Source organism: Plectropomus leopardus, chromosome 17 (genome assembly GCF_026936395.1).
Source record: "Plectropomus leopardus strain MGB_pleo_1.0 chromosome 17, ASM2693639v1, whole genome shotgun sequence".
In the NCBI taxonomy this organism is placed as follows: domain Eukaryota; kingdom Metazoa; phylum Chordata; class Actinopteri; order Perciformes; family Serranidae; genus Plectropomus; species Plectropomus leopardus.
The window spans coordinates 31,915,120-32,059,298 of NC_142192.1; the positions used below are offsets into that span (position 1 = coordinate 31,915,120).

The 144,179-nt window shown below is 37.8% G+C and overlaps 6 protein-coding genes across 12 annotated transcripts in view; all 6 read left to right on the forward strand.

Moving 5' to 3' along the window:
• The first annotated feature begins 425 nt into the window (after window positions 1-425).
• tnxbb (tenascin XBb) lies at window positions 426-79,811 on the forward strand. Of its 3 annotated transcripts, XM_088090173.1 has the most exons (21): window positions 441-814; window positions 5,961-6,077; window positions 29,078-29,477; window positions 30,387-30,444; window positions 31,016-31,231; window positions 35,201-36,472; window positions 42,372-42,487; window positions 58,378-58,531; window positions 61,334-61,603; window positions 62,933-66,790; window positions 69,866-69,988; window positions 71,048-71,191; window positions 72,193-72,312; window positions 73,780-73,932; window positions 74,055-74,185; window positions 74,727-74,859; window positions 74,960-75,111; window positions 75,906-76,002; window positions 76,939-77,094; window positions 77,760-77,923; window positions 78,955-79,811. In XM_088090173.1, the coding sequence occupies exons 3-21, from the start codon at window positions 29,343-29,345 to the stop codon at window positions 79,039-79,041; spliced, it is 7,539 nt and encodes a 2,512-aa protein (XP_087946299.1). In that variant the 5' UTR covers window positions 441-814; window positions 5,961-6,077; window positions 29,078-29,342; the 3' UTR covers window positions 79,042-79,811. The 3 variants fall into 3 exon arrangements, with proteins under 3 accessions (XP_087946301.1, XP_087946299.1, XP_087946300.1); XM_088090174.1 differs by lacking the exons at window positions 441-814; window positions 5,961-6,077 and adding an exon at window positions 22,176-22,305; XM_088090175.1 differs by lacking the exons at window positions 71,048-71,191; window positions 72,193-72,312; window positions 73,780-73,932; ... (5 more) ...; window positions 77,760-77,923; window positions 78,955-79,811 and adding an exon at window positions 68,468-68,521 and having other exon boundaries at window positions 426-814; window positions 69,866-69,993.
• A 1,065-nt stretch (window positions 79,812-80,876) lies between these two features.
• LOC148186724 (LIM/homeobox protein Awh-like) lies at window positions 80,877-90,578 on the forward strand. Of its 2 annotated transcripts, XM_088090258.1 has the most exons (8): window positions 80,877-81,022; window positions 82,101-82,717; window positions 83,945-84,068; window positions 85,134-85,336; window positions 86,267-86,375; window positions 87,202-87,340; window positions 88,214-88,446; window positions 89,422-90,578. In XM_088090258.1, exons 3-8 carry the CDS (start codon window positions 83,952-83,954, stop codon window positions 89,809-89,811), a joined length of 1,191 nt encoding a protein of 396 aa, XP_087946384.1. In that variant the 5' UTR covers window positions 80,877-81,022; window positions 82,101-82,717; window positions 83,945-83,951; the 3' UTR covers window positions 89,812-90,578. The 2 variants fall into 2 exon arrangements, with proteins under 2 accessions (XP_087946384.1, XP_087946385.1); XM_088090259.1 differs by lacking the exon at window positions 80,877-81,022 and having other exon boundaries at window positions 81,798-82,717.
• A 3,007-nt stretch (window positions 90,579-93,585) lies between these two features.
• On the forward strand, window positions 93,586-94,576 carry qrfp (pyroglutamylated RFamide peptide). The gene has a single exon (XM_042516280.2). It carries the CDS (start codon window positions 93,682-93,684, stop codon window positions 94,186-94,188), a length of 507 nt encoding a protein of 168 aa, XP_042372214.2. The 5' UTR covers window positions 93,586-93,681; the 3' UTR covers window positions 94,189-94,576.
• Window positions 94,577-97,184: 2,608 nt separating this feature from the next.
• Window positions 97,185-113,124, forward strand: LOC121957718 (uncharacterized). Its single transcript, XM_088090762.1, has 15 exons — window positions 97,185-97,371; window positions 98,463-98,735; window positions 99,378-99,668; window positions 101,166-101,450; window positions 101,644-101,763; window positions 102,728-102,787; window positions 103,038-103,070; window positions 103,370-103,408; window positions 103,849-103,899; window positions 103,998-104,068; window positions 108,244-108,340; window positions 109,397-109,669; window positions 110,536-110,826; window positions 111,293-111,577; window positions 112,618-113,124. The coding sequence occupies exons 1-15, from the start codon at window positions 97,317-97,319 to the stop codon at window positions 112,794-112,796; spliced, it is 2,403 nt and encodes an 800-aa protein (XP_087946888.1). The 5' UTR covers window positions 97,185-97,316; the 3' UTR covers window positions 112,797-113,124.
• A 141-nt stretch (window positions 113,125-113,265) lies between these two features.
• LOC121967025 (ATPase family AAA domain-containing protein 2-like) lies at window positions 113,266-139,739 on the forward strand. Of its 3 annotated transcripts, XM_088089939.1 has the most exons (28): window positions 113,266-115,088; window positions 116,678-116,766; window positions 117,653-117,681; window positions 118,118-118,214; window positions 119,647-119,719; window positions 121,688-121,766; window positions 121,882-122,007; window positions 122,591-122,657; window positions 123,479-123,562; window positions 123,700-123,808; window positions 124,748-124,863; window positions 125,134-125,308; window positions 125,999-126,087; window positions 126,214-126,373; window positions 127,104-127,194; window positions 127,647-127,961; window positions 128,171-128,288; window positions 128,651-128,837; window positions 129,778-129,963; window positions 130,076-130,211; window positions 130,928-131,124; window positions 132,210-132,369; window positions 134,288-134,410; window positions 135,121-135,201; window positions 136,068-136,433; window positions 137,397-137,530; window positions 138,240-138,368; window positions 139,450-139,739. In XM_088089939.1, exons 1-28 carry the CDS (start codon window positions 114,927-114,929, stop codon window positions 139,480-139,482), a joined length of 3,711 nt encoding a protein of 1,236 aa, XP_087946065.1. In that variant the 5' UTR covers window positions 113,266-114,926; the 3' UTR covers window positions 139,483-139,739. The 3 variants fall into 3 exon arrangements, with proteins under 3 accessions (XP_087946065.1, XP_087946066.1, XP_087946067.1); XM_088089940.1 differs by lacking the exon at window positions 139,450-139,739 and having other exon boundaries at window positions 136,068-136,429; window positions 138,240-138,369; XM_088089941.1 differs by lacking the exons at window positions 113,266-115,088; window positions 116,678-116,766; window positions 117,653-117,681; window positions 118,118-118,214; window positions 119,647-119,719 and adding an exon at window positions 120,474-120,718 and having other exon boundaries at window positions 139,450-139,738.
• A 2,355-nt stretch (window positions 139,740-142,094) lies between these two features.
• Window positions 142,095-144,179, forward strand: part of LOC121939489 (zinc fingers and homeoboxes protein 1-like) — a 59,194-nt gene continuing 57,109 nt past the window's right edge. The window contains exons 1-2 of one of the 2 annotated variants that reach the window (XM_088090885.1): window positions 142,095-142,435; window positions 143,852-144,179. The exon at window positions 143,852-144,179 is cut by the window's right edge and continues 155 nt beyond it. In XM_088090885.1, the coding sequence (XP_087947011.1) occupies window positions 143,976-144,179 (204 nt within the window). In that variant the 5' untranslated portion in view covers window positions 142,095-142,435; window positions 143,852-143,975. The remainder of the gene's footprint in view (window positions 142,436-143,851) is intronic. The other variant, XM_088090886.1, reaches the window with a different exon arrangement.

A 144,179-nucleotide genomic window follows, 5' to 3' on the forward strand; every position in this document is an offset into this window, starting at 1 on the left:
GATCTTCATTTTCTCTAAAAAAAAATCTTTACTGATTGAAAACGACATTGTTTTGAGTACATTAGGGACTTAGTCCAGACCTCTGTTATAAAAAAAAAGACAGACTCTTAAAAAACTGAATTTGGATATATATATATTTTCTAATTTTAGGAAATAATGTTTTTCATTTAAAAAAAAAAAAAATTAAAAATTTGGTGGGTTTTTTTTTTCTTTTTCTAAAATTTTGTTGATCTTTTAGGAAAACAAGCCTGCCAAACCCACAGGCTTCCTCAAATAAAAATCTCCCAAATGGTTCTTTTTATCATGGCCAGAAACTTTAAAAACAGAAACTATTGTTGGGTTTTCAAAGTCTGATGGTCATTGAACGTCTCATGTCGGACGCTCAAACATGGCTTCCATTTGTTGGCCTCACAGTACTTATAAAACTACAACTCCCAGGAGGCGGAGCTTCTGCCACCATGTTTGTGCACAGGTGTGCTGCGTGCTGCCGGTGATCAGACTGAGAGCGGTTTCTCTTCGGTGTTTGTTGCTCTGATGAAGCTCTGACACACTGAAAGCTCAGGATGAAGTCAATCTGCACAGATCAAAGTGTGCAGAAATATTTTTCTACAAGTTTGGACTTTTTGGTGTTTTTCAGCACTTTGTGGTCGACCTGCATCGACTGAACCATTTTGGCTTCATGTGCAACTGAGCAACTCTGAGAGGAATAAACAGGGCCCCATGTTCAGCGCTGGATCCAGTTCTGTGAATACATCCATGCCAGCCGCGAGGACAAGACTTTACTGGAGACAGAGGGACAGATCAGCAGGTACAGGTGAGTCACCTTTCACAAGCTTCACAAGTGTTTGTAACCTGAGCAAACTGGCAAGAAATGACCCACAAATTTCAAGGAATTAGTAAAAGGTGACACCAGAATGACCTCAAAATTAGTTGGGAAAAAACATGGAGGGGATTAAAAAAAAAAGGAAAAATTACCAGAAAACTATATATAATTAATATAATTTCATACTTAATATTATGTTAGAAAAAAATATACATGTCATTTTTTGTTTGCTTTTGTTTTTTTACTTTTCATGTTTTTTGCTTATTTTGAAATAATTTTCTAGTACCTTTTTTACTTATTTCTTGCTAATTTTTGGGCCATTTTTGTTAAGTTGCTTATTGCCTTCTCCCCACGTTTTTGAAACAAAATCAAAGCAATTGGACGAGTATCAAAGGGTGGTGGCCAGTTTAGCCCATAAAAGACACCATCATGATACAAAGCATCTTCCGGTTTTTTTTAAATAGATTCATAAAATAAATTGTACAGTGAAAAATAGATTTTACAAGTTTTACAAACTTGCAGTTTATTTTGATTAAGAGTTTTTTTTTCATTTGCAAGACTTTTTTTTCCAGATAACAATATAATTTAATCATTTATGAATAAACAACTTAATCTTTGTGCATCGTCCATATGTGCTAAATCATCACCGTTTTTATGTTACTAAATTTAAAAAATGCGCAGTTCTACATTCAAATGGCAGCCAAACGACACGTACGACAAATCAGCATTTCTTCCTCTAAATTTATAAAAAAATAAAATTTATTCAGTTTCAACCATCAGTAATAAAATACCAGATCTCAGCTGAGCACATTTTTAGTAAACTATATGAAACATAATTCTCAGTAGATGTTTTTTTTTTTCATTTTTCTGAACTTTTTTTTGAGCTTTTTTTAAAAAACTCCTATTTGTGTTGTTTTTTTTAAACTTGTTTTTACCAATTTCTTGCTAGTTTCCAGGCCGTTTTTGTTAAGTTGCTTATTGCCTTCTCCCCATTATTTTTAAAGAAATCAAACCAAATTGCTCAGGTTTCAAAGGGTTAAGTATCAAAAGTAAAAGTACAAATAAATGCTGGTTATGGGGAGCACACATTATACTTGAAGGAAAATAAAAATACTGCAGTGCTAAAAGCACTGCACGCAGTACATCACATCACTGCATACAGAAGCTTTAAATCGTGTTCTTGGCAAGAAATTGGACATATTTCCAAAAATGTCAAACTCTTCAAACTTTCTCCCTGTCGCTCAGTTTAAAACTTAACTGTGCATAAAAGTGCACATGGCCGTGGGATTTGGCTACAAACAGACGCTTAAGTCTTTTTCCTTTTTGCAAATCTTCCTCCTGTATTTCAAATTTTGCCAGTGGACTCATCCCTAATCTCTGACCTTTGACCTTAAAGTCCTGGAGGACAACCTGATAAAAATCCCTGCAGCGATCAGCAGACTGTCTCACAGAGGAGACAGACTCGGAGGACGGAGTGTGTAGGCGATTTAATCTGCAGATCAGAGAGTTCGGTCCAGCGGCGGCGGCGGCGGCGATGAAGGTGATGGTGATGCGTCTGGAAAGCGGCCTGCTGGACCTGCATGACATCACTGCTGCTCCGTGTCCTTCCAGCAGCACTTAAACTCAAATATTTAGTCACCGAATCCCCCGGTGATAAAACAAACTCACATTACAGATGTGCCTCTTCAGGAGCTGTTGATGTGGAGCGGCTCCATGTTGGCTCGTACAAACACGAGTCCTGTCGTGTCTTTTAACGAGTTCGGGCTCAGATGACAGGCTGTGTTTCACGTCTGGATCTCAGACCGGAGCCGTTTAGGACGTCCGCTTTCATCAGACTCACCACAGAGCGCCGTGCTGTGAAGGCACATGTACTTTTCACTTTTTTTGTCTTTTACTTTACATGTTGAGATGATGCCGTCTTTTTTAAAGTTCTGCATCAGGTCCAAACTTAACGACAGGATGACAAAGTCTGCACATTAAAAACAGCTCATATCACCATTTTCTGATCTGCCGCCGCTGTGAGGAAAGAATCATGATGAGGAAAAAAGGTTTTAAGAAAATGACTTTATAATTGTTTTCCATTTTCACTGATTTCAGGTTATATTTTTGCAGTTTTTACAGATGTTTTTTTTTGGTGTTAGCCCTCTTTATTTTCATCATTTTAATTTTGAATCACTTTGCAAAGTCTGTTTCAGCTGGAGCTCTGTCAGCGTCTGGCAGCTCCTTGAAAAGTCTTCAAATGTTTTACATTTAGTTTTTTAACTATCAGGCCTTAAAAATCATTAAATATTCCTAAATTTGAATTTGTGAGGTTTTAATTGCCACAAACATTTTGTCTAATTCCATCTTTTAGGGTGCCCACAGTCTTGGGAAAACCTTCGTTTATAACCTTACATGTAATCTAACATGACGGCAAATTTATTTTCTGTAGCTGTCGATGTAACATACTTCTTAAATCCCTCAATGTGTTAAAACATTTTCTTTACATTCACTTAATTTTTTAAGATTTCTTCCAGCGTTTTGTCTCTCTCTCCATGTATCTCCTGAATTATGTTTGAGCAGAGTTTGAATCAGAAAAACACTGATTCAATGGGGCAGGAAAAAATGAAATTCATCAAATTCATGTTACATATTTTAAATTTCGTCCATGAAAATGTGAGAACCTTAAAACAAGTGGAAACAACTCGTATGGTTTTCAAAACTAAACGGCGTTATCTCTCGTCTTTCTGCTTCCGTCAGATAAAAAATACACCCGTGATGATTGCATCACTTACTTCTTTTTTTTCGTATTTGCATAACATCTCCCGCTCCTCTGTTTCCCACTCTGCGTGACTCTCGACATAATTCGGATTCCTTTGCTCCTTTTGTAATCGAATAGTTTGAATTCCACCGAGGAAAATCCTCGTCCTCCTCTTCACCGTCACAATGGCTGCGTTCAGCCTCCTGGGAACGGACAGCGACTCGGTTTCTGGGCGGCTGATCCGCTGCTACATCTGAAATTTTGATGTGTCATTTGCTCCATTATCTTACATGTTTTCATACACTCAAGAAGGTGACTAATGTTTGTATGAAACACTGGGAATAAAATACCAATGGACCTCTCTGTGAGCCGAGTCCTTAAAAAAGTTTTGAGTGGAACTGAATTGAACATTTGACCATCATATTATGTAATATAAACTACAGCATGCAAAATAATAATAATAACAATAATAATAATAATAATAATAATAATAAATACATAAATTCAAGTATAAGTTTTTGTGATGGAAGATTAGATTTTTTCAGATACTACTCTTGTCCGAGTGCTTCACATTGAGATCTGCATGCAGAGTAAGAATTATTAAAATTACATAATTTCAGTGCCATCTGATTTAAATACTAGCATTATTGGCTGCAGGACGACTACACAACATGCAAAAAATGCTAAAAATCACACGGGGGCTGAGAACCTCTTCACTCTGCTGACCCCCAACAAAAGTCTGTGTTTCGGTGACATATGAGTAACTTCACAAGCATCCCCGCGTCGGCCCACGGGAAGTCTTTTCCCAGAGCGTTACTCAGCCAAAACAAAGGCTGCCCCCGTCACTGGCCGGCGTCCCGCTCTGCAGGCCAGTGTCACATCGCTGAGAAACATTTAGCCTTTGTCCGTCCGGGAAATAATTCATTTGCAGTGTCAGACAGCTGGGACACACGGGAAGAGCTGTTACTGTGCTGATTCTGTGCACAAATACTGCTCACTTGGAAATAAGGAGGTTAAAATTGTTTGCTTTTTTTCACGAGTGCACTGATCACAAATCAAGCCAATTTAACTGCGTTGAAAAAAAACTGCCATTTATTGCAAAAAAGTTTTTTGCATGAGATGGTGTTTCACGGGAATCAAAACAGCCATTTTACACCAAATTACAATGGAAACACTTTGTCTTTTCTAGGTCACATGATGTTATGTCTATGTGCTTGTCAGAAGGAACTGGCTCCCTCATGATGCAGCAGGAGCTACAAGAGCTGTTATTGCATCACATAACTCTGAGAAAGTTTTTGAATCCACAATACCTCTATGAAATTGTGGACTATCAGCTCCAAAAAATCCCTCTTACGTGGCCGCTCCCACGTATAAAAGGCTCGCCTTTCCATTATGGATCCATAATATGCCTACGTGGCCTTGGATTAGAAATAATGACGGCTAGTGTGGTGGCTGCAATAGAAATAAAACTGCTAACACACTGCCTGCTTGAGCAGCGCCTGAGCAACAGAACCTGTTTTTTGTTTTGTTTTGGGGAGTTTTTGAAAAAAAGGCTCACTGATTGTTTTCCGTGTTTCGTGTGCATTTGTCCGCAGAAAGATGAAAAAATGGTATTTTCATAATTATATTGACTCTATACCACCATTTATACACTTTCAATGTCGTTATATGTCACAGAGATGAGGAAATTAAAATATATCTGTTTTATTCAGAGCTTCCTGCATCCATTTCATAATAAAAGTCCTCTTTTGAAAGAATCCTATTAGTTGTTGACACCAGGAATTTTATTGTGAAATATTTGCAGGATCATTTTGTTGACAATGCAGGAGCATGACTTCATAAATGATTGGAATATGCGCTCATAAATATTGATATGCAGAGCTCAAAGCAGCAGGCAGCTCTGCAGAAGCGTCACAGCAAAACCGCTGCCAGTGTGAACACCACGAGTGTGACACACGCTGTAGCTCAGCGAGGTTTCCATCACGTGCTGCTCACGCATGCAGTGTGTTCAATGCATAATGTTTTAAACATCCATCGCATAACATCACTCAATGGAAACACAGTCATCTCGCAGTTGTGTTTTATCAAAATTTAGAAAATATAGCTTAAGTTTTGCACAAATCACTTTGAAATGTTGATAAAACACCTGCAAATGTGAATTAAAGTGGTTTGCAGAAACGTACAATGCCGACATTTTCTTCTGGCGACTGGACTGGTTCCCCAAACTTCTGCTTTTTGTCCTCTGTATGTGTGAGGAGGTTTTTCTGATTGGCTGCAGGCGGCTGAACTCACATATGACTTTCAGTCTGCTACCGTCTTCTGATTACATTAATGAAACTCTTCTCCACATTTTCTGCTCTGTTTTGGTAAATTTTCTCCCTCTCTGTTGTCTTTCAGAGGTCGTGTCTTCCACCTGTGGCCGCTCAGGTTTTTAACCCTCCGTCTTTTATGAGATGAAGATTAGGAGCCCCATATGGCGAAGGAATGATGGCGAGGAGGAAGAAAAGAAAAAAGGTAGGCAGACATTTTTTTTGTGTGTGTGTCTTGTAAAATCTGCCCCCACCTCGCTCTCTTTGCCTCCGTCTCTCAGAGGGACGATAGCTGCGCTGTTTCTTGATGTTCTTCCAGTCTCGCTCCGTCTCTGTGAGAGATGGACAAACCAGAGTTTTCAGGGCCGCGAGAGTTAACTACTAAAACAAAGACAACAGCTCCAAAAAAAGTACTGTCAGATACAGATTTTATGACTGTGATGATAAAATAATAAAAGGTTTTTTAAAAAAAATGCTGTATGTACAGGTTAAGCACAATTAAAAAAAAAAAAAAAAAGCTATTGAATTTAAAAATATCAACAACAAAATATCAACAAATATATGAAATTAGACTTTTGTTTTGACAAAATGCATTCAAAAGGCGTTAAAATAAAAAATAAAAAAAAAGGTTCTTTTGGGGAAAAAATGCAAAACCAGATAAAGTCTTCCAATTGCAATGAAAAAAATATGTACTTGTTTCTAAAAAGACTTTTCCTTGTAAAGTACTTACCTACATAAATACCTGATGTATCAAATATGATAGAAATGCATGGGGTCTATAAGTCAATAAGTTCTGTGTTATATGCGTATCAAAGAATATATCCATATGTAATTTAACTGTTTAGCAGCGCAGATCTCCGTCAGCGCGGATCTCCGAAACAGCAGCTGGCTTCATTATGACTTGAGATTAACAGGAAAGCTCGGACACTCTGCGTCACTGATGTCACCTGTGTGCGGCCGTGCCTTCACCAACTAACATTTATTCCATTTATTCCTCCACCTGCCAGAGCGGTGTGTGTGTGTGTGTGTGTGTGTGTGTGTGTGTGTGTGTGTGTGTGTGTGTGTGTGTGTGTGTGTGTGTGTGGAGGTGAGGATGTGGGTCAGTTCAGCCGTCCGCTCGCTGCTGAAGCTGGAAACTGTGAGTCAGTGGTGGTTCAGCGGTCAAGCGGCTCTCTGTGTGGCCAACATGTGCCCATCATCTCTCACCGAGTGTGTGTTGGCCGGTGTCAAAGTCACGCACCGCAGAGTGTGTATCTGTGGTGTGTTCGGACGCCAAGTGTAGGATTCCTGTATAGGCTTGTAAAACCCAAAATATTTGAGCTCATATCTGATGCTTTCACTTAAATTACATGAACCTTAAAACGCTCCAAATTGAATTATTTTATTCTTTCAAAGCGTCAATTTGGATTGAACAACTGAAACAGATAAAAAAAACAAGAGGTTATAAAATGAACGTAAAAATGTCCACTTTATTAGGTTCACCCGAACAGTCTGAGGGCCACGTTTGAGCCTTGTGGTGCTGAATTTTAGCCGGCTAAATAATCTTGACTCAAAGTGAACCTTTCCAGAGCTTTCAACCACATCACAGTCTTCATCAGCACAATTTGCTTTTAGGTTAAAAGGGCAAAATAGATTTAAGACTTAAAAAGACTTTTTGAATGCCACTTGGAATTAGATTTATAATTGAATTTTATTCATTTTAATTTTACAATAACTAAAATTTAGGGAAAGAAAAACACACAAAAAAATAGCGGACATCTATAAATAAGGTTATGGGACCATTTTAGGCTTTTATAGTATTTGAAAAATAATGAATAAAAAAATTTTAAAGTGAAAGTAAAAAAAAATGAAATCCAGCTTTCCATGTCTTTTCATTTTTAAGACTTTTTAAGATTGATTTTAAGACTATTAAAACTATTAAGGCCTTTCATTAATATCAATGTTATTTAATTTAGTGCCTTTTGAGACTTTTTTTAATGTGTTGTACGCTGCCTTGCCTGTAATAAGTGTTACAAATCAAATGTATGTCATGTTGTGTATGCCGCCTTAAACAGATATTGAAGCTTGCAGATGCTATTATACAATATGTTTTTTAGACAACATGACGTCACATTTTATACCAAAAACAAGCAAAAAAAAAACTAGACATTTGGCCATCAAATTTTATTGAGTTCATTGTTAAGTCCAAGTAAACGTTTGTGCCAAATTTGAAGAAATTCCCTCAAACCTTCTTAAGATATCATGATTCAGTTTAAGACGGATGACCTCAAAACATAACGCCACGACTATCACAGGCTTGGAGACATAAAAATATATTACGATGTCTGTTTTTCTTTTCTTTGGACATGACAGCAATCCTGGAGAGAAAAATGAGAGGGAGAAAAAATTTCTGTGTGTTTGTCGTTTGAGCTGCAGCCGTCACACGTGTGTGTGTGTCCGTTGTGTTGGTTTCAGCGAGCTGTGTGCTGTGTTTATTTTGGAAGGATGTTAAAGCAGTGCACGACCCATAAAGCTGACACATGACTCCTCACTGTTGTTGTCAAACTGTCAGTTTTACGGTCGGGCGACAGTTGACCCGTTAACAGGAGCGCTGGAGCTTCTCGCCGTCACCACCTGGAGGACGTGACGGTCAGCTGTGCGCTCCGTTCACACCAACATTACAACACGCCGCAAGAATTTAGAAAATATAAACAGCACACATGATGACAGAGTTCACATGTTGGTGTTTTAAAAAAAGTTCTTGCAGCCTTTTTTTCTTTCTTTTTTGCAGACAAACATTCAAACTCAAATCTTTTGGCAATTTAGAATAATTTTAGGCAAAAAAGCAACTCGTCACATGGTTACCACTCTGTCAGTAACCTTCGGCGCTGACAGAGTGGTAATCTTTTGGGGTGTGAAACTAAAAAAAAAGAAAATAAAAACATAATGTCTCTGGTATAGTAATTTGGCGTCATGCTCGTGTGGCAAAAGCGCTGACAGAGCAAGTATTTGACGAGTTAGAGTGAGATCGGGCTGACTCACCTTACGGTAGAAGCCACTTGTATATAAGATCCCATCTTTAAGGCGCTACCCAAAGTTCACGAGTGAGGTTAGGGATTGTAATGTCAGTCGACTGGAAATCAAAAGCTTTGGCGCAGCTCTGTCTTCACCATGACTGTCCAGTAAAACACCCACATCACTGCTAAAACTGCATCAATCTCACGCTCCGTCTTACCGTCAGTCATGGACGAGACCTCACGATCCTCGCAGGGAGCACGGCCTCACACACGGAGGTGCTGACTCATCATCGCATTCGACGACAAACCGCCCCAGTGCGTGCAAACGTGCAAACGGTCACGGTTTGCAGTTATCTATAACACCGTGTTGACATGCTCCACATTTTGAGCATATTTTAAACATAAATTATACCTCAGGTATCAGAATCAGCAGCTCAGTGTAGGATTTGTGTTCATGAGCAGCTCTGCAACTTGGTCATCTGGTTACAAAGATTAACAAACGTCGTCTTGTGTCCTTTAAAATCAGAGTTGGACCCTCGCTGTGTCAGTCACCATGGTAACGCACCATTAGGTCAGAGAGGCTTTGGCAGGTCGAGCACATGACCTATGTGTGTTTCTGCGGGCTGGTTTTCCCTTTGCGTCTTTTTTCTGTGTAACGTTCGGCGGAGGAGAGAGCAGGCGAGCAGCCAGACAGACAGACGGGTCCGGACGGGCCTGTTGTACATGAGCTGCCCGCGCTAATGAAAACCTGATCCCTCCTGAGGTAATGCTGCAGTCACTTTGTGTTGGAGTGGTACGGAGAACAGGGGGCGAGCTGGATCCCCTCGGCTCTAATAGATTCTCGGTCTGGGCCGTCGTATTTCACAGCAGCTGGGAAAAAAAAACAAGGACCTTTGTGTACTCACACAGACAGATGCATGTCATGTCTGTGTGTGAGTGTTCACAGTAAATATGTATCTGTGGCTGCATCAGCACGGTTTGAATTACACTCACATTGAACGGTTCAGCAAAGATTTCCGCAGGAAATAGTGCAGATGAATCAAGGCAGGAAGTAAGAATGCAACCAACAAACAGGTCACCAGTGTACTTCCTGTTGTAGACCAGCACATTTTATCTTTAACCGTAACCTCGAGCTTTCCTTGCAGCTGTGTTGCACGTGTCCATGTGCATCTGCGTGCATGGCGGGTGTTTTTATGTGCTTGTATCTAAAGTAAAGTTTTTATGAAAAAGATGACAACAAGTAAGGTTCTTCTATAATTCTGGATTAAGAGGTCATGTTGCACCAGTTCGTTCTCACTCGAAACTCGTCAAATAGCTCCGCTCTGTCAGTGCTTCCGGCGTAATTGTGCAATGCCACGTGCACCTTTCGCATTGGACGCCACCTAATGGCATCAGATGATAACGTGGCCAGACAGAACGGGGCACGGTGTTGTTATACACCAGTGGATGGTTGGACGGCACCTGCCGCATGCGCTCAATTTGTAAGAATCCACCTTGACGAAATCTGACGCGAAATGGTAGCGATGTATGTTAGGTGTACAAGTGTGCTTATAGGGTGGAGTCTGGTGTTCACCGCTCGCTTAATTGTGATATTTTTCCAAAACTTTTTCACTAAAACTTAATTGTAATTGAAAACATGGACCCTCACTAAACCCTTGTAGTGACTAAGACTTGAGTATTAGTTTATTTTGTCACTAGTGAGACATTTGAAACATATTTTGAGAGAAGTCTTTTTTGGCCTTGCAGGTAAATGAATTCATAATGTTGTACTATCTTCACTCTAAACTGGTGCATTAAGTATTAAACGAATGCCCTGTTAATGAAAAAATGTGTCTTTTAGGTTTAAAATACCTTTCATAAACCTCAAAGTCCTGCATTCTCTAAGTCAATAAGGTTTTAAATGAGGTCTTTAATAAGTGAAGTGAAAGAGAGTAACATTCAAACCTGCATGAGTTTAAAAAAAACACATAAAGGGCATGACGAAATAAAGGCATTGTGACACCCTGTCTCACTTCAAGGATATTATTGTTTTTCTGGATGCTGAAGTAGGAGTTCAGTTCTGTACATCAAGTCTTAACTTCCCAAAAATATTTAAATTTCCCTTATTTTGCTGTATTTCTAATTAAAACTGACGTGCACCATCATAAAACAATACATGATCCCTTTAAAATGTTGATCGATAGATACTGGTGGCCTCCTCAGTGTAAATGCAACGTTTCCTGTTCAAAATTCATTGAGCCTCTCTCTCTCTCTCTCTCTCACACACACACACACACACACACACACACACACACACACACACACAGAGGAAACTGTGGGTGTGTTGTAAGAAGTCACGCTCACACAAACACTCGTTCACACACTGCATGTTCTTGATGCGCTGCTGCTCAGATGTGGTTTTGTGGCTGAAGTGAGAAAAGAATGCGAGTCATTTTAACCGCTGGTGGTTAGAAACACACGGCGGGGACTGTGGCGCACACACGGGAAGTGGGGAAACGATAGCTCACACACTCAACCGCCGACCACAGAGCGGCTTTTCAGTTTCATATGAACCCCGAAAACCACTGTGATTGCAGGTCTGTGTGGAGGAGCAGGCCACCTGCTAACACGGCACTAAAAACTGACTTCAACTCAAACCAGTCGGCGTCCACGGAGAGTCGGGGACAGTTTTAGGTGAATTTATTCTGATGTAGTCGACACAGTTCTGCATTCAGAAAAGTTTATAATTGGATCTAAAGGCTGCATAATAAAAAAAGACCGAATTGAGTAAAATTGCATTGTGTATTTTAAAAATACACAATGCACCATATTTTCACTATTTTTCATCATTTGTCAGACGCATATTTTTGGGTTGTCCTGAATGTGATATATATTAAGAAAGCCTTAAGGAAGTTTATTTAAATTTGGCACAAATGTCCCATTGGGTTGAACAATGAACTGATTAGATGCTAGTGGCCATAGGTCAAAGATCAAGGTTGTTGTAATCTGGTCTGTCTCATTTTCTTGAACATGATATCTCAAGAACATCATGAGGGATTTCTTTTTAATTTGGCACAAACGCTCACTGAACTGATTAGATTGTGGTGTCAAAGGTCAAGGTTACTGTTTTCTCGCAGCTCTCTTCTCATGAAAGCAATATCTCAAGATAACTTTGAGGGATTTTTTTTTTTTTTCAAATTTGGCACTAATGTCTAATTGGCCACTTAACAGTGAACTGATTCAATTTTCGTGGTCAAAGGTCATTGTGACCTTCTTTCATCCGATTCTTAAGAACGCCTTAAGGGAATTTCTTCATATTTTGTAGAAACATCCACTTGGACTCAAGAATGAACTGATTAGACTTTGGTGGTCATACGTCAAAGGTCAAGGTCAGTGTGACCTTGCATCTGTCTCATTCTCGAATGTGATATCTCAAGGGTATCTTGAGGGAATTTCATCAAATTTGGCACAAACGTTAACTTGGACCGATATGTATATAAATGAACTGATTTGTTGTTGGGGGTAAAAGATCAAGGTCACTGTGGGACCTTTTCCATCTCATTCTCATGAGCGTGATATCTCAGGAACACCTTCAAGGAATTTCTCAGATTTCATACAGACATTTTCTTGGACTCAGTGATGAACTGTTCAGAATTTGGTGGTCAAAGTTCAAGGTCACATTGACCTTGCCATATCTCAAGACACCTTAAGGGAATTTCTTAGAATTTGGCACAAACCTCCAGTTGGACTCCACGATGAACTGTTTAGAATTAATGGTCAGAGGTCACTGTAACCTCACAAAATAAGGTTTTTGCCATAACTCAAGAATTAATTTGCAAATTATGACAAAATTTCACACAAATGTAAAACAGAATAAATGATAACATAATGGCATTTTATACCCAGAAGGTCAAAGGTCAACTTCATTATGACATCATAATGATACTAAATTGGTGACACTCATCTTGAAACTGCTGATTTCACAGACATGAATGTAAATGTAATTTCAACTTTACTGGCGCAACCCAGACGCATCACTTCTAGTTTTTCATCACTTATCCAGCAGCGTGTTGCACCTTCAGAGGTATTCTCACGGATCTCTGCTGTCTGCCCAAAAGAATAAAATGTTTCGCCTGACGAAAACGTTTAAATCCACAAACTGCTCTGGCCTTTGGCCTGCCATGGATTGGAAGAAAAACATTGGATTCAGACAAAAGGCAAATTTTATCCTGTGCAGACAGTCGAATCTGTGCCGTGACTAAACGCATCAAGAAGCAGGTCAACTGCACACTCTACTTTTGGCCTTTTACATGTTCGGCCTCTGTGATACACAGACTCACCTGCCACTTCTTCAAACCTGCCAGAAACCAGTTTCAGGAGGAGAGAATAGAGATACATAATGCGAAAATGGTTTTTGGCCTTTAAAGGCAAATTTTTGGTCCAAAACTGACTCTCTGCCTCATTTTGTTTAGAGAGCTCTGATAAATCTGTCAGCGCTCGTTGGAAGGAATGACTCTCCATCAGTCCAGCTCAGTGTGAAGTTGTGCACATGGCCGCAGAGGTGGAGTTTAGCACATCAGTAGTGAAGTGGAGAATGTGAGTCGGCTCCTCGGAGGATAACGGGACGTTCAGAGACGTCTTACTTTGTGAGAAATTTGGGCGGTTAAGAGCGTTTGGTGCAGAAAATTAAGAGAAAATATAAGAGAAACTTCAGCGAATATTGCTGCAGGAAGCCCAATGCTTCCAGTATAAGAACATAATTCAGTTACCTTTGATGGAAGACTGACAAAAGAAGGGATCAGAAAAAATGAAATATAAAGAGTCGATGTAGTTTCTGCAGAGCAGCTGAATGCAGGATGGATGCTCAGAGGAACTCCAGGCACGTTATCCAGCATTTCGCCAAGACATTAAGACTTTATGAGCCTTAACTTTCCTCTTCTAATGACTTTTTTCCTCTCATGCTCTTTTATTTTGGTTCCTCCCGGCTCTTTGATCCATTTTTCTCGTACAGTCATCCCCTCTCCTTTTCTGCCTCTAATGACTTGGCTCAGCCTCCTCTCTTGATGACCTATTTCCTGTGTTGTCATAATGACTTCACCTCCTCACGTGACTCGTTTCACTTCCACACTGATTCCCTCAACTTTTTTTTCAGATATACTTAAAGACTGGTCTGGCGTTTGGTGACATGCACCATTACAGTTGGGTTGCAAATTAATTTTAATGTGGTTGTTTGTCTCAATGCAACAGTTTAGAGTTTACATTCATGTCTGTGGATAGTTGACACACATTTTTAATCAAGGCGGACACACAAAATTAGTGTAACCGATTCAGTATCTGACCAAATGTCTCCCCTTCTGTTCCTTAGATATGACATTTAGTAATGGTCAAAAATGTCACAGAGAATTGGCCTTTTGGATATAAATCTTCATCATGTCATTATTTTTATTCTTTTAGACATTTGTGTGAAATTTTCTATTATATTTGAATTCTGACGTTATGGCCAAAAACATGTTTTGTGACTTCACTGATACCTTTGACCTTAAACCAAGAAATGTTAAAGTTCAATCTTGAGTCTAAGTGAATGTTTATGCCAAATTTGATGCTATCCCCACAAGGTGTTTTCGAGATATTGTGTTCACAAAAGTGAGACTGACCTCTGCCCACCAAAATCTAATAAGTTCATTATTGAGTTCAAGTGAATGTTTGTGCCAAATTTGAAAGAAATCCCCCAAAGCCTTATTGAGATTTTGTGTTCACGAGAATGAGGCAACGCTGGGTAAAAGAGTGACCTTGACTGTTGACCTCCAAAATCTCCATCATTGAGGCCAAGTGGACGTTTGTGCCAAATTTTCCTTGAGGTAAAAGTTTGCGTTCACAAGAATGAGACAGGTGTAAGGTCACAGTGACCCTTAACTTTTAACCAAAAAATTCTTACTAGTTCATGGTTGAGTCCAAGTGGACGTTTGTGCCCAATTTACTCAAGTTGTCCATGAGATATTGTGTTTTTTAAAAAATAAGACAGAAACACGGTCAAAATCTAAGAACAAATCTAAGTTGTTCATTGTTGAGACCAAGTGTACGTTTGGGCCAAATTTGAAGGAATACCCTTGAGGCGTTTTTGAGATATCATATTCAATGATTCGGACAGACTTACCTACGTATAGTTTTTGACCATCAGTTATTGACACTGTTTCTTTCTCTCCACCATTTTTCTTCGACCAAGCATCACAACTCGGAAACTCAGGTATCATCGAAATTTCCCAATATCTCACTCGTAATTCCGACTTCCGACAATATTTCCACGGAGCACATGAAGGCAGCACGAGTCCCGTGGCTCTGGTAGATATTTGAAAAGTAATTGGACAAAATGGATCAAATCCAGATTGAGAAACAAGTCATTTTGTGTAGGTTGTGATGCTAAAAAAAAAAAAAAGTCAAATTGGCTGCATTGTCTGACGTAGACAAACATTTAAAAAGCATTCAAGCTGTCTACGTTTATTGTGTCTGCTCACATTTTGTGAGTGTACTTTTACTGTATCTTGGTGCACATTTGTCTTTTCTGGTCTTCTCTTTTCTTCCAGTATGTTTCAGTCGACTAAAAACTCTAATGGAGTGTGGCCTGTACAGTTTCTTTAAGAGTAAATGAGGCTGACAAGCGACGGCTGACAAATACTGAAACCTCTCACCTGCACATAAAGTGACACGCGGGAATGCGATAGTCCGTTTTATTTATGACCCACAGCTTACGGAAAGGAGCTGTTTATAATGAGTTTGAACAGCACACACTCGTACAGTCCATGCACATGAAGTCTTGACAGGTAAATTTGGCTGAATGCTCACACTCACGAAGCATTTGTCAGGAGCAGAGAGGTCTGCGCTTTTGGCTCAAAATGAAACGAGACTAACAGATATTTTCCTTCCTCTTTGTCTTCATCCCTTCATCTCGTTGCTCTCCGTCAAAGTCATCACATCTGACCGCTTTGAAGGAGTTTGACTCCTTTAATAGGACTCCGGGGATCAGGTTTAAACAAGCTGTAGAAACAGAGAACAGAGTCATTTAGTGGTGATGAGGAGAAGGGGAAAAAGTAATGATATTGCTCTCCTAAAAATACTTAGCCCACAGGTTTAACATCTGTGTGTTGGACAGAGGAAGCAAAGGAGGTCTGGAGAATTTCGTGCTAAAAATGTAAAATATGACAGCACGATAATTAGCTTTGAGTTTGAAAGGTTGCTCATGGGTTGGAAACGTCATGTAATTTGTCTCTCGGCTTTGCACTTTAGCGCTGCAAGATGTTTTCTTTTAATCCAACTTGATGTGTTTTGCTTAATGCCATATTAAATTTAAATGTCAGGGAAAGCTAACGAAATCGATTTTTCCACAAGTAAAAATCCTGTTAACCTTGTCCATGGACAATGTAAGGTGCACTTAGATTACCTTTTTTATTTTTTTGAGACAGCTGAGACAACAATGCAGTTAAGCATCTAACCAGGAGTGCAAAGAGTAGTTTGTTTAAACTGTTTGTCTGATGTCTTATGAAATACCACTCTACGAATACCATCGCCCTATTGCAAAGTTAACATATAGTTATGTACTTCGTGTAAAGTTACGTAAGTTAGGTTTCAGCAATTTGACCACCAAATTCTAAAGATTTAATTATTGAGTCGAAGTGGACATTTGTGCTAAATTCACAGAAATTACCTCAAGGTGTTCCTAAGAAATCACATTTACAGAAATGACACAGCTGCAAGGTCACGGTAATGCTGACCTTTGATCACAAAATTCTAATTACTTTATTATTAAAACCAAGTGGACGTTTGTGCCAAATTTGAAAGATTTTCTAGAGATAATATATTCACAAAAATGAGACAGCTGAGGGCACAGTGACCTTTGACCACCAAAATCTTATCAGGTCATTGTTTAGTCCAAATTGATTTTTTTTTTTTTTTTTTGCCAAATTCAAAGAAATTATGTGAAGGTGTTCTTGATATCACGTTCACAATAGTGAGACGGATCCAGGATCACATTGACTTTGACCTTTGACCACCAGTTCATTGCTGAGTCCGCTTGGACGTTTGTGCCAAATTTAAGAAAAAATCCCTCCAGGTGTTTTTGAGATATTGCGTTCTCAAAAATGAGACAGACAAGGTCACAGTGACCTTTGACCACCAAAAGCTAATCAATTCATCGCTGTATATAAAGAAAGAATTTTTGAGATATCCCATTCACAAAAAAGGGACGGGCAACCCAAAAACAAAATACCTCCAGCCATGGCTATCACCTGTGTAGAGGTATAAAAAGTAATGGTCTCAATCTGGGATTGTCTTAACTAAAATACCATTAACTAGCTGCCATTTCATGCAGGTTAACAAACTTTTATGAATTTTATCTTGTTTGTTTTACTAATTGACAATGACAAAAATTCAATTTTTTTTCAAACATGACAAAAGCCCTGATCAGAAATATGAGCAGGACTACAACACATATTCATTTCCTTCATACTGTTGGTTTTTGCCAATAATTTTTGTAATGTGTGTTTATGAAATGATCTAAACTAGCATTTTTTAAAAAGGAAAAATGGGGATACAGTAAGTTCAAAGAGAAAAATTATAGAAGAAAAACCTAAATAATTATATATATAAAAAAAAAACTCTTGTTAAGGTTTATCACTGTTTTGGAAGACAGACCAGGGTATGATTACATACAACTGTCTTTATTATAAATTCAGTTTCTTGTCACACTGATCAGGTAGATGTCAGTGATTGTGCCACAGTGGCCATTTAATTACCATTAAAGAAATCTGGATGCTTGTAATGCAGAAATCCACGTTTGCAGTTTGAGTTAAACCAGACAGGTTCGTGGTCATTTGTGGGTCAAAAACTGACTGAAACCACAGTGGAAAAAAACAACAAATGACCCACATTGGAAGTGGCTGTTCCTGGTCGCACACACAAACTACATCTGTCAGTGAGTTATTGACAGAACAATCAAGACGTACGCGTCAGCTTCAATCAGCATTTTCCAGCTTTACAACGTCCACGCTCTCGTTATTTTCTGCTCTGCTTTACGCTCCCACAGACTCCACTTGGCTCGCTTCAAAACGCATATGGTGCAATTAGCCTTCGCTTCATGATGCATGTGGTCCTGGTTTCGGAGGCATTTCGGTCATTTCAGGGCTCCCTGAGAGACCGTGAAAGACCTGTTGATGAGTCTGCGGGGTCAGACTAAAAAGCTTTTGAGCTCGGTAGTTAAAGTTAGTAGTTAAAGTGATTAGCTCACTACTCTCCGAAAGGGCAAAGGAGAAAATCCTTCCAGAGGCACAAATCTCTGTAGTGTCAAAACTGCTGCGATTCACATGGAAAGGTGACAGGAGAGTGGCTTTATTAATTAATGAATTCAATAATTGCTTTAACCCCTTGAAACCTGAAATTGGCTTGGTTTTCAGGCAATAAGCAACTTAAAAAAAATACCAAAAAATTAGGGAGAAATTATTAATAAGTTACAAGAAAATTACCCGAAATTAGCCAAACAATTTAGAAAATAATCTATAAAATAAATATAAATAAATATATTAATAATAATAATAATAATAATAATAATAATAATAATAATAATAATATATAAATAAATAAATAACAATAATTTCTAATAGTTATAATAATTATAAAGATAGTTTTTTTGTATTTTTCCTTAGTTATTTGAAAACTTTCTGATGATTGTCTCTCTCTATTAGCTCATTTTTAATGTAATTTTTATGTCACCTTTTACAATTTCATTTATTTATTTTGGCAATTTGTGAGGCATTTCATGCAAAGTTGAATATTACCTTTTTTCCATGTTTTTGCATGAAAGCACACAAATCTGCTCAATGTTTCAAAGGTTTAAATGCTTGGGGAAGATGCAAGAAAACTGATGACGATGCAGGTTTCAAAGTGTTAATTGTCATTCATGCAGTAAATTAAAATAGTAAAATAAGCAATTAAAAGAAAGAAATAAAGAAAACTAACATGCACGCTCCCTCTCATCCTCCCTCCATCATCCACTGAGCTGATATCAATCAATATGCATCTGATTGGTTACTGTTTATTGAAACGTTTTTGGAAAGTTTTCTTCATGTGAATCCCCTTCAGCTGCTCTCCCTGTGGTCCGCACGTGAAGCTGTCCGGCTACAGATGTTCCTCAGATGTTATCAAAGCTGGAGGGATTTTATTTTAATATTCTCAATAAAACTTTGCAATTAAATCAAAGGAGCTGTATACGATATTCACAACAAATTTATGATTCAGAGTCTTATGGCTCATTTTTTGCTCACGGTTACATACGGAAATGGACCGAGCCTTCTGTGCGTACTCTCTGCTCATTTAGTCCGCGTTTGCACATTTTCTGAAAGCTTATATCACTTTTTTTGACATTTAGAACAATGAATTCCTAACCCTAACCCCACTATAGTTAGCGTTTTTTCAGCTTTTTAGATGTTGACTTTTTGGACTGTTCTTTTGAATTTCTACACTATAAACTTCTTCTAAATGCTGTACCATAAGTTTTATCGGCATCTGGAACGATGTCGTTTTTGACCATTTTTACCGCATCTGTGCATTTTGTGACATTCTGTAGTGTGACTTTTTTCAACATTTTTAATGCTGACTTTTTGGACTTTTCTTTTGAAGTTCTTCACCAAAAACTTAGATTATACTTAAAGTTATATTAAGACATATTTGACAGCTTTGTTTTTTTTCACATCCTGCAGTATATAGTTCAGCGACATATTTTTGCATGTTATTTTACTTTTTAAAGTATCTTTGTCATATTTTCATTGTACCTTCTCTTTTCTATATTTCTGTTATTGAGTGTTGCATCCCTTCGCCCTTTTTTTTTTTATTTCCTCCAAGTACTTTTCTTCTATGTTTAATCTTTGCCCTAAAAACCAAGGCAGATCCCTTGTAAGTGAAAACCTTCTTGGTACTAAATTTCATTGTGTAATAATCTTTGCCTCCATGTTGCCCAAAGTATCCAATTTTTCAATTTTCCTAATCCACTTAGAGATAATGAAAGTTTCTAAAGCAGCCAGGTGTAAAAATAGGAAAAACGGCGCTCAGTGAGTGAAGTATGCAGCGTGACATGCCAGCTACTGTCAGAGAGCAGCCCAGGGGAGCCGTGAGTGTTAGTGCTCTCTGGAGGTCCGTCAGGCTTCAGGGCCACGTAGTAAACTTGATAGTAAAGTTGATTGGCCTTCGGCCCCTGATTAGTGAGCCTGAAACTGCAGGGTAAAGACAACAGTGTGTGACAGACACATGGACCAGTGAAAACCTGTCAGATAAGTAGAAATAATAGTAAGAATCAACTCTTTTGTGCAGTTTGGATGTAAAATTTGGAGCAAAATGCAATCACGGAAAATAAGTTGTTGACAAAATGAGTCACGCAAACACAGACGGAGGAGTTTGAGGTGGCAGAGGTCAGTCAGAGTTTAAGGTCGGGTGTTAAAGTTGATGGTTCATAAACCTGATTGGCTTCAGCCCAAAAATTACAGAACATCCTCAAAACTCAAAATGAACATCTGAAGCTCAGAGGAGATATTGTAGGCCTGCGGTCAGTTAATCAACTGATGTTTGTTGATGACGTTGCGGCGAGTTCCTTAACATTTGACAAAAAACAATAAGATTCATATGTTTTCACTTGTGCAAGATATTTGAATATTATTTATAAAATATTTGCACCACCTGCAAGAAATAAAAGTACAAGTTTCAGCAGAGATAAAGCAGAAAGTCTCCTGCTGGTTGTTTCCTGACTTGTCTCCCTGAAGAAGGTCTGCGTCCTGTGAATGTGTTAAACAGATTTGTGCAGACTCTCGTGTGCACACGCTTTTCTTCTGTGAATCACAGCTGAATGCGGATAACAAAAAGCTTCCTGTGATGTCAGAGAGGCAAAACGTGAAGATTAATGTCCGCACGATGCCCGATGCCGACAGATGTTTAACATTTCGCTGCTCTGTGCAGTAAAATAATAATAAAATATCTCTCTCTGGTGTCACTTTAACACTACTCCCCGAGCTGATGATATAAATTTTCACAGTGGTGGAGCATCACACTTCAAAACTTTGGCTGGAAAATATTTACAGTATAGAGCAGATTTCAAGAACATGTGAGCACGCCCGCCCACAGAAATATCTGGTTTTTTTCTCAATGACAAAAAATTATACAAAATAAAAAAAAAACACTGGTTAATCTGGTTATCATTTAGGATGAACATGATTCTGCCATGAGCTCCATGGGCTCCCGTAGTGGCTGGACCCCCGAAAGCTTCGTCTTTTTACCCCCTTATGGGCGGCCCTGCATGTGAGGCAATTTAAAATGCTTTATAAAGGCAAAAAAAAGCATTCAAAAGTGATAAGACTTAAGCAAAATTACATCACTCATAATTGTTATGCAACTTTTCTGTTATTTCCTTCTTGTTATTTTTGGTTTTGCTTTTTTTATCGTCTTTTTGTTTTTGTTTTTTAATTTTCAGGGTTTTTTTGGATTTCTTTTACAAATTTAATGATAATATTAAATTATTAATATAATATTTAGTATTAATATATAATAATATATTATTATTATATTATTATATTATTAATAATAATTCCTTGCTAAATTTTAGTTCATTTCCTCTTTAGTTAATCGTTGCCTTCCTCCCCTGTTTTTGGAAGAAATCAAGCCATTTTTCTCAGCTTTTAAAGAGTTAACCACCCATGTGAGGTGAATTGTTTGCAGAATGTATTTTTCATTTATCAGAAAAATGATGATTTTTTTTCTGAAATTCGGATCTTAAGACGTCTTTGTGCATCTTGTGGTTTTGATACTTGTTGAGCTCTAATCAGTGAAATCAAAAATCCCCCAGACACTCTGTCACAGCAGAATTACAAGCATCCCGAGATTTAGCTGCACATCCTCTCCCCGAACAAAACAAGAGTGACCGCAGCCAAGTGTCTTGTGTGCGACGTCAGGCTCTGGAGCTGCTTCACTGACTCTGAATGGAGAGCAGGTTTGTCAGCATCAACATGTGAGCGATGCAACAAACAAAAGTCAGCCAGAGAGAGCGAGAGAGAGTCTCTAACGTCACCAAGAGTCCATCAGGGGACAGAGGCCGCTTCAAAACACATTGAAGATTTTTTTTAGTTCCCCAAGTTCCCTTAAAAACATCTAAAAATTCAGATGTTTTCCATCGCAGATCCTCCGCCCAGCAGGGACCTGTAAAGCACACAGAATTACATCAGAGAGAAAGAGAAGACGAGGAGGAGGAGGAGGAGAGAGAGGAGGAAAAATTCTTCAAGTATGAGAAAATTTTACAGCTCTCCTCCCCTCTCTCTTTCTCTTTTTTCTCCTCCTCCTCCTCTCTCTTTCTGTCCATTGCCCCGTCCTCCTGCTCCCGCTGGTCAGTCAATGAGAGCGTCACTGAGAGAGAAAGTCATCAGCTCACAGCAGGTAAGATGCTGCTTCACACTCTCCAAACTCCTCTCATTCAAAGTCATTCAAGAGATTTTGAAATGAAAGTTTGTGCATGCAATTTTTAATTTAATTTGTAAATGAATCAGTTCAAGCTGAAACAATAAGGCACAAAAAAGGAATCTGCAGAATTTTTATTATTAATTGATAAATATTTCCTTTTTCCAGCTTCTCAGTTCTGACGGTTTTTGATATGATGCTGGATTTTTTTTTTAATTGCTAAAATTAGACAAAAGCAAGCAGCCTGGGGTTTAAGGAAATGATAATATAATGATAATGTGCAAAAAATAAATCAGTATTCTGAATAATTTAACAAAAAGGTTTTAAATGCATTTATTTTATCTGCACAGAAAATGCACTTCTCACCTCCAACTTTCGCACGACTTTTGTGACTGCAAGTGATTTTGCATTTTGTACGATGAGTCATAAACTATGAATGTTCTTGTGTAATGCCATAATGTTGTTTATTTTTCTTGTATAATCAACAGTCTGCAGGTGGGATGAGTTTATTTCAGCCTGATCAGTATCAATCAAAACAGAAACAAGACAGATTGTTGTAGAAATATCAAGAAAAAGATGCAAAAACAAGAGAATTTTTATTGGAAACAAGTGAAATCACCACTTTGGCACATTGTGACTTGTTTCTGCAGGTTTTTTAGGGGTAAATGACGAATGAAAGTTGAGATGAGGATGTTCTGGTGTCAGGTGGTTGCACGTCAGATTAAATGCATGCACGTGTTGAAATGTGCTGCATTTTTAATGACAGTTGCAGCAGCTGGGATGGAGATAATGCAAATTTATGTGAAAACCACAAACCCTGTGAGTGACAGAGCTGCTTTTTCTTTTCCAAATGATTTCATGTGACCCCGACCTGTGAAAGTCTCCGTCTGGATGTTCAGACTTCAGTGAGTGCGTCACTGAGTCTCGTTAACGAAGGCGTGTAACGGCTGTCAATCATTATGTCAGTACTAGCAAATCAAAGCATTGTAACACGCTATCCACCTGCAATAAAAACTAAAATGATTTTGATCAAAAAATCTTAATTCAAGGTCTTCCAGCTAGCTTTTTTCAACCAGTTACCTCCTTCAGTTTGTTCTTATTGAGAGAAAAGTTGCAGAAAAGATAGAAAGTGGACCTTTTAATTAGGTTTTTGGGGGGCAAGGTGTACTAATACCATTCCCAGGGTCAAAAATAAGCATATAGGCTTAATTAAAAATGTCTTATTCTTAAAATATGCTCCACAGAAAACAGTTCAGTGGGCCACTTCACAAGGACTGCACCCACAGGGAAATGCTGCAGCACACATTTCTGTTAAAAATTTGACTCTGATGATGACGCAGCATACGGCGTAACATATGTCGTTTGCACCTCATTAAATATAGCGAATCATGTGCTCCAGTGTTTTTTTTAGTTGCAGTTTTTCTTTAGTGGCTCATTGAACTGTTTGCTGTAATTCGTCCGTTCTGTGAGCAGCGACCTCTGCCTGTGGAGAGGATGAAGTGCAAGAAGTTCCTTCAACTCTTGTTTTTACAGTCTGTGTTTAAAAGGTAGCAGCCTTTGCAGTTGACTTTTTTTTAACTTTATGTACCTACTTCCTTGACATAGCTACGTTATGTGACATATTACATCCTGCGCTAAACACGTAAATCGTTGATTGCGCAATGCACAAACTTTTGTTTAAGACCAACACCCAACAAAACCAGCTGTTTTATGGTGGGTTAACAGTGTGTTTCCAGTGGCTGTTTGTGGTTTTTTAGTGATCCATCGCTGTTTTTGCAGCATGGACAATACCACTTTTTTTTTCTTTTCAAACATTACTGCGTTTCCAGCTGGAATTGTGCACCCAAATCTGGATATTTTGAACCAAAACATGATCTTTTCCTCACCATAACCAAGTGATTTTAGATGCTATATTGTTGGCAACTGGATTTGCTTGAGTTTCATGAAGAAATTAATTTTTTTATTAGTTTAAAATGCTTCTTCAGTTCTGAACTGAAAAAAACTGAAGAAGACCTTCAAATTAAAAGTGAAACAGCTTCAAGCAACTCAAGTGAGTCCGGTTTCCTACGATTTAGCACGTAAAACTACCACGACCTGGATGACTGAGAGGTCGTTTACATGGCAAATGTTTTTACATGAAACATTAAAATGTAGTTGTGGTTTGGCCTGTCGTTCACACAGCAGCAGCTTTTTGGGGGCCTGAAAATGCAAACTTTTGAAAAACGTCAACCTTTCTGTCACGGTGTAAACTGGCAATGCACAGATGAGAACGGTGACGTCATGTCTGCACGTCGCGCATGGTGTTCTTCATTGTTGTGTCATTACAAAGTTACACCACCATCTACTGGTGTGGCATGCATACTACGGTGTTTTCGGTTGTTTTTAAAGGATCCATGTACACGAGGATGTTTTTGAAAAACACAAAGAAAAGACTTCTAAACGTGGCCTGAGAATCTTAACCATGTGGGGTTTTTTTTGTGTCTAAATATAATCACACATTAACCACGGCGTCGTTAAAACATAAAACATCATAATAATGTGCAAATGTATCATATTTGTGGTTTGCAGAAATGTTTAATGGAAACTTTTTTTCCAGAGATTAGGTTGGCGTCTGTGCAGGGCTGCTGCGACTGAATTTGCCTCATTTTATCGGATAAATATTAATTATGTTTGTTTATTAATTGGCCGCTGTCCTTCTGTCATTTTGCAAAAGTGGCCCCCAGGCAAAGCAGGTTCAGTTTTCCTGTGCAAGACGTTTTTAATTCAAGTTAGAAATTAATTTTATTGTTTAAGTGCCAAAAAATTAACTGCAGTTAAACTTCTACAAACACAAACTATTGATAATTAGTAAAAGTGCACAACTTTATCCTCCCATCTGAGTGCCTCCTGGTATCACTACTTACAGTCTTATCGCAGCATTAACCAGAGCCAAGTTTGTGTGTCGAGTGCCAAGTTTGTGTTTGAGCGCTCTGCTCAGGAGGAGTTTATTTTGGCAGCTGCAGCTCGGTGTGAACAGCAGGAATGAAACCCAGCAGCAGCGAGAGGAAAGTGAAGGTGTGCAGTCTTTATGGTGCATTGAGGGAGTTTCTATTGCCCTCCTGTGTTTTCTGAGCGCAGCAGCTGCAGCAGCTGTCACCGGCAGGTATTTACAAGCTAATTGTTCCCACTGAAGTCAATGGAGACGGCTCAGTAACAGGCTGCAGTCTAGACAAAGGTGTGCATTAAAGCGCAGATGCCGAGCTGAACTCTTTGTGTCGGGTCAAGTTAAATTAGGAACAGAGACGCTCCATGTGAGTCAGGTTCACATGTGACGAGCATCTGCAGGAGGAGACCTCTTGTGTCCAGCAGATAATTTTTAAGAGAAAAAAGTATTGCAGGTCATAAGAAGCTGAGTATTTTTGTATGTTTTTAAATATGACTGGACAAGCATGCACTCTGTATAAAAGTCAGTAGTTTGTATATAACCCTCACACAGGTGCATCTAAAAAAAAATAGAATATAATGAAAAAGTTCAGTATTTCCATCAGTTATTCAAGAAAGTAAAAATTTAGATTTAACAAAAATGTTTAAAACATTTTTTTAGTTTTAATTATGTGATAATTATGGCCTAAAGCTGGGGAAATGTAAAAAAAAATAAATAAATAAAAATATTTCAAAATATTAGAATATTTAATTAAAAGCTATTCTAGCTTTTATGAGCTTTAAGCTATAATCATCCAAATTAAAACAAAAAAATGCTCAAAATTTCAAGTTTTTGGGTCAAACAAACACCGGACTTTCTTCCAGGACACAGGTGTTTGTGTCCATTGAGTTGTTTTAAGGTACGATTGCATGTTTCATTAAGTGTGTAGCTTTACCTCAACCCTTTGAAGCCTGGATCCACATTAGTTTTCCTGCACTGAGTTCAGACGCCTTTCAAAAACAGTAAAAGCTTGGACCCAGAGCAGATTGGTTTGATTTCTTTCCCAAAACATAGTGAAGAAAAGAATGAGCAAATAGGCAAGAAATATCCCAAATATGGTAAGAAATTAGTAGATTTAGAAAGTTGTTTTTTTAAAAAAAAAAAAAAAAAAAGGTTGGGACAAATGTGCTGAAAACTATTGTTACAGTTATCAACATTACTTATTCAGAATTATGTAGCAAAATTTTTGAATTTTTAAGAAGTTTCCTTCAGTCATTACTTGTTTTTTTTTTCTTAACTTTCCCACCTGTTTTTTTTTTTTGTTGTTGATTTGCAGGTTATTTAATTTTCTGCTAACCTAAGCAGAGGGAGCAGGAATTCATCATTCATTCAGCAAACATCAGGACATAGATAAATTAGTGATGATGATGATTATAATAATTATTAATACTATTATATATATATATATATATATATATATATATATATATATATATATATATATATATATATATATATATATATATATATATATATATATATATATATATATATATATTATTATTTTAATTTTTTATAATTCCTTCCCCTGACTGCAGTCAGGGCTCAGGCCCTAATTATTTTTTTAAAGGCAAGGTTTTCCTTTAAACTGTCACCATGCACAAGATGTGGAAGTTTTTGGTGATAAACAAAACCTTAATTTGAATGATTGATTTAAAGTTTTGCACCCTGGAAATCGTTACAGACAAACCATTAAAAATGTATCATTTAAAAAAATTTTAAAAATTCAGAGACTTTATTCTAAAACGTTTTGGTTATTAAACTGAGCACTAATGAGCGATAGAATATTTGCATAATATTAAACAAAAATATTACGTTTACAAAATTACTATTACAGACTCCCATGTAAATCATGTATTTATTAATCTGAGCACGTTCTGAATAAATCGCTCATCACGTGTGGAGCGGCTGACGTGATGCTTCTGTTGTGGACTCGGGTCCAACTCGGGGACCAGCTGGTTTCAACATTCAAACCTGCTGCTGCAGAAAGTGGATTTGAGCTGGACGAAGGACACACAGCAGAAGCATTAACCAGCTTTGGTTGTAAATCTCTCGGGGGAGACGCTGGTTAGATCATTTAGGGTTTGACTCATATTTGTGGATTCTCTCAGCTACTGGACGTGTGCTGGAGGAAACGTCAGGGGAAATCTTTCTGACGCCGACTGTGGTCATATTTATCTTTTCCCTGCAGACCGCAGGCAGCAGTTTGAGATGTTGCCGCATTTCATGTCAAACACGAACAGTATTTATGGAAAAACCCACAAAGGGCCGTGTTGTTATTAAAGAGTTTGGATTCGACACTCTAAGGCCTCCATAGAAAAGAAACGCCTGGAAATGGCTTTATATTATTGCCAATTCTGTCCTAATTTTAACAGTCAGTATCAAGTTTTATACATCATGTGATTCAGGGGAACCTGCCCTTCCTTTCTGGTGCTATGTAAGACCTTAAAAAAAAGTAAATAAATAAAATAAACTGTCTCGCTAAACTGGAGCAGTTAACAAACTGTCTCGCTCCTGCCAGGTTTTCCAACATAACACCTGTCATTGCGTGCAACCAATACGCACGGAGGTGGCTATAAATAGCGCCCATACCACTGATTCATCACATGTACCTGTAAGTCAGGCATCACCAACTGTCGGACCGCAGTCCGGATCCGGACCAAAACTTTGTATTATCCGGACCTGTGGCCAAGTTGTAATAAAATGTAAGAATGAGAACAATATTTTTTAAGGCGTAGTGCTGGGCAACTAATCGCAAAATAATCGAAACTGACATTCAGAGCCTCTAACTGACATAATCTTGCCCATGTCGGGTATTTCGGTTATTTAAAAATTCTGTTAACCCTTTCCCAACTGGACTGCCAACTCCCACGCATCTGCCGTGCATCTCAGCTTTTGGGCTTTGTCTCACGCTCTCATAACACCGAGGAAAATCTCTCTCCAAAACACAGCGAGGACAGAAGTGTTGAACAATTGTGTAAAAAAGTGAACGACTTTGACTCCAGAACAGTTGAGTGTTTGACAGCCACAGCATTTTATCATCATGGAGCAAACAGCTGATGGTCCGACAGCAGCGCAGTGAGACAGACAAACAGAGCGCAGCTTCTCCTCACAGCACCAAAGTGTCTGAAAGACACATCTGCAGAGGTGAAAGTGACTTCTTTAGACTCTACAGACGACTTTGTGTTAGTTTCAGCTTTAATCAGACTTTGGATGAATTATTTAGAAACAGTGTCTCATCCAGCCGCTCGCGCTGAGCTCTCATTATTAGTACCAGGGGCAGATGTAATGTTTTGGGGGCCCGGGGCCACAAGCACATGAGCTTATTTTCAACCTTTCTCTAGCTGGGAATGTTGGCAGGCTGTTGGCAGCTGTAGGAGAAGTAGGCCGACTCAAAAGTTTTTCATTTTCGAATAAAATGATTAATAACACAGAAGTTTCATGGAAGTTGAAGTCAGTCCTGCAGTCAGGAGAAGTTTGCCTATTATCAGCACAGTGTGCTTAACCAATTAGATACGAGGATTTAGTTCATGAAATTTGCTTCATTTACTAAACAAACTAATCAAATCCAGTGTGACAAACGGTCTAAATAATCAGCCTTCAGTCTGAGCCGTCATCACAAATTACTCTCTCAGACACAAGTGACTTTTTCCGTCGTGGTTTATTGGCCGTCACGCTCCACTGTCGAGCCCATAAACAGCTAATGGCCCCACTTCTGCTAATCGTGACCAAAGTGGAGTCCGCTGAGCTAATGTCAAAATTTAAATGTGATTTCTGTCTTTGTTCCAGAGGAGGAAAAATCCCCGGAGAACGGAGGAGAGACGGGAGGAGGAAAGGAGCGTTAAATGTCATTGGCTGTGTGGGATGTGACCGCAGCGACAGCAGCTGTCAGAGATCTGCTTCACCTGCAGCTCCAGAGTCTCTAATCCGTTCATCTTTGGAAAGAATCGGCCTCGCTTCGACCAAACTAACAGCTTCAATCAGCTCACGTTTCCTCTGCATCTTTTTTTCCTAAACAACCTGAGGAGGATTTTTTCCTGCTCTGACCCCAGCGATGTTTCCCTTCATCCCCTCCCTCCTCCTCGTCCTCCTCCTGGCTGCTCCCGCCCTCCTCACCACATCAGCGTCCAACGAGTTACAGGTCAGAGGTCAAAGGACGCCGAGGGATGCCAAGCAAGACTCCATCAAGGTGAGCTAAACCTGCTCATCCTCTCTAAATTGGACGAAACATATAAAAATATCGATGCATCCTTAACAATGCAGCAGGAGGAAAAACGTGTTCATTAACTTTTGATACTGTAACTACAACATTATACTTATTACATTTACTAAAGTAGAGATTTGAATGGACATAATGTTTAACCCTTTAAAACCTGGAGCAACTTCATTTCTTGTGCTGCTTTCAGATGGCTTTCATGAGTATTTAAACACTTGATTTAAAAAACATGGGAAAAAGTAAATTAACAACATGGGAAGAAAAGTTTCACAAATTGCAAGTTGAAAAAAAAACAGTAGAAACCATATTCATAAGTGTCCTAATTAGATATTTTAAAGTACGTTACAGAATTATTATATTTTTTAAGCAGTTTTTAAGGTCTTTTTTGGTCATTTTCTTTTTCTTTTTCTGTTTTTTAACTAATTTTCAGGAAAATTTCTTGTTCTAGTTACTAATTTCTTGATAATTTGGAGGTCATTTCTTCTTTTGTTGCTCATTTTCTACTTTCCATGTTTTTGAAAGAAATTTTAAATGGTTAACTATATAAACATATATATATATATATATATGTATATATTTGTCATGTTAGGTCATGTTCTTGTCACCGTCTTGTAATTTCTCACAATTTGTGTGACATCTCTTTCCAAGGCGCTCATTGCCTTTTAGCTTTGTTTCTTTAAAAAAAACCAAAAAACATTTTGCTCAGGTTTAAAAAGTTTAAATGCTTATGAAAAGCATCTAAACGCAACACTAACAGTAACCTTTAACAGTGGATTTTTTGGATGCACACTGGTTGTGTTCAGGACAGTTTTAGATTTTGGATGCAGCAAACATAAAAAATACATACTGACGATGATTTTTCCCTCATTGTTTTTGTTGCAGGTGGTGATTTCAGACGGCTGCGCTACTCAGGGGGATTCAGCTGATGTCAGCCAGGGAGGTAAAAAACTGTTTATTCGATTTGTCATCCTGGTTTTAACAATGTTTGACAGTGAAAATCTGTTGTTAACAAATGTAATTTTTCCTCAGTGAGTCTGTCAGTTTCGATTTCCTCCCAGTTGTAACCCTTAGGGCAAATTGGATTAATATCTTTCAAAAGCATAGGAAGAAGGCAATGTGCAACAACAGAAGAAATGGGCCCAAAATTTGCAAGAAATTAGTAAAAAAAAAAAAAAAAATCCTAAAAAATAGGAAAAAGTGGGGGAAAATTAGAAAAAATAACAAGACAAGACTTGGAAAAAGTGCTTATTTATTCTCTAAATTTCAAGCTTTTTTCTCAACATTTCGACTTTTTTTCTCGACCTTGTATTTCAACATTATTCTCGCCATTTTAACGTCAATCTCTCCATCTCAACTTTTTTCTCGACTTGCATAATGAAAAAAAAGTCTTCTTCCTCTCAAAATTATTTCTCAGGGTGCTTATTGTCTTGTTTCCCTTTTTTTTTTCAAAGAAATTGTACCATTTTCCTCAAGGTTCAAAAAGTTGATTCACGCTCTTTCTCATCTCTCAGGTAAGGAACTGGACCTGACACCTGGTTCTCCTCTGGTCTTCACCCATAAGATCAAACTAGTTCCGTCGGGTTCGGGTTCTGGATCCGGGTCCTGCGGCTGTGAGGTGGAGTTCGCGGCCCTGCGGGAGCGTCTGGAGAGGCTGGAGAGGGAGGTGTCGTCCCTCAGGGAGAAATGTGGAGCTGACGGAGGCTGCTGCACCTCCAAGGAGAGCAAAGGTAGAACCGCCTCGTTATTTTTCTCTCAGACTTTAAATATTCACACTGCAGAACCTGCTGAAGAATCATCACATTTTTAGGTTTTCCTCAGCATCTAAGTTATCCAGTGATAGTCGTCCACACAGTTACGGTTAAACTGCAAACACAAACCACTAATTGCTAATAATAATACTTTTGATGGTGACAGTTCGCCCATTTGTGAACATATGCAGGACAACGCGTAAAACCCCCAAAGAAGAAGCTGTAACTGTATTTACTGTACTTGTGTACGATGAAGAATTATTAAAAATGCAGATGTGCCTTAAACCTGTATTCTGTCTAATGGCCAGCAGGGGGCAACTCCTCAGGTTGTTAAAATAACAAATTGTTCAGAAGTCATTAAGAAAATGACCCTATTTTTCACTTTATTTATTACCTCTCGACATTTTTCAAAGGAGTTAATGGTCTCGATCACTAGTTTTAATTCTCCTTAAATGATGTACTTCTATATGAGGTGCTTTTTGTTTACAGTATCGAGCTCCGGCCCCGATGCGAATGTGTCTTTATGTGTCTTCACCTTAATGTTAATTTTGAGTGTGTTCACATGTGTGCATCATTTTCCAAATCTCTCACACACTCACAAACTCCAAAATGATTCCAAATTTCCGAATCATCTTTGGAAACTGTTCCTGTTGTAGGTATTTTTAATCTACTTCTGCTCAGCACTTGCAGATAAATCTTATCTGTAATTAATTGTTGTTATATTGAATGTTCTGTGTCTCAGAGTAAAATGAGATGACCTGTATAAAAAAAGGTTAAATAAAGGTTACAGAAAGGTTGAATTGAAAAAAAAAAATCAGACTTAATTTGGTAAAAGAGACAATAAAAATGAGCTAAGATATATTTTGTTTTATTGGATAGTGTTGCATGTTTGGTCTAAAGGTGGCGCTAGAAGAAAAGTCAGTCACCAGAAGACAAATCCAGATCCTGATTAAAACATACTGTAATAAAAGCACCGAGGAAAATTTAGAGGGATGTGAAACAGGAAGACATGAACCAAAACATGAATCATGTTGCACTGCTCCTTTGAAACTTATTGTACGACGATGAATCAGTAATTGTTAAAACATAAATCAATACATGTCGGGTCTGACTCACACTTCACAGTCCGTATATTTCTCATCTTTCTTCGTGTTGTAACACTTTCAGTCACGATCGGCCCGACCGCAAGCACATGTCTCTGTTTCAGCCAATCGCATGAGTTCATATTACTTCACTGTTTCTGCCTGTAGCTGCTTCTCCTCTCCCACTGACTCATCTCACACACACACACACACACACACACACAGCACTGAAGCGTGACCTGCTGCACCAGACTGATGACAACTTTATCAAACAATCAAAGTATTTACATTCTTTAAAATTTGTGTTTTTATGGAGGTCAGAATTAAACTCTTGTTCCGGCTGTTCCAATTTCATTTTTTCTAACCAGAAAAACATAAAACACATAAAAAAAAACTACCGCCTCGAGGTTTCAGGATTACTGTCACAAATTCAGTATCTGACCGAATGTCTCCCCCACAGATCCTGAGATATGACGCTGAGTAATGGACAGAAAAGTGTTTTTGTAGAACATTATGATGTCACAGTAAGGTTGACCTTTGACCTTTTGGATATAAAACATCATCATTTCTTCATTTGATCCTGTTAGTCATTTGTGTGAAATTTTGTCATAATAAGCAAATGAATTCTTGACTTATGGCCAAAAACATGTCACACCAGCCTTTGACCACCAAATTCTAATCAATGCATTCATGAGTCCAGGTGAACATTTGTGCCAAATTCGAGGATATTCCATAAAGGCCCTCTTGACATTCAAAGATATTTAGGAATGAACTGGATGCAAGGTCACCATATCCTTGACCTTTGACCACCAGATTCTTATGAGTTAATTGTTGAGTCAAAGTGAACGTTTGGGTCAAATTTGAGGAAACTCTCTCAAGGCATTCTTGAGATATTGCATTCGCAAGAATGAGACATACAAGGTCACAGTGACCTATGACTACCAAATTCTTAGAGGTGCATCGTTGAGCCCAAGTTGACATTTGTGCCAAATATGATGACATTTTAAGTTGTCTTGAGGTATTGACCTCACAAGAATGATAAGACAAGGTCACAGTATCTTCAACCTTTGACCACCAAATTCTTATCAGTTCATAGTTGAGTCCATTAGGACGTTTGTGCCAAATTTGAAGACATTTCTTTAAGTTGTCTTGAAATATTGCACTCACAACAATGAGATGGCAAGGTCACAGCATCTTCAACCTTTAACCTATGACCATCAAATTCTTATCAGTTCATTGTTGAGTCCATGTGGACGTTTGTGCCAAAAAATGGGGAAATTCCCCGGCTATGGCTTGGAGGCATAACAAGCACTTTAAGTGAACGTAAACTGACAGTGCCAGTTGGCCAGAGTGGTTACATTGCAGCCCGTTTCACTGCTGTAGCTGCAGCGGTGTTCTCTTAGTACTGAACCAGTTTCAAAAATTGTTGTCTCCGTGAGTCACCGTGACACAAAAACATGTGAAAATAGGGTCCAGATTTGAAAAATACTGTGTTTTTCCTACTGTATTGGAGTATTTGTACTCGTGACTGTGCTGTCAGTTAAATTGGTTTTGACAGATTTACATTCGATGCGGCCCATCACTCACATCCTCCGACAGAGTGGAGCTGACCTCAGGACTGATCCCATTAGAAACTGGCAGCGCTCAAAGCATGAGCTAACAGTGTGTGTGTGTGTGTGTGTGTGTGTGTGTGTGTGTGTGTGTGTGTGTGTGTGTGTGTGTGTGTGTGTGTGTGTGTCCTCCGCTGCTCTCTGCCCAGTGTGATCTCAGTCTCCTTCTCCTCCCAGTCCAGTGCAGCTCCCCTCCACCCTCCGCTCATTAGTGAAAACAAAGCAGCGTTTCAGTCTAATTAGAGTGGATTAGACCTCCGTCCCCCCCAAAAACTGAAGAATGAAGAGGATGCTGTCCTAAATAATTCAAGACGTGCTTCAAATGAACTTTGAATATTGTGCTGCAGGAAACCAAATCTTCTGTCGCTGCCCCGGTGGAGGTGAGGACTGAGGGAGGACGTGGTTGTCAGTCAGTAAACCTCCTCAGTTTTCCTCGTCAGAGCTATCCTCGGGATGGACGGCACATTTTTAATTTCGCCTTACACCAAATGATTTTCAAACAATTTTAATGTTGCAGACAAATTTATAATTTCTAGTTTTACCTCGGTTGGTGCGCGTTCTCGTGAATCTTTTGGTTTATCTCCTTAAACGATGTCTGAGCCGTCTTTTTTCTTCTTGATGTTCCGACAGAATCAAACATCTATAATGTATTTTTTTCTATTTGTCACTTTTTTTATTTCAACATTAATTTAAACATACTGACTTTTAGACTTTATACAAAAATTTTAAATGATAGAGCTATAAAATTATCTACAGTCAGCAAAAATGTGAATATATTATTAGACCAAATTAGACAAACAAAACAAAATAAAAAAAACCTTCCAATTTAAACCTTTCAACCCGAGAAAATTTAGAAAACTGGTGAGACTACATGGGAAAAACAGGCAATGAGCAACTTAATAAGAAGTGCTCTACAAATTGCAATAAATTAGAAGATTAAGAAAAAAAATTAAAAGCTAGGGAAAAATGTCTAGAGAAAAAAAATATATTTATAATTATCATAATTATGTATTAAAAATTATGTTACAAAATTATTATGATATTTTATTATAACATTTCTTTTTTTCCTTTTTTCGATCACTCTTTTTTAAGATTATTTTTTTAACCCAGCGACAGAGCGGGACATCCATCCCATTACAAAATGCAATAGCTTAAAAAACAGTTATGGTTTGAAAAAATATTACGAGAAAGAAGCTAGTTGGTGTGTCTCCATGTCCTCTATGTCAAACCCGTCTGTCCTCTGTCCCCCCCTTCAGGTGCCGGTTGCTCCATCAAACCAGAGATCGAGTGTCCCAACGAGTGTAGCGATCAGGGGCGCTGCGTGGACGGAAAGTGCGTCTGCTTCCCTGGTTTCAGCGGGCCGGACTGCAGCGTGTCCAACTGTCCCGGAAACTGCAACGACAACGGGCGGTGTGTGAACGGACAGTGTGTGTGCGACCCTGGTTTCTCCGGCCCCGACTGCTCACAGAAGAGCTGCCCGGACGACTGCAACGACCGCGGCAGGTGTGTGAACGGCAGGTGCGTGTGCGACGCCGGATTCGCTGGACCCAGCTGCTCGGACGCATCCTGTCCTGGAAACTGCAACAACAGGGGGCGCTGCGTGAACGGACAGTGTGTGTGTAATCCAGGATTCACCGGTCCGGACTGCTCCAAGAGGGCGTGTCCGAACAACTGCAGCGACCGCGGACGCTGTGTGAACGGGAAATGTGTGTGCGACGGCGGGTCCACCGGCGCGGACTGCTCTGCGGATTCATGTCCAGGAAACTGCAACAACAGGGGGCGCTGCGTGAACGGACAGTGTGTGTGCAATCCTGGATTCACCGGACCAGACTGCTCAAAGCAGGCGTGTCCTGATAACTGCAACAACCGCGGCAGGTGTGTGAACGGTAAATGCGTGTGCGACAGCGGGTTCACCGGTGCAGACTGCTCCGAGGCCGCCTGTCCTGAAAACTGCAACAGCAGGGGGCGCTGCGTCAACGGAGAGTGCGTTTGCGATGAGGGATTCGGCGGGCCAGACTGCTCTGAGAAAACGTGCCCGAACGACTGCTACGACCGCGGCAGGTGCATTGACGGTAAATGTGTGTGCGACAGCGGCTTCACCGGCGACGACTGCTCTGAGACTTCCTGTCCCGGAAACTGCAACAGCAGGGGGCGCTGCGTGAACGGACAGTGCGTTTGCGATGATGGATTCACCGGAGCAGACTGCTCTGCAAAAGCTTGTCCCAAAAACTGCAACAACCGCGGGAAGTGCGTGAACGGACAGTGCGTTTGCGATGATGGATTCACCGGAGCGGACTGCTCTGCAAAAGCTTGTCCCAAAAACTGCAACAACCGCGGGAAGTGCGTGAACGGGAAGTGCGTTTGTGACGTTGGCTTCGCCGGGCCGGACTGCGGCGCCAAAGGCTGCCCCACCAACTGCAACAACAAGGGGAGGTGCGTCAAAGGGAAGTGCGTGTGCCGGAGGGGGTTCACCGGACCGGACTGCAGCCAGTGTGAGGACGGCATGACCGGACCAAACTGCGATATCGGTGAGTCAAACCTGACAAATCCCAAAATACTGAATGAAGGTCTGCATAACGACGTCCAGTCTGTCAGAGGAGGGATGTAACGAGTACACATGTAATGAGTACATTTATTCAAACACTTTGATATCACGCAGCAGGCTTACATGATGTCAGAAAAACGGTGTTAGTTTGACTAAAACTGGACTTTTAACATGTTAGTTTGACTGAAATCACACTAAGTTGAATTTCTTAAACTTTGACTAACTTGAATAAATGCACTCTCCACTACTGCTGATGATTTTAAAAAAAAAAGGTGTTGTAATATCAACCCAACTGCCAGAATAAATTTTGGCTTTGTAAATTTTCTGCAAAACACACACATAACATTTGTACAGAAAACTTTCCACAACGCTGCATAATAACTTTAGGCATAAAACCGCTTTGTTCTGGTTAGGAAAAGGTCGTGTTTTGGTTTAAAATATTCACTTTTTGTGGGAAAAGCAGTGCAGGATCGCCAAAAATCAGCAGTTTTTGGGGGTTTTTTATAACTCTGTCAGTGGCCTGTAGCCTGGCAGGCGTCACACCATCCAGCATCTCCTCCACCTCCATGACAAAGTCAGCTTACACGACACCACTTTAGAAAAGTTGATATGATACCAAAGAAACATAAAAATGTAACATATCTGTGGTTTACAGAAACATATAAATGCCAAGATTTGAGGTTTGTTCATTCAGTAAGTTAACCCTTTAGGTCCCGCTTTAATGTCACACATGCTGGTATCGCTCTGCGCACAAAATGTGCTTTTCAAAATCAAGCTTTAACAAAATATTATACATCAGTTTTATTTTCTACTTTTGAGTTTATATTTTTAACCATCATCACTCCCAATCACTTATATTAAATATACATTTTAAGGATACTTACCTTAAAATGCCAGGTTTTTGTCATGATGCCACTATGTTTTTAGACAAAAAAAAACACACACACACAAAAAAATGTTATTTTCAGTATATGATATACAAAGTAGTTTTTTTGATATTCACAGTCTGGGATATGTCAGTGATCAGCAGCTACATTGATTGTAACAGATAACCTAGTGGAAATAGCATGTATTTTCTCCATATGGTCAAAATGACCTCATCAGGTGGAAAATAGTCAAAATGACAAATTCAGAGTCAAAAGCCCAGAATGACACCCAGAAATAATACAAGTCCTGTTTTTCTGCTCTGATGGCTGTGGGATCAAAAATGTCAGTTTGAATGGGTTTCAGTGGAGCATTTTTGGACCTGAACAGTCTGAATGTAACTATTTAGTTTCCACAGTGTATTTTAGACTTATTGTAGGAGCTGAGCTGGAAACGCCAAGAATAAACAAAAATACAAAATCTTGCAAAAATGTATTCCATGTGCATGAAGACAGCAAAAATTATCAAAAACTGAAGAATGAAAAGTGCGTAAAATGCATCAAACAGTCCGTCAGTGATCTCATCGTTTCTCCAAAGTCTGCTCAACAAACTTGTAAAGTTTTTATTTCATTGAGTACTGAGGTTGTTTTCATTCAATCTGCTGAATCTTTATTTGAGTCGTGTTGCTGTTTTGTTGTTTTATTTCGTCCTCCTTGTTGTTGCCGAGGTTACGTTAGCACATTAGCTCGTGTGTTTGGGGCCCGGTCCAGCTGATCCCAGGGAGGGAACTGTTTCATTACCGGAGCAGCGGGGTCCAGATCCGCTGCCCATAAAACCCCCTGAGACTGCTGCTGTGTAACGGCTTCCTGTGCCGAGGCTGACACGGGACACGTGTGTGTGTGAGAGAGTGTGTTAAGTGTTTCCCCAAATGTGACCGACCTCTGATTGAAACACAAGGAGGGAAGTCCCCAAAAATCTGAGGCCTCAGCAGGAGAGAGATAAGTGGGCAGCAGTATGTTTCCATCCACCTGCTTTAAGGCAAGTTTGTGCCAAAATACCAGAATTCAAACTGTGCAAATGTTTTTAAAGCCTGACAGAAGACAGGTTGAGTTAAAGATCAGTGGTGCATTACAATTAAATCTATCAAATAAACTGCTGTGCCAAACCTGAGCAAACTGCTTTGATTTCCTGCAAAAACATGAGGAGAACTTAAAAATTAGCAAGAAATCAGTAAACAGTTAATAAATAAAAAGAAGTAGCGGTAACATGAAAATCACCTGGAGAAAAATGACTCAAAAAAGAGCTAAAAATCTAATGATTTTATAATAATTTTGAATATGGTTTTCTGGACATTTTTCCTTTTTTTTTTAATTTCCCCATTATTTAAAATTAATTTTCAGGTAATGACCCCAAAATTAATAAGAAATTAGTAAAAGTTATGTGACAATTAGCCAAAAAAAGAAAGGTTAATCAACAAAACAGGATATGACTTGAAAAAGTGCTGACAAAAAAAATAAAAAAAATTCTGTGAATTGTATAAATTATTAATATGATAATGATTCTCTCTCTCTTTTTAGTTAATTTTTTTGAGGTAATTTCGTTGTCACATTTCTAGCCAAATTGCTGATTGTCTTTTTGTTTCTGAAAGACATCGAACCAATATGCTCAATATTTCAAAGCTTTAAATGCTTTTGAATGCTTGTAGTGTAGTGTTTGCACAGTGTGGTATTAGTACTTTTACTTAAGTAAAGGATCTGAATACTTCCTTTCACCTCTGGCTACAGACCTCCAGTCGAGTCCAGATCCAAGATTTCAGAGAGTGGGACATCAGAGTCCCGGGATGCTCCTCGCTCCTCCTCAGAAAATTCTTCTCACAGAGCCGCTCCCATCGCTGCAGACTCTGTTTTAACGTCAGAGCACTGACAGGCTGATAAAACTCAGAAAGACTCAAAACTAAAGAAAAAATCACATAAATAATATTTAAAGATGTGATGCAGTGACGAAGAGTTTCTGCTGCTGATAATTTGTTTCTGTTGCAGCATCTTGAGAATCTTCCTATAAAATGGAAAAACGTCATCCTCATGCGTCTTTTATAGAGTTTGTGTAAAATTTCTGCAGCGGTTTCTGAACGCATGTGTTTGGTAGCCGGCCACACGCCCCCAGTGCGAATGTGAAGTTTTACTTTGGTAATTGGTAACGGGAAACATGACGTCAGACTCTCGCTGACCCACTGAGCAGAGAATTTTTCAGCATTCGTTTTATGAGAAACTCGTGCAGTTAAAGCGGACCTGTGAATTATTATTGAGGACGCCTTCGCCGTGTGCAGTCATACATCAGCAGCCGTGTGGCGCTGCCAGGCTGAGAGCGGCGTGCTGGCAGCTCCGCACACCGACACATGTTCCACTCTGTGGTTCAGTCAGCTGCACTTTCTGTCAGACAGTGATGAATGTGAACGCAGATGCAACATGACAGGATAAAACGATTCCCATGCTCATAAAATATGTCCCAAAACTGCGAGAATAAGTGCTTCTTCATAAAATAGAGTAGAATAGAACTCTTCCGTCCACAAAAGATCTCTCAGATCTTGTACTTATACCACAGTAAAAAAAATAAAAATACTCCTGAGACCAGTTGCACAAAAAGCTTTTCCCTTTCCCTCCCGTGGGCCCAATTTGGCCCCTGATTTCTAATTCACAATAAAAAAAAAAAGTGATTCACACTGAGAATTGTTTTGCACTTTTAGTATACATGAGGTATCAGAGTGCATAAAACAGCATCAAAATAGAGTTTGTTTACCAAAAAAAGAAAAGGTGACAGTGGAGGATCCCCCACACCCCCAAACAGAGGTCCTAGCTAAGCCCCTAATGTCCCACAATCATAGAAATGTCCTAAAATCCTAGATATGTACTATAATCATAGAAATGTCCTAAAATCCTTCAAATGTCCCAAAATCTTAGAGATGTCTTAAAATCCAAGAAACTTCTTAAAATCATAGATATTTCCCAAAACATCCTAAAATTCTAGATACGTCTGTCCTATAATACTAGAAAGTCCTAAAAATCTGCAAATGAACTAAAATCCTACAAATGTCCTAAAATCCTACAAATGTCATAAAATCCTAAAAATGTCAAAATTCCAGAAACATCCAAATATCCTAGAAATGTCCTAAAATCCTACAATTTTCCAAAATCATAGAAATGTCCTATAATCCTAGAAAAATCGTAAAATCCTAGAAACCTCAAAAGATCCTAGAAAAGTCCAAAGATCCTAGAAATGTCCTAAAATCCTAGAAATGTCCTAGAGCCCTAGAAACCCACAACATTTTAAGAAAACTAATTTTCCCACATTTATTTTCCTTATAAAACAGAGAAATAAAACTGTGCACCTTTTGAATTTAACTTTCTCACGGACACAGAAGACGGACGAGTCTTAATTGCCTCGTTGTAAAACACAATTTAGTCAAACTTGACAGAAACAAAATAAAACTCACCCAAACCGTTTTGGTTACTCTTGTTAGTAATCTAGTTAGTTAGTCCACTGTTCCAACGATCCCCAGCTCCGGTTTCATCAAAATAAATCCTTAATTCACCGAGTTACACGCAAAAACATTTCCTTCTACCAGTAAAGACCTCAGACTGAGCTCTGGTGGTGCGTGCTGTGCACTACATACATTGAGTTAAATAGACAGAGGAGCACGTGTTTAGGACGATATTGAAAAGCATATAAATACTCTGGTATACTGTAATACTGTGATACCTCTGAGGCTTAGAAAACACAAACTAAACAGTTAATTTAATCCACAAATAACAGCAAACAGAAATGCAAACGTGGGACGAAATTGCAACAGAAATTAATTTAAGTCAAATCTATAGTTTGATCACAAAGACGTTCAGCTTCCTCTCACTGATCCGAACCGAATCTGGCCCCGAAATCTTGAGCCTGCATCAAACCTTAATGACAAAAACATCTTCAGAGTCTGAACGGCTTCACTTTCAGGCAGCAGATCAGATTGAACAGTTTGCTTCGATGTTTCGGTGCCAGTTAGCAAACGGCCGACGGTTTAGTGCCAGACGCTGATACATACATCACTCTGTTTTTGTAAAGGTGGACGTCTCAGTTTCAGTGAAAACTCTGTACGTACGGAGGCCTGCGGGGTCAGTTGTTCCACTGCATCAATCACACGAGGAGGAAAAGAGACACAGGGGAGGAAAAGTTATTTTTCATGGAAAACTCAGGAGGAGAAAAGAAGATTTGTTTGCCTTTTCTGGAGCAGCGATGCATATCCGTGTAGCACATTTAAATTAATTTGATTTTGAATTATTTACTTTTTGACCGGCCATTGAGGAAGTGAGGATGGAGCAGATACAAACAAGCCTGACAGCGGTGCATTCAGACTCTTTTGAATTAACAAAAGCCTTTTTTTTTTAAAATTCAGAGAGGAAAATTATAATTTAAGAGTGTTATCCACTTTGGAAACATTTAAAGTGAGAATGAATTTAAAATATAAATGTATATCAGGTTTGAGTTTATTTCATTTTGAACAAATAAAGATAATAGTAAAAAAAAAAAAAAGATAAAAAGAAATAAATAAAAAAAGCTTTGGTAATTAAACACAGTGATGAGTCGAAATTTTGTTGCCTTAAAATGTAAAATGATAAATAGTAATGTAAATGTATTGTGATTACATTTTATAGTATAATGGTTTTCGTTTTGGGTTTTTTTGTTTTTAATTCATTGATTTTATTTCTTTGGTGTTGCTGTTATTCCAGGTTATCCTTCGGTTAATTTAGGATGGACAAAAATAAGTTTCACCCTTTTCCTTTTTTTTGGTATTGATTGAAAAATTTTTGGTAAAAGAATCAATTTCTCTTAAAATAAATAATTAATTAGTAATTAATTCAGTTTAGTCACATCTGTGATATTCTGGAGTATCACAAATATAACTTTCCTGTGATTTTTGTCCGTAGGGAGACACAGAAACACAGTTTTAACTTTGTCTTTTTTGTCCTTCTCTGCAGTCATGTCGGGGGTTCCTCAGCTGAGCGCCAGAGACATCACAGAGACGTCCGTCACTCTGTCCTGGACTCCGCCTCGCGTCCAGTACGACACCTACTACATCACCTTCACCAGCCAGGTACAAATACACACTGATCCTGACTGAGTATGATAATGATAATAAAAATAAATGGATAACAACAATAATAATTTAAGGTAAAAAATAATGATACAAAAGAGTAAAAAATACCAATAATGAAAAAAATAATAATAATAACAATATTTTAATATTTTTTCAAAAATTACAAAAAGACAGACACTATCCCCAAAGCAGGGTCAATCATATTTAAACATTTTCTGGGTTTTTGGGGGTTTTTTTTACAACAACCAATATCACTTAACCGCCCAAATATATTATAACACAGTTCCACCTTTGAGAAAAAAATGTCCTTCTTCATTTGTAGACTTGCAGTCATGCAGATTTTCCTTAAAAACACAAAGGAATTTTTTTCCCTTTTTTAGTCGGGCCGTTCTCGTCTAATCAGGGCATAAATCACATGACATTACATCAAAACATGCTGAGTTTCGGTTTCACAGAAGACACAAACTGCGGTCTCCAGGGTGAAAGTCTTGGGTTTTTTGACTCGATCGGTTCACGGTGGAGGTGGCTGAAAGCTCGGTGAGTCTCTTAAAGATGTCTAAGAGTGTATTTGGGGTCAGTTTCACACACAGGGGGGCGTGAAAAAGTGGTTGTTGTTTTTTTGGAGGAAACTCTGAAAGTAAAGAAAGATACATGAAAGTAAAGTAAACAAATGACTGTTTTAAGGAGGTATAAATACAGTTTTTGTCCGCAATTTGAACAACGGCAGAATCAGATGAACACACACATATTTCTTGAGCTGATTCAGACAGCAGATGTGTTTGTCGACAGTCGTGGCTCGGAGTTTGCTCTCACGGAGTCGTGGAGGTCCCGGCATTCAGAGCTGCTCGAAGGGTCAAAATAATCATACATCCGGTGATATTGAGAGGAAAAACTGTCTCTGAAGATTACTTAACATCCTCAGGGGGCATTAAAACATGACGACGAGGTCTGCATCACCTTAAACAACCTCTGCTGTGAGTGTGACCTTTGACCCGCGGATAATCAGACCAGAGCTCTTCTTCTTTTGATTTCAAATTAAAGAAAAAAAGGAGACACATTATGCAAACGGGACCTGAGGATTTGGACAGATGGAGAAAGTCTCCAGGAGGAATTATTGAACCTTAAATTGAACGCCAGGTTAGATGTAATAAATTCAGAGAGTTTGGATAAAGATTGTGTTTTAAGTGGCAGCTCTCTGTGCAGATCAGGTGTCTTTTCCATGGCAACCACGATAACAATATTCAGACAAAAAACGATAAATTTAAGGAGGATTCAGAGACTTCAGTAGCTCCAAATCTGATACATCTGCACACCAGATAAAAGCAAACTGAAGCTTATAGTTTTAGGCTGTGTTCATGCAAGATTGTGTGTTTTTGTTTGATCTGTGAATTTCCAGCTCAGCTCCTACAATAAGTCGAAAATACACTATTTTTAACATTTTATGGAGAAACACCAACTAATTCCACTATAATCATCAAAATAAATCTATTTAGCATGTAGCATATTGAAAATAATTCTTCTTTTTTTTCCACCAAAAACAAAGTGGCATCATGACAAAAAAGAAATAGCATTTAAGAGGTTGAAATTCTGAAAATTAATGAATATTTGATATTTATGATTAGCACTGATGTTGTGAAAAGTGAGTAAAAAAAATAGTAAGTGTGATTTTGAAAAGTGCATTTTGAATTTGTGTGTATTTTTTGTAAAAAAAATTTAAAACATCAGTGTTGCTGTTAATCATTGACATATCTCAGGCTGTGATCATCAAAAATCTACTTAGCATGTAGAATATTACAAATAATTACATTTTTTTTGTTTTGTTTTTTATCTAAAAATATAGAAGCAACATGACAAACACACAGCATTTAAAGGGTTAAAATTCTGCAAAATAATGAATATTTGACATTTATGATTAGGACTGATGTTGGACAAAAAATTATCTCAATGAAGGTAGAAAATGAAAAAAAAGAAAAATGTTGCTGCTAATCATTGAAATATCCCAGGCTGTGATAATTAAAATAAAATTAACTTAGCATGTAGTTTATTGAAAAAAAATATAGATTTTTGTGTGATTTTTTTTTTTTTTTAAATCGCAGAGCGATATGAGAGTGCATAATATGAATGTGGGCCCTAAAGGGTTAATCCACAGTAATCATCTGAGAGCCTCAAGATGTCGACAAGAACAAATTTCTTCCCTGGAAAAGAAATTGACTCTTTTTGGTGATGACTGGATCAAAAAAGCCAAATTAAACATATTCTGACTCACTGCGTCGTCATTATCTAAACTTCATTACTCAGCAGCTCCGGAGGTTTTTTTCCTCACGTATGTTTATGAGAAACGTTATTTGCACGCTCGGGTCGCTGAGTGCAGCTGAAAGTACACAAAACCTCATTCAGCGTTTGCTTCAGGTGCTGCTCGAAAAAGAAGTGGCAGAAAATAAGTAATATAAAGAACTAATTCTATAGTCAGTGAGCATTTTATATTTTATAAAAAACTTATAAAAAAAATACCCAATAAAACTTCTCTCTCTCTCATCCAAACAACATGTCCTAAAAAAGTAATCTCGGTAAGATTTTCATTATTCTAATGAGTATTTATTGATTGTCATGACCTTCAATTTAATTTAATAATAAAAATAATAATACATTTTATTTATGGTCGCCTTTAAAGACACTCAAGGTCATCTTACAGATACAACAATAAGAAAACAACAAAATATCAGGAAAAAAGTCAAATAATATAAAGCAAAAAGGTGCTGATATTTAGACTTGTGTCATTAAAATAATTACTAATAATAACAATAATAAACTTTATTTGCATAGCACCTTTAATAGAAGACATGCAGCCCAACATGCTTTACAAGAGAAATAAATTTACATGCACCAAGTGTTTCACATCAAAAGACATAGAAGACATAAAAAGACATAATAAAACCTGCATGTAAAAACAAAATAAAATCCAAATAGAAAGGATAGAATGCATTTTCACATGGATAAAAAACACTTGGAAATTTTGCTTAAAATAAGGATGAAAATTGAATGTACAGCACATGCACATAATATGAGAAATAAAATATATGAAACTGATAGACTTTTTTTTTTTTTTTTAAAAAAAGGCTAAAAATAGAGTGTAAAAAATCCATAAAAATTAAGGAAAATGCAACATTTAAAGAGGTGACAATAATCCTTAAAGTCACATTCTGCACAAAACAGGAGATAAAATGAGATTCATGCAACACAGAAAACCTTTTTAAAACTAATGATGTTAAAATTTGATAAATTGAAGATAAGATCACAACATAAGAAGAAGTTCAGGTTCAAGGTGTCAACTCAAAGACTAAATTTAAAAGAAAAAGTTTGTCTCCTCAGAAAACAAAAACACACATTCAAGTCGTTATCCAGCTGTTTTAGAGTTCAATAAATAATCCGTGTTTTCAAATAATCCACAACATTAACGTGTCTCCAGGTCCCGATGTTGATAATACGTCGTCTTGTTTTATCCGAATTTTAAACAGTTTGTGCTCGCAGATCGACAGACACGATAACAAACAGCTCGGTGTTGACTCTGACTGGATCAACAAAGTTTATATGAGACACATTTAGGAGGAAAAAGAGCTGCGGTCAGAAATATATTATGAATAGAGGTGTCATTTACGCACGCACATCAGTTTTTAACCCTTTGAAACCTTTTTTAACCCTTTTGGATCATCAACGATTTTTTTTTTCATTTAAACCTCTAAAACATAAGAGAACTGCTTGATTTTTATTTATTTATTTATTTATTTTAACATGGGGGGGGGGGCAGTGAGCAACTTGGCATGAAATGCTCCACAATTTACAAAAAAGAAAAGAAAATGACCTTAGCTAAAAAGAGAGATAAAGAGAGAAAATCATTTAAAATATTATCAAATAACAAGGAAAAAATATATTTTTAAAAAACTATATACTTTTTTTTTATAATTATGAAACAAAGGTTGCAGAAAAAAAATATTAATTATTATTATTGGTATGTTTTTTTTAAAAGTAACATAAGAAAAAACTAGAATTGTTTTTTTTTTAAGACTTTTATTAATCCAAAGAGGAATTTCCATACATCATAATGTGTTGTCAAAGCTCATTTTAATTCATATAAAACATTTTTTAAATTACAAGTTCACGAAATAAAGCAGATGATACAGAGGACTGTAATTACAGAAGTATCAAAAAAAGACAGTTTAAGAAGCAATTTTTTGGTTTGCAAAATGAAGGGTTTAATTGAAAAACTTTGAACAAAAACTTACAAAAATCAAATAAATGTGCACAAAAAAATGAGCAACAAAAATCTGTTTAAGTAATCACTTTAAAGGAATTATATATAAATTAAAAAATGTATACTAATTAAAAAGTTACATAAATAAAAATAGTAATTCTAAGAAAAAAAACAAACAATAAAAAAAACACATACACAAAACAAAACCATTCCTTCATGGATATGCACCAAAATCTACCCTGATCTCTCTGAATCCTCTTATTAATGAACCAACTTTCTGTCTGATAAAAACAGAAAAAACAAGCTGCGTCTCGGTTGGATGAACTCGGGACAGAAACACCTCATCTCCTCTCTTTCATTTCCTCTCAGACCAGATTTAATGTTTATTTCCGTCCCTCCTCGAGCCTCGGCAGATCATTGACAGGGTGTGCCGTTAGAGACGGCGTTAGCAACACAAACAGCATCGGATCATCCGTCTCGCTGGTTTGTTGGACAAACATAAACTGCTACGTAGCAACAAAGTCTCTTTAGGAGGAATCAGGTCAGTCAGGTGGCAGATTAACAACTTTGACAGATTCTGGGACCAAAAAGAGCAGCAGAGGAGGACGTTTTCAGATCCTTTACACGTGTTAAATACCACACTTTAAATGAAAAAAAGGTTGATTAATTGATTTTTACCACTGTTTCCTATATTATTATTTTTATCTTTTTAAAACTACAGTTGATGCACTGGGGTCTGTTAATAAGGAGTGTAGATATTAAAATTAAATTTAAATTTAAAATAAAATATTATTAAAATAAACTGATTTGTTTAAATATTTGAACCCAGAGCAAATGGGTTTGATTTCTTTCAGAAACAAGGGGGGAAATATTACACGATTTAAGAAATTAGTACATTTTGAAAATTGTTTTTAAAAAGCTAGGTTAAAAAAAGAAAAATCTAGGGGAAAACTAAATTTTTTAATTACCAAAATTACACATTTAACATTATATTACAGAAATACTGTAAAAAGTTTAAGACCTTAAATTTTAAGTTCATTTCCTTGATATTTTTTTGTTTTGTTTTGTTTTATTAAATTTAGGGAAACATATTTAAAATAAAATTGGGTTATAAAAAAAAATCTAGGAAAAAATATTTTAGTTATGGTAATTTCATATTTAACATGTCATTATTTTACATAAATACTGTAAAATTTTAGGATTTTTTTCCAGGTCATTTCCTTGTTGTTTTGTTTTGTTTGGTTGGTTTTTAAGAATTTTCAGGTCTTTTTTTTTTTTTTTAAATTTCAAATTTAATTTTAATTAATTAATTTTGGGGTAATTTCTTCTTCTGTTGCTCATGCTTTCTTTCCACATTTTTTAAAAGAAATGAAAAAAAAAAAGCTCAGATTTTAAAGGGTAAATGTAGCTGGTAAAGGTGGCGCTTATTTTTAAGAACTTTATGTACGACTGGGTAGATCTATAATATCCATAATAATCCATAATAATATATCAGCATTTATTAGCTGTTTTTATTTTGTATTGATAAATTGAATCTGAAAACTTGCTTAAGTTGTCAAATGTAGGGAAGTAAAGTATAATACTGAAGTAAAAGTAGCAGAAAAAGGAAGTACTCCATCGACTTGGTGACCATTACTTCTCCTTACGCTCCATAAACCAGTAACCTCTGCAACACTCGTTCATCAGTCTGTCCTCAAACATGTGCGATCAATCAGCAGCAGAAGGCATTAAAGAAGTGGAAAATTACTAATTGCGTCGGTATTTGTGAGAGTCGTGTTGAGGAGACAAAGAGAGAGAGAGAGACAGAGAGAGAGCGGGCCGCCGAACAAAGAAAACACTCAGCTTCACTTTCTAAATCAGTCAAAACCCAAACTGTCACCGAGATGAAAAGACTCGCTGCTTTAGATTACACACACACACACACACACACACACACACACGGAGGAATCACCTCACCGCACATGTCCTGGCTTCCTCTCAAACATGTTTTCCCACACACACACACACACACACACACACACACCCACACACAGTTGTGGCGATCACCTCGACAAAACACACCAGTGATCTCCCCGCGGTGACATCATCGAGGGATTAAGCCTCAGTAATGACTCTGAGAGGTTTGGACCGGACCAACAGCCCCAGGAATTATCCACAGCCGCCCACAACTGCAGAGAGAGAGGGGACGTGATGGACGGATGGATGAGGGACGTGACGGAGACGCCTGAACAGCCTGCAAGAGGGAATAGGACAGGAAGTGATGAGAAGATGTGATGAAAACAAACAAAAGGAGATTATTACTGTTGTTATGAACCCACGGAGAGGAGAAATTATCCGAACTGGACAGAGAGAGAAGGTCAGAGAGCGAAACAGACCAGAGAAGGAGAAGACAAAAAAAACAGGCACTCCAGGATGTCGAGATCACAACAAATAACATCGATCTTCGTGAATTCTGCACGACCCCGCAACTTTGTCTGATCGCTGCAACTTTACTGCAAAACTTTTCAGTTTAAAACTGAAAAATCCCGACCAGTTCTCATTCCAAGCTCGTAAAATACAGTTCAGTCACTTTGTCAAGAAAAACATTTCTTTGCAGTTATTTATATTCAACTTCGTCTGCAGTTATAGTTATATTCTTACTTTATGCAGTTAAGGTTATTTGGCGGCATGGCTTTGTTCTGGGGTCTCCCTGCCCTTCCACGTGCTTATGTGGAAGGCGTTACGCAGAAACAGCATGCGTGTCCACGACCTGCTGTCGGCTCCCTGCACACAGGAACGGGATCGAATAATTAAATCATTCTGCTCTTTTAGACTTTCCAAATTTTATTGGGCCGAATGGATGAAATTCTGTAAATAAAAAAAACAGTCATTTGAGGGGATTTGCACCGAGGGGGGTCAGTGCAGCAGAGCGAAATCTCTTCGTTTCCTGCAGAGCACCATGACCTCACACTCTAAATCTAAACAGGAAACAGCGAATTTGAACAGACTTCGGTGACACTGACGCCACTGTTTGTTTTCTGTTTCCCTTCGACGGTAAACGTTTGTTCCCCCCAGACTGCAGACCACAGACAGTCCAGAGAGTCATTTTCGTTATGCACTCTGGTCCCTAAAGGTAACAAGTGTGAACAACAACAGCGCTGATTTAGTCCGCCTCTGTCTCTCTTTCTCCTCCGTCCGCTGCTCGAGCTGTGGAGTAAAGGAATAAAAATAAAAAAGAACAAGTGTTTCTGTAACGGTCAGAGCAGTTTTGGAAGCAGCGTTGTAATGCTGCGTTCGTGTGATGCTGGAGGGTCGTATCGTCGTGTAAAGTGGAAACAACATGAGCGTTTAAACAAGAGGTTGATAGTTGTAACCAGTTTATGCATATTTTTAAATTTATTTTTTAAATATATTTCATAGATTATTTTTTTATATTTAATATAGGTCTGTCTACATGGACAGCTGTTAACATTAATACCATTTTACACTTTACATGTTATTGACTGAAATCTTTAATCTGAACATGGAAGCAATTTTTTAGAAGTAAAAATTGCAATAAAACACAATAAAAATAATATAAGAGGTAATCTGACAAGACAACAGTGTAAGTGTATCTGATCCCACCCCCTCTCCATTATTATCCTTTTATTATTATTATTATTATTATCCTTACCTGAACATAACTCATGAATACAAAATATATAGAAAGAAAATGTACATACACAGATATATATATGCATAAACATACAAAAAACATATATACATGTAATCAAATTTGTTCTACAAACTTGATATGTAACACACAAATTAATAAAAAGTTTCTTACCATTGACCAAACCTTGACTTTTGCCGCCGTGTTTATGCATTTATGACGTGAAGTCGGCGGCTCATGTTATAAAATAACAGTTTTATTAATGTTAGTTTTCAGATACTAAACAGATACTAAAATGTGCAACTACTAAAAGTGAATGAGAGCTACTAGGAACAAAATAAAAAATAGATATAATTTTTTACTGTCAATTGTTGACACTGATTCGAAGCTTTTTGCCATCTCTGCCGCCCTGAAACGTCACGCAAACGGTACGACTCAGCAACGCTGCTATCATAGAAACTTCCCAATTTCCCACTCGTGATTGTGACTTCGGAGGGCCGTTCATGTGCTCGATATTTCCGAGGAGCACATTTTGGAAATCAGTGCCAGACGTTGAGTTTTATTTCTGCTTTAGTTTGTAGTATTTTAACTTTTAGCCGTCGTCAGATCGTGAGAGTTTGGTCCTGAGTTTCAGAGTGTTTGATCTCCGAAAATCTAAATCATATGTCTCATTGTGCGGTCTGTTTTTAACGATGGCCAGAGAATTCCCCGTGTTTTTTTCACATTTATCAGCTTTAATGTTGGACAGCCCAAAATCTCACAGGCCTTTAGTGAGAGACGGTGGCTTAAATACTGTACACGGTGGTCAGATAGTCGGCCGCTGTGTTCTGTCTGCTTAAAACCAAATAGCACTGAAGTTTGCTTGGAGTTTTTTGGTGTGTGTCCATAGTTAAAGTAATCTTCTTTTTAGCTATAATCTGGATGGGCCAGATTGTGGGAGGGGCTGTCCTGAAGCTTCAGCACCAGCTTGCTAAGAAGAAATGACCCGGATATTAGCAATAAATTAGTAAGAAATAAATAAATAAAAGCACAAGAAAATTCCTGAAAAATTTTAAAATGAAAAGATCTGGGAAAATGCTTTTAAAATGTATTTATTCTATAGGGGAAAAAAAGAAAAAGAGAAAAAAATTGAGGAAATTATTTGGAAAAAAATGCTTAAAAATGTCAATAATACAGATTTTTCTGGACGTTTTTCGTTTCAAAACTTACAGGGTTTTTTTTGTAATTTTAGAGAAATTTCTTGCCAAGTTGCTCATTGCCTTTTTCCTCTTGGTTTGGAAAGAAATTTCCGAGTCCAAAGATTTACAAACCTGTGAAAGGCGTCTGGATGCAGCACAAGACAAGTAAAGACGATCCAGCTTCCACAGTGAAATATTGAATTCAGGAGTGTTTTTTTTTTTTGTAACAGAGTACTTTTACTGCGTTACTTGTACTGAGTACTTCCTCCTCTGCTGATCAGAGAGAAACAAAGTGGTAAAAGAAAAGAAGAAATAAAAGAGTAGATGAAACTCGGCTTAAACGGATCAGAATGAGAACAGAGGAGCAGTCGGTGAATGAAGCGAACGCTGGGAGGTGGAGAGGAAAAGATGCAGATGTGGGATGCTTGTTGCTGCGGAAACGTGTAAACACTGTCAAAAACATGGCGTCTGCCAGAGGAATGACATCACCACCGGCCCGCAGCTGTGACACAGAGAGAGAGACGGACAGAGAGAGAGAGACGGAGAGAGATGTTTACCGGACCGACAGATAAACAACAACAGTCACAACAACAACAACAACAGATCAGATGAGATTCGTGTAACGAAAAGAAAGCACATCTGGCTGAGAGATGTTTTATGTTCGAGAAGTTAAATCACGTTTACATCCGACAAATATTTATTGTTTCCAGATGAGGTCGGCGATTTCTCCCCGTTAAATTGATCTTCAGATTTCAACTTCTCAAAATAACAGACACTCTCTGCAAGTGATTATTACTTTTTTATTATTTTATTTATTTTGGGGGATAATCACTTGAAGATTTGCGCTATTAATGTTCAGAAAACTGTCCGAACAGACGCTCTCAGAGCCAGAGTTGACATCTTGAGATTGTTGTTAAAACCTGAAATATTTAGTTTACAATCGAATAAAACAGAAACAGCAGAGACGCTGTAACCACCGAACATTTGACACTCTGCTCGGGGAAATATTTAAATGATGAGACACAAAATGTTTGTCTCATACCCCTGTTTAATTCTTCAGTTAACTCTTTGAAGCCTGGATCGGCTTTACTTTTTTTGTGCTGCATCTAGACGCCTTTATCGAGGTTTTGAATCTTTGAACCCTGAGCAACATTTTTTTTTATTTTTAGAAACATGAGGAAAAAGGCATTGAGCAACTCGGCAAGAAATGTCTCGCAAATTGCAAAAAAAATAGTGCATTACTGAAAACTTACTTTTTTAAAAAGCTGGGGGAAAATGTCCAGAAAATATGTTTAAATGTTTTGAAATATCATGAATATTTGTAAAATTTTCTATAGAATTATTTAAATTTGAAAGCATTTTTTTCCAGATCTTTTCCTTTTTCCCTTTTTTAGGAATTTTCTTTTACTTTTTACTAAACTGGGTCATTTCTGTTTATGTGGATTTTGCCTCCTTCCCATGTTTTAGACATAAATCAAGCCAATTTTGCAAGTTTCCAGTGGGTTAACACTGAAATATCACTTCACATATTTTACTCAAAATTCTGCCTGACACATTTTGGCATCTCCGAAAACTTTATCATCTGGAAATAATATCCTGCAGGTTGCTGAACAAAACTTGAACAAACATGAGTTTGTTAAGATGCCATCAAACACAGTGGAGTGTAACTACTGTAGAGCTGTATTAAAGTACAAATTTAATGCTGCTAATTATTAACACTGTGATCATCCAAAAAAATCAACTTTGCACATAGTATATTGAAATGAATTCTTTTTTTTTTCTTTTTTTTTACTGTTTTTTTATCTAAAAATATGGTGGCATCATGACAAAAACCTGGCATTTGAAGGGTTAAAATTTATTTATTTATTTATTTATTTACTTTTAAGAATATTTAATATTTATGAGTTGGGCTGCTGTTGGTTGAAATTATCTCAATGAAAGTAGAAAATAATATTAATGTATAATAATGTAAGAGGCAAACATCCCCAAAAATAAAAACTAATTAAAAGGCCAAATAAAAGACAGACACACATTTATTTAAAGATACAGCCCGATCTGGAAAACACTAAAATCTTGTGTCCAGTCTAATTTTAAGAATAAAGAAATGTGTCTTCTTCAGTTTTCGGCCGTCTCTGTTGAAACATGAATTGAACTGATTTATTCTGCTCGGATGATTCATGGATTCCAAAATAAAAGTGCACTTTATTTCTAAATAAGCTGCCCTTAATTCAGATAACCAATCACAGCGCGGCCTGCTGCTGGGCAACACCGAGCGCTGATTCATTGTTTCCCACTGACGTTAAGTGTCCACTTCCTTCCACTGAACTGGTCCTTCTGGACTGGTGGACTTTTTTAAATCCCCGTCCATAATAAAAGAGACGGACGTCACTGACTGGAGACACGAGGATTAAAACCAAGTCAAACACAGTGCAGCTCAGTCACACGATGAAGACTGCAAGTACACGCAGGAAAATGTCCTTAAAGTATTAAAAGTATAAAATGTCCCCTGTGACTGTTATGCTATTTAAAATTATATCATTAGATTATTATCACTCATGCATTAACCTTTTAGGCTTTAATATTACACACACTTACTGCGCACAAAATGTGCTTTTTTTTACTTTCATTGACTTTATGTTTTATCCAACATTGGTCCTACTTCATAAATATTAAATATTTATTATTTTTCAGGATTTTAACCCTTTAAATGCCAGGTTTCTGTCATGTTGCCACTATGTTTTAGATGAAAAAAAAAATTTTTTCAATGTACTACATGCAAAGTTGATTTGACATTGATTTTATACATTACTATTTTATTGATTTTCTACTTTCATTGAGTTTTTTTAACCAACATCAGTCCTAATCATAAGTATCGATAGTATTTAACCCTTTAACTGCTAAAGATTCCACGTTTTTATATTTTATATATTTTTTTTTCAATTCACTACATGCTAAGTAGTTTTTTTAAATATTATTTTTATTATTTATTAATTATTATTATTATTATTATTATTATTATTATTATTATTATTATTATTATTATTATTATTATTATTATTATAAGTCATGTTTTTCTGTTTTCTGCTGTGGGATCAAAAATGTCAGTTTGAATGGGTTTCAGTGGAGCATTTTTTTACCTGAACAGTCTGAATGTAACTATTTAGTTTCCACAGTGTATTTTAGACTTGTTGTAGGAGCTGAGCTGCAAATTCACTGATTATACTCAAATACACAATCTGGACAAAATGTATGCCATATGCATGAACACAGACAAAATTATCAAAAAATGAAAAAACAAAAGCACGTAAAATGCATCAAACAGCCCCTTAAAGGTTAATGGAACCAAACAGAAAAACTTTCTTTATAGATTTATTTTGTAGCAGGAAAACAATCATAAACTCTCAGACTGGGAGTCACTCGGTGGCCCAGTTTGACCTCATCGTGTCCAGAATGATCCCTGAACGTCCCGCGGAGACGCCACAGAGCCTCCACTTGTTTTAATCACGAATTTAATGGAGTCTCAGTCTTACTGATGTCACCCTCGTTCACATGGAAACGGATGAAAGCGTTTAGTGACACGAAGACGCTGATCCAGGACGACCTCCATCACCAGGCAGCCAACATAGCAACCACCATGGCAACCAGCTGTGGTCCATTTACTTTACAACACGGCGTCCATTCATTAGAAATGCCAGCCCAGCGCTCCCAGTTGAGTAACTGGTGAGTAAGCTTTTTAATTCATGGGAATTTTCAGGCTTTCCAGCAGATAAATTTAATAATGAGAGCTTTGTGCAGCGTGAAATGATACTGACTGGAAGTATGAGAACTGAGAAAGAACACGGAGTCACGACAAAGTCTGTAATGACAAAGAGATAATCAGAAGAATTACTTTGTTTCATAACCAGACTGCAGAAAAAACAAAAACACGCTTTTCTCTGCGGAGAAAACATTAAACCCAGGAACCAGCACTTTTCTTAACCTTTGAAACCTTTGCAAAGTGGCTTGATTTCTTTCAAAAAACATGGGAAGAAGAATTAAAACAGCAAGTAAAAACATAGAAAAGTACAAGAAAATTACCTCAAGGCCATGTTTAGACAAGAATTTAAGGACATTTCTCTGATTTTAGGACACTCTGTAGTATTTTAGGACATTTCAAGGATTTTATGCCATTTCCAGGATTTTAGGACATTTATGGATTTTAGGACACTTTTTAGACTTTTAGGACATTTCTAGGATTTCAGGACATTTCCAGGATTTTAGAATGTTTGAAGGATTTTAGGACTTTTCTGGATTTTAGGACATTTCTGGATTTTGGGACATCTTTTTAGAATTTTAGAGTGTTTCTGGGAATTTAGGACATTTCTCTGATTGTAGGACATTTTTAGACATTTAGGACATTTCTAGGATTTCAGGACATTTCCAGGATTTTAGAATGTTTGCAGGATTTTAGGACATTTCTCTGATTGAAGAACATTTTTAGACTTTTAGGACCCCTTTTAAACTTTTAGGACATTTCTAGGATTGCAGGACATTTCCAGCATTTTAGAATGTTTGAAGGATTTTAGGACTTTTTTGGATTTTAAGACATTTCTGGATTTTGAGACATGTCTAGGATTTTAGGACATACTTTTAGAATTTTAGGATGTTTCTAGGATTTTAGGACATTTCTCTGACATTTTTGAGGTTTTAAGACACTTTTTAGACTTTTAGGACGTTTCTCGGATTTCAGGACATTTCCAGGATTTTAGAATGATTTTTGGACATTTCTGGATTGTAGGACATTTCTCTGATTGTAGGACATTTTTGAGGTTTTAAGACACTTTTTAGACTTTTTTGATTTTAGGACTTCTCTGGATTTTAGGACATTTCTTGATTTTGGGACATGTCTAGGATTTTAGGACATCTTTTTAGAATTTGAGCATTTTCTTTGGATTTTTTTGAAGTTTTTAGGCCACTTTTCAGAATTTTAGGACCTTTTAATGATTTCAGGATATTTCCAGGATTTTAGAATGTTTGAAGGATTTTAGTACATTTCTTGGATACAATTCTCAGTGTGAATCACTTTATTTTTATCGTTAAAGTCACACAAATGTATAATGGGTTAAAATGATGAAGTAATGACATTTTATATCCAAAAAGTCAAAATGTCGTCTTCACTGTGACGTCATAATGTCCTCCAGAAACACTTTTCTGGCTGGGATTGGTCGTTGTATCTCAGGAACAGAAGGGAAAACATTTGGTCAGATGCTGAATTGGTGATTTATTTTTTATGTGCTTTGAAGTCTCCTTTTCTTTTTCTCTTCACGTCGTTCTTCAGTCTGCGGAGCCTCTTTTCTGTTAACCGCGACCCGCCACATCAAAACAAAGTCTTTATTTTTAGAAATCGGGATTTTGGATTCCCCCTCTGGCTGCAGCAATCACCGAATATTTTAACGTCAACATTCAATCAAATAAAAACAAACAAATAAAACAAAGAACAGTGATTGCAGCTCAAGAAACAAAACATGAACACTTTCCCTCGGGATTGTTTCTGTTCCGCTTCAGTACACCCAGATTCTGGAAACTCCACAATGTCAAAACACAACAGAGCCAGTGTCTTTACACACACACACGCACACACACACACACGCACACACACACACACGCACACATGCACGACGCCCTGCGGACACACAGTGTTTCCACTCAGTCTGATCCGACTCTTCACGCACCTTAATGATGATAACATTGTGATTTTTATTGTTATTACTGTGAATGGAGTTAATTATCAGCCGTCAGTGAGAAACAGGAGAAAACTCGCCCTCTGCTGCTTCGTTACTGTGCTGCACCAGAAAAACTCAGTTTCACTGTTTAAACTGGGTCCTTTTAATGTGCTGATGTGTTTTCAGTCTCAGAACGACTAAAGATTCAATTATAGATCACATAAAGAGAAATATGAGATTATATCAGCAGCAGTTTGAAATGTAAATACAATTTTGTATACATAAACAATGATTTTACCTCTTGGCTAACTCTTCGGGCTTTAGTGGTGTAACTTACTAAAAAAAAAAATAATAATAATACATATATAAATTTTACCTTATTATTATTATTATTATTATTGAAAATTATCTGGTCAGAGCCAAATTATTTTAACTACTGTTTATAAAATAATTTTACAAATATGCTGTGCATAACAGAATTATTTTTGTTGAAAAAAAGTATATTATATTTTTAAAGACTGATCTGCAGAAAATTTTGAGAAAAAATAAGTGTTTTTTAAATTAATTTATTTATTCATTTATTTTGTACATGAAGACATTGGCTATCTCTTTTTATTAAAAAAAAAAGAATAGAATAAAAAAAGTCAAGGAAAATCATTAAGATATTAACAAATACAATTTTAAAAATTAGAAGAAAAACTGGAGAGAAAAAAAAGTATTACTAAATGTATTAAGTAATTTATTTATTTGGTCTTTTGGGTGAACCAGCTAACTTCACTGTAACTTTTATTTTATTTTATTTCATTTCATTTCATTTCATTTCATTTCATTTCATTTCATTTCATTTCATTTTGATTGTTGTTGTTTTGGAAACTGATTGTTTTAATTTATTTATTTTATCACAGCATATTTGTGACAATATCTTGTTGCTTATTGTTTCATATGTCTACTTGTATTTATATATTTGCTTTAGTGTGTTTGAAAATAGCCATTTAATTAATTTTGTTTGTGGTGGACAAAGTTTAGCCACCAATCAGTGGAAGCCACTGTTACGAGCATTTTGCGGACTTTCAAGTGATTGATGCAGGTTTTTCTGATCGCTCGCTCTCGTCATTGTGCCCAAACAGAAGGAGAGTGACCAGCAGATAGACGTGCAGGTGGAGGGCGGCCTGACCAGCTTCACCCAGACGGGCCTGGCAGCCGGTCAGGAGTACACCGCCACCGTCACCGGAGAGAAAGACGGCAGGAGAGGAGCCGAGAGCTCCACCGACTTTGTGACCGGTGAGCTGCCTGTTTTATTTATCCATAAAGTAAAACAGTTGAGTTTGACTTTATTTTTCAAATGTAAGATACAGAGTCAACCACATGTTTTAGCAGCACAGTCACCACAATCAACACTTCTAAAGTGACGTATAAGCCAACTTTGACATCTGGAGGTGGAGAATAATTAGGTGAAACACCTGCCAACAAACAACTATATGGTTGATTTTTTAGGGAGTCATCAGTGGAGGATTAGTGTATTAAAAGTATTCACTGAGAAAAATGTTATTTTTGCCAAGATATTGTGTTTCCAGTCAGCATAGTGCCATGAAAAGCTGCTGTTTTTACTGTAACAACGTGTCAGATTCTGCAGGGATAGTGCAACAAAAAGCAGATGTTTTTCTTAAAAAACATTACTGTATTTAGTGACCGGATATTGCCATAAAAAGTGTGGGGGTTTTGTTTTTTTCTTCTTTTTTTTTTTGCAGCGTCTGCAGGTGAGTACCACAGAATTTTTTTTTTTTAAACCAAGACATAGTTGCATTTAGTGTTTGTTTTTCTTTTCTTTTATTATTGTTTTTTTTATTTTGCTGCGTCTCCGGCTGAGATAGTGCCACAGAAATCTTTTTTTCTGCATCTCCAGCTTAGAGCCACAGAATTTATTTATTTATTTATTTATTTTAACCAAGACATAGTTGCATTTAGTGTTTGCTCTGGTTGTTTTGTTGGGGTTTTTTCGTTTTCTTCTTTTCTTTTTTTTTTTTTTTTTTTTTTGCTGCGTCTCCAGCCGAGATAGTGCCACAGAATTTTTTTTTTATTAAACCAATACATAGTCGTAGTTACTGAAACATTGCTGCGTTTCCTGCTGGGATAGTACCACAAACAGCATTTTGTTGTTGTATCGTTCCAGGAAAAGCAGATATTTTAAGAAAAAACATGATTTTTTTTGCCTCACCATAAACAAGTAATTTTTGTGCAGAAGCCAAACAACACATGGACCGAAGCGTTTTTGAGACATTAAGTTTCAGTGAATCTGCAACATAATGTTCAAATGTCAAGCATCTGTGATTCACAGAAACATTCAATGGCAACATTTCAGACAAGAGAATGGACACACATGAGTGTGTGTTTGTCTTCTTGGGCAAAACAAGGAGAAAGCCCCAAATCATTTTTGAACACCTGGATAAAAATTGTAAATTTTTATGTTTTTAGTGTTTGCTGATATCAGTGTTTTCTTGCTGTTTTTAATAACATTTATAATCTTGTGGGCAGTTGATTTAATCTTAAAATGTCTCACTTTCATAGTAGTAATGTTGAGTTTTACTGCAATGGTTTTGAATTATTATTTCATGTCTTTTCATGCTCTAAAAAGCTCTTTTTTCTTCATTTCTTGAGAAAAACTGAGATAATTGAATGTATTCTAAAAGACTGACATTGATAAGCAGTATAAAATATATGCTTCAGCCTCATTACAAGAAGTTTGGTGTCCATATCTGCATGCTGAAAAGCCCCATTCATCAAATATGGCACATGCTGAAACCATGAGTTTATTGCAGTTGACAGTAATGCGCACAAATGTAAAACGTCCCAATAAAAGCGTCGTTTGCTGGTTAGAAAACGGAGCTTCTGACCAACATGTTGGACGACGCGAGCGGCTCAAATCGCCAAACTGGCAGAGAGAGTTTAAACATTTTGCTCCCGCTGCCCTTCCTGTGAACGATGTCATCTGTGGCAGCATCGAGGCCGTGAACACGAGGACCGAAATTTAAAGGAGCCGAGCTGCGAGTTTAGGAGAGCGAAGAGGAGGGAAAGTGCTGATTCTGCAGAATAAATTTAAAGTGGACATCACGAGGATTTTAGGACATTTCTAGGATTTTACAACATTTCTGGGACTTTAGGATGTTTCTAAGATTTTAAGATGTTTCTAAGATTTTAAGATGTTTCTAAGATTTTAGGATAATTTTCTGATTTGAGGACTTTTCTTGGATTTTAGGATGTTTACAGGATTTTAGGACATTTCAAGAATTTTAGGACGTTTCTAAGATTTTAGGACTTTCTCAATTTTAGGGCATTTCTTGAAATTCCAGATTTTTACAGGATTTTAGAATTTTTGTAGAATTTTAAGACGTTTTTAGGTTTTTAGGACATTTCGATGATTTTTTGGATATTAAGTTTATGGCGTCTCTGGATTTTAGGGCATTTCTCGGATTTTAGAACGTTTCAAGGATTTTAAGGACGTTTCTAAGATTTTAGGACATTTCTTGGATTTCAAAATGTTTACAGGATTTTAGATTTTTTTGTAGAATTTTAGGACATTTCTAGGATTTTAGAACGTTTCTAGGATTTTAGCATGTTTCTAAGATTTTAGGACATTTCTCGGATATTGGGATTTTTGTAGAATTTTAAGCACATTTTTTAGCACGTCGGGTTTTAGGACATTTCAAGGACTTAAGGATGTCTTTAGGATTTTAGGACATTTCTAGGATTTTAGGACATTTGGGACAGTATGGTCGTAGCGAGGGTGTGGTGGATCCTTCAGTGACCTTTTTTATAAACAATCTCTATTTTGATGCTGTTTTATGCACTCTGGCACTTTATTAATACTAAAATACAAAATAAATTCCCAGTGTAAATCACTTTGTTTTATTGTGAATTAGAAAATGGTCTGGGGGCCACACGGCACCCTGTTTACACATTTAGCCGACAAGCTATAAGCTGGAAACCACCAGTGTCCCTGCACTGACACCTACATGTGTCCTGGCAGATTAGAGGCTGATGAAAGTGTAAATTGTGGGGGGTTTTTTTGTCTCTCTTCGTCTCCAGTCATCTCCGGTCCCACCAACTTCCGAGCCGTCAAGACGACCTCCACGTCCGCAGTTGTCCAGTGGGAGCAGTCGCAGGGTGAGATCGACAGGTACCGTTTGACCGTTTACCCCAACGATGGGGCAGGGAGGAGTCAAGAGATGACCGTCCCAGCTGGTCAAGACTCTGCCCACATCCAGCAGCTGGAGGCGGGGCATTTGTATGACATCGAACTGGTGGCGGAGAAAGGCAGCAGTCGGAGCCAACCAGCGACCACCCAGGTTACTCCAGGTGAGTAGGATCAAAGTTTTTCTGAAATATTGACGGCAACTAATTCTTACTTTAGAGCATCACATGTTGTTCAAAATGGCAATCGGTATTTGTCCCAAACTTAACTCTGATTACAAGACTCTCTTTTCAGGCTGCTGTTTTCACAGAGTTTTACCAAGGATAAGACAGTCCTGATCCTTGAAACCTTTTACTCACCAAAGCACCAAATGTGGATTAATCAACCGCTTAAATGGTCCACAACAGATGCACCATTTCCTCCTGTTTTAGCCAGTTTTTGTAAAAATGAAGCTATTTAATTTTGAGGTCTTCTTTAACGGTCTTCAGAAGAAACCAATAAGCTTGTAGCTGAAAGCCACGTGCAGAAAGTCATAAAGTATTGGGAGACGGATTTAGCATTGGCTACGTTTAAATGCTGAATTTGATATTGTGTTTAGAAATTCCAAATTACGCCTTTTTCAAATTTAGCATTTTCCAATAAAAAAAACGTTGGATGTGGTGATATTCATTCGGGTTTTGATATGGTCCAACGAGTCCGTGATGAACGACATGTTAGGGCACAATATTCAGACTATGAACAGGTGCGTGTAAACGGGAATATAATTGGAACATTTTGTGTACATTTGAATTTCAGATTTTAGGGAAATGCACAGAAATCCAGTAGAGAAATGTGAAACTTGTCATTTTGGGCGACTCAAACAGAAGAAAAGCATTTTTGAGTGAAGCGGGACGTAAAGACTTTAGGAATCTCCAAAACAAGCTGAATTTCCAGATACTTTGACCTTGCTGTCTTTGAATAACTCAAATATTTCTCCTCCAGATTGTATTCAGGTACTAAGTGAAACTTAATGTGTCGTCATTATTCAATACAGCACATAATTTAAAACGCATTACAATGTGGAGAAATGTCACAGTAAAAGTTAATGAAGCAAGGTGAAACTCGGCCCTTCAGGAGCAAAAATAATGAGTTTCAGAAGGAAATATTCCTTAAACGGCTCCATTTTCCTGAACTTAGTCATTATATTTTTCCTCTCAGCGGTGACTCAGCATGTTGAATTTTCTCTGTCCAATCTTAACATTAATATATTTTAATTTTCTCCTTAGCGGTTCTACATGGATCCCACTGCACAAAGTTGTTGTTTTTTTTGCTCGTGCATAATAACTAATAAACTGTCGTTAATGAGGTTTCCCGAAAAGTATCACAATGAGTATTAAAACTGCTTTTTCTTCCTTTTATTAGACATGATCTCCTCTGGATTATTAACAGCAGCAGCAGCACATGATGATGACCTTAACATTAAATCCAAATGCTCACTCCCTTCACATCTTTAGGGAAGACATTACCGGGTGTTACCACGGCAGCTCTGACCATGCAGGTCACAGCAGCACCAGGACGAGATGTTGACAGAGACGGAGACCCATCGCCTGAGGTGCAAGTCTTTGAAAAACCAGGGAGGAGGGAGGATGGGAGCGAGGATGACTCTGTAAAAGTCAGAGGCATCGATGGACCTAACAGAGACGTCACAACCTCTGTGATTGCAAGAACGAAGCCTCTGGTCAGCAAAATGATCACAAAAAATGGCACCAGGCCCAAAGTTCCTGAAAGGCCCACATTGTACAAGAAGCCAAATTCCTCAGGCCCTTCCCATTTCAACACAACCAGACCTGTGCCTGGACGGAAAAAAGTTGGCCCAGGCCCTTTGAAAAAGCTCCCAGTGGGGCAGAAGAAGAAGACACCAATAGCACCCAAAAAAACAAAACCAGGTGTCCCTAATATAGCAGATAGGAAGAAAGCTTTGAATGTAAGAGACCCAAATGTGGATGCATCAAGCACTAAGAGGAGGGATGACAAAAATCCAGCTCAGATGTCTGGGAGTGACTCAGACACAAACAGAGAAAGTAGCTCCGAAGAACCAACTGTTGGCCCCAAAGAGCAAACAGATGTTGGCATGGCAAGCCAAGGAAACGACACTGCTCCAGTGTCTCCAGAGCCAACTGGGACTGTTGGAAGCCAAGAGAAGAAATGTATGAACAAAGTTAAAGTGACACACATCAGATTACCCCATCGGGGCAGAGGCGGTGGGTGCAGAGGGGATGGAACAGTGCTGGTTGGAAAGACGCCGGGTTCAGATCAAGGCTCCTCTGAGACGGATGATTCGAAACCCTCTTCGGCGGAGGCAAACCTTGACTATACACCGGATCCTTTCCATAAACTCGTGACGGACACTTTCGACAGGTGGAACATCACAACATTTTCTGTTCACCTGTCTAACCCGTCAGACCTCTCTGTTAATGCAGAAACAGTGAGGAGGCAGATTTTTAGGGGACTGAAGCCGTTGCCGCCGTCCTCGTCCAGGCCATTATCGTATTCATCATCGCCATCGCAGTCATCTACTTCGCAAACATCATCACATTCATCAACACCCCTCTCAGGCTCAGATGAATCAGATTCAGTTGGAAGTAATAAATTAGATGTTGATAACAGCAGAACTGCAACTGACGTTACGTCACCTGAAGACGGAGAACTACCACCCTCAGGAAGAGGCGGCGCACCTCTTTTACGCCAAACACCTGCAAAACAAGGATACGTTACATCACCTGAAGAAAGAAAGCCACCCTCATCATCACCACAGTCATCAGCAGCACAGTCATCATCGTCTCCGTTATCTCCGTCTTCAGCACCACCTTCACCGGCATCAACAGCAGCACCATTATCATCATCAGAGTCATCGGCTGCACCATCGTCATTATTGCCGTCGTCTCCGTCCTCTGTAGCACCACCTTTATCATCATCAACTGCAGCACCATCATCACTAAAAAATGTTATTTCTTTCCCTTCATCGTCGCCCCTTTCCAGCTCTGATAAATCAGTTGGAAGTAATGAATTAGACGTTGATAACAGCAGACGTACGACTGACGTTACGTCACCTGAAGACAGAAAACTACCACCCTCAGGAAGAGGTGGTCAACCTCTTTTCCGCCGAACACCTGTAAAACATGGATACATACGTCGCCCACGCCCAAACTTTGGGTTGGTTCAGAACAAAACCCGTCAAAATTTTAGAGATCCGCACCATTTGACTCCTCGTGCGAACCTCACCCGAGGAGGAGAGACAGAGACCAGACATACATCCACAAGTGAATTATCGTCTCCACCATCTTCATCAGCTAAAGAGGAATCTTCCTTAACTGACAAAGTTACGCCAGTGAGGGATACAAGTGGAGACAGAGATGGGGCAACTGCGCCTGCACCCTCTGAAGATGACAAAAACCAGAAAAAGAAGCCAACAGAAAGACAACAAATCCCAGTTGGCCATATTCCTCAAGTGAGGGATGCAAGCGGAGACAAAGATGGGGCGACTACACCTGCACCCCCTGAAGATGAAGAAAACCAAAACAAGATGCCAACAGAAAGAGGACAAATCCCAGTTCAGCACATTTCTCCAGTGACAGATCCAAGTGGAGACACAGATGGGGCAACCACACCTTCTGAAGATGAAGAAAACCAGAAAAAGATGCCAACAGAAAGAGGACAAATCCCAGTTCGTCGAATTCCTCCAGTGAGGGATGCAAGTGGTGACAAAGATGACACAACTATACGTGCACTCTCTGAAGATGAAGAAAACCAGAAAAAGATGCCAACAGAAAGAGGACGAGCACCAGTTCGCCGTATTCCTCCAAAGGGAGGATACTTGCGTCGTCCAGTCTTTGGTGCTCTTCAGAACCGGACACGTCCCTATATGAGGCTGCTGCCTCCCCGCTCTCGACCCTTAAAACCTGCATCAGAAATGAGAAAAGAGGCGTTATCTTCCACCGAATTGCCAGCCACTTCTGCTTCCAGAGAAGCATATCCAGCTGAAGGTGCAGGGCCAATAGTTGCAGGGAATGAAGACAGAGTTGGGACAAGTATGTCCTTAACAAGCACTGAGGTTAATCAGACTGTCAGAGGAAGTGGAGTGCCTTCCCCCCATAGCCCAAACACCAAAGTTGGTTATTTCCGTCGCCCGCAACAGTATGGTGGACGTTTTCAAAACAAAACCCGTCCAAACCTAAGACCACCTCAGTTTCCAAATAGAGGTCCCATGCGCAAGCCTTTTCCAACCAGAAACCTGAATGGAGGCAGCGGCATTCCAGTCGGAAGTCGGATTAGCCAATTAGATAAAGATCGTGCGCCCAAAGTCCAAGATAACCAGTTAGGAGAGCAGGCTGCTCCCATGCCTACTCAAGGAGTCCAAATTAAACAATCAGGAGAACAAGACACTGCAAAAGTAATTACAAGTTCCCAGATAGATGGCTATGACACTACCGTGAGACCACAGATTAAAGACTTAGAGGTGGAGGTTAATGCTCTAGACCAAACTATTAAATCTGAGGAAGAAGAAAAAAGCACCCCAGAGTCAAACTCTGACACCCATAAAGAAAGAGTCAACGCTGGCAAAGATGCTGACACTACAAGTCAAGATAGACAGACTATCGATCAAACTTCCTCTGATTCAGGACATGGAGCCCCAAAACCAGTCACACTTCCAAAGAGACAACCACCAACGTCACCACATCACACCCAGATTAGACACTACACCAGCGGGAGCCAAAGAAGACCAGAAACAAAAACAAACAATACTGCAAAACGGTTGTTTGACAGGAAACCAGAACAAGCGAAACGCAAGGATCAAGTCGGATCAGATGTTTCGTCTTCGGGAGTCACAAGGGAACCTCTGGACTATGTTGGAGTCACAAACCGGACCTCAGATGGATTTACGCTCATATGGGACTCACCGGAAGACAAGTACAAAAACTTTGTTGTGACAAGCCAAGATGTTGGGAAAAATGAAAAGCCAAAGCAGAAGGAAAGCAAGAACGATCCAGAAGAAAAACAAGAGGATCCTAAGAAAGAGGGTGGAAATAGAGAGGAAGAAGCGGACCACCGACCAGCTACGAAATCAGAAAACGGAAGAAGTGAAGATGAAAATAAAGTGCCTGAAAGTGCCTCTATACCAGATCCAAGGATCCAAAGCGGCCCAAAGGCAAAACCTGTCACAGGAAGTCACAAAACCTTCAAAAAAGTTCTCCCTGGTTCAGCTCGCTCCTTCCAGTTTGAGAATCTGCCCCCTCTGAAGGAATACACGGTGACGTTGCTCGGGAAGGGTCCCGGCCTTCTGTCCAGACTGCACAAGCTTGTCATCAGCACAGGTACAAGCCATTGTGACAGTGCGTAAAACAACTTTAATCACTGCTGCACAATGCTACAACATTGCTGTCAATGTTGTCACGTCCTCTGCAGACAACTTGCTCTTTTCACCCTCGAGTAAAAAAACTGTTCGCACACAAATCTTAAATCTTTCCTTCGCCACACATCTTGTGCTGATTTCAGCAAAACGTCATTCGCTAACTAATTGTCACTCGTGTGTAGTTTGACTGAAAATGTGTGCTCACCCACTAAATGCTTCCTCCATGTTCATTTCAAGAGCTTAAGCGCTGCGGTGCTCTTAAAAACTGTAAGCTCTCGATTTACAGTTTCACTCCATGTGTTTCTTATTTAATCACTGTTTTGGTGACGGCGTAACCTGTTTTGTCAGTTTTCAGTGAGTTTTGATGTCTCTGATGTGGTTGTGTTTTGTGTTAATCCTGTGTTTGTGTACCCATTTGACGCTTTCATGAATGTGTGACATATTTGTGATTTGGCATTCATACATTTTAATAATCAACATTCTCTCAACCTTAAACATAGACTCAGTTATTTGATGTCAATCCTCAGATGTGCATTGACAGTTTGTCACAGTTTTAGCTAGCTAAGTTGTGCGCTGGCTAGCTTGTTGTGGCTTGTAGCTGCAGGTTAATGTCAGCATCAGCTTTCTTTAGCATTTTGGCTGCAATAGCTTGCAAACTGTGCAGTTTAGCCAACCAACGTAAGAAAATGTGCAGACACAACTGATGTTACACACAACGTAAAGTTGTAACTAATGAAAAACTGTTTTGGTTTGATTTGGGAGAAGAAACATGGTGCATACTTACCTTAACACTTAAATTGCGCAAAGTGAAAATGAAAATATAAAGTAATGGAAAGACATTAATTTAGAAAAAAATCCCATTTATCGCAAAATAATAAAATAAGTTACACTCGCATGAGGTGGTATTTCAGGCAATTAAAAAAAGCCATATTTTGTAAAACTGCAGTGGAAACGCTTTTTTGGCTTTTTTAGGTCACATGATGCTATGGTTATGTGTTTGTCAGTAGGAACTGGCTCCCTCATGATGCAGCAGGAGCTACAAGAGCTGTTATTGCATCACATAACTCTGAGAAAGTTATCGGATCATCCGGAAGTTTTCAATCCACAATTCCTCTGTGAAATCGTGGACTATCAGCTCCCAGAAATCACCCATACGTGGCCGCTCCCACGTATAAGGGGCTCGCTTTTCCATCATTGCTCCATAACACGCCTATGCCTGGATTGGAAATAATGACGGCTAGTGTGGTGGCTGCAATAGAAATGAAGCTGCTGATGTTTTTTTTATGAATGTTATTGCAAGAAAAGAAAACGCAGAATATCACGCAATCATCTCACAATTGTGTTTTATCAATATTTCAAAGATATCGCTTAAGTTTTGCGTAAATCTGTAATGGAAACCCGCCTAATGTCACTCCCGTCATCTGTCAGTGGTTTTAATAATTTGGCTATAACAGACAGTGAAAGCACAAACAGCTACAAGCCACATTAAAACTTTATTTCCAGGACTGCAGTGTGGCAGCAAATGAAGAACAATATCCATATTTATTTATTTTTACTGAGTTGACATCAAATGAGAGTTCAACAGTAACAACATAACAGCACAATTCATTCACTGCTGCTCTGGTTTTCTCTCATTCAGGGTAAGCTAACAGCCAGCTTCACTGACACCCCTTCACCTCTCACCCAAACCAGGGTAAGACCACAGCTGGTCTCTGTACGTTTGGTCTGTCTTCACCTCTCACATCCACGTTTTAACCCCATGAGTTTACAAGAAAAACAAATGAAAGACAAAAACATATCAAGTGGATATTTTATCATTTGATGGGTCTGGGTTACAAAAAAAAAATGTTTCGGGTAACATTGACAGGATGCATGCAAACTTTCAGTGACACCCAGCACAACTTTGAGTTATGCCTATTTTTAAAGTGTGTAATTTCTATCTGGAAAATCATTCACACCATGGTGAGGTTGAAAATAATAATTTTCCAACACTTTAAATGTTGGATTAACCCTTTAAGACCCCCAAACAATGTGGCGTATTTCTTTTAAAAACATGGGAAGAAGGCAGTGAGCAATAAAAGGAAAAATGACCCCAAAAATAGCATGAAATTAGTAAAAGAAGAAGAGAAATATCTGGAAATTAGTGATAAAAAAAGAAAGAAAAAGAGAAAAAAGAATGTAAAATTAAAAAGACAAATGAGTCTTGAAAAAGTGCTTAAAATTAAATACAAATAAATAATAAGTAAATAAAATATCATTATATAAAAATATAATATAATATATAAAAATATTTTTGAAAATCCTAGCTTTTTTAACCAACCCTAAATAAATTGAAATGAAATAAATTGAAAATAAAATAAATCCAAGCCACTCATTGCCTCTTTCCCGTGTTTTTTAAAAGAAATTGCACCACTTTGCTCTGGGCCAAAGGTTTAAATACTTATGAAAATTGTTTGAAAGAAGCACAAGAAAAATTCTGTCAAAGGGTTAATATCTGAATGTATTTGTTTTCATTCATCCTGTGAAACTTTATTCCTCCTTCACTCCTGCCACGCTTTTATTTTCAGGTTTGAGCGACCAGCTAACTATTAAAAAATCATCTTTCTTTCCTTCGCTGCTGTCCAGGATCCATCATCTGCACTTGATTGTTACGATTAATGACTGTATGTCTATGTCTTATGTATATGATTTGTATACTGTATATATGTTTGCACTGTACATATATACACACAAACTCACCGGAGCACTAATAGCAAACGTGTGGATGAATAAACAATGTACACACACTGTTTTCACTCTTTTTAGTGGCCATTTTTGTCATCTTTTCATGAAATCTGCTGCACTGTCTGTCCCAAATTACTCTTTTATTTACTTTACGACTTCTCTGACTGCTCTTTTCTTTTATTTCACCTGCATTTTGTTTTATTACTCCTGTTTCTTCCTCATGTTTCCTCTGTACTTTTACTTCTTCCTCTATATTTCTTCGTTTTTCTCTCCTTTCATCCACCTCTCTCATGGTGTTCTTCGTACCGTTCAGGCCCGGAGCCTCCAACCGACATCGTCTTCACCGAGGTGACAGACAACTCTCTGACGGTGTCGTGGACCAAACCAAAGACTCCAGTCAGCGGATTCAAGGTCACCTACACCCACGCTGAGGAGGGTGAGAGCTGACGTCCACGTTTTATTTAAAATAATTTGATAATGGCATATAAAAAGTGTCCCTATGTTTTCTGTATCAGGAAAACAGTAAAAGATGGTAAGCAAAATTACTTAAAAGAATTTAATTAAATAAATTTATTTTTTAAAAGGGGGGAGAATTTGTAGAAAATTATCATTAAAGAGAAAAATCTCTGGAAACTATATTCGTTTTTCATTCTTTTTTTTTTGTGAAATTTCTTGCTCATGTTGGGGCCATTTCTTGTTAAGTGGCCTATTACCTTCCTCTCATGTTTTGAAAGACATCAGGTTTTTTGTTTTTTTTTAATTAATTTATCTATTTTAAATTGTTTTTGTAGTTCGTGCTTCAATTCATTTTTAGCAAATACAAATGACAACACAATTTTTGGAAGGAACAGATTTTTTATTTGATTTTTTTTTATTTTTTTTTATATATAGTCTTGACATCACCTGCACGGTGTTCCTAATAACATCCTGAACATAGAAAATAATGAGATAAAACCCAGTCAGTCTGCAGCCACTACACACTAGGATTGACAGATTGAGACAAATTACTTTATTTTCATTTTTTTATTGGCAGAACAATGAAAGACATTCAAATCTCAGAGCACCTGAGCCTTCTCTCATTTCCCATTTTTTCCATTTTTCATGTTTTCTCCTCTTACCGCCATAACAGAAAAAACAGCAACAACAGAAATAGCACCAGTGCTACATTTTTCTTTATTTTTTAGGAAAATCCTGCATATTTTACCTTTAAAAACCCTTTGTTAGTTGGTCTTCAACATGCAGCCAAAATGCCAACAGCTTAAATTCAGCTCACCTCGATGTCAGACTACACTGACAAGAGGTGGTTTTAGCACAGGGGCCCAATTTTGGCCCCCTGGCTTTATATGAACCACAAGCAGCTCACACTGGATCCTCTAGAGCCAAAACCGAGCCGAGTGTGCTCACGTTTACCCACAATGTAATTTAATTTAGATTTGTCAGTTTATTGTGAATATTGCAAATAATTGCAAATATATTTTGGTGGTTTTCTCTGCAGGTGAGCCGGTGTCAGTGTCCGTGGACTCGGACGACTCCAGCGTCGGCCTCTCGAAGCTCACGCCCGGATCTTCCTACGAGGTCAGCGTCATCTCCATCCTGGGACTGGACGAGAGCGATCCACTCAAAGACTTTGTCATGACACGTAAGAATGGCAACTTTCACTTTGCTGTAACGTAACTGAGCTGCGCTAAATGAATGAATCTGATTTATTTCTAACATGTAAAAAGAAAATAGAGAAATTATTTTACAAACAAGCAGACGGAAAAAAAGTAATATTTACAGACAATAAAGACATTAAAAAAAAGGTCAAACTCATGATGACTTTACATAATCTAAAAGGAGTGAGAAGAAGTGAGATTTATTTAATCCCACCTTTTCTCTATAAATCATTAAATTTTAATTTATTAATTTGAACCTATGCTCTTATTAATTAGATATATATGCATACCCAAAATCAAATATCTACAATTTTACATTATTATTTACAGAAAAAAGGAGGAAGATAAACAAGGAAAAAACTAATAATAAATATACAGTAAACCCATGTAAACACCTGCTGATTGTGAAACCCCCTCTTTGTGAAATAAATATTATACATAATAAAATAAATAAAACACAAATTATGAGGTGTTTTTTTTTTGTTATGTACACATTTTTAATAAATATAAGAAGCTTAAATTTCCAATGCATTAAAAATCAATTAAAATTATATTACAGTACAATGTCAGTAAATATATACAGTTTAAATTTTCAGCATGTTAGAAATCAAACCTGCTTGTTTTCTGGAGTTTCGAGTATTTTAGGAAATCTCTGCTAAAGTCTTCAGCAGGTGTTGAGTCTGGAAACAATCAGCTGCGTTTATTCTCGGAGGAGTCTCATCCTGCTCTGCGTTATTTCAAAACTCTGAGGGTGTAACTGTTGACAAGCCCAACATAATCGTTCTCACAGTGTGAAATCATCTCTCTGCTCTCTTGCTGGTTTTTTTGGGGTTTTTTTGGCCTCTTTACATTCCAACACTGTTCTACGGTTGTTTAGTTATTCTTCCAAAATGCTGTTTTTCTTTGCATGTTCAGTTTTTTGACCATTTTCAGTGCAAATAAAGTAAAATAATACTAAATGTCAGTATCTTTATGTCTCCCTCAGTGCCTGACTCTCCGACAGACCTGCGGGCCGTGAACGTCACAGACAGCCAGGCCTTGTTGTTGTGGCGACCAGCGTTGGCAACCGTCGATAAATACGCCATCGTATATGGCGCCGGGACAGGTCGGTGATGATGTTTTCAAATTTTTTCCAGGAAAAAGAATGTGCAAATTATTGCATTTGCAAATTTCCATGAAAAAAAGTTGATAGTAAGTCATAATATAGTCATAGTATAATATGCCATATGAAACTTCTTCTAAAAATGTCATGATATAGTACATCATGAAATTTTGATGGAAAAAAAATCATAGTATAGTATTTAGAAAATGTAATGAAAAAAATTGAAGTATGTCAAGAATTTTCGTGGTAAAAAATTAATAGTATAGTGGCTAGAAAATTTTAAAAAAGTACAGTATGCTGTAGGATAATCCTTCAAAAAATGTCAGAATGTAGTATGCCAAAATATTTTCATCAAAAAGGTTATTGTGTAGTATGTTAAAAGACTTAACGGAAAAAAAAAACACTATAGTATCTCAGAGGTACTCATTTAAAAAAAAAATCATAGTATGTCAAAAAATTTCATTAAAAGTCACAATATAATATGTCAAAAACATTTATGAAATAAGTCATAGTATAGTTTGTCAAAAATGGTATCATAGTACAGTATGTCATATGAAAATCCTTCAATAAATGTTATAATATAATGTTCCATAAACTTTTAATGAAAAAAGGCAAAGTATAGTATGTTCACAATTTATTTTCATGAAAAAAAATCATAGTATGTCAAGATTTTTTAGGGGAAAATAGTATAGTATAGTATAGTATAGTATAGTATAGTATAGTATAGTATAGTATAGTATAGTATAGTATAGTATGTCTAAAAAAATTCAGCAAAAAGTCAAAGTACAGTATTCTGTCGGAAAATCCTTTAAAAAAATGTCATACCATAAAATGCCCTAAAGTTTTCATTAAAAAAGTCATAGTTTTGTATATCAAAAAATGTTATGGAAAAAGGTCATAGTATAGGTCATAGTATCTCTAAAGTATTAATAAAACAAATCATAGTAAAGATTGTCAAAAAAATTCACTGAATGAGTCAGAGTATGCTTTGTCAAAAAATTCACTTAAAAAACGTCATAGTGAAATATGTAGAAATTTTTTATTGAAAAAGGTAATTGTGTAGTATGTCAATAGATTTCATCACAAAGTCATAGTTTATTATGCCATATGAAAATCTTTTGAAAAATAATATAGTATGCCATAAAATTTTCTTTAAAAACAAATATCAGTATTATAGTATGTCGAAAAATGTCATGAAAAGTCATTGTAAATCACGTGAAAAAAATCTTGAAAAAAAGTCTCAGTATAGTACGCCAAATGAAAATCCTTCGAAAAATGTCACAATATAGTATGATGTAAATTTTCATTAAAAAATCGTAATAGTATGGTATGTCGATTTTTGGATTCTGGGTTGTAGAAAACAGCTGATTGAAGCAGAGCTCAGTACCATGTTAAACTGCAGACTAATGACACTAATTAATAACAGTGATAGTAATCGTATTGATCATATTGATCACGGTGCGTGTTCAGATTCAGAGTTGAGGGTCACAGTTTCTGGAAACGCAGCCGAGCAGCAGCTGAGCGGTCTGGAGGGATCCACCACCTACACCGTCACCATCACCAGCCAGCTGGGCAGCACCGAGAGCCCGGCAGCCTCCACCAGCTTCACCACCACCACCGGGGGTCAGCACACACACACACACACACACACACACACACACACACACACACACACACACACACACACTTGAACTCTTGCCTCGAAGCACTAGAGATAACTAGAATGACTCTACTCTTCCTCTCAGGGAGTGAAGGTCCACGTGATCTCCAGGCCAACAACGTGAGCCCTCGCACCGCCCAGTTGTCATGGAAACCACCCTCAAATCCAGCAGGTAGCTACAGACTGACCTATCAGACCGAGGGTCAAGAAATGAAGGTGAGAGGATTTATTTATTCATTTATTTTTTTATAATTTTACCCACCCTTAAAAACTGGAAAATCTGGTTTAGTAAATCAAGTTTTTCTGTTCTGTTTGTTTCTTTTATAGATAGATAGATAGATAGATAGATAGATAGATAGATAGATAGATAGATAGATAGATAGATAGATAGATAGATCCATATATGGATGTATGGTGTTTGATAAGAAAATTTTGTGCTCTGACAAATTTTATTTTTTAGTCTGTTAAAGTCTATAAAAGCGCTATATGAATTAAGATTATTATTAGTAGTAGTAGTGTTATTATTATTTATTATTATTATTATTATTATTATTGTTGTTATTGTTATTGTTATTGTTATTGTTATTGTTATTGTTATTGTTATTGTTATTATTATTAGATGGTTTATTCCAGTTGTTTGTTTCACTTTTAAATTTGCAAAATAAATTCATGGTGTTTTTATGTAAATCTGTCTTAAATGGTTAAATTAAGACAACCATGGACCGTCTCATGTCTTGGTGCGTCTTCGTCCTCACAGGAAGTGATTGTGGACGGCTCTGTGACAGAGTACAACCTGATCAGACTTCACCCCGGAGCGAAGTACGCGGTGCAGCTGCAGGCGGAGGGAGGAGGCCGATACACTGCCGCCATCTCCACTGACTTCACCACCGGTAACTAGGTTACATCATCATCATCATCATCATCATCATCATCATCATCACAGTGACTGACTGACTGATGGAGTCTCCTCCTCCTCCTCCTCTTCCTCAGGCACGCTGAGGTTCCCCTTCCCCACAGATTGCTCTCAGGAGCTGCTGAACGGCATCCGGACGTCGGGCGAGGTGGAGATCTTCCCTCAGGGGAAACTCGGGACGCCGATGATGGTTTACTGCGACATGGAGACGGACGGAGGAGGCTGGACGGTACGCTGACATCACTGACAGACAGGCGTCTTTATTACAGTGGTGGAATGTAACTAAGTACATTTACTCTAGTACATATTTGACGTATTTGTACTCTATTTGAGGCTTTCATTTTCATAGCACTTTATATTTGTACACATCTCAGAAGGAAATATTGTACTTTTTACTCCAGTACATCTATCTCCGAGCTTTAGTTACTTCACATATTCTGATTTTTACACAAAATTTACAAAGACTTTATAAAACATCTAAGTATATACACACATTTTATGTTGTGATTGTGCCACCAAAACTGCACAGTTTAAACCACAACATGATTTTTTCTCAACCATGACCAATTTTTTTTTTTTTTGGTTTATTTTGTTTTTGGCGTGTTTTTGCCCACACCTAGCCAGGGCCAGATTGAGGGGAAAACTATCTTTTAGAGACTTTGAGAATAAATATTATCAGAAAAAAAACTTTTATATTACGAGAATAAAGTCATAGTTTTATACGAATAAAAATCATAATTTTTACTTTTAAAAAGTTGTAATTTTATAAGAAAATTAAGTAATATTTTTACAAGAAAAGGGATATTATATTATGGATATAAATATATTGCCAGCAAACTACAAAACAGGTGAGAGCGCAGATAGCAACTAGGGACAATGGTTGCCAAGGAGCGTCGTTAACGTGGCCCTAATCCTCCGTCGTAGCCACAGCGTTGTTGAAACGTGGTTTCAGCATATTCTCTCGGTTAAATGATTTTTATTCCCGTGAGGAAGCAGGTGTGTGTGTGTGTCTCCTGTCTGCAGGTCTTCCAGAGGAGGAAGGACGGCTCTGAGAATTTCTTCAGAGGGTGGAGGGACTACACGAAAGGATTTGGGAGTCCGAGCGGAGAGTTTTGGCTCGGTGAGAGAGATACTTCATGATATCCCGCAGTCACTGCGGTGTTTCCAGCACGGTTACTCCATCCATCCATCCATTTTCTTCCGCTTATCCGGGGTCGGGTCGCGGGGGCAGCACGGTTACTCCGTTTAAAAAAATAAGGGAGTTTTTGAAGTTAATAGTTGCAGAAAAATTGGAAAAAATCTGCAATGTTATTATGTCTCCTCGTCGGAGAGAGATCTAATTTGGCACAAACGTCCACTTGGACTCAACGATGAACTGATTCGATTTTAATGTGGTCATAGGTGACTGTGACCTTGCCTCTATATCATTCTCATTAATGGGATATATCAAGAACACTTTGAGAGAATTTTTTCAAATTTAGCACAAACCTCCACTTGGACTCAGTGATAAACTTCATGTATTTTGGTCGTCTACGATTAAGGTCACCATGACCTTGAATCTGTCTCATTCTTGTCGACATGTTACCTAAAGAACAAATTTGGCACAAATGTTCATTCTTAGACACGGATGAACTGATTGTAATTTGGTGGTCAAAGGCCAAGGTCACTGTGACCCTGTCTGTCACATTCTCCTTAACACAATATCTCGGAAATATATCGAGAGGGAGTTTCTTTAAATCTGGCACAAACATCCACTTGGACTCAACACTGAAGTCATTATAATTTGGTGGTCAAAGGTCAAGGTCACCATGACCATGTGTCTCATATCATGAACACAGTTTCTCAAAAAAGCTTGAGAGAATTCCCTCCAATTTGGCACAAACATCCACTTGGACTTAACAATGACCTCTTTTAATTTATTGTATTTTTTGGTGGTTTTTGTTTTATTATTATTTCAAAGACCTTAAAAAGTCAGTCAAGATTAAACCGCTTTGTTCAATTTTACACATTAAGGTTGTTCATGAGTATCTTAGACTAAACTGATTTATCTCTTCAGGCCTTGAGAGCCTCCACAACCTGACTACAATGACAAGGATGATTTTGCGTGTCGACCTGCGCGACAAAGATGATGCCGTGTACGCCAAATACTCAACGTTCGAGGTGGCGAAGAGGAACTACAAACTGACTGTGGGCGGATACAGTGGCACTGCAGGTGAGAGGAAATGAGGAATTTAAAGGTGTTAATTAAAATGTGCAAATCATTAACATATCTCAGGCTGTGATTATCAAAAAATAATAATATATTTATTATGTAGTATACTGAAAAAAATTCCTTTTTTTGCATCTAATTACATGGTGGCATCATAACAAAAACCTGGCATTTAAAGGGTTAAATTTCTGAAAATTAAGAACATATTTTATAATTATGGTAAGGACTGATGTTGGTTAAAAAATAACTATGAAAGTAGAAAAGAATATTTTTAAAAATATTTTTACAGCTTGATTTTGAAAAAGCATATTTTAAGTGCAGAGCAGTACGAGTGTGTGTAATATTACACATTACTAACGATGTACTGATTAATAGGATAATAGTCACAGGGGAAATTTTTTATACTTTTAATACTTTAAGGACATTTTCAGTGTGAGAAGTCTACGTATGTCAAAAATATTTTTTATATTTTGTGTGTGTGGTGTTTTTTTATCTAAAAACATGATGGCATCATGACAAAAACCTCGGATTTAAAGTGTTAAAATTCTGAAACTTAATGAATGTTTGATATTTGTAAATACATTGGTTTAAAATTTAGTCATTAAAAGTAAAAATTTTAATACATAATATTTTTCTCCTCGTGTCTCGTCTCCTCTTCGTGGTCTCAGGTGACTCGCTCACTTATCACAACCAGCGGATCTTCTCCACCAAAGACCGGGACCTGGGGTCCTTCATCACCCGCTGCGCCATGTCGTACCGAGGAGGCTGGTGGTACAAGAACTGCCACGAGGCGAACCTCAACGGCCTCTACGGCGTCAGCGTCAACCACCAGGTAACCCCAACACACAGACAGAGGCGCCTTTTAAACCTCTGAACCCGAAACAAATTGGTTTGATTTCTTCTTGAAAACATGGTTAAAAATTCAATGAGCAACTTGGAAAAAAAAAATTGTGGAAACTTAATTTAGTAGATTTAGAGGAAAAAAAATTATAAAAGGAAAAGGAAAAAAAGTTCAGAAAACTATTATTATAATTACACATTTCAAATTATGTTACAGAATTATTATTATTATTATTATTATTATTATCATTATTATTATTATTATTATTATTATTATTAAGCACCTTTTTAGGTCTTTTCCTGGTTAGTTTGTTTTTACTTTTTTCTGGGTTTTTGTTGGGGGGGGGGGTTCTGATCTTTTTCGGGTTGTTTTTTGCAGATTTTTACTAATTTTTACTAATTTTTCCTTAAATTGCTAATTGCCTTCTTTCCATGTTTTTTTAAAACAATCAAACCAATTTGCTCAGCTTTCAAAGGGTTAATCCACGTTTTGCATTCAGTCTATCAAACTTTGGTGTGTTGAATTTCTGTTTTTCACAGTTGTTGCATTATATAAAAATAGTGACGTGGATAACTGTGTAATCTCAAACACTCCAATAATAATCCCTGTGGGTGGATTAGTTTATATCTGTCTGTTTAATCTGTGTATTTTGTGAGCAAAATGAGTTTCCCATGAGGACAATTTAAGACATAATATACTGAAACAAGCTCAATAAAGTAAAATAAATACATATTTTTAACTTGCATTATCCCGTATTTATGTGATAAATAAGACATAATTTAAAACCATTTGTTATAAAACTTTACATTTTAAAGACAATGTTTTATTTCTATGTATAAATAAAGATGGATCTGTTTTTACTGATTTATCTTTCACTAATGATCAGTTTCAGCGTCTTTTTAGGAGAATTATTTGTAAATAAAAGCTGAAGTATGGGGTTCAAAACCGCATTAGTGATGATGACCGTGTGTGTGTGTGTGTGTGTGTGTGTGTGTGTGTGTGTGTGTGTGTGTGTGTTTCAGGGTGTGATCTGGACCAGCTGGAAAGGAAAAGAGTTTTCCATCCCGTTCACTGAGATGAAGATGAGACCAGCAGCCTTCAGAGGATGAGGAGGAGGAGGAGGAGGAGAAGACGCACGATAATGAACTACTAAACACACGATGCATGATGGGCAGCCGTGTGTACATACATGTGCAAACACACACACACACACACACAAACACATTTTACCACAGAGCCTGGCTCTCACGTCAGAGGAGGAAAAGTCATATTTTTTCATGTGTATAGAGGTCAGTTATCAGTATGTTACTGTAGATTGTACAGTTTTTATCTTCTTTTTAAAGCAGGGCTGCTCCCACTTTCTCTATATTTAAAGGGCCAGTTCACCCAAATTACAATATCACACAGTATTTCCTCCCCATCACTCCTTGCTTTTCTTATGCCGATATTTTGAAGCTTCACATATAAAGCAGGATCACTCCTACAGGTGTACATGTAGCTGATGTTTGCAGCACTTTAACCCTTTTTGTCTTCAGGTTTGATGGACCAAAACTGCCACTTCTCTTTCTTCTTTCTTTTTTTTATGTAAATAAATATCAGATATCAGCTAGCTGCCCAAAGAGTTACACATGCAGTTAAAAATACAGGATCGTTATAATGTCTTTTGGTGCTGGTTAAGCACAAGTGCCTCCAGAAATGTTTTATTCAGGAAATAAATGATTGTTTTGAGCTTGATGTATGTTTGACTTCATGCTGTTGGACTTTTTTTTTCAAAACACCTGCAGCAGGTTCTCCAAATACATGTCTTTGTTTTTTCTGATGGATCTGCCTGATATAAAACCAAATAAATGATCTGGTTTGTTATTTTAACTGTTTGAAACAGGAGCAAATTAGTTTGATTTCATCTTCATTCATTCAATTATTCAATTCCAAAAAAACAAAAAAATGAGTAAGCATTTCATTGGTTTTTCTGTATAAACCAAATATTGGAAAAAGATGTGTGTTTTCTCATTATTTGCCTGAAAGGAAAAATCAAATAAACAAGGAAACAAAAACAAAATAAGCCATATTGACATTGTTCTTTATTTTTAATCATTTATTTTTTCATTTTCCATTGTGTCAGTAAACTGCAGCTCCAACACTTCATGCAAGCGCAGTTTGAAAACTGACGCTCAACATTTACAAACAGCTTGAAATTATCATTTTTAAAAAAGGAAATTACCTGAATAAAAAATATAGACCAAAAAAAAGAAATTATTTTAAATATATAATTACAATGATTTGATTGACAATGATTGACTGAATGACTGACAATTTTCGGGTAATTTTCTTGCAGTTTTATGGCAGGGTAGTTGCTCATTTCCTGATTCCCAAATATTAAATATATATATATATTGCTTTTGGTTTCAGCTGTGTTTTACAGCTCGACAGCGCCACCTGGTGTGAGCTGCAAGACATATCAGATAAGATTACATTTAAACTGAAGCCCAGAAAGGAACTTCAGGTGTTGCAGCATCACAAAGACAGAAATAAAAAAAACAGATGATTACAGAAGTAAAAATAAGAATAAATGCAATGGGCCTCTTTCACTAAAAATGTGAGACATTCTTACTCTGGGCATGAAATAAGTGCGCCCACAAATTTTTTTTGCAGACACACTTATTTTCTTTTTTTTGTTCTTATCTCTGTGCGTATTTTGGTAAATTGGTAAATTAATGGTTTTAGATATTATTATTAATTAATATTATTATTTATCATATTATTTTAGATATTGTTTATTAAAGCCTTTTTATAATAAATGTGGTGGATGCTCCGCATTCAGTTAAAAGGTGTTTGTTTACATTTTCTAACACAGCCGGACGATCTGAGGCAGTTAAATTCAGGTAAGAAAATATTTATGAATCAGACATTTGCGTAAAGCGTGTGTACGCACGGTTGGTTTCTGCACTGGTTTTTGCGTACGCACTGTTTGTGAATGGGGCCCAAATACGTCACAGCTAACTACCGTTGCTAGCATCAGTTGCTGCTAACAGTGAGCTACAGCTAACTTAGTTTATAAGACTAAACTGTCGACGTCGTTCAGCCCCACGGGTATGTATATTATTACTTTATTGTGTTTGTAAAGTTAAAAGAGCGAGTTTATATGACGTGAAATGTTACACATCTAATTTTATTTTTACGTGACGCAAATGAAAAGACATGCTAACGTTAGCCTCTTAGCCGAGCTAACGTGGCTAAAGCTCAGGTTAAGGTGTTAGCATGCGGCTGCCTGAGTGTTTACGTGTCAGACACTAAAATTTAATGCTTTTTTTAAGATTTAAAGATCATTTTTTTACCAAGTTGATGACTGAGTTTTGATCAAATCATGTTTTTCTAATCCAAATATTACAGATGAATGTAAAGATTGATGGATGGATAAATGATATTAGATATCATGTTTCAAATTCAAATTTAAGACTGTTTAATGACTTTCAAGGCCAAATATTACCTAAGGCCTATATTGTCAAATTGAATTTAAAAATTAAAATATTAAGGACCTGCAGCTGAGCTACACTACCTTAGCTGTAAGACAGGGGTACTCAGACTTGCTTTGTGTGGTCATTTATTGGATTTAGGATGTTTTTCAGATTTTAGGACATTTCTAGGATTGTAGGACGTGTCTAGGATTTTAGGGTGTTTCTCTGATTTTAGGACGTTCCTACAATTGAAGGACATTTCTGTTATTTTTAGAAATCTTCTTACATATTAGGACATTTCTATGATTTTTAGTATGTTTCTCTGATTCAAGGATGTTTCTACGATTTTAGGACATTAGAGTCTTAGCTGGGACCTCTGTCAGGGTTGTGGGGAGGATCCTCCACTGGCACTTACTTGGCTTTATTTTGAGACGGCTTCATGCACTCTGGCAAACTTTATTTTTATTGTGAATTAGAAAATAGTCAGGGGGTCACCCGGCACCCTATCAGAGACCAGATTTGGCCTACGGGCCGTAAATTGAGTCATGGCCCTAAATCCTACACACTGAACATTTAAATCACTGCTCGGTGTTATTGTTACGCCACATTTTAAAGGATTTCAAGATGTTTTGTTCTGTGAATATACAGGAGGATTTGTCTCATTTTGGGCACCAGCAAAGATTTCATCTAATGTTGCCTCTTGTGTTCAACAGGGGAAAAGGTCAGATGGAAGAAACCAGTTTGGTCCAAACACAGCCGAGGGATCGAGGGAAAAGTCGAGGTTTTGCCGTTGTCTTTTCATGCTCCAGTGCAGATCCCAGACGACCTTTTAAACACCCTTTTAATTGGTCCCCAGGGGCCAATCCCCCCCCACCCCACCCATCTGCTCACTGAGCGGCCAATCAGATCAGTCTTTACCTGCTCTCTGAGCCACCTGGACCTCTTGTTTACATGAGTGTGCTGGGACGCCACCTGGGACAGGCAGCGAGGCGGAGGGACAGGTGCTGCTGGTCCTGCTGTCAGTTCAGGTGCGCTGACTGTGATTGGTGGAGGATGGGGTGGGAGCAGATCTCAGGTCAGCGCTCACAGAGTGGAAAACGATCCCCAAACCACAAGACAGAACGCTGCAGAGACACCTGGAGGAGTGAGAGGTGGTCGGCTGTCAGGAGGAAAATCTGCCAAAGATCAAGACGATAAGACGACCAAGAGAGCGACAAAACAAAAAGTTTGTTTCTTGCTCAGGACTTCACGGCGTGGCAGAGATCTTCTGGCATCGTTTGAGGGTTCATCCGGAGCACGCTCACTGGAAACCAGCCAGGAGTCTCTGAAGGTAAGATCTTACTCATCTCCGCCCTCACTCTCAGTCTACCTGGATGTTAGAGGTGAAAGATGTGACTCTTTACTGACTGAATAACTGAATGCACGCTTGCACTTAATTTATTAGTAAATTACACAACTGAAAATTCCAGTAAACCTGGAAAGTCATTGAAAAGTCCTCAAATTTGATGTCAAAGAGGAGGAGTTAGGTTGATAACATTTAAAAAAAAAACGACAATACAACAATTTAACTCAAGGCACATGAGAAAAAAAAAGAATATATATATATATATATATATATATATATATATATATATATATATATATATATATATATATATATATATATATATATATATATATATACACACCCAACACACACACCCAATAATGGGGTAAAAATAAAATATGAAGTACAACATATAGATTTAAAAGGTATAATAAGAGAAAGAAAAATTAATTAGATTAAAGAACTAGATAAAATAGAGTCAAAGACAAAACAAAGAAATCAATAAAGACAAAAAAGACAAAATAAAGTTAAACAAAGTCGATAGGATGGTTAAAAAAATGAATATTTAAAATTAATAAAATTCAATTAAAGTTTTGCAATATATATTTAAAATCTATAATAATAATGATAATAATCTCCATCATAAAGTAAAATAAAAGTTAGACTTAAAATAAGATGACGATAAAAAATGAAGATAAATTAAAATGATGAAAGGGATGAAAATATATAATAATAGAATAAAAGGTAAAATAAAATACAATTGTACAATATAGCTTTAAAAGTTATGATAATATTAGTTATATAAGTAAGTTAAATAAAAACTAGATAATAATACATTATAAAGACAAAACACAGTCAAATGAAATTGATAAGATGGATAAAAAATAATAATGATTATAAGTAATAGTTCAAAAGAAATAAAACAAAAGTTTATGACATGAATACAATGAAATAAGTGAACAAAATAAATAATGTCCACAAACTATTTTTAATGAAGAAGCTGGTTGAACAGGTGATTTAAGGTCGTATATGAACCATTTCAGTCTTATGTACATTAACAATATACATTTTTCAGAGAGAGAACAGCTGCGTTACCTGTTCTGTGTCTGGACGTCTGCATGGTTGTTGTTGTTGTTTATTTATAGAGACATGAAATGTGTCTGTTTTTAGCTCTCTAATGAGGGCTGTGATTACCAGGTGGACTGATTATTACCTCCTCTACTTTCTCAGGGCAATCATGATGTCACCAGACGACCGAGCCCTGGAGGACCTGTTGTATGGCCCTGACCTTGGTGACGAGGCGGAGCTGGGCAGAGGCGCAGCGGGGATGGAGGAAGGTGCTGCTGCAGAAAATGTGAGCATGACAGTGACGGAGGAAGTATTCAGACCTTTTAAAGTAAAAGTACTAATACCACACTGTGAAAATATGCCATGATGACTAAAAGTCCCGCATTCAAAACCTCACCTAAGTAAGTAAGTATTTATCAGCAACTGTAGGCCTGCTTAAAATATGACAAGTAAAAGCACTGAAAGTGCAGTAAAATGTTTCATGTTTTCAGTGTTTTCCTAAACTATCAGATGTTTTTACATTAATATTGCATTAATGTGCCTGTTTTTAGCTTTTTGATTATGCATTTTCCAGCTGGTACAAGAGCCTTTTTAAATACAAATTGCATAAATAATAATAAAAAATAATTAATTCATATGAAAATAAATACAAGAATAAATGAATAAATAAATGCTTCAAAATATACGGAAAAAAACATAAAGGAATGAATGAATGAATGAATAAAGAAATAAAAGAATGAATAAATGCTGAGATAAATATGGAGGTCAAAACACATTAAAGAATAAATAAATAAAAGTTACTAAGTAAGTTCTCTTTTTCAGAACCAGTAGTATTTTAGAAAAATGATGCAAAAATTTACAAATACAGATACTCCATTAATTTTCTATTTATCTCTGATGTGATATTAAATTCTAACAACATGCACAGAACCTGCAGTATTTTATGATTCATATGTAGGCAATAATATTTTTTTTCTTAAATAAAATATTGTCCTCTGGAGGAAAAAACTGCCGCTGTGGGTAAAAAAAAAACAGCCTTTGTCATTTTGTCTTTATTTAATGCCACAAAATCAAAACAAAGTCAGAGTAGAGGCCTTAAAGCAGATTCAAGCGCCTAAAACTGTTACTGGTGCGTGTTTGGCCGTTTATTACAATAATTGGGTTAGCTCCTTTTAGTGCATTTGGGCCTTAAAGTTGCAAAAAATGGAAATAATCATATTATTTATTAAGGCCACCTCTGCCCGCCCTACAACATCAGCAAAACAATAGAAAGTTTAATGACACATTTTCTAATTTTTAATCATGAAAGCAAGTTGTCGCCACTATCTGATCTACAAGGATTCTGTCTCAGACTCCAACAGCGGTGTCCATCAAGGAGCCAATGACGTGTGCTGGCTGCGGCGAGCAGGTGTGCGACCGCTTCTTCCTGTTGGCTGCAGGCAGCGTGTGGCACAGCGTCTGCCTCCGCTGCAGCCAGTGTCACTGCGAGCTGCAGACGCACCCCTCACTCTACTGGAGAGACGGAAACATCTACTGCCAACAGGACTACTGCAGGTCCCAAAAACTACTCAGTCCGTTAAAAGTGTTTGTTTCCAGAGTTATCAGATTGTTTCTTTACCTTTTGAATCCTCAGCAAATTGGTTTGACTTCCTTCAGAAATATAGTGAAGAGGCAAGAAGCATCTTAACAAGACATGGCCCAAACTTTTGCAAAAAGTTACTAGAAAATTACCTGAAAGACCTAGAAAAAATCCTGAAAAAAAAAATATATATATATGTGTATATATATATATATGTGTGTGTGTGTGTGTGTGTGTGTGTGTATATGTATGTATGTATGTATTTATTTTCTATATTTTATCATATTTTTCCTGTAGCATAATTTAAATATCAATTATTATGATCATATATTTATTTTCTAGACATTTTCCCAATTTCTTTAGATAATTTTCTAATAATCCTCCCCTGTTTTGTAAAACAAATTTTAGGTCAAATTTCTTGCAATGTGTGGGACATTTCTGCCTAAGTTGGCTGTTGTTTTTTCTATGTTTTTAAAAGATATCAGACATGGCCCCAAAGTAAGCAAGAAATTAATTTAAAAAAAAGAAGACAAATAAATTATCTGAAAAATTAAAATAAATAAATACTTAAATAAAAATAAGAAACAAAAAATACAAGAAAACAACCTACAAAGTGCTGAAAAAAAATATTTTTAAGTATTTATTTTATATATTTTTTATTTTTTGTTGGAAAATATTTTGAAAATGATGTCACAGAAATAAAACAATCAATAATTAAAAATGCAATTTTTCAGGATAATTTTCTTGTAATCCTCCCTCTTTTTTAAAACTAATTTTTAACAATTGTTTATTTTCACATTTCACTGATTTCTTGCGATTTGTGGGACATTTTTTGTGAAGTGGGTCATTGTCTTTTTCGCTCCGTGTTTCCTAAAGAAATCAAACCAATTTCTTATTCTGCTCAGGATGTTTGGCGGCGGTCAGTGTGCTCGCTGCTTCCTGCCAATCCCAGCCTCCGCTCTGGTCATGAGGTCTGGTGATCTGACTTTCCATCCGCACTGCTTCTCCTGCCAGGTAGTTTATTTTTCATAAGAAACATTTACAGAAATGTTATCATGCATGTTGAATATATATTTTATGTTATTAAATTTAAAACTATCAGCACTGTCCTCATCATCATCATGGGCATAAACATAACACTTCAGATTGTAAAATGTAACCCTTTGAAACCTAAGCAAATTTGTTTGATGTCTTTAAAAAATTTGGCTAGAAGGCCAAAAACAACTGAACAACACATGGCACAGAAAATAGCAAGAAATTAGTAAGAAGTTACAAGAAAATTACAACAAAAAAAATGCAAAAAAAAGAAGACTTATTTAAAACGACAATAAAACAGTGCATGAAAAAAGTTATTGTTTTCTTGAACACAGTTTTAAATATACAATTAGAATGATTTTAAAAATAGCTGTCTGGATATTTTTCCTAGTTTTTTGATAATTTTCTTAATTAATTTTTTTGTATTTGTTATTTTATTTTAATTTATTTTATTTTATTTATTTATTTAAAAACTAATTTTCAGGTCGTTTCCTTGTCACCTTTGAATCATTTCTTGCAATTTGTGGATTATTTCTTGTCAAATTGGTCGTTACCTTTTCTCCCAAAGTTTTTGAAAGATATTATAGTAATTTGCTCAGGTATCAGAGGGTTAACGCAAACATCATTTTGCAATCCATCAAGAGGCGACTTGAGATCATTGAAACTTATGAACCTTACTGTTACCCTCGTGTAAATGTTTTTGGATGTCTGTTGATATTTTACGTTTGCACTCTTTCCTGGGATTAATACACTTTTTTCTTATCGTAAGTGCAGATCTTTTTATGACGATGAACATGTTTTGCAGGAGTGTGATGTGACATTAATACCAGGGAACCTGTACTGCATGCAGGGCCAGAACCTCTACTGTCAGTCCCATTACCATGATGGCAGCGGGAGTGTGCCGCCATCACATGATCTTCAGCCGAAATCAAACCTGAAAGAAGGTGAGAGCTGTGTCTGTTTTTGTGGTTTTTTTTTATTTCTTTATATTTATTTAAAAAACACAGTTCTTGAGACGCTGCAGATTTTTTTTTTTTTATCTCTCTCTAATGACGAGTCTTACTTCTCCTCATCATCCACTAAAATTAACATGTCAGTTGACAGGAAGTGACAGAAGTGTGAAATAAATAAATAAATAAAATAATATAAAATAAATAATGCATGAATACATTTATAAACAAATAAATACAAAAAAACTGCAGAAAATATAAAAACAAATGAATGCATGAATATTGGATGAAAATGGATAAATGAATGAATTAATTAATGAATTAATATACAAATATTCAATTAAGAATAGACAAATTGATACAGAATACATACATAATCTAATAAATTCAGAAATAAATACAGAAAATGAATTTTTAAAAATTTGTATAAATAAAATAAAATTAAAAAATTAAAAAGCACATAAGTCAATATGAAATAAAGAATACATAACTGCTGAAACATATACAATAAAGAATGAATAAATAAATGTATTTAAGAAAATTATAAAGTAAATAAAGTTCTTTTTTCTCTTGCCTCTGTGGATCACAGATACACACAAAGCGAAGAACCGAGGCACAAATATTACGTGAAATGTCGGAGAAAAGTGAATATTAATAAGCGAAGTGGCAGAGGAGGGCTCTCGTTATGTTTTGCTTTGAGTGAATCTAGCGGATGAAAGAACTCCACAAAATGGTGAAAACACGTCTGATATATTATCAGCTTTATAAATTTGTTTTGGCTAAAGTTCTACAAACAGCTGGTCTCTAACAGAGTCGGCCTGAGGTGGTCGTGCACAAAGGGTTAAACAGAGTTTGTCTGTGTAACAGCTCAAAATCGGGTCTCAGGTGAAGGGGAGGAGTCCGTCAGCAGTCCTGAGCCACGAATGGAGGACAGGGTGGCGGATGGGCGGACCCGCAGGCGGACCAAGCGAATTAGGACGTGTTTCCGCAGCGAGCAGCTCAGAGCGCTGGAGTCGTACTTCGCCCAGAAACACAACCCCGACGGGAAAGACTGGACCTGCCTCGCGCACAAGACCGGCCTGCCCAAGAGGGTCCTGCAGGTACCACATTCGGGCGGACGTCCGGAAGCTAAATTTAAAAAACAAAAAAACATAGATTTTTATTGTTTTTAGTTTGTACCTTAGAAGTTGGTGATTTTAAAGTTTCAGATTTAAGTCCAAAACCAACGTTAACCAATGACAGGAGGCCCGGGGCCAGTCCCAGCAGGCCCATACAGGTTTCTTTTAGAGGACATTTCTTGGATTTTAGGATGCTTTTAGGACTTACAGATGTTTTTAGGATTTCTGGACATTTCTAAGATTTTAGGACATTTCAATTAATTTATGACATTTCAATTAATTTATGACATTTCTAAGATTTTGGGATGCTTCTAGGATTTTAAGGCATTTTAGGTATGTAAGAAGTTTCTTGGATTTTAGGACTTTTTATGATTTTAGGACATTTTATAGGATTTTAGGATGTGTCAAGGACTTTAGGACATTGTCAGGATTTCAGGACATTTGTAGGATTTCAGAACATTTCGTGGATTTTAGGACATTTCTAGACATTGATGACATTTCAAGAACTTTAGGACAGTTCTGGGATTTTTGGACATTTTTATGATTTCAGGACATTTCAAGGATTTTAGGACATTATTAGACATTGATGACATTTCAAGGACTTTAGGACAGTTCTAGGATTTTAGGATATTTTTATGATTTTAGGACATTTCTACAATATTTGGACGTTTCCAGAACTTGAGGATATTTCTAGGATTTTAGGACATTTAAAGTATTTTAGGACATTAGGGTCTTATGTAGGACCTCTGTCAAGGGGTGTGGGAGATCCTCCACTGGTGATTTTTTTTTTAGAAACAAGCTCTATTTTGGTACTGTTTTATTCACTCTGGCACCTTATATATACTTAGAAAACGGTTTTGGGGCCACCAGGCGTCGTATCAGGGGCCAGATTTGTGGGCCGTGATTTGAGTATCGCTGGTTTCGCTTCTTCTGAAGCCACTTTTTACTCTCTCTCAGGTCTGGTTTCAGAACGCTCGGGCCAAACTGAGACGCTCCCTCACCACGGACGACTCTCAGGTCAGCTCGCCCTCGGCTCCCCCAAGAGGCAGACCCGCATCCACGGGCTCGCCGCCCGCAGCCTGCTCCCCCCGGGACCAATCACAGCCCTTCTCCTCCACCAGCACCATCGACCAGCAGCAGCTCTCTCTGCTCACCGCTCCGTTCAGCGAGCCACCGTTGAGTCCGGCTGTCAGCCACCAGCTGCAAAACCCCGCCTTTTTCCTGGACTACGATTCCCAGAGTGCACCAGGGTGTATCTCCTCTCTGGAGGCCTACGAGGACTTTGGAGAGGCAGGAGGAGGAGCAGAGGGAGATGCTGATAGTTCTTTTAGACCACATTGCTGCTAGTCCAGGTAGCACACGAGAACACGTCCTCCACGTCAATACACAGATTTTCAAATCAGTCTCGTGTTTAAGAAGGCTCGATGGCGGACTCCGCCACTAACAGTGAAAAACATCAATCATTATTTTACTGTAATTCAGTGCGTTCTTTTTTCCACAACACGCAAACATGCAGAAACAATAGTTCTTTAGTTTGACAAACATTATCTTTATTCAACATAAACCTACAACCTTTTTCTAAAAGCTAAACGTCACATGATCTAAATTTAGGTGATGTTGCATTGTACTAAAAAACTTTATTCACCAATGACTGCCAACACATGTAGACAGTATGGACGTACTAACAAATACAAAAAAGGCAACAATAGATGTACAAATATTACTGATTTACAAAATATAAAAGGACGTGGATGCCTGCCTTTGGGTTACGGATTAAATCTATCAGTTGCACTAATTCTGGCATATTTACATTAATGCTTCCTGCTGATATGCTGATTAATGTGCACTGTCCTAACTCAAACTCAATAAATTAAATTAAATCAGTGACAAGCGACAGCACATGAACTAAAAAATAGAAATAAATTAATTAGAAAAAAAAACAATTAAACTGAAGATGAAGACGATAAAGAAAAAGTACAACACAGTTTGTGTACTACTATTGTGTACTATTGCTACTTTAAGGTAGAAAAACTACAACATAATGTTGCTTGAAAGTTATCCTCTGCTTCCTGTATGATAAAACTCTCTCTGTGTTCAATAAATAAACCCTCAACTTTCCCGCATTTTCTTCCTCCGAGTTTCCTGTTTATGCAGCAAAGTTTGTGCATAACTTCCATGTGGTGATACGATTGGTGCGTGTATTTTGGAAGAAAGAAAATATTTAGGTCTGTGGATTATCCTCAGTACCCGGGTCATGGTTTCTAAAAGAAAAGAGACTTTGGTGTTGAGTTATGAGCCCCACAAGCCGAACGCCGTCTACTTTCATTGTGTTGAGGAGGAGTCAGACATCTCTACGGCTGATAACTCCAACACCCTGCAACTCACACCAAAAACATCGAGACTGACAAACTGCACCACAGGTAAGAGAGCAAATTTCTACTTTTGATTTTGAGGTGAACTGTCCCTTTAACCCTTTGAAACCTGGAGCGACATCGGTTTTCTTGTGCTGCTTTCAGACGCCACTCACACGCCGTTTGACCCTTTGAAAACTGAGCAAATTGGTTTGATTTCTTTAAAAAACAGTTAAAAAAAAAAGAACATGACCAACTCAGAAATGTCTCACAGATTTCAAGAAATTTGACCGACAAATTATTTTTTGAAAGAAGGGTGAAAATGTCCAGAAAAATGTATAATTGCAACTTTGTGATTAAAATTGTATTAGAGAAAAGTTGTATGTACATATATATATATATATATATATATTCTGTTACAAAATTGCTATTATAATATATTGAAATAGTTATGTTATTTAATCTGAAAATGAATGGACATCAGGACAAAAACCTTGCATTTAAGGGGTCAAAATTCAGAAGTGGAGGATTATTAGAAAATTCTGAAAAAAAATTAATAACAAAAACATTAAAATGTTCAGAAAATTGTATTATTAATTATATTCTAGTCTGTGACAATTTTAATATGGTCTCCCCAAAAGAATTATAGAATATATAAAATCAATACATATTTTTTTCAGTATTTTCTTTATTGTTTTCTTGTTTATTTTTGTTTTTTACCTTTTATGTTTATTATGTATTTATTTATTTTTCTCATATTCAATTAATTTTCTTGTAAATTTTTTACATTTTTTTGGCTTATTTCAGGCCATGTCATGCTTGTTGCCTTCCGCCCATGTTTTTGAAAGAAATCAAAATTATTTGCTCAGGTTTCAAAAGGTTGAGTGAATGATTTGAGCACTTCTTTCACACTGAACTTTGTGTCCTAAACAACAAGCATCTTAAAATACCCTTAAAGTGTTCATGAATCAGCTCTGCAGATCCTTTGTGGTTAAATTTGCGGCAGATTAAATTAGCTGCGTTTGCTTTGAGGTTGTGAGTGAATGATGGTTTTTCACAGTGATTGCTCAAAGTCAGACTGCTTGAATGACATTGTTTCGGGTGTGTTTGTGTTTACCCAGGGAGACAACCTTCACCAAGACAAAAGCAGCCACAAACTGTCCTTGTCCTGCTCTCTGTCTCACCTGCGTCCTCCTCCCTCTCTCCCGGAGACTTCCTCTCCTCACAAGCATCTTAATGAATTGGCTCCTCAATCAGGCGCCGATAATTAGGACCAGACGCCGGGCCTCAGCGCTGGAGTGGACCAGGGTTTCTCAGCTCAAAGAATGAAGGTTATGACTGTTAGGACACTGGCATAACGTGCGTCAGAGCGGCGAGGGACCAATGGGGGGACAGCAGCCTGCGATCTGAGGGCGGTGGGCAGTTTTTAAAAAGGTCGACGAATGTTAGAGAAGATACAAGAAGTTAGACCGTGACACAAGGTAAGAAAAACTGAATTTTATTATTATTTTTTCTCTTGTTCTTCACTGATGCGAATAGATTTAAGTGACTTATTTCCACTGGGTTTGTTTTCAGTTCTTGCATATCTCACATTTTTCACGTTTTTTATGACAAAATTGTGTCCAAAGTGGCAGCTTATTGTGTGTGTTGTTGTGCTCGTCCCTTTATATCACTCTGTGTCCCCTCTCTAAACATTTCTGCGGTGCGTAAAGCCGAGCAGACGGAGCTGTTTGTGAGTTCCTATTTTTCCTCAGCAGCAGTTTGTAGAGTTTGAGCTGCAGGGTAGATAAGGAGAGGGATTGAAAGCAAACTGTTAGACCCAGTGCAATAAAAGGTTAAAGTTTCACTTTCACTGCGCCTGGCACTGAATTATATTTAATCCTTTGAAAACTGAACATATTGGTTTGATTCCTTTTAAAAACATGCAAAGAGAACAACGAGCAACTTAACAAAAAATGGGCAAAAAATAATTTTTAAAAAGTTGTAAGAAAGTAACTTTAAAAAGCAAAAAAAAAAAACAAGAAAATACTCAAAAAACAATATAAAAGAAAATTACATTTAAAAAGTGCTAAAAACTATGAAGTTTATTTTTTTTGTAATGTAATTTTAAATATATAATTAAGAGAATTATAAATATCATTTTCTGGACATTTTTCAACATTTTTTGATCATATCTAATAATTCCCAGCTGATTTTCAGATCGTCATTGACTTATATTGAATTTATTTAGGGCCAGTACCAATACCAGTTATTGGTAGTTAATGAGACTGATAACAGAGATTTGGAACCGAAATGCTTTTTTTTTTTTAAAAAAAAAAGGAAAGAAACTATTTCTTTTGAAATTTAGAATTTGAAATATAACAACTTTGTTTAAACACCTTAAGCAAATGTTTATTTAAAACTAAATCTTTCAACATCATATACAACAAATTCCCAGCAACTCTTTGTATAAAGTCAAGTGAAAATTTGAATAGAAAAATGAATAAATAAATATAGATAGTAAAAGTTCCTCCCATGCTGACACTTTCTTTGAACCTTTTAATTAGTTAATTTTATCAGCGATCATTTAAATAAAACACTGATACTGATAATCAGCAAAATACCAAATATCGACCCCAAAAATCAGCAGGACCTTATATTTATCCTTTTTTTGTAATTTGCAGGAGATTTCTTGCCAAGTTGCTCATAATTTGTTTTTGAAAGAAATTAAACCAATTTTCTCAAGTTTCAGAGGTTTCACTGCTCGTGAAAGGCGTCTGAATGCAGCACAAGAGACCTGATGTTGATGCAGGTGATAATATAGCTGAATTCATTTGCACATAATGACATAATAAAAGGCTGAATAACTCTTTGGTATTTTTTCCAGATGAAACTTTTTTACCATCTCGGCGCCTCAGAGCTCACCCTCCTCTCCCTCGCCCTCCTCTGCCCCGTCCCATGGACCGTCACTTCGTACCCCCACACCCCCGCCGCCCCCCTGCCCACTATGGGTGAAGAGGAGCTGGAATCGGCCCTGCTGCTCCTCCAGGCTCCTTTGGAGGAGCAGAGGCTCGTCCAGCCTGATGCTTGGCCCGAGCATCCTCAAGACCCCCGGCTGGTCCTGCTGAAGCCCAGGGAGGAGAAGGAGGAGGAGGAGGACAGGTCTTGGGAAGAGGAGGCCCTGCTTAGAGCTCAGAGAGGAGACGTGGTACCCCGGCCGCTGTCGGGTCACTCTCGGGAGAGCAGGAGCTATCAGGAGGACGGAGACGGGGAGGAAGGAGGGAAGAGGAACGAAGCTCTGACCTCCATTATCGGAGGCCTCCAAGCTGTGAGCAGGGAGAAAGGAGGATTCGGTTTCCGCTTTGGGAGGAAGAGATGGACCGACAGGGGATGAGAGGCGAGCATGGAGGAGAAAAATGAAACTGATGAGAGAGAAACAGGAGGAAAAGAAGGTGAAACTGTGAGATGAATCCATAAAAAGGCTTCTTTCCATATGAGGGTGGTGATGCACTCAGCAATTTTCTAGGCAACGGAGATGACCTCCAGCAACATGCATAGTTAGAAATGTGTTTAACGGGCAACGGGAACATTGCTGAGTGGATCACTGCCTTGAAAGAAAGAAGTTTAAGGGCCAGTGGAAATATTCATCAAAGACAGCAGTGAGAGATCTCCTCTCCTTTTGTGATCGACTGCACAGAGACAGAAAGAGGACACGGCAGCAAATATTATAGCTTGTCAGCAAAAATTATTGTAAATATTAAAGTATTTCTGTCAAATCCAAAGTCTAACAGTGTGATAATATCTGTACATAGATATAGTTATGTAGATATAAATATTATATATATATATATATTAAAAGTGTGCTATGTGAATCCTAGAATTGTTAAGTCCTTGAAAAGTGTTTAAATCCCAGAAACATCCTAAAATTCTAGAAATGTCCAAAAATCCTATAAATGTCCAAAAATCCTATAAATGTCTTAAAATCCAAAAAACTCCCTCAAATCCTTGAAATGTCATAAAATCCTATAATAATGCTAAAATCCTAGAAATGTTCTTAAATTCTAGAAATGTCCAAAAGTGCTATAAATGTCTTAAAATCCATAAAAAGTTTTACGTTCCTTGAAATGCCCTAAAATCATATAAACATGCTAAAATACCAGAAATGTCCTAAAGTCCTCAAAACGTGCTAAAATCCAAGAAACATCCTCAAATTCTAGAAATGTCCAAAAAACCTAGAAATGCCCTAAAATCCTCTAAACATGCTAAAATACAAGAAATATCCTTAAGTATTTGGAAAGGGGTTAAAGTCAAATGAAAACGTATTAAAATTCTAGAAATGTCCTGAACTCCTATAACTGTCCTAAAAATGTTTGAAAATCCTAGAAATGTCCTAAATCCTAGAATTGCTCTAAAGTCCTGCTTAAATCCAAGACATGTCTTAAAATTCCAAAAATGTCCTAAAATCCTATAAATGTCGTAAAATCCTGGGAATGTCCTAAAATCCTCAAAATGTTCTAAAATCCTATAAATGTCCTTCAGTTCCTGAAACATGCTAATATCCCAGAAACATCCTAAAATCCTTAAACACGCCAAAATTGTAAAGTTTTCTGAATTCCTATAAACATATCCAAATTATGGTGAAATCCTAAAATCCTCGAAATGTCCTAAAATCCAATAAATATGCAAAAATCCTATAAATGTTTTGAAATCCTAGAAATGTCCTCAAAATGTGTTAAAATCAAACAAACCATTCCTTAAATCTTAAAAATGTACTAAATTTCCTCAAATATCATACTCTGATAAAACAACCTACAGTCCCTTTATCCGACACACTTAACCTTCAAATACTACTTAATAACAGTACATGAATAAATGTTATTTGTTGCTTTTTGCCACTGTGTATTAATACTTTTACTCAAGTAAAAATATCTAAGTACATATTGCACCACTAAAAGTAATAATGACTACTTTCATTTGGCCCTGTAGATCATGTACTGGCAACCTCCTGAACTGTAATCTGCCTAGCAACCTGCTCTGAATCATCTGATTGGATGATTCGCCACTGCAGTCCACGCGCTCACTTCAGTTACGCTCGGCGGTTTGGATTTCTCTTTATTTATCAGAAGTTTTGTCGTTTTTAAGCCATGATTCAACCAGCAAACTGGATATTTTTGGGTTTGTCAATAATGTGTCTGAGCGCAGGACCAGCTGGAGGCGGTAAGTTGACTGTAAACGGTCACATTTGTGAAATGAAAGTGAAAACAAACGGAGCTAGTGCGCTAACGTTAGCCAAACAAAGAAAATATGACCGTTTAAACTATTGTTTGATGGTTAACTGTTAACAACTAATAAACAGGTAACTTATCTTCACGTTAATTGGCTCAAGTCTAAGTAACGTTACCATGATACTTCATTTTATTGTATTATTCTATAAGCAGTACTAGTTGTAGCTAATTTCAACTACTTAGTTTAGTTTTGGTGCTTTAGGGACTGTTCGTTATTTATGGGGTGGTTCAAAAGTGAGAGGAAAGTGGAAAAAAAAGCATTTGGGGACTGATTAAGATAAATATTAAGATAAATATATATATAAATAATTTATAAGAATATTCATTTAATATGATAAAAATTTAAAGCTATATATACACATATAGCTTTTTACTTTTTAAAGCTACACACACACACATACACATTTATATAAAATTATAATTGTTATTATTTTTGCTTTTTGTTGAAGTCAATATCTTGTTTTTGTTTTTTTTTCACTTTTTTGTTGCTTACTTTGAGGTAATTTTCTTGCAACTTTTTAGTTAGTCCTTGAGGATTTTTTGGTGATTTCTTGCAAAATTGCTCTTCACCCTCTTCCCATATTTTTAAAAGAAATCAAGAAAGGGCTAAATGTCCTCAATTTTTTTTGTTCTTAACATTAGCTAATGTGGTGTTATATTGCTGAAATTCTTAAATGTATTGCAGGAAAATCGGTTTAGTTTCTTTTTTTGTGAATATGGAATTTTCCAAAAGCTGTGTTATAGTGCTTATTAATTCAACCTTATCTTGACTAAATTCTAGCATTACATCAAAAAAGTGGATCATCCCGTGCTAACTCACCCAAATTATTGCAAAATCCACAACAAAACAATAATAATACATTTTATTTAGTTTTAGCTTTTCACAATACTTACAGATGTTGAACAATGCAAAATCAAATAAAGTCAGTAACACATAAAATAAGAGAATAAATAAAAACAAAATGTATAAAAGCAAGACAAACAAGCATGAAATGTGACCATGAACTGGGAAGCCCTAGGTGAGTTGGCTTGCAGTGACTCATTTAAACATGTATCTTTAGTTTTTGAATTGCGTCAGACCTCTGTGTTTTACGAGCAGCCCCTGAACGCAGCACAGGGGCACAGACCAGACGGAAGACAGAGGCAGGCGGCAGATCGTCGCGGAGTGAAAACACGGTCCAACAGTCCGATCAAACTCGATACTAAAAACAAAAGAAGTGTCTGTTTTGGGGCCAAGATGTTTTCCCTCGCAGCGTTTGTCCTTTTGTGGACAGGACTGACGGTAAACTGCGGTAAGTTTTGAGCTTTTTGACTCGATCATATGTTAAGGTTGAAATCGAAAGTAAAAACACACGAAGTTGTGACGTCTTCTTAAATTCGGATCTCAAGTTTAATTTGTTAAACTTGACGTTGAGTATTTTCATTTTTGATAATGTGCACTAATTCTGTAGGCTCAATATATCAAAACAAGCGGGGGGGGGGGGCAGATTTAGCACTCACAGATCGTTGTTCATTTTAGGATATGTGTACACTGTTGTATCATGGCGTCAGTATGAAGGAAGTACCGATGTTGTATGGTAGCTTGTTTTGTGTTTAAAATACAACATAAACTTCCTTTTCTTTTAAAAAAAAATGTCGTACAGATGAGACTAAAAAAACAACAGCTGGTCTTATGGCAGGTTTATTATTGGTATCAGAAAGTTGGACTTTGTTATATTTTTTGTTCATTCACTTTTCCTAAATTATTTATTGTATGATAGCAGATTGAGTTATTATTGCTGCTTTTGGGGATCATATTGATCTGTCAGTGACTCATGGAGTCATGTTCTGACACAGTTTGGCAGCCATGTCGTTATTGTTTATTGCTCTTTAATAACTGACTCGACTTTTGAACACCACCCTCCTGATTACCGTCACTGAGGTGAACAGACAGCATTGTTCAGATTTTTCTGGCCTGATGTGCAGCCTGAATTGGCTCATAAACAAAGTTGGGTTGTAAAAGTTTGAATTATTTTCTGAGTTTTATTTCCTTGTTTTTCACTGGTTTTCTTTTCCTAATTCGAGCTTAATACCAATACTGGATTTTACATAAAAACATGATGTATTTATATATATCTTTGATAACACACATGAAGTGTTATAGTAAGTGGGACAGGAAAAGACAAACTCTGATCTACACAGCTGTTGATTACACAGGCGTTTACGTGTGTAGCCATGACCAGAAGCAGTAGAAGAGTTGATTTGTTTATGGACAGAATCCATTTTACTTTAAATAATTTTCTTCACAAAGAAAGACCACAACAAGCACATGTGGGCCTCGTCAAATCTACCGGCGCTCATCTGCCTTGTCTAATAAATATCTGTCCGTCTCTGTGATTCTCAGAGAGGCATTCCCTCACCTACATCTACACGGCTCTCTCCAAACCTGCCGGACTCCCGGGTATCCACGAGTTCACAGCCATGGGACTGCTGGACAACAGGATGATCGACTACTTTGACAGTGAGACCCAGACGAAGGTTCCCAAACAGGACTGGATGAAAGAGCGCCTGTCTCCAGATTACTGGGTCAAAGGCACACAGTCCCGCCAGAGCAAGCAGCAGTGGTTCAAAGTCAACATCGACATCCTGATGAAGCGCATGAGACAGAACGACTCAGGTAAGATCCAACCAGGAACACCTTATGATGAAATCAACGACTTTAACCCTTTAGGGACTTTTTGGCACATTTAACGCACTTTACAGTCTCCATTTTTGGTAATTTTGGCTGTGTTCATGCATATAGCATACATTTTTGCAAGATTGTGCATGTTTATTGGTGAATTTGCAGCTCAGCTCCTACAATAAGTCTAAAATACACTGTGGAAACTAAATAGTTACATTCAGACTGTTCAGGTCCAAAAATGCTCCATTCAAACTGACATTTTTGATCCCACAGCCATCTAAGCAGAAAAACATGACTTGTATTTTTTCTGGGTGTCATTCTGGGCTTTTGACTTGGAATTTGTCATTTTGACTATTTTCCACCTGATGAGGAAAGGCTTAAAGAGACAGGCACTGAAATGGAGCATTTTAGACAGAGGCTGAATACAGATGTTCCGGCACAGACAGTTTCTTGAGAGGCTTTGGCCTTTATAAACATGACCAGTAGACGCTTAAAATATAAGTATGAACCTTAAAATGAGTGTAATGTTGCCTCTTTAACCAGGAAACCACAAATGTTAAATTTGCCTGGATGTGTAATTATCCTTTTACGTTTTTGGCATTTGTGTCACCGTCCTGCTTCTCTGTGTCGTTCCAGACGTCCACGTTCTTCAGTGGATGCACGGCTGCGCAGGCAACTCACAGCCTGATGGCAGCATTAAGTTTGACAGCGGCATGGACATGTACAGCTACGATGGAAAGGACTTCCTGTCCTTTGATGACATCCACTCAGTCTGGGTCGCCCCAACTGATGCGGCAGTCCCGACCAAGAGAAAGTGGGACGATGTCCCCGTCCTGAAAGAATACACCAAAAGCTACCTGGAGAGCGAGTGCGTGGATTGGTTGGGGAAGTTCGTGGGATATGGACAAAAGCAGCTAAAAGAAGCATGTATGTATGACAGAAATCTCTTGAATATTTATTTTCTTTTTAATTACAGATAACAGAGGTACGTTTAGGACAGTTTTGCTTTCTTAAAATATAAAACTTAAATTTAACTCTTCTTGAAACAACTGGGATTAAAAAAAAAATCCATAAAACATTTTTTTTTGTTGAAGTAACTGACACACATCTTTAGTAGCAGCCTTATTAATGTCATTGTCCAACCACTGGATCCAGTATGACCCGGCTACTGGAACCCAACTCTCAATAACAACACATTCATCACTGAGACCTTTATATGCAGAAAGAAATCTGATAGGAAAATTATAAAATGAATTAAGTCTCACAGCAGTGGTCTACGTTTTTGTGTCATACTTGTCTTATAATGGAAAAAATGATAACTCTGCAATTTAGGGATGGATGATATTTTTAGGCAATCATGCGATACACAACATATATCTCAATATTTTAAAATTTCCTCTAAACTACCGTATACTACTAAAATAAAAAGTATTAAATGAACTGCTGTTACAAATAAAGTAGCTACTGCCATATAGTAAAGTTACATAAACTACTGTTATACTATAGTTTTAGTAGTTAAATAAAATACTGCTATAATGTTAAAGTATAAAGTTAGATAAACTACTGTTTATTTGGAACCCATGGTTCTTTTATTTTGAAGTACTCGGCTCTCTGGCCAAAATCGTTGAGTTTTTTGTTGTGATCTTAAAAAAAAAAGTGTTGGTGATAACAGCAGAAATCAGCATGTTGACTGATTCTGGTATTTCATTTAAAGCCAGTTTCTGCTGATACCGATGACGTGCAGATATAATCTTGCATCCCAAGTTTTTTGAACATTGATGCCTGTAAACATGATCTATGAAACCCAAAATAAAAGTTTTAATCTGAAAATGAGAGAAATACATCCTCATAAATGTTGATCAACATTCTCCAGGTTGTCCACAATTAAATTATTACCTTTTCATAAGACACACCTGTACCCCAAAATTGTTGCTGTACGCCGTTGGATAGAAATTAAAAGGTTTCTGTGATGACGTGTGAGTATTGAATTCAAGACAAGACAAGATGAACTAAAGGTTTATCTGATACAAGGAGGAAAAATTCTGGTTTTGCAGCAGCATAAAGGCAGAAATACAGATAAATACCAAAAGAAATATATAATTAATAAAGGATAATTTTGAAATATATTGATCAGAAGATAAAAGACATTAAAAATGGCTTTTTGTGTGTGTGTGTGTGTGTGTGTGTGTGTGTGTGTGTGTGTGTGTGTGTTTGGGTGCGAGAGGCAGAGAGCTGCAGGAGAGAGAGTGAAAAACCAAACGCCAGAGCGAGCTTCATGCTGGTGCCTAAAAAACGAGACAGTTTATTTACAATGTTTGCGATAAAGTCATTTAATACATCAAACGTGAAACAAGCCGCAATATATCGAGTTTCTTTGTGTATTCTGTTATTCTTATTATTATTTATTATTATTTCTTCCTCCAGCACCTCCAAAGGTGTTCGTGTTCACAAAGAACACCAACGTGAAGTCAAACGTCATGTTGACGTGTCTGGCCACAGGCTTCTACCCAAAAGACATCGTCCTGCGGATCAAAAGGAACAACCGTATCCTGACTGAAGACGACGGCTTGATGTCCTCGGGCGTCCGACCGAACGAAGACGACACCTTCCAGAGAAGAGACAGCGTGGAGATTTTAAGGAGCGACATATCTACGTTCACCTGTGAGGTCATTCACGCTGCATCTGGAGTTCATGTGGAGAAACTTTGGGGTAATGTGTTTTTTTTCCAGTGTGTCATATTTATTTCAAAATGCTGCCATTGACATGTCTGTAATCATTCATAGCAGTAAATTCATCGTAAGTCACAAAAAAGATTATTAAATTAAACCCCAAAAAACAGAAATGATGTTCAAAGTGAACAGAATAAAAAACTAATGTGAATGTTTTCTGGGTTTTTTTTTAGATCACCAACTTCCTCCCGAGTCCGGAGGAGCTATAATCAGCGGGGTGGTCGCAGGCCTGATTTTGGTCTTGGTCGGGATCACTGTGTTGCTGGTTTTCCTGTTTAAAACAGGCAAAATTGGTAAGTGTGTTATGTAATTGTCATCTTTTAACTACCAGTGGAGTGGAAAACAGGGGCCCTGCAGGTCATTGAATTAATCAGTCTAAAAACAAGGCCTTAATTGGTCTTAAAATGTCTTAAATTAACTTCCATAAGTCTTAAAAATGCCAAGATACAAAAGGTAGGATTTTATGAATCCTTTTTTTCCTTGACCTTGTATTGTTAAATCTCAAAATAATAGGTAATGAAACAGCCTTTTCAACAGGTAACTTTAAAAAACTCACAGAATACCACTTGCAGTACTGTCACCCAAAATCATGTTTTTCATTACAGTCAATATTTGGGCAAAAAGTAAAAGTAATTGGTGTCAGCCCCCCCAAATTTGGTCATTGTGAAAACACTCATAAATTTCATTCTGAGTGAGATTTAAAAAGTGTTTAAAAAGTCTTAAATTTCTGCTGTCTGTGAGCTGTAGGGACCCTGGAATACATTTGTTCCAAATTGAGTTTTATTTTCTGTAAAAATGAAAAAATTCACAAACATGGACAAATTAAAATCATGAATATGTCATCATACTTCAATGCAGTACTCAACATAGTGTCTTTACACCAAATAAAAAGTACTGGCTGTTAGAGTCTTTTCAGCCATAAGTTAATATTTGAAATCGGTATCAGGTGCAAAGGTCTGTAATTATTTTATGATGGACTTCATGAGCTGTTCAGAGGTCAGAGGTCACACTGAACAGCAGCTCTGTCAGTCAAAAGTCTTTGTTGTCGTTAATTCACTAAACTGAAGGTTGACTGAGCTCACAGTAAAAATCATACAAGAAGAATTAAAAGAAAGTCGTGGTGCTGCTTTTTGTAATAATCCAGAGTAATTAAATTATTAAACTTGCTTAAACTGGTATCTGTTGTGCTAACTTGAGCTGGGTCATTCAGGTGATTTACCTAATGTCATTTTTTATTTTTTATTTTTTTCTTCACAGGATCACGTGGCTCTGGCAGCAGTTCCTCCAAGGGCGTACCGATTAAACCTATATATTCTGGTAGTCCCAAATTATCATCTGCTCTCCTTTGATTGGGCGTCAGCAGGACGCTGCAGCTACAATTAACATATCAGCTACAGCTGAGATTAGAAACATCGAAAGACATGCAAAGAAGGCCCACGGCTAGAATCAGATTATCCTTTTCTTTATTCCTGCCCAGGCTTTTACTTTTTACTTTTACTTTTTTACATTTCAAAAATATGAAAATGTCGTCTTTATGTGTTTGTTTACACTTTGTCTTTATTAACAGGTCCGCCACTTTCCGTTACTGTCATCAATTCAGGTAAGTGTTTTATTTCTCTGCGATGAGCTCTGTTACTCCTGAAGCTGTTTTTGTGATAATGATACTTCAATTGTTACAATCAGAAAGTTATTAAAGCTGCGTTTTGCAGGGTCAGTTACTGTTTGTACCCAATTTGTTGACATGGCAAAAAAAGGAAATGGATGTATTATAGAGTAACATTAAAGTTACACATTTCTGTTGTTTCTAATGTTTTCTCTCTCTCTCTGTGTCTGTGTGTGTGTGTGTGTGTGTGTGTGTGTGCGTGCGTGCGTGCATGCGTGTGTGTGGGGACAATAAAGCACAACTCAACACAACTGCTGAGAAAAAATCTCTCAAAGGTAAGTTTATTTATAGAAAATGTAAAGAAAAAGTGAGTTTGCATTGAGCTCTGTTACATTAAAATGTGTGAATTTAATTTTTTATTATTATTGATCGGCTATTATTGATCGGCTCCCTGTTGTGAATACAGTGCGGTGCACAGGAGACGTTTTTTTGTAGGCCAACTCAGAAGTTAGCGACGCCCTGATTTACTGGTCAAAAATACGATGAGGTTTTTCCCTGGATCCTGGATTATTGCAGAAAATATGAATTGAAAACAGATTTTTATTGTACTTTTTTTTCAGCAAGATAATCTTCACAATTGAACAAATACACCAGTCACATGATTTCAAACATCGCCGCCATTTAACCTTTTTTTTAGCAGTCGCCTTTTAATGTTAAGACACAAAAGCTTATAGCTAATAAAAAATTTCCATTTCCATTTTTTCTGTGTTCACAGGTTCGAATGAGTCCTTCGACAGCAACAGCTCTTCTGACTCTGGCGTTGCTAGTGAGTATCTTTGTCCGCTGATTAAAAAGTTGCATCAACTTAATATGTTTTTAGTTTCTATTGTATGTGTAACATATTACTTCTTTTCACCCCTGCAGCCGATAACAACAAAAACTCCAGCCCAGAGCCCGACAGCCCCCTCCTGCAGAGGAGCGAGGAGCCAGAGGAAGTCTAAAGTCTCTGCACACGACGTCATTTCCATCAGAGAACATCGAGGCTCACTGAGCTCTCTGGAGCCAAATTTACCAAAACAACAATGAACATTACGGTGGGAAAGAAATTATGAGGGACGTTTGAAAAAAATCAATGAGCACTTCTACAATCTGAAAAATGTCTCCACCGCCTCTTTAAAAGGGTTCATGGCAAATCGGCGTGGCAGCGCGGAGACGGAACTTGAGTAAGTTTGAGTTTAAATGCAGACAACGTCAACGCGGACTCGTGTTGTTGCATTTTGTAGCTCTGAAAGCAAAAGAATCAGCGCTGAGATAAAGTGTCAGTGTTGTCTGAGGCGCTAAAACTGAGCAGAGCTCGTTCTGATCACGATGGAAATTCAGGAAACTTTGACCTTTCAGATTAAATGTTAACATTAATTCAGAAGCACCTTAAAAAAAATCCTAAAAATCTGAAATTAAACTCGGTCTGTGCAAGAGCTCGGGAGATAAATTATCATTATTTTTTATTTTGGTTTTTTTGTCTTAATTAGGATAGGACAGCTTAAGTTTGGAAGGGGGAGAGAGAGGGGATGATGTTTAGCGAAGGGTCGCAGGCTGGATTTGAACTCGCGGCCTCTGTACATGGGGCGCCCCAGGAGTTAAATATTAACCCTTTGAAACCTGAGCGGATGGTTTGATTTCTTTCTATAACATTGGGGAAAAAAAGGCAATGAGTAACTTTCCCTCAAAATACCTAAAAAATATTTTAAAAAGAAGATAGAAAAAATGTCTATGTTTATAATTCTAATAATTTCATATTTAAAGATATTTTAATTTTATTATATATTACATTTCTAAAGTTAAATATTATATATTATATATATATATATTATATATTACATTTATAAAGTAACTACATATTTTTCAGTACTTTATAAGTAATTTTCTTGTTTCATTTTGTTTGTTGTCCTAATTTGCTCAGGTTTCAAAGGGGTAAAAGCGCGAGCGGTGGAGATGTTTGTGCCTAATTTCTAACAAAATTGTGCTTGAGTCTCGCTCTCTGGTGGTGAGGTTATTGATACTGTGTTGTTAAAAACCAGGGTGTCTATCTGTCTGTCTGTCTAAAATATCTCCATATCTATATAGCTATCTATACCCTTAACAGAAGGATTTAAATTAACTGAATAAAAAAATACGTCAAAAAAGTGCCTTAAAAGAAGAAATGGAAAAAAAATCACTGCAAACAGTCGTGAGAGGGGAAGTTTAACTTCTGCCCTGGTCGACATTCGGCCCGTGACGGTGAAGTTTTCGTGAACTGAGTCTGCAGATAATCAGTGATCAGTTTATTTTTGTCAAACTCGACCTGCACTTAGCGTTGCTCAGAGAAAACTGAAGAAATACTAATAATGTGATTTGAAGTGAAGGGGCTGCAGTTTGTAAATACATTGGTATCATTTAAAAGGCTTTCTGAAGCAGAAGAAAGCACGCATCCAAACTTGGTGCAGTAACTAAGTGATAACTGGAGCCCTGCAGTGTGGGAGCTGAGTTTATTTCATTTCAAACAAATAAAGATGACAATAATAAAAAAGAGTCTCCATCAGGGAAACTAAATGTGTTCGAAAAGCAGCAAGAGGAAGCAAAATGCTCATCTTGTCCCGCCTGAACCTTTATCATTCAAAAGGTGAAAATTTAAAGGACAAGTATTTTGCCGCTGCAGTCTGAAGCTCAAAAATGATTCCCACGAGTCCCAAAAACATGAGTTAATCTGGTCAGTGTCGAAGTATACCAGCCCCCCTTTGGCAAAAGCCTTTAAAATGTCACTTTATCATTTTTATATTTGAAAACGTGGTATTATACTTCATCTAAAACTCACTGCTGTAAATACACGTTCTGGTGTTATTATAGACTTAAGTTGTAAAATATATTTTTAAAGTTTTGAATGTGCAAGTTTATCACAAACGTGACGTGATGTGATGAAATCCGCTCCCGTCTTTGTGAAATAAATCAGTCGCTCTTGTACTGGATTCGTCGTTAGGACATTAAATGCCTTTCAGTTAGGTGAAATTATTAGTTTGCAGAAGACAGAAATTTCCCTTTGAGCAGATTATTTTTGCAGTTTAATGGTATGTAAAGTGCTTGTTTTGTCTGTTTTAATCAGATTTACAAACATATTATTTGTCAAATATTGTCTGTGCAAAGCAAATGCCTTTTTTCTTTTTTAGCTTTTTTGGGTTCATTGTTGCTTACATAGGTAATACATATAGAAGAATTAAAATCCACTCCTAATGTTTAAATACTTTAGGGGGTAAAACAATTAAAATGAAATACTTATTTAAAGAAAAAGATCAGTTTGTCATTCTAGGAAATCTCAGGTTATCCTAAAATATCCTCATTATGTGTTTGTATTAAAAATATGGATTTGTTCACCGCGACAGTGAAAGCCAAACGCACGTCACCTTTCTGTGTGTTGACTCTTTAGAAGCTGATTTTTTCTGATTTTTTGAGTGTATCTCTTTTTAAAGTGTGTGTTTTCATGTTTGAGCTTTGAACACATTTGCACATGAATTACCTGTGAAATCATCAAATAAATAAAGCTTTATAAAGTGCTTGTAAAATGAAAATGTTGAATTATCAGAAAATATTAAAGTTTTGTAAATGAAGAAAATGCAAGATAACAAAGTAGAAGAACTGAGGCTCCTAAAAGTGGAGACACCCGAGCCACAACAATAACTGATATTTCTGTTTCTTAAAATTGAAAAAAAAAATCAAAAAATCATCTTTGAACTGGATGTTCACAAAAGAAAGATTTATGTTTATAGATATAGATTATATTAGATTTGGAGTTTGGATAACAGCGGTATGATGCAAATGAGATAATAATCATAGTAACAGGTAGTTCTCATGTTCAGATGCAAAAATAATTATGCTGTTATTCCAATTCACTAAGCATCGAAATAAACATACAAAAGGCCCCTGAAGATCCTTAAAAATATATATATATATATATTTTTAAAAAAACTGCCTCTGTAAACTTATACTTAAGAGGAAAATACAGAACCACTGTATTTATGTGTCAGATAAATGTTACTGGTTGTGTTGCTAATTCAAATTTAACTCACAGCATATGACGATATATGGCAAGTTATTATTTATTAAACTATCCAGCATTATATGAGAAGTAAAAGCTCCATCTCGATCTGACTGTAAGTCTGTTTAAATACATTGTGCTGATAAATCCTCATCTGACTGCAGGACTTTAAGTTCTGCAGTATTTTCATTATTACCTCAGAAACAAAGTAACGTAAATATGGAAACTATTTCTAAAGCTGCTAATAATCTACCAACATTCCCAGTTAGAGTGAGAGGAGGCCCCCAAATTACTAAATCCGCTAAAATTTTCTATTTTTTGATGGTCTGAATGAAATGTTTCTCTTATGTTGCGTTCAAAGACCGTTGGAAATCTTGATTTTTGATGAATTTTACACAACATGCCTCCAAAATCGCCCAAAAATGTTTTAAAGAAAAAACAGTCACCAAAATTGTTTAAAGAAAATATCCATTTTTTAAAGGAAAAAAGACAGACATTTTGAAAATAAAAATAAATAATAAAACCAACCAGCCCTTACCATGCCATGGTCTTTAAAAAGTGGCAGTAAATTAATTACAAAATGCAGCCATTTAAAGTTTTATTTCCCTCTGCAGTGCTGCAGGTTTGGAGGACTTTTTGTTAAATCAAGAAAAATTAAATTCTGTTGTTTTTTTTTTTGTTTGTTTTTTTTAAATAGCCTTAATTTAAAATAGAATCGCCATTTTAAAAAAACAGACCAAAACCAAAAGACAGCAATTTTAAAGGAAAAAAAGGTCCAAATAAATTGGCAGTAAATGAAACACAAAATACAGCCATTTACAGTTTAACAGTCCCTCCGCTAAGTCTCTCCTAAGTGCTCTAAACTTATCTGACATCTGTCCTCCTTTCTGAAAATAACAAACAGTCCCTAAAAGCAGGTTTTCTGGGGTTCAGGACGTGGTGTCCAGGACTTCCCATGTCGGAAACACGAGTTCACGAGTGTACGAGTTTGACCTGAACGCAGCATCAGTCACCTGCTGCCGTGTGTGTCCTCGTTACAGGCCGCGCGCGCCTCTTCCTGTCGGAAATGGGGAGCAGGAAGAGTCCGACGGAGACGAAAGCTGAAACTTCAGACTGAAACTGACGGGTTTGTCCTCTGTGGATGAAATGTGTCCGGTGGCGGTTTTATTTCTGCTCGTGTCGGGAGTTTTGGTGAAAAGCGGTAAGTGAAAGTAAGAGACCAGGCGTCAGAAAAACACGTTAAACGCGGTTCTCTGTCCGTGAAATCTCCTTCTGCCTTCCGCCGGTTTACAGTTTAATAATAATAAACTTATTTTTTATGTATATACAATGCAGGCTCAATGTGCTTCACACACAACAAATACTGCAGAATGAAAAAGAAGAAGTAATAATAATAAAGGAGCACAGAGGGCAGAGTGGGAAATGCAGCCCAGCGTGCTTTTACAAGAAAGAAATGCCCACATGCACCAAATGCTTCACATCAAAAGACATAGACGTAATAAAACCTGCATGTAAAAATCAAATAAGATCACAATAGAAAGTATAGAATGTGTATTCACATGGATAAAACCCACTTGAAAGTACCAGCAAAAGTAAGATAAAATGAGGTTAAAAATTAAAATGTGCAAAATGCATAACATAAGATGGAAAATGAAATAAATATAATAAAACCCATGACATTATTGATAAAATTAAGGCTTAAAATAGAGTACATTTTGCATACAACTAAGGAAAATACAACAATCCTCTTTTTTTAGGCCTCTGCCAAAGGGTTGAAATTTATGATATTTTTAAAACATAACTAGAATGTCACCTTTTATTTATATTTTTTATTTCTCCTTTATCTATTGTAAAAAGATTTATTTTCAGATTTTTTAATTCACTTTTTAATTGTCCCTCTTTTTCTGAAATATTGATTTTGCACCTGAGGTCTGCTGAAACTGTTTTATTTTTTATTCTTTTTTAAAATATATTTTATTTTTTGTTTTGTATATCTTTTTTCTTGCTTTTGCACTATGATTGTTTTTATGCGTTTTACTGCAATTTTAATGTTTTCTTAATGTTATTGTATTTCTTGGATTTCTGTGCCTCCGTAAAGTACTTTTGATTACCTTTTGTCTGAAGGGTGCACTATAAACACACTCGCCTCACCTTTTTTTCCCTCGTAGTTAACGAGCTCGACGGAGCCTTTTCGTGTGTTACTCGTTATAATGTCTTTGTCTAATGTTATCTGTCTTCTCACCTGTGTGACTCTCAGAGAGGCATTCCCTCACCTACATCTACACGGCTCTCTCCAAACCTGCCGGACTCCCGGGTATCCACGAGTTCACAGCCATGGGACTGCTGGACAACAAGATGATCGACTACTTTGACAGTGAGACCCAGAAGAAGGTTCCCAAACAGGACTGGATGAAAGAGCGCCTGCCTCCAGATTACTGGGACAAAGGCACACAGTCCCGCCAGAGCAAGCAGCAGTGGTTCAAAATCAGCATCGACATCCTGATGAAGCGCATGAGACAGAACGACTCAGGTAAGACCCAGGAAACGTGATATCTGTTGGTGCATTTCCAACAGCAGGTCGGTTCAGTTCAGTTCGGTACGCGTTCTGTGGAGTTTCCATGGTGAATAAGAGAGTAATACAGATTGTACTTTTAGTACCTTCAGAGACGTCCCACATTTTTCGTTATGTCTCTGCTCGGGGTACCGAGCACACAGATCTGGTACTACTGAAGCTGGAAACGCTGCAGTCCTTTGGTTGTTGGTCAGTAGAGACTCAAAACTCTGCACTCGGCTGTTTTTCATACATTAGTTAACTATAACTTTAAAATGTTTAACCACTGATCATACCGTAACATGTTTTTCATACATTAGTAAACTATAACTTTAAAATGTTTAACCACTGATCATACCGTAACATGTTTTTCATACATTAGTAAACATAACTATAGAGTGTTTAAACAATGTTCATACTGCGACAGGTTTTTCATACATTCATTTTTAGCCACTGTTTTTCATACATTTCATACATTAGTAAACTATAAAATGTTTATCCACAGTTCATAATGTGACACGTTTTTCATACACCAGTAAATTATAACATTAAAATGTTTCACCCACTTAGCTTTTTATTTCTGGAAATTATATGAAGGCTTCAAAAAAATCCTGAAAGTGTTCATTTGTGAAGATAATCTTCCTGAACAAGCTGTTTAAGTATCATAAACATTTGTTTGACGCAGTTTATTTTCTGCAGTAATCCGAAATCCAGGTGAAAAAAATCACACGTGATTTTTGACTAGTGAACCAGGGTGAAGCTAACGTCCGCGTGGGCCAACAGAAAAACGCCATCCCTGATTCTCATCCTTCATGTCACTGTTCTGGTTCTGTCTCTGGTCCCAGACGTCCACGTTCTTCAGTGGATGGTCGGCTGCGAAGGCGACAAGAAGTCTGACGACAAGATGAAGTTCCACCGCGGCATTTTCACGTACAGCTACGACGGAAACGACTTCCTGTCCTTCGACGGCCCCGACTCAGTCTGGGTCGCCCCAACTGAAGCGGCATTCCCGACCAAGAGGAAGTGGGACGATATTACGGTCCTGAAAGAATACATCAAAGGCTACCTGGAAGTGGAGTGCATCGATTGGCTGAGCGTGTTAACAGTATACGGGCAAAGGCGGCTAAAAACGGCACGTATGTATGAACCAGATCATTGATATTTACGATTCGAGATTGGAGAGGCTCCGACACGGTCCGAAATTTAGATAACCCCTCACACATAATGATTATTCGGGCAGATAATCGGTTCCGACCAGCCCTGAATCGAAAACGTCCCCTGATTGTCGTCAGGGGCGTATTGGACCCAAAATCGTCCCGATTTATCCTCTAGTGAGTACCAGCCTTTAGATGTTGCTTTTTTAAAAATGATTATAACTACGCTGTTTTTGAATGTACAGATCGATAAAGCTGACGATTTCATTTCACCGAAATCAGTTTTTGTGGTTTCATGTGATAATGATGTTTGAAATTTCGGAAACAGGGCCTGGGTTTGCACTCCGTGCGGACCACCGTTTAACGACGTACTCTGCTTTTTGTCCCGAGCAGTTTCACTTGACTCGGTCGTGCTTGTATGAACTCACTTTACGGTTTCTCTCTCCAGCTCCTCCGAAAGTGTTCGTGTTCACAAAAACCACCAACGTGAAGACAAACGTCATGTTGACGTGTCTGGCCACAGGCTTCTACCCAAAAGACGTCGTCCTGCGGATCAAAAGGAACGGCCGTATCCTGACTGAAGACGACGGCGTGATGTCCTCGGGCGTCCGACCGAACGAAGACGACACCTTCCAGAGAAGAGACAGCGTGGAGATTTTAAGGAGCGACGTATCTACGTTCACCTGTGAGGTCGTTCACGATGCATCTGGAGTTCATGTATTGAGAGTTTGGGGTAAGAAACTTTTTTATTCTTGTAATATGTCTTTTTTTTTTAGAAGTTTTTGAGAAATTTGAGAAGTTTTATTTGGATAATGTTTAAGCAGTAAAACGCTGTTAAGTTTAAGTTTCACACACTCACAACAGGAATGTTGTCTCCTAAATGTCTCTTATATTTTCTCTTAATTTTCTGTTAAGAGAAAATATCTGAGAAATCTAATCGAGATGCAGGAAATGTTCTTAACCATCCGAATCAGCTCAGATGCAGATTGAAAAATAAAAAGCACAGTACTCCATCTGTGGTGGTGGATTAGCAGTAAAAAGCAGCATGAGATTAAAATACTCGAGCAAAGTGAAAGTACCTCAAACTGGTACTTAAATACAGCACATAAGTAAATTTACTCACGAGGATGCACAGAAACTGAAATTACAGTAATCACTTAAAACAGTATTTCTTTAGTCTATAATAATCCAATTATTACAATTAATCTAAAACATATAATAATTTAAATTTGGTAATAAGATTTTCATGAATTTTTTGTGTTTCTCTAAAATAAAACTTATTTTTCATCACACTTAATAAACAATTTGTGGACTGTGAAAACAAGATTTATTTTTATTTTTTTACTTTTTGTCAGTGACCACCAGAGAAAAAATAAGAAAACACAAGTGAATTTCAGAAGTCAGTGAATATTAACAAAAAATTAAAAAATAATCTTATTAAAAAAATAAGAACAAATCGTGGATATAAACAAAACTAAGGGAACATGTGTTTGTGTTTGAGGCCCCGTGTTTTGCTGAGTGTTTCGTTGTCTCACATTGACATCATTTCCATCTCTTTGCTTCTGTTGTTTTCTATATTTATTTAATTTAATTTTTTTTTTTTAAGGGTCAGTTGTTTTCCACCTCACAAGCATCTGCCACTGATTTCATGTCATTTTGAAAATAATAAATACAAGTATTTTGACTTTAAGTTTTTAGATAAATGATATCAGCACCATAGTAGAAACTAACAAAAAGAAAACAGATGAACTGAGTGTTTTTTGTGTGTTTTAGATAACAAGCTTCCCGGCGCTGCAGGAATGACCGTGGATGATGCAGTTAAGTTGATCCCAGTGAACGTGGTGGTCGTGATTTTGGGACTTCTGCTAGTGTTCGTTAAGAGAAGATCAATAATTGGTTGGGTGGTTAGCAATATATACAAGGTATACGCATATTACAACCCAGCTCATTAGGGAGAGGAAAACAACATCAAAACCAGGTGTTTTCGGTTAAATTAAAGTTATTTATTAACCAAGAAAAAGGCGAGGCAAAACTTTAACACAAAGGGGTCTCAAACTCTGTGAAAAATCAAAGAAATCAGTACAACAAAATGGTTATTAGTATAAATAACAACAGTGTCGAGCCTTTTTGGTGAGGCGCTTCTGTGGCGATTCTGCGGTAAAATAAGAGAACGGGAGATGAGGTGGCGTGCTGTGTTAGCGTGACAGCAGGAGCGCGTGGAGACCGTAGTGCACGTTGACACCCGCCTGTTGACATTGCAACATGCATCACAGTTTTTTTTAGAAAAGCTGCTGTGAAATCGGGTATCTCAGGACGCAACAAACTCCAAAAAACAGCCTTCGAAATCCTGGAGAGACTGATTAACCCTTTGAAACCTGCAGCGACAGCAGCTTTCATGTGCTGCTTTCAGACGCCTCTCACGAGCTGAAAATTAGTTTTTAAAAAAGAGATAAGAGATAATTTAAAAACAAATAGGGAAAATGTCCAGAAAATGGATTCTATTTATTATTATTACCTATTTCACCTGTATATTAATGTTCATCTTACTTGTTACCTTTTCAATTTTTTCTTTTGATCTTAATTTAATTTGATTTCATGTTTTTTTACTGTGTTTTTGGAAGAAATCCAGCCAGTTTACTCAGGTTTCAAATGGGCCACTATCTCTTCTCTAGTCTGGGTACCTTAACTCTTAACGGTAAAAAGAGGCCTGTAGTCTGGGTGTTATTTTGACTCAGCGCCGTCGTCTGATGTGCAGGTGACTAAAGTGCTGCAGTCCTGCTTTGTCCAACTGAGACATTTAAATAAGGTCAAGTCAGTTCTTTCCTCTGAAGATTTAGAAAAATGTTTTTATCTCCTACCAGCTGGACTATTTGAACAAACTTTATGGCATTAGCTGGCGAAGCAAACAAAGACTGTAACTCAAACAAGACCTCTTTTAAATCTAAATTCCCAAAATGCTTTTTTAATGTTTCCCTTTTTCTGAAATGATAGAAACTATTTATCCTGTTGCATTTTTGAGCTTTTTTCTTCTTATTGGAAAAGTGCCATATCAACAAAGTTATTACCGTAACATTTTCAGTCTCATATCTGAGTATTAATCTCGTTTCTGTTTGATTTGGTCAGAATGTCATGGGCTTAACTGTATATAGTTGTTTTAATAAAGCATATCATTTTTAAAAGTTGAGTGATGTGTAATTAAATTGAAACGTGACAGCAGTTAAGTTAGAGTGAGAGACTCCTGCACCCTGATGACTACGGTCAACATTACACCTGACTTTCTGTTGGATGGGGAATTTTACAAAATTATGGCATAAAAAATCTGGAGAATTTTGAGAGCAGACGTTTCAGCAGAAAGATCATTTAGCATTTCATTTTTTATGCCGCTTAAAGATATGTTAACAGCAGTAATAACACTGATAGATATAAAATGACAGACAATGAAAATATAAAAAAAAAAAAGTAAAAAAAAATATTTAATTTTAAATAAATACTTTAATATACTTTCAGTTGTTTTCTTCTGATTACCAGGAATAACAATAGACTGTACATGAAGATGAATAAAAAATGAAATAAATAAAATCTTTATGCAAAGTTTGTAAAAAGTGCTAATTTAGTAAGACAACAAATGAAAAAAAACGTTTTTTTGGATTTCAAGTGTTGACAAATATTTATTTCTAATGTACAGCGCTGTATATGTTTAAAGACTTTTCATATTGATTTTATTATTAATTCGATATGTGCATTATTTTTATTTTGTTTTTTTTCACAGTAATTTTCTCTTCTTTGTTTACACACGCACATTACGGCATGACGTCACTAGGCGGCGGCAAACGGCCGGTTTGAATCGACGCGGCAGCCTGTCGGTGCTCCGTCTGTGACCGTTTATCAAGCGTCTGTTTGGGGTGTGTTTGTGTCTCAGCTCCGCCTCAACACGCGGAGCAGCAGCCGGTTCAGCGGAGCCAAACAGCCGTCAGAAACGTGACCGTGTTTCTCTCCGTCTTCTGGACTTTCAGACGTTTTTATTCTGCCGGTTAGCTAGCTAACAGTTAGCCCGTTAGCTCGTGTGTCTGAGCGGCGTTACCATGGTGACGGCCCGCGGCAGAGGCAGAGGGGACGCGGAGCAGAGCCGCGGGCCGCGGCGGCGGGGGACGCCGGCCAGGAGCTCCCGTTTCCCGCAGAAGAATCCACCAGGGACCCGGAGGAGGCGCACGGTGACCCGGCCGGAGGACTCAGGACTTTCCGACGTGAGTGTCTCTGTTTGGAGCTCTGACGCTTCACGGCGTCATTTGACTTTTAAAAACGCAATTTTTTAAAGCTTAAAAGAAATTATTATTTAAATTTAAGTTTTTGGCATCACTGTGAAAGTCATGCAGAAACTTAGGGGGATTAGTATTAATTAAAGGGGGAAAAAAGATGTGAAATAGTCAAAGAAGTTTATTTGTTTTTCTTTTTTTTTTTTTAATTTTATTTTTATTTTTAAGTAAATATAAAACCAAACTTTGAACGCCAATGTGTGTGCATGAATATTGGTTTGGATATTACTTTTGTATATATAATATACAGATATTTTTGATGGTTCGTACCATTTTCATTGTGTAAAGATAGATAAAACAGTACTATTATTAATGTCTGAAGGGTGCAATAAGCCAAGGCTTCTGTCTGCATCTCTTCAGGCTGCAAAACTTTGTCATTTCTTAGAAAATAATTATTTATTATTATTATTATTGTTGTTGTTTTTTCCTTAGTTGATTTGAATTTTATAGGTTGTGAAATGACAGAACTAAACTCAACCAAAATATTCAAAACTGTTATATTTAAACAATCTGTATTCATTAAAATAATAGCCACACACACCCAATATTAGTTTCATTACCTGTCAACATTCAGTTTAATTTTTTCAACTTTTAAATTAATCTCAAACTAATTTGATAAAAGATAAATTGGATTAACTTTCTTAAGAAAAAAGAAAGTCAAAATTCTCTGATTCCAGCTTCTGAAATGTGAATATTTTCTGATTCCTTTACTGCTCTATGACATTAAACTTAATGTTTTTGGATTGTAGACAAAACGAAAGATTTAAGAACGTCATCTTTGGTTTTGGAAAACAATCATCGACATTTTTCACCATTGTTTTACATTATTATTATTATTATTATTATTATTATTATTATTATTATTATTATTATTATTATTATTGTTGTTCATTTTTTATTTTAATCATTTTTTAATTTTTTTTAATTTCTGTTTTCTTACTCTGTGAAGCTGTTTTGGGTACCCTGACAGGTGCTGTATAAATCCAAGATCTACTACCACCAATAATAATAATAATAATATTAACGACAACAATGATAACAGTAATGACAATAAGTTATGTAATTAACTTTTTAAAATTATAATGATGCTAAAGATTCAGAAGTGGGTTTACTACAAAGAAGGGTTTCACCGACAAAAGGTTTTGTGAATCAGAATATACAAATGAAAAAAAGATAAATAATAAAGAATGACTGCAAGAGTCAAGAAAACATAAATATGAAGCAGAAAATGCACAATGAAATATGAAAAATAAATAAATAAATAAATTGTAAACAAAACAAAACAATGACATAGCTGTATATTTTGTGCAGGAATGTGCAAAATATCCACCAAAAGTCAAAGACCAACACAAGAGAGACTGATAGAGGTCACTTTAAGAGTTTTTGCACCGACTGTTTCAGCTCGTCTCTGCGCGCCTTTAGGAAAATAAAGTGTGCATTCTTGTCTGTGTCGATGTGCTTTGACAGAGCGAATGCGTTTCCGATGACTAAACTTCTGAAATGTTTGAAATGTTTTTCAGGGATCAAACGAAGATGACCAGAGTCACGTTAGTTCAGAAACCGCAGAGGATGAACACCAGCCCATCAGACGGGCGCGGACCATCATCAGGTCGGACCACCATCACCGCTGAACGTTGTTTGATAATTATTTTCAAGAATGAAATAATCAGATTTTAGTCCGTTGAAAGTTTGAAAATCCATCTTTGTAAAAGACGCGTAGTGTCTTCTCACAGGTCGTCTGCAGTCTTAAAATGTTTTGAATTAAATTTTAGAAATATCATATGTCTAAAAAGTAATTCATTAGTCTTAGATAATAATTTTTGGGGTCTAGATTTCCACAAACATTTTATCAATTTTTGTTTTCCATCCTTTTTTAATTTAAAAAAAAAAAAGATTCAAGCTCTTCTGCCTGAGAAGCCACATTTCTGATGTTACACATTTTAAGCGTGATGCTGTCTTTTTACTTTATGTTTACAAAATGTCAGTGAACCTAACTCTAACAACCACATCACCGCATGAAACCTTCCTCTGCACGGGACATCATGCCGTACTGTTTACCTGTAATGCTTGAATAAGAAAAATATGATATGTCCAAAAATCTGATTTAAATTTGATTAGAAATGAAAGTGTCTGATACCTGTAGACACCCTGCAGACGACTTAGTGTAATTTATCATTCAGAACTCTGATATCTGACTTTTTCTGAGAAATAGATTTATTCACACAAAGATTTTATTTATATATATTTATAAGCACCTTTAAAAACAGAGTTTATAGGGTAGTTTACCAGCGAGACCAAACTCTGGAAGAGTTAGAATAAAATAAAAACCAGAGGACGAATGTCAGTATAAAATAATACAGAGAGACAGAAGCAAATAAAAGGAAATCAAATAAATAAAAATAGGTAAAAGAGATAAAAAGAAATAAAAAAAGGTAAAACTTTCCACCCTTAATGTGCTGTCATGTCTCACACTCTGCCTCCTGTTGTGTTTACAGGAAATCTCAAAGGCTTCAGACGACTGCAGGTAAGGACAGCGCCATCATCAGCGGCGTTCACAGCGTTTATGAATAACCCGTTTATGATCAGGCTTTTAGAGTAATCCATTCATGTGTTTGAGCATTTAAACGGCATATTCTGTTTATGAGAAACCTGAATATGTTAGCTGAAGAAAATGGGATGTAAACGCAGAATGTGAATAACCTGATTTCTTTGTGCTCGTGGAAACACGGAAACCCGAATATTATCATAACCAGGATAAACTTCATAAACAGGGTTTTCATGCAACTTTTTACACAGAGCAAGACTAGACCTGCTCTTTTAGTCTATCAGTGCACATGCACAAGTCTGTGTGTGTGTGTGTGTGTGTGTGTGTGTGTGTGTGTGTGTGTGTGTGTGTGTGCGTGTGTGTGTGTGTGTGTGTGTGCGTGTGTGCGTGTGTGCGTGCGTGCGCATACACTCAGGCAGCAGATGGAGCAGCGGGGTGAGGAGGAGCACCAGGCCGATCAAACAGACCAGGAAGTATCAGGCCTCCAACATGTTCGACGGCATCAGCACCAAGTGAGACACCAATACCCAAAAAAAACTCACAAGAAAAATAATTTTAAACAATTTCAGAACTGATTAACCCTTCAAAACCTGCAAAGTGGCTGGATTTGGGAGGAGGGCTACAAGCAACTGATATATGACCCAAGATATGACCCAAAAATTAGCTAGAAATAGGTAAAAATCTATGTATTACAAGAAGATTTCAATTAAATAAGCACAAAACAGGAGAAAAAAAAAATAATAAGAAAAATGCTAAGAAACATATATGTCTAATTTTTGGGGGGTTGCATAATTTTAAAAATGAAATTATTAATAGAATTATAAATATCATTCCTTTGCTATTTTTCCCACTTTTTTGATAATATCTAATGATTTCCTTGTTACTTTTTGCCATTTTTTTGCAGCTTGCAGGAGCCAAGTTGCTCGTAATGTTTGTTTCTGTGATTCTGAAAGATATCAAACTAAATTTTCTCGTGTTTCAGAGGCTTAAACGCTGGGGAGAGGCGTCTGAACGCAGCACGAGTAAACTGATGTCGATCCCGGTGCTAAAGGGTTAAGCCTTTCTTTGTTCCAGCGTCTCATTTGTGAGGATGTTATTGGATAGTAAACTGAGTATTTTTAGGTTTTGTCGATTGGATGACGTCACCGTCGACTTAATGACATTGTGACGGGCTTTTTTCTGATGTTTTGTTTATGGTGAAAATATTGGTTAATATTAGTTATTGTCACACAGCTGGTCAGAGTGGACAGTTTAGTGAATTCAGTTAGAAAGAAGAGAATTTTGCAGCATCAGTAAGATTTGGGATGGTTTGTACTAAATATTGGTACTTTAATGGGTTTTTTGTTAATGTTTCTGATATTATTATTTATTAGTTTCATGATTGTGGTAATACTCATAATGTACATGAGTATCTGCTCTTCACCTGCGTCGAGTTCATAAGACAGAGAGTGAGTAGTCTCCGTATTTTGTGATTATTTTGGTCATAAGTTTGTGCACGTTACAATAAGCTGATTCCTTTTTTATCATTAGATTTTTAAATATACTTTCGGATCTTTTGACATTTGAGACTGCTGCTCACACTCGCCGTGTCCTCCTCCACCAGTCAGCGATCGTTTCTTTTAATTATGAAGCTCATCTTTCCCAAAATGTAACCTGCTGACAGCAGATGAGCAGGGACGAATGATCAGTTTGAATCCTGTTTGCTGGCTCATCTGTTTTGGATGTTTTGGCAGAATAACGTTCTGCAGCCGTCTGAGCCGAGGCACTTTACGTTTGCACTGATTCTGCTGCCAGTCTTTTGGGATTAGTTTGGTCCGTTGCATTTAGTTGTCGTCTTCATCACCGTCTCCCACAAATTAGGGCACATAAATATCAGCATGGATATGATAACAAAGTATATTTAACCTGAATAACAAATATTTAATTCTTCACCTCTCTCCGCAGCACGGCCAGGTCGGTCCTGAAGAAGATGGACAACATGAAGAACAAAAGGCGGCTCAGTCACAACAAAGAAGGAGTGAGTTATGTTACATTTGCCTTTCTGATTTATGCTGCTCCTGCGAATCATCCGGAGACACTCTGCGGTCGAGTTTGTGTCTCCAGATTCATCTGAAGCTGGTTTGACTGACTGCAGGTTTTGCATTTGCGCTTTTTATGTCACAGAGAGCGCTTGTTAAAGAGACCGTCTCCTGAATAATCCACAGACTTTAATTTTCTTAGGAACTTTGTTTTATCCATTAAAATTTGATAGGAACTGAGATTGGCTGTGAAAGGGAGTTTATTTTCAGTGTTATTTGTTCTGTTTTGGGCATATTTGCGTTGTTTTGTGTAGCTTTCCAGTGAAGACGTTTCCAGGATCTTTAAGCAAAACTCAAAGAATCAGACGTAACCGTGTGTTTGGACAGTTCTGGTGTGAGACGAGCAGTGACATTTTTATATCATTTTACAAAACAAGCTGAGTTGACAGAGGAATTTGAATTTAACTGTTGCAGATCAGAGTTAACGCACGCCGACTGTCCGCTCAATGAAACCACACAGCTGTGTTAAACACTCGTCTGCGTCTGAATGCAGCTCATTTCAGGGCAGAGCTGCTGCTGTGTCTGACTTCGTGTTTACATTTGGAGGCAGCTTTAACACCGAGTTCACGCGCTGCGTCTGTGAGTGGGTGCTGCCTCCCTTATCAGGCCGTGCTGAGGGAGTTGCACCCAGCTGCGCCCTGCCTCTTGGGCGACGCAGGCTTATCTCTATCAGCTGACGCCACATTGGAAGGCCTCTGAAATTTCCGAGAAGCGCCGGCTCTTGTTTTTGTGTCTCATTTCAGAAAGTTTAAATCTGTTGTTTTCAAACTGTTTTTCTCTCCGGTCAGAATGCGAACTTTTATGGCGGTGACTTAATCGTTCAGGTTTTTGTGAATAAATGTGATCTGACTGAGAGGACGTTTGAGATCAAAGGTCTCAGTTTCATCACGCTGGAAGCTAACGGGCTGAGATAAGACCGGCGAGGCTCAGATATGGAGGTATTTTTGGAAACTCCTACAAAACGTCACATCCTTTCATGCGAAGAGACAAAAACAAAACATCTGCTACCATGCTGAGGAGTTTCTTAAAAGTTCAGAGTTAACCCTTTAACACCTGGATCATCATCTGTTTTCTTGTGCTGCATTTAGACGCCTTTCACAAGCATTTTCATCTCTGAAACATCAGAAAATTGTTCTGATTTTTTTTTTCAAAATACAGGAAAAACATAATGAGCAACTTGTCTACAAATATCGTGCAAACTGCAAAAAAAAGTAAAAGTCAACAAAGAAATGAAAATGTCCAGAAAACTACATTTACAATTCTCTTAATTATACATTTAATGTTAGATTATGTTACAAGAAAAAAAAAGAAAGTTATATTTTGGCACTTTTTTGAGGTTATTTTTGATTTTTGTTTGTACTGGTTTTTTTTTCTTGACATTTTCCCTAGCTTTTAAAAAAAGTATTTTAAAGAAAGGTGATGATGCTCCAGGATTGAAAGGGTTAAAGATGATTTTCCTTTCTTCATAATGTGGATTATTTTTTGTAACGAGTTATCAGTTCGTTGTGTCCAGTCCCCTGTTTCTCTGTTGCACCGTGAATGAAAATAGAGAAAAAGGTGCTTGAAAAAGTGCTTGAAAGTCATTGAAATTCATTTGTACTGTGCGTATGGACCCTGTCTGCTGGTGTTTAACCCTGCAGGTGTTTTCTTTCTGTCCTGCCTGCAGGGAAACGGGCCTTTTTAACTCTAAACAAAGAAAAACACTTGAAATGTACAGAATATGAACATTTATTCTAGAGCCTGTCAGAGGAAAAAACACAAAATATAATCATTCATCAATCATTTGTCAAAGATCCTTGTAACACTGGCCACTAATGCACCGCTGACTGACCCTGGCGTCTCTGATTGGAGGAGGTTTTATTGTTTTGGTTTTTCTTACAGTTTTTTTGTGTTTGATGAAATTGCAGAAGATTTACTCCAAAGCCCAGAGGAGGAGGACTCCAGTGCCTCCGCAGAGAGAGCTCAGCGACAGCGAGGGTGAAAACGGTTGGTGCAAACATTCAGGAGAGTTTCAAATAACAGAGGAAGAGTCACGTGGATGCCATGTGCTTTTTTAATGTTTTGTTTTTTGATTTTTCATGAAATAAACGTTTGTTTCCAGGTGGACTCGGTGACGAGGACAGCAGACAGGAAGCGGCTGCTGATGAGGACAGCAACTGCAGCGCCACCCAGAGCTGTGACGCCAAAATGAGCCGCGCCTCGTCGCTCTACCAGGGACCGAGCAGCGGTCAGTGTGCAGCGCCGCCGAAATAAAACCAACAGCACAGTTCAGGGCCCCTGCAGATCCTTAAAAAGACTTAAAAGGCATTGAATTTACCAATCTAAAAGTAAGGCCTTGATTGGTATCAAACTGACTTAAATTAATCTTTCAAAAGTCTTAAAAATGGGAATTTAAATAGAAAACAGGCCAGAAATATCAAATATTTTCTGCTTCTGTTGGCAAACTGAATCGTTAGGTTTCTGGTAATATAATATGTTAGTGCTGTTGTTGTTTTTTCAACATTTATTGTAAATAATCTAAGTTTTTCTTTTTAAAAGTCATGTTTTATGTAACAATAATCATTTGGGCAAAATACAATTGCCCACTGTTAAGTTTTGTTATTGGAGAATAAGCCTTAATCTCGATTCTGAGTGGCATTAAAAAGTCTAAATCAGCTTTACAATTACAATATTACAATATGCTCAAAGTTTATTATGAGATTTTATTCCAATGAAGCCCAAATAGAATATAATATTTCTGATATGTTAAATTTAACGTCCGGGTGTTTGCACCTCTAAACTTCTGATGTTTTCTCTGTTTTGTTGTTCAGAGTTCACGAGAGGATCGTTCAGGATCAGCGCCTCCGGACCAAACACGACCCGCAGACCAGCGTTCAGGTCAGACCGCTGACAGAGCGTACGACCCAAATTCTGTTCTTTCGACGGAGAAATACGTGCATGTTTGCCAGAAATTGCCAAATTACCAAGAATTTATCAGAAATGATTGCATTTAGCATTAAACTGCTTCATAACCAGCTCAGCAGAGAGGAAACTTTAAAAGGATGTTGTTTCTCAGTCGTATTTGACCCCTTTTATTTATTTTTTCTCAAACCTAAAACATGTTCCAGGTTGATCAGGTTTATATATCTGATTTATTCAGATATATTTTATAGTAGATTTTCTTATTTTTATTGGATTTCTTTCCTATTTTATATTTATGTTTCATTATCTTTGCAATGCCTGCCTCTAATAGTTTTTTTTCTCTTAATAAATTTATTTTATGCACCAGGGTATTAAATTAACCCTTTGATACCAGAGCAAGTTTCTTTCAATAACATGGAAAGAAGGCGATGAGAAACTTTGCAAATTTACGAGAAAATTGTCTGAAAATATGCCCAAAAGGGAAAGTATTGAAAAAAAAAAAGAAATATAGGTTTCTGGACTTTCTCCAAATTTTCCTTGTCACCTTTTACTAATATTTTCAGTTTTCTGCTCTGTTTTTTCTGTGTTTTTGAAAGAAATCAAACCAATTTTCAGAGGTTTCACAAATAAAATTGTGTTGATCCAGGTGTTAAAGGGTTACGGGCTGAATTTGATCCGTTGTCTCACATGTAGATGTTGACCGAAATATTCGTTGCTCGGGCAGGATTCAGCCTGTCAAAGAGAGCACTGCGTTCCTTTACGACTGTCTCCTCGTGTCTTTTCTTTTCGTCCTGTAGGCCCACGAAGAGTGTGATGTCCGATCAGTCCGACGAGGACGACTCTGACGACGAGGCGAACGGCTCTGAAAAAGCGTCTGGGAGGTCAGTGATGATGCTGAAGCTCCGTTCGTCGAGCTGTCGCTGTTTTTTCTTTGCTCGTTTCAAACTGTAAAAACACGGCAGCTGCTCGGGAAAGGTCAGACTTCTCTGAATCCGTTGACTGTTGTGTTTCCTGCCAGCTGTCGGCCGCTGGGACTGCTCACAGAGCGTCTTCTGGGGACCCGCAGGGACAAGCTGAGCGCGGGAGCAGGTCTGGCAGACATCGATCCGATGGCCATCGACCAGTCGGTGAGTTTAGACGTGCTGTGTGTTCAGACAATCAGACCTTCAGTGTAGGAGCCGTTTAACATATATAATATTTATTTTATATTGTTCTAAAGTTTGGTATGTATAGACCATTACATTTTCTATGATATAGAACATTTTCCCGCCTGAGCGAGTGACCGTATTGAATTGTTTAATTTTTATTGACAGTCACAACAGTTCGTGCGCAGTGTGTCGGCCTCCAGCAGCCTCTGCTCTCCGTGTGGCATCAAAACGGTTTAATAGTAATAATAACTTTATTTAAATATCACTTTAAACAGCCTTTGCAAAGTGTTTTGACAAACAGAGCAAAGCAGAAATGGGAAACACAGACGGCGAAACGACGACGGAAAGCCAAACGCTTCTGTTGAACACGAGCAGATAACGCAAGACGCAGGACGCAAGATGTCAGCGTAAAATAATACAGAGAAACAGACCAAAACAGAAACCATCAACGCAATGAACCACGAGTAAAAGGAAATAAAACAGATAAATAAAAACACAAATAAGGTAAAAGAAATAAAAAGATGAAATAATAAAGGGATAAAAAAGCACGTCTATAAAAAATAAAACAGGCTTTGAGACGTGATTTAGAAGAAGTCGCTTTCGAGGAAAATCTCATTAAAGCAAAATCTTTGCTCGCCGTCCTCGCTCCTCGTCCTCGCTCCTCGTCCTCACTCACCGTCCTCGCTCACCGTCCTCGCTCCTCGTCCTCGCTCACCGTCCTCGCTCACCGTCCTCGCTCCTCGTCCTCTCTCACCGTCCTCTCTCGTCGTCCTCGCTCCTCGTCCTCGCTCACCGTCTTCGCTTGTCGTCCTCGCTCACCGTCTTCGCTCGTCGTCCTCGCTCACCGTCTTCGCTCGTCGTCCTCGCTCACCGTCCTCACTCGTCGTCCTCGCTCACCGTCCTTCCTTCACTCCTCAGGTCGGGTTTGACAGCATCGGAGGTCTGTCGGGTCACATCTCAGCTCTGAAGGAGATGGTCGTCTTCCCACTTCTCTACCCCGAAGTTTTTGACAACTTCAAGATTCAGCCTCCCAGGTGACACACACACACACACACACACACACACACAGGTTAGACACATGCTTTAACTGAAGATAAAACATGAGTGAAACCAGTTGGGTTGTAGAGTTCCTGACTGCAGTATTTCAAAGTGATCCATTTTTTGATGCCTGATTTCTGTAAGTTAATTAAAAAACGATCACGTCATTTGACCCTTCATTATAAAACAATAAGACATATTTATTAAAGAGATTATTGAAAATCTTTAAGATCACTAGTTTAATTATTTTTTCTCTCTCTCTCCAGAGGCTGTCTGTTTTACGGACCTCCTGGGACGGGGAAAACACTCGTTGCCCGGGCGCTGGCCAACGAGTGTAGCCATGGCAACAGGAAGGTGGCCTTCTTCATGAGGAAGGGAGCCGACTGCCTCAGCAAGTGGGTGGGCGAGTCGGAGCGGCAGCTGCGGCTGCTGTTTGAGCAGGTGACTGTCAAAACGGTATATACGGTCTGTGGTCAAAACCACCTAAAAACACACACACTGAAAAACTGTGTGTAATTAAGTATTTAATTACCATATTTACCCATGTTTAAGGTGATTTCTCATCAAAATTAAGTTTTTCACGTTAGTTAAAAGGAATTTTAAGGTGTTAAAAGCTCTTTTTCTCTTTTTGAGAACTTGTGTGATGAAAAATTGTAGAAATGTAATTTTGAGTGTGTGTGTATGTATATATTCAGTTACTTATAGCTTTAAATGAATAAGGAAACTAATCAATTGAAATCCAGTGACTTATGGGGAAGGATTTAATACGTTTTCACTTCGTGTCGCTCCTTTTTCGAATATGTGAAGCGAGTCATTTTGTATTTAGGCCATTTCTTTTGTTTTATGTTTTTTATTGTAATTCTTATCTTGTTTTTTGTCCGTCTGTTTTTGTATAATATTTTATTATTATCCTTTTTACATGTTCAAAATAAATGAAAAATCAATCAGCCAGTAATAACAAGAATATTTAAAATGATATAAAATCCAGTTTTAAAATAAGTTTGTAGTCATTAGTGGGTGAAGTTATTAGTTCTTTAAAGTTTTATTACAGTTAACCTAGTTTTTCAAGTCACAATATTGCAGGACCCTCTGATGAATCATTAAAACACTTTAAAACTCTGTCACCTTCAGGCGTATCAGATGCGTCCGTCCATCATCTTCTTTGACGAGATCGACGGCCTGGCTCCGGTCCGATCCAGCAGACAGGACCAGATCCACAGGTCAGACTAAACCAACCCAGCTAACTGCAGCAGAAACAGTTTTTAAATTTGGGTCTTTTTCTTCTTCTCTGTTAAACATCTCTGCATTTTTCTCCTGAATCAACTATTATTTTTTGTCTCCCGCAGCTCCATCGTGTCCACGCTCCTGGCTCTGATGGACGGCTTGGACAGCCGAGGAGAGGTCGTGGTAATCGGAGCGACAAACCGCCTGGACTCCATCGACCCGGCTCTACGGCGGCCCGGACGCTTCGACCGGGAGTTCCTCTTCGGACTGCCCGACAGAGAGGTGACATCTCTTTTATATGTCTCACAGTACCTGACTGTGCACTTTGTAGTCTTGTCTTGTCTTGTCTTGTCTTGTCTTGTCTTGTCTTGTCTTCTCTTGTCTTCTCTTGTCTTGTCTTGTCTTGTCTTGTCTTCTCTTGTCTTCTCTTGTCTTGTCTTACATCCCAGCAGGAGGAGCCACAAACATTTTACAAGATTTTTCAAGTGGCAGAATCACAGTAATATTATGAAAAAATAAACAGATAAATAAATGAATGCCATAAAGGGACAGTAGCAAATAATGATAATATTAATATTGATCATGCTGTTAGTAATAATGATAATTAAAACCAAATAATGTAAAAAAAAGTGAAAACAGCAGCCTTTTTAACAGTGTTTTAAATTATTTATTTATTTATGTTTATTTGTTAATTCTTTCATAATATTACTGTGATTCTGCCTCTTGGAAACATCTTGTGAAAACGTTTTGGCTCCCCCTGCTGGGATGCGCTGGTGTTGTTTGTATTTGTGGATATAATTAATCAGCCCTGTGAGTTTTATTTTGAAGCCATGGACATATTACATAATTCAGTGCCCTTGTCCACACTCATTTCACACATGTTTTTTAATGTATTTTTTGGATCCACCCTCTTTTTATGCGCTTTATTTGCTCGTTTTTGGAGCCAGACTGCTGTTTAAATAGACGTCGTGAGTAAATCTCAGCTGGCTGTTTTATCTGCTCCGTGTTTCAGTCTCGTAAGGAGATTCTGAAAATCCACACCCGGCAGTGGAAACCTCGTCCGTCTGAGGACTTCCTGGAGGAGCTGGCTGACAAATGTGTCGGTAAGAAACACTGTCATTCCTCCAAGAAACCTAAAATGACATAAACAAATCAAACCAAATCACATTTTCTGTACTCAAGTTAGAGAGCGATAACTGCAGAAAAAACTGATGCACACTCTAAAAAAAATTACAACTATTATTATTTTAAATTGAAAGGCAAAATAATGTGCGGATTTTCAATTATTAAATTATTTTGAGAGTTTTTACACTTGAGGTGACGGAGTTCAAGGAATTTTGTTTTTGTCCTCCAAATGGTCAGTGTAAATTTTACGGTTTAAAAGTCGTGTAATTACTGCAGCTTCACGGTTGAATTACGGCGGTTTTAAATTGTAAAATCTACAGGTTGTTTTGTAAAGTCGTTTAAATCTTCACTGTTTTTTAACAGAAAGTTTCTGGCAACCACAGCTGCCAGTGTGGGTTTTTTGTTTCACAGTCCACCTCCTGTCTCTCAGGTTACTGCGGCGCTGACATCCGGGCGGTGTGCACCGAGGCCGCCCTGTGCGCCCTGCGGCGCCGCTACCCGCAGATCTACGGCACCTCGCAGAAGCTCCTGCTGGACGTCTCCTCCATCGCCGTCAGCAGCTGCGACTTTGTGGCGGCCATGAGGAAGATGTCCCCGGCCTCTCACCGCTCCGCCGCTACACCCGCAAAGCCGCTGTCAGCCGTGGCGCAGCCGCTGCTGGGCGCCGCGCTGCGCGACGTCCTGGACGCGCTGCAGAGGCTGTTCCCTCACGCCGAGCAGGGCATGAAGAGGAAGAGGGAGCCGGGTGAGTCCCAGGCCTGATAAACTACACTAACACTACATAGTATTTATTATTGTTGGATATTTTTTTTAGATGTGAGTATTTTATATTTCTGTTATGTGTTGTTAGCTGTGTATTAACTGCTGTAACAAATGTAATTTCCTGTGAAGGATTAATAAAGTATCTATACTATACTAGTACTATATTTCATCTTTATGTTTTCTGCACCTCAGATCTGACCTCTGGTATCCTTGACGACGGCCTGATGTACGGAGCAGACGAAGGCTCCAGCACAGCCAGCATCTCCAAACCCTCCTCCTCCAAGAGCAGAAACTTCCTGCACTTCGCCAGGTGAGTCTGGTGTCTGTACTACTGTTAAAATCAATCTAACACCTATACCTGCCTTTTTATTTCGGAGTAACTGCACATTCTCAACTTTAAATCATTGGTTTTTACTTAATCACATCCCCACTGTTTACTTTTTTTTTTTTTTTTAATTTTAATTTTTTTTAAAAAAAATTTTAAATTTTATTTGTTTGTGTGCTTGCTTTTTTTAGCTTAATTTTGCTTTTTTTCCTAGAATATTTTATTGTCTTATTGTTGAAATGTTCTGGTTTTGTGAAACATTGTTTGTACTTGTCTGTCCTATCTTTTTTTTTTTTTTTTGCCTTTCCCATCATCACACCTCTCTGTCCTCTCCGTCCTCCCTGCAGGAGTGCGGTCAAACACCCGACGTCTCACCGTCCCAGAATGCTCCTGGCCGGTCGTCCCGGCGCCGGTCAAACCTCCCACCTGGCTCCCGCTCTCCTGCACGCTCTGGAGCGCTTCACCGTCCACAGCCTGGACTCTGCGGTGCTGTTTGGAGTCAGCAGCACGTCCCCGGAGGAAGCCTGCGCCCAGGTGACTCTGCGGCACACGCCACACTGATTTTAGGATTTACAGCCTTTCCCAGATCACTCTACGCCGTCGTGTTAGCCACGTCCACTTCCTGTGTGCATGTGGACGGTCCGTCACATTAAGCGTTAACCCAAACCGGTCAGCAGAGAGCAGAACTTAATAAACCCTCCGACAGCGAGCCTGCGGTGACGCCAACTTTCTCTCTTTTTTTTACAGTATTTATCTTTCTTAACAAACAAAATAAAATGATTACAACCAACTCTGATAACCGATCACCCGAACATACACACATACAGCTGCATCTCCAAAAATTAGAATATCTAACATTATAATATCTTATAATATCCTCTAAAATTATAATATATGAATGTAAACGTTCATATATTGCATATTCATTACATGTTAATCGAAATATTTCAAGCTTTTTTGTTTTAATTTTGATGATTACGGCTTTTAGCTGATGAAAATCAGAAATCCAGTATCTCATATTATGAGAATATTTCCTAAGAAAAAAACTAAAAGTATGTTGAATTATATACTGAGTACTTGGTTGGGGTTTCTTTACCATGAATTACTTCATCACTGAGGTGTGGGGTGGGTTGGAGTTTTGGGTTTGGGTGATTCTAATATTTTGATTATCTTTTCAAAAATTATATTAAGTTTTTACATTTTTTCCAGCTGTAGGTCATAATTATAAAAAATAAAACAGTAAAATGCTCGAAACATTTTAGTTTTTCTAGTGAGTCTAGAATATATAAAATGTTCACATGTAAAACAGCACAAAATAATAAAAGGTAGTGAGACAAAGGCCTCAGTACACGTCCATGTATACGTTTCACACACTGGGTCACAATCGTATCACGCAGTTTTTGATTTCCACGGTCCGTTCTGCTTCAGTTCGGTTTCTTTGATGAAATCTCATCGCGGTTCTCCGCCTCCTCAGGTATTCTGCGAGGCACGGCGGACGTCTCCCAGCATCCTCTACATGCCGCACATCCAGCAGTGGTGGGACACCGCGGGGTCCTCGCTGAGAGCCTCCTTCCTCAGCCTGCTGGACAGCATCCCCTCGCTCTCCCCCATCCTCCTCCTCGCCACCTGCAGCGCCCCCCATCAGGATCTGGACCCCGAGGTGAGCCGCTTCACTTGTATTGCATCGGATGGACGTTTTTGATAGATTTTGTTTTTTGCTTTTAGCCTTTTTGAGGTGCCGTCTGTGCTCTGACCTCTGTGACTGTCCCCAGATTCAGTCTCTGTTTCGGGAGGAGTACGGGGAGGTTTACACCATCAGCGTTCCCAGTCGGCAGGAGAGGACCGAATTCTTCCAGGACCTCATTCTGAACCAGGCGGCCGAAGCTCCGCCCTCCAAGAACAAAGCGTGTACGTGGCTCCGTCTCGTTGGGATGTTTCAGCGGCGTGTTAACGGAGAACCCCCTGATCCCTTTCCTTTCAGGAAACTTGGCAGAAAAGCTTTTAAATATGCCGCCTTGTCTTCTTGGAGTAATTTACGGACGGACCTAAAATTGTCTGAGCTGATCACTATCCGGGAATTTAAGTCACTTTAAAAAGATTGAGAAAGTAGCGCTCTTGGTCGACGTGATCTCTACTCTAATTCTCACTGAAATCGAAGAATGCACATATTCGTATATTTGACCGTCACGTGTTGCATTTTGGACGATCGCTGCTTGTAATGTGTGACAGCCGTATTTTTCTTCTTTGTCAAACATCAGGGTGACATGAAGTACTTAAGAACAGAAACCATGTTCGGCGTGTACTCTGAGTTTTTAGCGTGGCCCCTGTCCCGTCAGGGGGCGGAGTTTATGGGCTGCACTGCAGCCAGCCACCAGGGGGCGATCCAGATGTTTTGGCTTCACTTCTGTGGAGCTGTCATGTCGTCCATCTTTAAATCCAGTCTATGAGAGTGACTGATACTTTATAATTAATACTGTAATACTTCGCACAAACCCTCTTCAATCCTCCAAAGTACCACACATATCTCCACTTTAGAAACACTGTTTTAGAGGATTAACCCTTCACGGAGAGATAAAGATTTGATTTGATTAGTAACAATATTTTCGACCTTCTCCTCCTCTCAGTGACTCAGGCCGTGGAGATCCTCCCCCTGGCTCCCCCGCCTCCCCCCCGCCAGCTGCCGGAGCAGGACCGCCTCCACCTGGAGGAGCAGGAGGAGGACGTGATGCGGGAGCTCCGCCTCTTCCTGCGTAACGTCACCGAGCGCCTGACTCTGGACCGACGCTTCAAGACCTTCACCAAGCCGGTCGACACAGAGGAGGTGAGTGGATTTTATTCAGCCGTCGTCATAAGAGGAGCAGGGCAGTGCGTGTGAAAAGGGTTAAAAGTATGAAAGTTTATTTGATGATTTTATATGAAGTCGGCATTATTCTGCAGCCGCCAAGAATATTTGACCACTTGTTTTTATCAATAAAATAATTAATAACAATAATAATAACATGTTATAATTTAATGTATTTTTAATGTATGTTTTTTTATTGTGTTAATTGTTATTAATTCAAAATATTTTTATTTTTTTCTCGAATTTATTTATTGATTTAATTTAATTTATTTATTTATGATTTAAAAACATATGAACTGACAAACAACTGTGATTCTGTGCCTTGAAAAATGTCGGCTCCCCCTGCTGGAATCAAAACTCTACATGTTTTGATGTGGCGATTTATAAGAAACTCCACCTGCAGGCTTCCTATTTCTTTTTATTGATAAAGTAATAACAGAAGATATCTTTAAGAGAATAAACTAAAGCGTGTTTCATATTTAAAACTGAAACATGACGGTGCATTTGCAGATGCATCAGTGTGGTTTTTCCTCAGAAAACAGTTTTTGAGTCTCACCACAGAGAATCTGCTTCTCTGAGTCTGTGTCTGCTTTCAGAAAAACTTCTCAAATCACACTTTATTAAGATATTTTGATTTATTTTCAGTGAATTCAGCTTCCTCTTCATTCTCTGATCGTATCTTTAAGCTCCGTGTTTTCAGTCTCATCTTGTTTTATTCTGCGTTCTGTTTTGATGTTTAGTACTTTGTTTAAAGAAGCGCTGTGTGAATAATTTACTACAATGCACATGGTAAATTTGCAGAATACTTCTATGAAATGAGCAATAAACTAAAGACTGATGAGCAGCTCACACTGATATTTAGAAATATCAGAGGAAATGGTCTCTGATTTGTGTTTTAGTACCTTCAGCATGAGTTTACGTTTCCTCACCTGATTTTTAACTACAGTTACTCCTCCAATCACTCCCTCCATCCGTCCCTCCATCTTTCTCCTTCTGTCCTTCCTTCTATCCTTTCCTCACCTCCTTCCCTCTGTCCACGTCTCCCGTCCACCGTCTCCGTCCAGGTCCCGGACTACATGCTGGTGGTCAAGAAGCCGATGGACCTCTCCACGCTGATGACCAACATCGACAAGCAGCGGTACATCACGGTCGCCGAGTTCATGTCAGACGCAGACCTCATCTGGCAGAACGCCCTCACATACAACCCGGACAGCGACCCCATGGGTGAGCGCCGAGCGCCGCACCGTGTCCCGAAGGCCCCAAATCATTTACAGTAAACACCAGAGCCCGAGTGTCTGAGTGTCCCACTCCAGGGCCTAAATTCAGAGTCTTTACTGAAGCTTTATTGAAAACCGTTAAATATTACCTGTTTTTTTTTAATATATAGGACTTTAGTTTGCCTTTGCCCTGAAGGGCAGTGATACTCAACCTATGGCCCGCGGGCCAAATCTGGCCCTCAATAGGGTACCAAGTGGCCCACCAACCATTTTCTAATTCCCCATAAAAATGAGATGATTCACAGTGAGGTTGTTTTGTACTTTCAGTATACAGAAGGTGCCAGAGTGCATAAGACAGCATCAAATTCTCAAAAAAGAGCCAGTGAAGGATCCTCCGCACCCCCCCAACAGGACCTAGCTAAGACCGTAATGTCCTAAAATGTATTAAAATTTGAGAAATGTCCAATAATCCTAGAAAAGTCCTATAATCCTGGAAATGTTCTAAAATCCTTGAAACATCCTGAAATCTTAGAAACCATCTAAAATCCTTGAAATGTCCTCAAATCCTACAAATGTCCTAAAATCCCAGAAACGTCCTAAAGTCCTTGAATCATGAATGGGGCCGCTGCGAGTGGCTGCTGTCGGCTTTATCTTATTTTTCGTCCTCTGAGTTCTGTCGGCCTCAGACTGAGCAGGTGATTTCAGGTGAAAGCTTTGACGCTGCATCGATTTCATTCGTCACGTCCACTTCAGTCATAAAGCCGGCTGCTCCATGAAGCCTTGAAACAGCCGACAGTCTGACATTTTCTCTTTGTCTGCTCCGCTGTGAAGCCGGCAGCTTTTACCGGCTGCAAAGAAAAACCTTCTCTGAGCTTTTCCGTCTGAGTGAGTTTAACAGGTGAAATAACCTGCGTTCACCTGCTCACTGAGTGCGCTCAGTTTATTATTTAATATTGTTTATTGTTCAATTATCAAGCAAAATGACAAATATTCTCTGGTTCCAGCTTCTCAGATGTGAGAAATTTCTGCTTTTTTGTTTTGTACAGTTTATCATCAAATTGTAAATCACATACGAATCAGTTAATCCAGAAATAATAATTTCATATATATGTATGTTAGATACATTACATTGTACATGTTAGTACATTACTACAAAAAAAATTATATACATATCTATATATATATATATATATATATATACATGATTGATTATTCAGTTATTTTAAGTGGTTAATTTAAGAAAAGGAAAGAAAAATCTGGATTCAGCTTCATAATTCCTTTAAATTTGAGGAAACTGACTTGATTTTGTTCAAAAAGATGGGAAGAAGGCAATGAGCAATGAAGAAAAAACACCCCCCAAAAAGGCAAGAAATTTGTAAAAAGTATAAAAAATTCCTGAAAATTAGTTTTAAAAAAAAAAGGAAAAGAAAGAAAGTGGAAAAAAACAAGAAACAAGGAAATGTCCGAAAAAAAATACTTTGAAAAAAACAAAACAAATCTGTGACATTATTTTAGATATGTAACTTTTTTTCTAGACATTTCTACCGTGCTTTTTTAAAAATAATTTTAGGAATCATCAGTTTGCTCAGAGTTCACACTCGTGAAAGTGATGTTACTCCGTGTTTGAAAGGGTTAAATGTCTTTGGGTTGTGGACAGAATATGACATTTGAGGAAAAACACTGATTGACTTTTTTTCACAGATTTATGGCATTTAATCGAGAAAACAGAGTGACGTTTTTGAAGGTTAACCTGGAAGTTAGCGTCGTCATGGTTACCTCCTCAAAAGCCTGCGGGAGTTTTCTGTTGGTTTCTGGATTTTTACTAAAAAAAAAAAAACCAATATGGCAAACAAACGTTAATGATACTTACACTGGTATTTGACTCTGTGTGTGTGTGTGTGTGTGTGTGTGTGTGTTTATCTCAGACCGTCACATCCGTCACCGTGCGCATGCTCTGAAGGACACACTGCGCGCCATCATCAGGGACGAGCTGGACGAAGACTTTGAACGAATCTGCGACGAGATCAAAGAGTCGCGCATGAGGAGAGGTGAAACTCCATGAAACTCATTTTAAACCTGCTTTTATTAACCCTTTAACGGTCACACTTAAAAGACAACATTTTAGACAGTAGAATATATTCACAACATGCATCATGCAAGTAAGTTTTCTCAGTAAAATTCATTATAAAAAGCACAAAAGTTAGTATAATATGATATAAATCTGAAAATAAAAATAACTTCATCAAACATCAAAAAATAAATAAATATAAATAAAGAGATAAATAAAAAAGAATCTAGCAAAAAAAAAATCAGTTTAAAATACATGGTAAAAAAATGTCCATGTTATATAATAAAAATCAGAAAATAAAAGTATCTAAATAAAATAAATAAACAAAATAAATATACAAAATAAACAAAAAAAAATACAAATAATGAATCTGGTCACAAAATCTGTTTAAAATGTGTGGTAGAAAAAAACAAAAAGTCAATTTAATATCATAAAAATAGAATTGAACAGAATTACAGTAAAATCAGAATACCACCACTAGTGCACTGTAAAAAAAAATCTGTGTAAAATGAAATTTGGTTTTGCCAAGCTTTTAGTAAAGTGGTTTGATTACAAAAATGTCAACTGCGTGGTTGCAGTGTCTGTTAAAGGGTTAAACTCTGATTACTAAATCATAGACTAATCTTAGATGAATGAACTCCGGCGGTGCTCGTAACATCCTGCCTCTTTACTTTTATTTTTTGCTCCCAGCTTTGTCTTTTGGGACTGATGGAAACTCGGAGGAGACTGACGGCGTCTGCAGCTCCGCTTTCAGCAGGAACAGCCCTCGACGTGAGTCCACCATCACCGACGAAATGTGTTTTTTTAAAGGAATACCAAATATTCTCTGGCTGTTATTGGTGACGTCTGCAGGTGGGAACGTACAGCAGCACCGGGGAAACTTATTTATCTCATGCAAGCTGCAACGTGAACTCACGATGAACGGATGATTGCATTAGTGGGAATAATCAATAACCTTAACGAGAGGTCACGTCGGTATTTTTCTCTTCAAATATGGAAACATGAAGTGCAGTTTATTTTTATTTTTTTTAAGTTACCTGTTACTTATTTTTAAAGGAAAATACTTATTTTTTTTGACTTAATTATTTCTGACACCCCCAAAAATAAGAAGTAGCTGTATAAATTCATATTTACAGAGATTCACCATTTTTTCTCACTAGACTTTAATCTCTTGAAAACTGGAGAAATCAAACAGCTTCCAGAACGTCACACAGTTTAATTTGGCTAAAAAACTCTTTTAAATGTAGAAAAATAATTATAGAAGTTAAACTAAATTTTTTTTCTAAATCTTGTCGGGGATCACTTCATCAAATGTCTTATTTTTGGAAAAAAAGGAGCAAAAAGTTCATCCAGCAAAAGTGAGAGTGAAGGACAGGAAGCATCAGAGAGCGAGAGAGGAGAGGAGAGGAGGAGAGGAGAGGAGGAGGAGAGGAGGAGAGGAGAGGAGAGGAGGAGGAGAGGAGAGGAGAGGAGAGGAGGAGGCAGTGGTAACGACAGGGAGAGTGCAGATGAGAAGGTGATGGAGGAGGACGAGGAGATGGAGAGAAGAGGAGGTTTGATTGCACTCGGCGTGCTGCAGTCGTCACTTCCTGCGGCCTTTTCTAACAGCCCCCCCCACTTCTCTCTTCTCTCTGCAGTTCGCAAGAAAAAACGCTACAAACGTCCGAGAAAGTCAAAGTGGAGCGCCGGTATCATCAAGAAACCAAAGAAAAAGAAGCCAGCGACCCCGGCCTCGTCCTCCTCCTGCTGCTCCTCCACGTCCAGCAGAGACAGCTCAGAGGAGAACGTCAGAGCGGTGAACGGCTCGCTCACCACGTCTGACAGCAGCGACGCGGAGCTCCTGACCGTGAACGGCTTTCACCTGAACGGCGGCTCACGCGCTCAAAAGAAAGTCCTCGTGAACGGGTACCACCGTCCCAAACCGGCCGGCAGAGTCCCACCACGCAGGCTTCGAACCTCAAAGACGAACCCGAGGGTGAACCGGGCTCGTCTGAGCACAGTAGGTCTGTATGTTGGACGCCGCTGAACGCCGCGTGAGCGCCTCGCTCCGCTAACCTTGACCGAGCTTCGCCGCTGCCGCTCTGCAGACGCAAAGAGACGTCTGCTTCTGCCGCTTCTGCCGCCGCTCAGCGAGCTCGGACAGGCCGCAGCTTCAGACGTCAGGGCGGCGAGCCAACGGCCTCTCCGGTATCTGCAGAAACGTACCTCACATGATGCAGGAGGACAGCGGAGAGGCGCCTGGTTCAGTCCACATAGGATCATTAACCTTCTAAATACACTTTAGTGATTTATTTATTTATCTGTTTATGAATTAATGTATTTATTTATGTAGTATATTTGATAGGGACGATGCAAATGTACATAATACAACTGAAGCGTGTTACTAACGAGCTGCAGTGACTAAAGCTGTGACCCGTTTTTACCTCGTGTGTTTGGCTTCAGTAAAGAAAAAGAGAAAAAAAAAAGATATCACCGTTACACACAATAACGTACATCCGCAAGTTAAAAGAGGAGAAAAAGGTAAATGTTTAGCTTTAGTTTGGTTTAATTTAGTTTAGTTTAGTTGCACATAACAAAAAACTGCATAAAATCCAGTTGAATCAAAACAAGAAAAACACAAAAAAAAGTGTCCGAAGAGCTCAAGAAGCCAAAGACTTTAACAAACGGACGTCCTTCAACTGAAAACAGCAAACAAAAATAAAAAACAAACAAACAATACATTTTAGATTTTAAAAAAAAGATAAATGAATCAAGAAGCAGAGAAAATAACCACTCAGTAACCAGTAATTAACATTAAAATCAAGAATTTATTTCTATATTAATATATCATCATCATGAGCCGGCCTTCGCTGCTAAAGTCCATCAGCTGCAGCTAAAACGCTTCTTTTAAAACCGAGGAATGATCCTCGTCCTCATTGTCTTCATTGTCCTCATTGTCCTCATTGTCCTCTGCGTGTTGTCCTCAGGAGAGAAAAAGAGGCGCGAGAAGACGGCGAGCATGGCCGCCTTGGAGCAGATGCAGCTGTTCAGCAGAGACAGATGTGTGGAGATCCTCAACGAGAAAACGCCACCGCTGGTCGTCGATCGCAGCAAACTGAAGGTGAGACCAGCAGGTGTGACGGTGTTTCCGTACGCGCTCAGACGTCACCGTGAGTTTGACGTGTTTGCCGTGAGCAGCAGGTCGATGGTTTTTATTGTCTTAACTAATAAATAGCAACATTTCAGCAGCGGCGTCAGCAGCTGTTAGCTCCACACGTGTCCCGTCAATGAAGACATTTGTTAACCCTTTAACACCTGGATCAACATCGAGTTCTTGAGCGTTTAACCTCCAAAACCTGAGAAAAATGGTTTGATTTCCTTCGAAAACATAATGAGCAACTTGGCAGGAAGTGTCCCACAAAACACAAAAAAATGTTCAATGTGACCAAAAAATAACCTGAAAACATTATTATATTTACAACTCTTATAATTAGATATTCAATTAAATTTAGCACTTTATGAAGTTTTTTTTTTTAACTTATTATCAGGTGATTTTATTTAAACTTTTCGCTTATTTAAACTTTTTTTTGCTAATTTTCAGGATTTTTTCTTGAAAAGTTTTACAAATTTCCTGCTAAACTTGGGCCATTATTTGTTGAGTTGCTTGTTGCTTTCTGCACGTTTTTGAAAGAAATCAAGCTAATTTGCTCCAGTTTCAAAGGCTCAAATTTGGGTTTTTTTTGGTGAAAATATTCTGAGCGCTCTTCCTGCTCTGACCTGTTGAGCGTTTGTCAGGCGTGTTCAGATACGATTGTTGTTGTGATTTTCAGGATCTCCTCAGCAGAGCCGTGTCAAAAACAGACGGCGCCGAGGTGGAGCCGCTGGAGAAGCTGTACGCTCTGCTGGCTCAGTGCATCTACAAACAGAGGAACAACTACAACAAGACGGAGCTCGTTCAGGTACGACCGGCACACCCAGACACACAGCCGGCGTCCACTCAGCACATCTGATGTGCAGTCATGACGCCTTCATGCCGGAGCGAGCTGAGGCCGCAGGCTGAGTGATCTCGGTTTGTCCGTCTGTCTCAATGTCGTGAACACGATATCTCGAGGACACCCTGAGGGAATTTCTTCACATTTGACACCAACATCAGACTAAATGATGAGCGTTCCCACGGGATACGGCGTCAGAAGGGAGTGGTGTTTTTAAAAAAAGCACTCTGAAAACGGCTTTCAAAAGTTTGCATTTTCAGGCCCCCGAAACGGCGTTATCGTGTGAGCGAAAGGCCAAACCGCAACACAAAGTTTGACATGAATGAACTTAACTGGTGCGCAGAGGCGTGAAACCACATGGCGATATATCTAGTTGTTTCTTTTTTTAATGCACAGCTTTCCCAGAATGCACTGAAGACACGGCGTCAAATGTGTTGAGTGTCACTTTAATTCAGATATTTATATATTTATTGTCACTTTACAAGTACAATGAAAATGCTGATGGAGCAAACCTGTAGATGCCCAAAATCTTGGAATAAAAGAAATAATAAATACACTTCATCAGCTTTAAAAATACATGGGGGGGGGGGTGCATAAATAATAACACAAATAAATAAAAACATTTAGAAATTAATAAATAAATATGGAAAATTTCAAATAAAATGGGAAATTAAATAATTAGGGGAATTTACACGCAAAGTGGAAAATAATACATAAATAAATAAGCAAATAAATATGAAAATGAATAAATTGATAATTAAAATGAGACATTAAATAAATATTGTCATTTTCATTTATTTATTTATTTATTCATTGTTTGATCTTGTCAGTTTCAGTCCTCCATAAGAGGCGACATACACTCTGGACAGGTCACAGGGCTGACACACACACACACACACACACACACACACACACACACACACACACACACACACACACACACAGACGCTGACACGGGAAGAACATGCAGACTCCCGGCTTTTAGTTCGATCCTTCTCGCTGTGAGGCGACATGTTCAATTTCACCTTTTCTGTCTTTTTTTTTCCAGGAAATGAAAAAAGAAATCGACAGCTTCTCTTGATCTCCGACAGCAGGTCTATTTTAATAAAACCTCAGTGCACTCAAACAGGAAGTTTTTCACTCCTCATTGTTTGTACATGTTGATATTAACACGTATCGATTTACCTCAGTATTTATTTTGTTAGTTGTTATTTATTATAGAGTATATATTTATGTAAAAGCGTAATACCTGAGCATGCTGTGTTATTTAATCTAAATTTATCATGACTTAAATAAAAGTGCTATTTATGTGAAATTATAATCACTGCTTGTGTTTTCTGTTCTGCAGGAATATCGTTCTGGATTTACAGCATTCATTATTTCCTTTATTTTTCCATTAACGTTTTCTGGTGCTTAATATTTATGTTTAATTCTGTCACACTTTAGATTACATTTTGAAAATATTTACGATATGATACGATGCGATACGGTACCGTATGATACGATACGATACGATACGATACGATACGATACGATACGATACATTTTATTGTCCCAGTAGGAAAAATTAGTCTTGGACTCAGTGCTGCACAGATAAGGCCTCCGCACTTAAATCATAAAAGCATAAAAACAACAGCACAAGTTTGGGTCGCCAGCTGGGCAGCACCACCCGAATCAGTGTCTATACTATACTTCAGCCTTCACATTAAGGAATAACTTCTGTATTTTTGTTTGTGCGAGAGAGAAACAAAGATTCATTCTAAAATTGTCAAATGATCAAGGAAAAATATCAATAAAACTATATTTTTAATTGTTATAATTATATATTTAAAATTACATCACAGAAAAACTATTTACTTTTAATATTTTTTTTCTATTTCAAGCATTTTAACCTCTGAAACTTGAGAAAACTGGTTTGATTTCTTAAAGAACACAGGAAAAAAGTAAAAGGTGACATGGAAATAACAAATTTAAAAAAACAGATAAAAATTTCCAGCAAAATTGTATCTGCAATCCTCTTAATTATATATTTAAAATTGTGTTACAAAGACAAAGAAAAAAACTTTTTTTTGAACTTTCTTGAGGTTAATTTCTTGTAATTTTTCTTCTCGCTAATGTTTGAGCCAGAGTATTTTTACATTGAAGTACAAGTACTTTTATGTCACTGGAAGAACATTATGAGCAACTTCGCAAGAAATGTTCCGCACCTGCAAAAAAAGGCATGCAAATCATAAAAATATCCAGAAAACTATATTAAAAATTCTATTTATTATATATTTAAAATTATGATACAGAAAGAAAGGAGAGAAAAACAATGTATAAGGAAAAAAATGGGGGGCACATTCTTTACTTTTTGCTTTTTGTTTTGTTCCTTATATGTTTGTTTTTTGCTTTACTGTTTTCTTTTTTTTTTCCAGAAATGTTCTCATTACGTCTTACCAACTTCTTGCACATTTTGGGCCATTTCTTCTTAAGTTGCAAAAATGTTTTTGAAAGAAACAAATGTAATTTGCTCACTTTTACTTTTTAATCTAGGACTTTTACTTGTTACAGAGTATTTTTTTCATTGTAGTGTGAGTACTTTTACTTGAGTGGAGTATGTGAGTACTCCCTCCAGCCCTGTGAATAACAAACAGCAGCTCCGGTGTGCTCGGTACAGTATGTGACTCTAACTTCTTGCATAATAACTCCATCAGTACACGGTGAGACCGGCGGCCTCGCGCTGATAGTACACACTGAGAACACTCTCCTGACGTCTGACTATGACGTAACGACGTACGCGAATAAACCTGTGAAGCTGACGTCACTACACCAAAGGCCGTTTCCGCTTTACAAGGATACCTTCAAAATAAATTGTTTTGAAATGTCAGACGATTTAAAAAATATATATATATATATATCTGCACTGTAGGCAACCTTAACTTGAGGTACTTGTACTTCAGTCTGTTATTTATACTCCGAAATTTCAGAGGAAAACATTGCACTGTTTACTTTGTAACGTACATCTGAAACGTTATTATTTACCTTAAAAATATTTTTTTTATAATTTATAAAACACATAGAGTTTATTATATAAGTTTCGATATAAATTAAACTACTCAGCAGTTTATACCGACTTAATGTTTATCAAAAATAGTTGCAGAGTATTTCTTTTGGTTTTATTTTAAATATTTTTGTGTTTTTGGGGGGATGTTTTGTTTGTTCTAATTATTTTTGTTTTCTTGAGATTTTTCTGTAGTGGATACTTTAAATACTTTAATTGAATATATAATTACAGATAAGTATGTAGGACATGTTGCTCATTATGTTGTTTCCCTGAGTTTTCTTGTGAAAGAAATCACATCAGTTTTCTCAGGTTTTAGAGGTTTGAATGCTATTTAAAGGCATCTGAATGCAGCACCAGAAAAGTGACTGTATTAATTTATTTTTTTATGTACACATTATATTATATTTCTTTTGTCATTTATTTAATTTGCCTCATATTGCTTTAATTGTTTGAAATAAAATAATAATAATAATAATCATTAGTTTATTTCTTTTGTTTTAAGAGAAATTATGGACCCTAGTATTATTACTTTTACTTTAGTAAAACAAAAACAAAAATCTTTCCCCAGATGTTTTCTTTTTCATGTAATATTTTGGATAATACTTTAGCTTTTATTTTGAAAAGTTTAGCCCGGATGCAGTTGCCGGCCGTTGCTCGCTTGTATCGGCGGAATGAAAAAAATGGCCATCGTCAGATTCGGTGAACTATCGGTGCCTTTTCCGTTAAACTGTCCTTTTTGTTAACGGAGCGGCGGAGCGAGCGATGCGAGTGGCGGCGGAGCTGGCCGAAACCGGAGCTAACGGGCGGTAGTTGGGCTGGTTCCGCGGCCGTCAGAGAGGCTCCGTGTCCGGGCTGAAGCAGATGGGCTCCTCGGTGTGTTCAAAGGCGGAAGACTGCGCATCAACACACCGAACCGGAGATGCTACACAGCCGCTAGCCTGCTAACTGCTCGGTACGAGATGTGGGTAAACGGCGGCCGATTCACCAGGTGAGCGCACACCGGGCTCACCTGGTGGGCTGTTACCGGGGTTTGTGTGTGTGTGTGCGGTCACACACCCGCTGCCACTTGTGGAGAGCCGTTAAACACACCGAGCAGCGGGCTAACGTTAGCAGGACGGGGCTGCTGTTCGGTGTCTGTCGGTGCGCTGTCTCCGGTTATTTCTCCGTTAGTGAGCTAGCTGAGAGGACAGGATGGTGTGTGTGAGGAGTCTAGACTGTGTGTGTGTGTGTGTGTGTGTGTGTGTGTGTGTGTGTGTAGGGGGGACAGGAAGTGCATTTTCTGCTGCAGCCTCAGTTTGATAAACAACACAAAGCTGCAGGCAGTAGGAGTTCAAACCAAGCTGCAGAAAAAAACTTGTTAAACTTATGGTCCGCGGGCCAAATCTGCATCACAATAGAGGATCCCCCACACCCCTGACAGAGGTCCTAGCTTAGAAACAGGTCCTAGAAACATCCCGAAGTCCTAGAAATCTCCTAAAATCCTAGAAATGTTTTAAGATTCTGTAAATGTCCTGAAATACAAGAAACGTCCAATAATCTTAGAAATATTCTAAAAACTGGGAAATATCCAAAAATATGAGAAATGTGCTAAATCATAGAAATGTCTCAAAAAACCATGAAATTACCTCAAAACTTGGAAACATCTTAAGATCACAGAAATGCCCTCAAATCCTAGAAATGTGCCAAAATCCTAGAAAGGTCTTGACATTGTAGAAATGTGCTAAGATACTAGAAATTTCCTGAAATACTAGAAAGGTCCAAAAATCATTGAAACATCCTAAAAACTAAGAAATGTACTAAAATTTGGGAAATGTCCTAAAATCTGACAAAATGTCCCAAAATCTGAGAAATGTCCTACAATCTGAGAAATGTCCAAAATCTGAGAAATGTCCAAAATCTGAGAAATGTCTTACAATTTGAGCAATGTGCTAACGTTGTAGAAACATGTGGAGCTGTCATGATGGAGCTGTCATGTCATGATGGATCTGTCATGTTGTGATGAAGATGTCATTTTATGATGGATCTGTCATGTCATGATGGATCTGTCATGTCATGATGGAGCTGTCATGTCATGATGGATCTGTCATGTCATGATGGATCTGTCATGTCATGATGGAGATGTCCTGTCATGATGGAGATGTAATGTCATGATGGATCTGTCATGTCATGATAAAACCGTCATGTCATGATGGAGCTGTCATGTCATGATAAAACCGTCATGTCATGATGGTGCTGTCATGATGGATCTGTCATGTCGTGATGGAGCTGTCATGTCATTATGGATCTGTCATGTCGTGATGGAGCTGTCATGTCGTGATGGAGCTGTCATGTCGTGATGGAGCTGTCATGTCATGATGTCTTCTGCTGCGGTCGTATTAACTCTTTATTTTGTTCTCTCCTTCAGGAATTAAAGATAACGGAGGAAACATTTCGACTGACGACGTCCTGCTTTATGGAGCCACAGCGGGACGACTTGAACTGAGACCGCTTTAACATTCGGCCACACGCAGCGCCTCCCGACCCTCAGCATGTCCAGCCGCAGGAAGTCCACCACCCCCTGCATGGTCCCTCCTCGAGAAGCCGTCGACTTGGACCAGGAGATGGAGGATGTCACGGACGCGGCTGAGCCGGAGGACAGTAACGGCGTGGCGACCGTCTCCTCCGAGTTTCCCAGTCTGCTGGAGGAGCGGGGCGAGGACGCGGACTTCAGGCCAGCGTCGGACCCCTACCTG

Coding starts and splice junctions, on each gene's coding strand:
- tnxbb (XM_088090173.1), top strand. CDS start 29,343: ATGTTTCCCTTCATCCCCTCCCTCCTCCTCGTCCTCCTCCTGGCTGCT. Junction 58,532..61,333: donor CTCCACCGACTTTGTGACCG/GTGAGCTGCCTG, acceptor CTTCGTCTCCAG/TCATCTCCGGTCCCACCAAC. Junction 75,112..75,905: donor CGGACGGAGGAGGCTGGACG/GTACGCTGACAT, acceptor TCCTGTCTGCAG/GTCTTCCAGAGGAGGAAGGA.
- LOC148186724 (XM_088090258.1), top strand. CDS start 83,952: ATGATGTCACCAGACGACCGAGCCCTGGAGGACCTGTTGTATGGCCCT. Junction 85,337..86,266: donor TGCCAACAGGACTACTGCAG/GTCCCAAAAACT, acceptor TATTCTGCTCAG/GATGTTTGGCGGCGGTCAGT. Junction 86,376..87,201: donor CGCACTGCTTCTCCTGCCAG/GTAGTTTATTTT, acceptor CATGTTTTGCAG/GAGTGTGATGTGACATTAAT.
- qrfp (XM_042516280.2), top strand. CDS start 93,682: ATGAAACTTTTTTACCATCTCGGCGCCTCAGAGCTCACCCTCCTCTCC.
- LOC121957718 (XM_088090762.1), top strand. CDS start 97,317: ATGTTTTCCCTCGCAGCGTTTGTCCTTTTGTGGACAGGACTGACGGTA. Junction 101,451..101,643: donor TCATGTGGAGAAACTTTGGG/GTAATGTGTTTT, acceptor GTTTTTTTTTAG/ATCACCAACTTCCTCCCGAG. Junction 110,827..111,292: donor AAGGCGGCTAAAAACGGCAC/GTATGTATGAAC, acceptor TTCTCTCTCCAG/CTCCTCCGAAAGTGTTCGTG.
- LOC121967025 (XM_088089939.1), top strand. CDS start 114,927: ATGGTGACGGCCCGCGGCAGAGGCAGAGGGGACGCGGAGCAGAGCCGC. Junction 115,089..116,677: donor AGGACTCAGGACTTTCCGAC/GTGAGTGTCTCT, acceptor AATGTTTTTCAG/GGATCAAACGAAGATGACCA. Junction 117,682..118,117: donor AAGGCTTCAGACGACTGCAG/GTAAGGACAGCG, acceptor GCATACACTCAG/GCAGCAGATGGAGCAGCGGG.